At 53.5% G+C, this 114,908-nt stretch overlaps 4 protein-coding genes and 1 pseudogene across 7 annotated transcripts; 4 read left to right on the top strand and 1 right to left on the bottom strand.

Annotated features, from left to right (window-relative positions):
• The first annotated feature begins 6,923 nt into the window (after positions 1–6,923).
• PLEKHM2 (pleckstrin homology and RUN domain containing M2) lies at positions 6,924–44,932 on the top strand. Of its 2 annotated transcripts, XM_082654020.1 has the most exons (20): positions 6,924–7,042; positions 28,741–28,847; positions 29,239–29,348; positions 29,919–30,018; positions 30,641–30,728; positions 31,572–31,758; positions 33,079–33,138; positions 36,183–36,411; positions 37,906–38,751; positions 39,062–39,131; positions 39,278–39,368; positions 39,731–39,795; positions 40,129–40,217; positions 40,772–40,904; positions 41,143–41,333; positions 41,694–41,759; positions 42,496–42,655; positions 42,979–43,158; positions 43,241–43,357; positions 44,005–44,932. In XM_082654020.1, the coding sequence occupies exons 1-20, from the start codon at positions 6,983–6,985 to the stop codon at positions 44,140–44,142; spliced, it is 3,087 nt and encodes a 1,028-aa protein (XP_082510146.1). In that variant the 5' UTR covers positions 6,924–6,982; the 3' UTR covers positions 44,143–44,932. The 2 variants fall into 2 exon arrangements, with proteins under 2 accessions (XP_082510146.1, XP_082510147.1); XM_082654021.1 differs by lacking the exon at positions 6,924–7,042 and having other exon boundaries at positions 28,367–28,905.
• A 1,639-nt stretch (positions 44,933–46,571) lies between these two features.
• SLC25A34 (solute carrier family 25 member 34) lies at positions 46,572–51,168 on the top strand. The gene is made up of 5 exons (XM_082658765.1): positions 46,572–47,152; positions 47,771–47,836; positions 47,937–48,089; positions 48,447–48,581; positions 49,225–51,168. The coding sequence occupies exons 1-5, from the start codon at positions 46,733–46,735 to the stop codon at positions 49,405–49,407; spliced, it is 957 nt and encodes a 318-aa protein (XP_082514891.1). The 5' UTR covers positions 46,572–46,732; the 3' UTR covers positions 49,408–51,168.
• Positions 51,169–51,445: 277 nt separating this feature from the next.
• Positions 51,446–55,811, top strand: TMEM82 (transmembrane protein 82). Its single transcript, XM_082647615.1, has 6 exons — positions 51,446–51,557; positions 51,700–51,772; positions 51,973–52,147; positions 52,743–53,160; positions 54,621–54,808; positions 55,137–55,811. Exons 1-6 carry the CDS (start codon positions 51,470–51,472, stop codon positions 55,224–55,226), a joined length of 1,032 nt encoding a protein of 343 aa, XP_082503741.1. The 5' UTR covers positions 51,446–51,469; the 3' UTR covers positions 55,227–55,811.
• An 8,361-nt stretch (positions 55,812–64,172) lies between these two features.
• Positions 64,173–89,372, top strand: FBLIM1 (filamin binding LIM protein 1). Of its 2 annotated transcripts, none has more exons than XM_082676378.1 (9): positions 64,173–64,228; positions 69,780–69,881; positions 70,314–70,583; positions 75,615–75,793; positions 76,355–76,472; positions 78,774–78,943; positions 81,625–81,803; positions 82,623–82,740; positions 86,684–89,372. In XM_082676378.1, the coding sequence occupies exons 3-9, from the start codon at positions 70,334–70,336 to the stop codon at positions 86,795–86,797; spliced, it is 1,128 nt and encodes a 375-aa protein (XP_082532504.1). In that variant the 5' UTR covers positions 64,173–64,228; positions 69,780–69,881; positions 70,314–70,333; the 3' UTR covers positions 86,798–89,372. The 2 variants fall into 2 exon arrangements, with proteins under 2 accessions (XP_082532504.1, XP_082532503.1); XM_082676377.1 differs by lacking the exon at positions 64,173–64,228 and adding an exon at positions 66,055–66,125.
• A 24,090-nt stretch (positions 89,373–113,462) lies between these two features.
• Positions 113,463–114,398, bottom strand: LOC309835747 (dehydrodolichyl diphosphate synthase complex subunit NUS1-like; annotated as a pseudogene). Its single transcript has one exon. The product of its transcript is annotated as a dehydrodolichyl diphosphate synthase complex subunit NUS1-like (transcript).
• Positions 114,399–114,908: the final 510 nt, after the last annotated feature.

The following is a 114,908-nucleotide window of genomic DNA, read 5'->3' as shown; positions in this document are numbered from 1 at the left end:
CAGCCAGGTCACTGAGGTCAGTTTTCAGGTTTAGGGATTCTAGCCCAGGATGACTGTTGACCTTGAGTTTAACGTGGATTTTAAAAGACAGATGACAAAGAATTCCCTGGCTGTCCAGTGGTTAAGACTCGGCACTACTGCCGTGGGCCTGGGTTCAGTCGCTGGTCGGAGAATTAAGATCCCGCAAGCTGTGTGGTGCGGCCAAAAAATAATTTTTTTTTAATAAAAAATTTTTAAAAGGTGGATGACATTCTGAGGTTAGTAAGTTTGCAGGCTTCCATGTGAGCTAGTACTTTTTATCAGACCCACATCTAAGACTAATCTGGACATTGGCAAACGGCACCTCTCTGCTAACGGTTATACAGACTTGGGCCGTAATTCCTCATCCATTGTCTTCCTAGAATAGAAAAGGCCCAAATCAGATGTAAAGAGAAGCAGCCTTATAGTTGGCTCTAGTTCTCTTTCTGTGCTTTTACTTCTAAGGCCAGCTAAAAAATTTTTCTGCATCCCTATTGAATTAAAAATTAAATCAGGGACTTCCCTGGTGGCACAGTGGTTAAGAATCCGCCTGCCAATGCAGGGGACACAGGTTCGAGCCCTGGTCCAGAAGATCCTACATGCGGTGGAGCAACTAAGCCCGTGTGCCACAACTACTAAGCCTGTGCTCTGGAGCCTGTGAGCCACAACTAATGAGCCCACACACCGCAAATACTGAAGCCCGCGCGCCTAGAGCCCGTACTCCGCAGTAAGAGAAGCCATCGCGATGAGAAGCCCACGCACCGCAAAGTAGCCCCCACTCGCCACAACTAGAGAAAGCCCGCCGCAGCAACAAAGACCCAACACAACCAATAAATAAATAAATCTATAAGAAAAAAATTAATCAAGATACTACTCAATAAACATTGAGTATCATGTGCCAGACACTGAGTTGGTGCTGTGAATGCAGCATTGCATGAACTAAGCAAAGGCATATTCCCATGAAGCTTATGTTCTAGCAGTCTCTTTGAAGACTGACAACAGACAAGAAAATGCAGATAGTAATACATTCTACAATGAAAATTTAGTAGGTCGGTGTGCTATAAGGGATTAGAGGCTACTTAAATATGGAGTAATGAAGGAGAAAGGTCTTCTGAGAAGCTAACATTTAAACTGAGACCTGGCTGGCTAGGCTCCTGCCAGGTAAGGATTTGGGGTGCACTGTGTTAGGCTAGGCTGAGGGAACAAAGAGGCCAAAAATTTCAATAATTTATTACAGAGTTTTTATCTTGCCTGTGCTATATAGTCCAAGACAGGTGTTCCACTGGCTTAACAGTCCAGCCTGAAAGTGCATCACTTTATGTCTGTTCACATGCCATTGGCGAGAACGTGATAAGGTAGCCAGGCCTGCTGCAAAGAAGGCTGGGAAATACAGTCTAGCACTGCCTGGCTACAGTGCTGTCACTGTGGAGCGAGCAGATTTTGGTGAACGGCTAGAGGCTTCTGCCGCCCTGGGGAAGAGCTTTCCCAGCAGAGGCCCTCAGATGTGAACACACAAGCTTGTTTAAGAAACAGAAGGTTGGTGGGAGCTGGCACACGCCAGTGGACAGATTAGGAGATGAGTCAGGCGGAGAGGCTGAACCAGATCAGCTCTGGCCTCGGAGGCCAGAGAAGAGCTTGAATGTCATTCCAAATGCTCTGACAGGAAGCTGTTGGAACCTTTGAAGCAGGGAGGTTGAATGATATCCCAATTTTCACCAACCCATCTTGCTGGCTGGACAATAAGGAGGAAGGAACTGGATGTTCAACATTTTTTTTTTTTTTTTGGCCGTGCCTCATGTCTTGAGGGATCTTTGTTCCCCGACCAGGGATAAAAGCCAAGCCCATGGCAGTGAAAGCACTGAGTCCTAACCACTGGCCCACCAGGGAGTTCCCAGATGTTCAACATTTTAAAATAAAATCCCCTAGATTAAAGCTGCCTTGTTTGGGTTTCCACAGTCCTGGAGTTACAGATTGTAGGCACTTGCAGGTGCCAGAGTTAAGGTGTGGGAACCCGGACCATTGCTGTTTTGTGCAGTCAGCCCCTCCTCCCTCCCCTTCTCAGATGGAGAGCAGCTTCACAAGGCTGACGGCCAAGGAAATATTTACTCCCTCCTCTGGAACTATAAATATATTTGCCTTGAGTTGGGGAGAGGGGAGGAATTAGTCTCTTAAACCATCCTCCACTTCCAATTATCTTTTTCTTTTTTTTTTTTTTGGCTGCGTTGGGTCTTTGTTGCTGCGCGTGGGCTTTTTCTAGTTGTGGCTAGTGGGGGCTAGTCTTCATTGCGGTGCACGGGCTTCTCATTGTGGTGGCTTGTCTGTTGCAGAGCACGGGCTCTAGGCACGTGGGCTTCAGTAGTGGCAGCACTAGGGTTCAGTAGTTGTGGCTCGCGGGCTCTAGAGCACAAGCTCAGTACTTAGGGTGCACGGCCTTAGTTGCTCCGTGGCATGTGGGATCTTCCCGGACCACGGATCGAACCTGTGTCCCCTGCATTGGCAGGTGGATTCTTAACCACCGCGCCACCAGGGATGTCCTCCAGTTATCTTTTAAGAGGAAGTTGCCGGAATTTGTTCTTATTTTTTTCCTCTCTGTGGCAGTACACACCTTTGGAAAGAAGAGTAGAGGGACCTGGTGGGCCAGGTCTGTGGTAGTTTTACGACCTCACCTGCCTTCACTACTTCTTCCTTCATCTGACGGTGTTCAGCCGTAGGAGACTTAGGTGTGGACAATATTTTTTTAAAAAAAGAAAGATCATTTTTCCTGTGTCACTGGTTTGGAAACTAAGACAGATTTGTCCGAGGCCCTAGAGTGACTCAGTCCAGGCTCTTGATGCCTCAGAGTCTCATGCACTTTCCACATGATCAGCAAAGTCTTGTGCAATAAATGAATAGGTTTCAATTTTGAACTTAATGACTCGCAATACCCAGACTGATGGGCACTCTGTTTTTTTCTCTTTCTTTTTCTTGTTTATTTATTTATTTATTTAATTTTTGTCTGTGTTGGTTCTTTGGTGCTGCACGCAGGCTTTCTCTAGTTGCGGTGAGTGGGGGCTACTCTTCGTTGCGGTGCTCGGGCTTCTCACTGCGGTGGCTTCTCTTGTTTCAGAGCACAGGCTCACGCAGGCTCAGTAGTTGTGGCTCGCGGGCTCTAGAGTGCAGGCTCAGTAGTTGCGGCGCACGGGCTCTAGAGTGCAGGCTCAGTAGTTGTGGCTCGCGGGCTCTAGAGTGCAGGCTCAGTAGTTGCGGCGCACGGGCTTCATTGCTCCACGGCATGTGAGATCTTCCCGGACCAGGGCTCGAACCCGTGTCCCCTGCATTGGCAGGCGGATTCTTAACCACTGCACCACCAGGGAAGTCCCGTCCTTTTCTTATTTTTGATAGGCGGGGATGGATTCCATATTTGAGCTCTGGGCCTGGGGCAATTATCTGCACATGAAAACACACACTGGGCCCCCTCCCCTTCCCTGCAAGAAGTCTTGTGAGACTAAAATATACCTCACTTCTCCCACCCACTCACATACCTATGCAAACCTTAGGAATTTGCTAGGTAGTGAGACCATAAGTTCCTCCTGAATGTTGTAAAAAGTTGAATCTGACCATCCCCCAATGCGTGAAGATAGAAACAACATGGCAGAAATGCCACCATCTTGCATCACACCTGTTAATCACAAGTGATAATAACACCTGTTGAAGCTGTCTTGTGCGCAAGCCATTTATAGGAAGGTGGTGACCAGCAGAAGATGCTGCCCAGAAGATGGCTTGCTATTAACAGCAGGGAGGAACCGCGAAGCTAGTTTGTTCCACTTTGGGTTGAATGGATTCTCAGAAGCTGGAGTTGCATCAGATAAGTTGGGGCCTGTAGGCACCCTGTCTGGGTGGAGTGGGAAGGGAGTGCATCAAAGCTGTTAGACCAACCGGTCATTCAAGCTGGCTCTCCTCCTGCTTGCCACAAACACCTTTGGACACCAGGCTATTTCTTTCCGAATTCAAAGTAACGTGTCCTTTGCCTTCAGCCTTTTCTCTACCTGTCCAGTGACTGCAGCCTCAATCCCCACCTGTCCTTCTGCCCTCTGCCTGGCTCCACAGAGGCTGTTATCTCCTATTTTCCTGAACTCAGTAATATTATTATTTTTTTAATTATTTATTTTGGCTGCGCCGGGTCTTATTTGTGGCATGTGGGCTTCTTAGTCGTGGCATGCAGGCTTCTTAGTCGCGGCATGCGGACTCTTAGTTGCGGCATGTGGACTCTTAGTTGTGGCATGCGTGTGGGATCTAGTTCCCTGACCAGGGATTGAACCCGGGCCCCCTGCATTGGGAGCATGGAGTCTTACCCACTGGACCACTAGGGAAGTCCCCTGAACTCAGTATTATTAAGAAAATACCCTGGGGACCTCCCTGGTGGCAAAGTGAATAAGACTCTGCACTCCCAGTGCAGGGGGCCCGGGTTCAATCCCTCGTTAGGGAACTAGATCCCACATGCATTCCGCAACAAAGGAGCCCGCCTGCCACAACTAAGACCTGATGCAACCAAATAAATAATTAATTAATTGATTTAAAAAAAAAAAAAAAAAGAAAATACCCTGGGTTTAGGGATTTTACTTCTTTCCCTAAAGAGTTAGACCAAGTCCCTGTAGGGCTACCTCTTAGAATAGTACGAAGAAATGTAAAGGGATCCTTGGCTCAGAAAAGGGTACAAATTGTTTCTGGGCTCCACAATTTGCTGTATGATTTTAGGCAAATTACCCTCACCCCTCAGTTTATCCATGGGTACAAGAATTGTTATTTGAGTTTTTTTTTAAATATTTATTTATCTATTTATTTATTTGACTGAGCCAGCTCTTTAGTTATGGCATGTGGGCTCTTAGTTGCAGCATGTGGGATCTAGTGCCCTGACCAGGGATTGAACCCAGGGCCCCTGCATTGGGAGCATGGAGTCTTAACCAATGGACCAGCAGGGAAGTCCCAAGAATTGTTATTTGAGGATACATGAGACAAATGTATGGAAAGCACTTAGTTCAGTTCATGGCACATAGTCAATACTCAACACATCATTATCATCGTCGTTGGTACTAAGAACTCTTGCCCTTGATCCTGATCCTGGGTGGTAATAGAATGCAGCAATCTGTTTCTCCTTCCTTCTCCTGACACATACTTTTGTCCCCTTATCCAGTCACATAAAAACAAAAAATATCTACTACCATCTTGGGTCTTTCCTGGGGAACTGAGGGATGGGGAGATATCTTTCTGGTGTGTGTAGGGTGGAGTCCATCTAGGATAAGGTGTACAATCGGTGTTTCAGATCAGTGCTGGGGTGAGTGGGTTTTGGAGGCTGAGGGAAGTGTAGCCTGAGCAGAGGAGAGGAGAAACTGGGGAGCTATAGCTGAGAATTGGGGTATCTTGGTTTTTAATAAATTTTATTTATTTACTTATTTATTTATGGCTGCATTGGGTCTTTGTTGCTGTGCATGGGCTTTCTCTAGTTGCGAAGAGCGGGGGCACCTCTTCATTGCGGACCACAGGCTCTAGGCACGTGGGCTTCAATAGTTGCAGTGCGTGGGCTTCTCACTGCAGTGTTTTTTCTTGTTGCTGAGCACGGGCTCTAGGCACATGGGCTTCAGTAGTTGTGGCACGTGGGCTCAGTAGTTGTGGTGCACGGGCTTAGTTGCTCTGCGGCATGTGGGATCTTCCCCGGCCAGGGCTCAAACCCGTGTCCCTTGCATTGGCAGGTGGATTCTTAACCACTACACCACCAGGGAAGCCCAGAATTGGGGTATCTTAAGAATAAAAAGGATGACGATCATTTTACAATATATACATATATTGAATCATGTCACGCACCTGAAACTAATATGTTGTATGACTATATCTCAACTTTTAAAAAGCGTAAAAAAATAAATACAATGATATATATTGACAAAAAAAAAAAAAGGAATAGAAAGGAGGGACTAATGGATGTATCAGGAATATACTTATTTGGGAACCAAATGAGTAAGTGAGCCAGGTAGGAGACTGAGAACCTTAAGTATAAGTGGCTGCAAAACATGGTGAAATTTGTGAAGAGTGCTGTGCGGGGAGAAGGGGAATTGTTACGGTGGGTTTCAGGGCTGAGGCAGTGGGGGGCCCTCAGGATATGTGGACCAGCTTTAGAAGTGGGATCGGGGTGAGAATTGGCAGGGGCATCAGGACCGAAGATGAAGGTGAGGCGAAGAGGGTGTGTTTTGGAGGTGGGGAGGGGTACCGAGGACCCGGAGTGGCCTGAAAGTTTGGGACCGGGAGGTGAGGGTGGGGAACCGAGGAGTGGAGTGACCGGGTCCTCTGGGCTGGTGAGGGCCAGGCTGGCCGGTGGGGACCAGTCGGCCGGGGTCTGTGGGCAGCTCCGGGAGGGAGTCTCTGCGCTGCCAGAAGCCAAGGGGCCTGAGGGCCGGAGTCTGAGCATTGAGGGCTCTCGGGAACCTCGGGGCTAAGGAAGGGGACGCTACCGATGGAGTCTGGGCCGTGGGGGTCTCCGGGAGGCGAGGTGTCCAGATCCCTGGGGTCCGACGGGGCCTCCGGGGGCCTCGAGCGGAGCGGAGGAGGGCCTCCAGGGTCTCTAAGAAAGGCCGGGGGACCTGGGTCTGAGGGCCGACGGCGTCTCCGGTGTCCCGGCTCTACGGGCGCGGGCGCGGGCGCGGCACCGGCGTCCCAGCCCGACCGCCGGCCTTGGCGCCGCCCCGCCTGACATCAGTTCCTGCAGCCGCCGCCGCGCACAGCCCGTGGCCTCCTACCCCGCCGGCCGCGCTCCGGAGCCGCCGGGCCGCGGCGGAGCGAGGGGCCGGGCGAGGCGAGGGCCGGGCGGTGGGCGCCGGGCCCCGCGGCCGGCACGACGGAGCCCCCGTACGGCCGGCGGCAGCGGTTGCTGGCGGCCCCGGGGCCCCGGCGCGGGAAGCGGCGGCGGCGGGGCGGCGGCGGCGGCGGCGGCGGCGCCATGGAGCCGCGGGAGGTGAAGGACCGAATCCTGGAGAACATCTCGCTGTCGGTGAAGAAGGTGAGCGCGGCCTTCCCTCCCCGGCCCGGGCCCCGAGGTCAACCCGGCCCGCCCTGTCCGGGCCCCCGACCCCATCCAGCGCCCCCTTCTTCCCCCTGGTCGTTCGCGCGGGCCGGGGTCCCTCCTGTCACCGGGGCTCGGGACACCGCCCTCACCCTCCGCGACCCCGAGGACAAGGAGCCGCCGGGAGCCCCGGGATTTTGGAGGGGAAGCCCGGCGGCTCACGTGAGCGCCGCTGCCTCCGAGCTATTTTTAAAAAACAAAGTTGAGGTCAGCATCCTGGGAGCTTCTACAAGCCAGGCCTGGGGGCCCTGAGTCACTTAGAGGGGCCGCCACCCGCCAGGACCCCCCACTCTGGGGGTAGCAGCAGAAAAGCTCTGGGAGGGCCCCACCTGCAGAGCATCCCTGGGCGGCGTCGCTGCATCCTCGATCTCCCCTGTGTTTGCCTCTCGGGAGTGGCAGTCTGGGTGAAGGCCCGTGATAAGCAGCTTCCAGTCTTCCCAGTTCTGGGTGATACTGCCTCTGGTCTTGGGAAGTTCCTTGAAAAATCTTGCCCAAGGATGGCAGTTTTGAAGAGGCTTATTTCAGAGCTTTGATTGAGAACCTAAAGCACCTTGCATTTTGGACAGTGACCTGTGGAACATGGTGACACTACGGTGTATGGGGCTCCTTGCAGTAGAGATCATGTCCCAGTTCCAGGTAGAGAAAAACTATGACCTATTAAGGGCATGTAACTAGATGTGTGAAGGAGTCAGCTTATCTGAGGAAGGGTCCCAGATAAGGGACAAAAGGTAGAATTCATATTCACTTAAAACCAAACCAGAATTGATAATCATTTGAGGAATATTGTTGGAATGTTTTCCTAATTTGAATTCCTAGTTCACCTGATAGTCGCAGAAACTGTGAGATGGTGGTGGAGGCAGGGATGACTTGATGGGTAGGAGGAGGCTCATCAGATTGGTTTAATTACTTCAACAGACCAAAATGAAGAGAATTCATGAAATCAACCCTTAAATTTGTTTTTTTTTTAATACTTATTTATTTATTTTGGCTGCGCCGGGTCCCAGTTGCGGCACGCAGGATCTTCCTTGCAGCATGTGGACTCCTTAGTTGCGGCATGCATGCGGGATCTAGTACCCAACCAGGGATCGAACCCGAGCCCCCCTGCATTGGAAGTGTGGAATTCTACCCACTGGACCACCAGGGAAGTCCCAAATCAAACCTTGTATTTAAATAACCATGTTTTGGTTCGAGCCCTGGTCTGGGAAGATCCCACATGCTGCGGAGCAACTAGACCCATGAGCCACAACTAGTGAGCCTGCGCGTCTGCAGCCTGTGCTCAGCAACAAGAGAGGCCGCGATAGTGAGAGGCCCGTGCACCGCGATGAAGAGTGGCCCCCCGCTTCCCGCAACTAGAGAAAGCCCTCGCACAGAAACGAAAACTCAACACAGCCAAAAATAAATTAATTAATTAATTAATAAATAACCGTGTTCTCCCCCCACTTAAATTCCTCAAAAGCAACATAGGCAAGCAATTTTACCTTTCATAAAGATCAGTGTAGCATACAAAGAAAAGTCGATTCAAAATGTGCTCTTACTAAAAGGTTCCTCTAAAAGTACAACTAAAAGCAGCATTGCAAACATCCAATGAAAGTTTTATTTAGTTTTCCTGAGCTTTGCTAATGCAATGGGGTATTATTTTTGCTTACTCAAGGAGTGTAGGATGAGCAAATGGTTTGTTTAAAAGAAATCCAGGGACTTCCCTGGTGGTGCAGTGGTTAAGAATCTGCCTGCCAATGCAGGGGACATGGGTTCGAGCCCTGGTCCGGGAAGATCCCACATGCCACGGGGCAACTAAGCCCGTGCGCCACAACTACTGAGGCTGAGATCTAGAGGCTATGAGCCACAACTACTGAGCCCGCATGCCACAACTACTGAAGCCCACACGCCTAGAGCCTGTGCTCCTCCTCAACAAGAGAAGCCACTGCAACGAGAAGCCCGCGCACCGCAACGCAGAGTAGCCACTGCTCGCCGCAGCTAGAGAAAGCCCATGCACAGCAACGAAGACCGAACGCAGCCAAAGAAATAGATAAATAAATAAATTTTTTAAATAAATACATAAATAAAAAAGCAATCCATCTTTGGTAATGGAAGACAAAGGAAGACTGCTGACCTTTCTAATCTAATCTGGGCTGGTCATGGCTTCATGTAGGCCTCGTGTTTTATCTTTAGATTTCCAACTTACAAATAAATGGGGAAAGTCCCGGTAGAAAGGGGGTGGACATGTGTGTAAGCACGAATCTTCTGAGGGCAGAGAGCCACTCTGTGAACCAGCCTGCCATTTATGAAGGAGTTGGGTGTGCTTGACAAGACGCTTATCATTGGATGCGTTTGGACAAGCGAGGGTGAATCAGAAGGTCTGTCGCACGCTAGAAGCTGGAAACCCATCCGCGGGTGAATCACAACAAGAGGCGTGACTAGCATCGTGGGTAAGAACATGGGTTCTGGAGTCTGGTGGCCTGGATAGAACCCCTGCCCTGCCAATGAATAACCCTGTAACCTTGGGTAGGTTCCTTACCCTCTCCATGCCTCAGTTTTCTCGTCTGTAAAGCAGGGATGAAATCAGTGCTGTTGTGAAGATTTGATGAGAGTCTGTATGTACAGTGTTTAGCCTGGTGTTTAACGCAGTCTTAGTAAGCTGTCTTAGTCTGTTTGGGCTGCTGTAACAGACCACGATAGACTGGGTGGCTTATAAGCAACGTACATTTATCTGTCACAGTTCTGGAGGCTGGAAGCCTGAAAACAGAGTCCCAGCATGGTCGGGTTCTGGTGAGGGCTCTGTTTGGGGCTGGGTTGCCGACTGCTGACTTCTCCCTGTGTCCTTACGTGGGGGGGTGGGGGGAGGGAGCGCTCCTGGGTCTCTTTTATAAGAGAATTAATCCCATTCATTAGGGCTCCACCCTCATGACATAATCACCTCCCAAAGGCCCCACCTCCTAACACCATCACCTTGGGGGTTAGGATTTCAACATATGAACCTGTAGGGGGACACAGACATTCTGTCTATAGCATAAGTGGTCGCTTTTTCTGTTTGTGGTAGAGCCAGTTCCTCCCTTTCACAAGGTCTGAAGGTGGCTAAACGACCTTACCACCTAGACATTGCTAATGGGCCTTGTTACCCACTTCCTCTGTATGTTGCGTTTCAGAGAACTATTTTATGATTCTGCCATATGAAGGGCATTTGGTTTTCTGAGTCAGAGTATCTGCTTCTAATGGGAATCGGTTCAGCTACAGCAGTAGGCATGGAGGGCTAGCCGTCTTGGGGTCGGATTTGACCTTGAGCACCAATCCCTCCTGAATTTGTTATATGGTACCTTAAGAGTTGCTTCGCCTGTTTTGCCCATCCTACCGCTAGTAAAATGGTCTAACCGATCCTTTCATAAGGACGTTGCATGAAGAAAATGAGGTGTGATTTCTGCAAAAAAAAAAAAAAAGATCCATGTGTGTTAGCTATGTTTGCAAAGGGTATTTGAGAACTTTTTATTGAAATAAAATATACCTACAGAAAATAGCATATACCTACAGAAAATAAAATATACCTACACTCCTAGATGTACAGCTGAGTGAGTTCTCACAAAGTGAGCACATCCACATACCCAGCACCTAGAGCCAGAAACGAACACAGGCATCATCCCAGAAACTACACCCCCAAGTGCAACCACTGTTCCTAAGCAGCGTTGTTGAGTTCAGCTATTTTCACACCTAGATTTGGTGATGCTGAACATGCCCTGTAACACCAGTGCAGTAGCTGATCCAGGGAACCTGTGTTCTGATATGAAGGCAGGATTCCTGGGAGTTAGAGAGAAGTGGAGAGTTTAATAGTTAGCATAGTTAAATGATAATGATAACAATAAAAGGCAAGTGCAATATGAAACATCCCAGATGCAGACAATAAAGCTTGTGGTTTCCGATTTGTTAATAGCTAAAGAGAGACGTCCAAGTTAAAGAGTGTTGGCATTTTGAATTGGCATGTGGTTCTACTAAATAACATCTTCTCCAGGGGAGGGGAGGCAGTGGGTTTCACGAGAGTTTTGTTTTGTTTCTGAGGAGCGTGTCTGTTGCATACGCTTGCAATCTGAACAAAGGCTCTGCAGTGGAAGGCAGCCTCTGCCCTCCAACAGTTCATATATTGGTTGGAGGGAGGATTTAAAAAGTCACCAAGGCAAGGAGAAGCCTCAGAGAAGGCGAGCTTAACTGAGTCTTGACAAATTGGTAGAATTCAGAGACAGAGAAGAAGTGGGCATTTAAGATAGAAAGTAGGCATTTAACATCCCCAAGGCAGTGGGGACATCCAGGTGGCCTTCTGAGGACACAGAGGAGACAGAGCAGTCTCGGGAGTGTGGCGGGTTCTCCTCGATACGGCTGGAAAGTGCTTTCCATCGAAGCTGTCCAGCACAGTGGATACAGACGCAGGTTACAAATTCAGGGTACAAATACAAGTACACAGACCTCGATCTGGGTTTGAATTTGGGGTTTGTCACTGACCATGTTGACCCTGGCAAATCACTGTACCTCAATTAGCCTCAGCAGTCAGAACCTACTCATAGTTGTAATGAGAATGAAATTACAGGAGATGACACACTCAGAGCACTGAGTACAAGATCTCATGCATAACAAGGCCTGAATAAGGTATCAGCTACCATTAGCACTTGCAAGTGTATGTGTGAACCCTGCCATTTTCTCTTGTGCAGTTTTCAAAGTCTTACACTACACTCCTCTGTTCCTTCAAGCTCATGGTTTGTCAAGACTTTTTCTTCAAAGACCAGATGGTAAATATTTTCAGCCCATGTGGTCTTCGTTGAAACCATTCAGTCCTGCCCTTGTAGCTCAAAAGCAACCACAGACAAGCCATACACGTAGCTGGATTTGGCCCAGAGCTACTTGTATTTGTGCACAAAAGTGTCCTCCCCAGGGTAGGCTAGGGATCGCTTTCAAAGAAGCTGGTGTGATGGCCAGTCCCGTAGTCAACGAAATCTCTATTGTCACTGGGTTTTTGCACTATGTCAGGCTTGTGGAATGAATACGGACACTCGTAAATACCACTGGATGTGTGTCTTTCAAAAACATTTACTGATCACCTTCCTTCTGTCCTCACTGTCCTAGGCCCTAAAAGGGTAGAACCCGGCCAAAACCCACAGTCTTCCAAGTGAGATCACACCCCTGGTTTCAGGACTTAATGAAGCTCAGGTTGTTGATGTCTCATCGCAGAAAGAATTCAGTGAGAGCCAAAGTGATAGGTAAGACGTGGATTTATTTAGAGAGAAACACACTCCACAGACAGAGCGTGGGCCATCTCAGAAGGCGAGAAAGGCACCAGGGTGCAGGGTTGTCAGGTTTTATAGGGGTGGGTATCATCTCCCAATGAGTGGGGGGAGTGGTCCAGCTATTTTGGGGAAGGGGCGGGGATTTCCAGGAATTAGGCCACCGCCCACTTTTTGATCCTTACTGATCTTGGAACTGTCATGGCGCCTGTGGGTGTGTCATTTAGCTTGCTGATAGAAGCATATACTGAGGCTCCGGGTTTGGGGGGCCATCTTGGACCCATTTGGTTCTAATCAGTTTATGTCATGTCCTCGGGCTATGTTATTCTTTCAAAGGTTGTGCCCTGCCCCCTTCCCTCCTGTTTCAGGAGGAGAAAGTGATAAGTTAGCAGACAATCCAATACAAAGACCTTCATATTGTGATGTGTCCTGAAGGCCTCGGTCAGGAAAAGGTGGTGAACTGGCAGAGGGTCTGCTGCAGAGGGGGGTGGTCAGAGGAGACTTGCCAAAGAGGTGACATTGCTTCCAGCAAGGGACACTGACTACGATGAGAGAGTGAGACATTAGCCTAGGAAGATGAGGAGTTGTTTTAAAAAATACACAAATAGCTCAGAAGTGTACAAAATGAAAAGTAAGCGACCCCAGTTCTCTGTCTCCTCAGCCCCAATTTGGATCCCCTTAAACAGGGTGAATAGACTTGTACTGATAAAGTAACCCTCCTTGAGAGAATGTTCCTAGGTCGGGACCACCTTCTTTCACAGAGGACAACCCAGGTCCCCAGCGCCCTCAGTCTGGGCGGGTTGCCCCACCGGGCTGGGCTCTGAGTGGCCTTCTATTTCCGGCCAGGCATACCCTGCGTTGAGCGGGGGTCTCCCGAGCGGGGTCTGCTGACGCTGGTCTAAGAGCTGCAGCTGTTCAGCCTCGCCTGGCAGTGCAGCTGAAACGGCTGGGTCCGGTGGTGGGCTCTTTGCGCCCATTTTTCCACTCCACCAGAGAGGTTAGATCTGCCAGTACATTAAAAATGAGCTAGGGCAGCTCTTTCCCAGAGAGGGCGTGGTAGTTAGATCTATGTGGGAATTACACTGACCATTTGATTTCAATCAATAGTTTTGTTCTCTTGGCTTCATGGAAAAACTCTTAAGAGTTTTAATATCTTAAGCGTTCTGAAAACCCCTGATAACCTGAGTCACCTGGGCAAAGAGCTCGATAAAATAGTAAGTATCCACACACACATTTTATAAACAGAAGTGCTAAGGGCTCCCCCTCCCCTGCCCGAGTCCTGAGGTTGGCAGTAGCTCTCTGCTCCTCTCCGCTCTCACATCACGGAGGCTACCTAGAGAGGGATGAGTGGTTCCAAGCAGGAACCACTTAGATGTGCCCCTGACCCCCCGAATGACCCCACCCAGGCCCAGCATGAGACGCTAGTGGAGAAGCGGTCACTGGTTTTTCTGAGCCCTGCCTGAGTTTTACTCTGGTTCTCCTTTTGCAAGATGCTTCTCTGATGTTAGGGCTCTGTTTGCAGGCTGGTGACATTGTGGTCCTTTCCACCCCATCACAGGACACCCCGGGCCCTCTCTTTCTCCTCCGTGCCTTGGCTCTAGCATCAGGCTCATCCACCTCGAAAGGCCCCGTTTGATGACTGGAGGCCAGGCAGAAACAGGTCTGCATCAGGCAGCGGCAGCTTCGTTCAGTCGGGGTGGGCCCCAGCCGTCTGTGTAATCACAGTGGACACATGGAGTTTCGGAGGGAGCAGTGGCAATTCCTGTGGGTCCCCCTCAAAGCTCATCCGGCTGGAGCCCGTTGGGAAAAGAAATTTCCCGGCAAGATTGAAAGGCTGCCAATGGCTGACAGAAACGTCAGGCCTAAAAGCTAATGCTGAATGAGGGTGGAGTGGTCAAGACGTTTCCACGTGGAGAGAAAGGAGCAGGTATTCTGGGTGCGAGCATTGTGGAAGGAGAAAGCTGGCGTTTGTAGGTGCTGGGGGCGCTCTGGGTGGGTCATTCTCCCCCCTTGAGTCTTCAGGGCTCATCTCTGGCATCAGGATTTGCCACCATGGCAAGGAGAGTGTGGTGCCACTGAGGCTGGCAGTGCCCTTATGTCCAAGGAAAGCAACGGGCCTTTTCCCCCTTCGATAAAAAGCTCTCCCGGGGGCTTCCCTGGTGGCGCAGTGGTTGAGAATCTGCCTGCCAATGCAGGGGACATGGGTTTGAGCCCTGGTCTGGGGGGATCCCACATGCCGCGGAGCAACTAGGCCCGTGAGCCACAACTACTGAGCCTGCGCGTCTGGAGCCTGTGCTCCGCAACAGGAGAGGCCGCGATAGTGAGAGGCCTGCGCACCGCGATGAAGAGTGGCCCCCGCTTGCCGCAACTGGAGAAAGCCCTCACACAGAAACGAAGACCCAACACAGCCAAAAATAAATATAAATAAATAAATTTAAAAAAAAAATAAAAGTTCTCCCGGGTGACCTCAGTGCTGATGGAGCAGGGACCCCCCCCCCGCCCCCCGCCCCAGTACAAGGCGAAGTAAGCGACCCTGGGCCCAGAGCTCTCCTCCCTGGGGCGGGTTTGGGTGACCGTTCCTTTCCAGCCCTGTCCTCCTCCTCATTGCTGCTTGCTTGATGTCTCGATGTCCTAGAACTTCCATTTGAGGCAGGGGAAGAAGGACAGTTTCTGGGAGAGTCCATTTGGCTGGAGCTGAGAGTTTAGGTCATTGATCTGTTGGTTGTTATGACTACCTAGGGTTCCAAGAGCATCTCCTCTGTCTTTCTAGCAAAGCAACTGGTTCTGCCACAGAGACATTCTCCCATCTTATGTATTTGTAATTCATCTTTATTCCTTTTGCTTCTAAGTAGTCACAAACATTATAGAAATGTATAAGGAAGGAAGTGGTCCTTTCCTATAATCGCCCCTCCTCCCTGGCTATCTGTACTTAAGAGTTAGAGCTAAAAGAGTCTAAGAAACCCAGTAACATGTAAGAGCAAGGGAAGGGCTAATGTAGACTTGAAATCCACACTTAACTTTTGAAAGTAGTCAACTTCTGTTCACACTTCACCCTAAGTTCTGTATTTTTGGTGTTACAGACTACTGAGGCGTGAAATGTCCAGACACGCTAACAGGAAGGGGAGTGATCGTAGCAGAATCCGTACACTTAATGCATTCACCACCTGCTGTTCACACACACTTCCTCAGTCAGGCTCACAGCAGACTTGCAGGATGGCTCACGATCCCTGTTTAATACACGAGGGAAGTGAGGTTTAGAAAAGTAACGTGCCCAAGATTCTAACCCTCATAAGGGGTAGGTCTGGACTTGAACCATGTTTCTCGCTCTCGCTCTTGCCATTTCTCTGAGCCTTTTCCGTCTCCATCATGTCTGTCTTGAAATTATAACAGATAATCCATCCCCACAGGTCAGTCTTGTGGGCCAGTCCGCTATAAAACCACCCGTTCACTTAACAAATGGGTGCCTGTGTTGTGCTGGGCACCCGTCCAGTCACTAGGAATCAGCAGTGAACAGAGCCCACCAAGCCCCTGCCCCCTCGGGGCTGACACTCTAGAAGACAGACCAGCGTTAAACAAATCACAGCGGATGGGGTGTGTGCCCTGCCCCAGGCCCTCCCACGTGTCCTTCAGGAACCTATCCATGGTGCTCTCGGCACACTTCCTGACCCTGTATTTACACCTTCAGCCTCCAAAGTCTCTGACTGTCTCACCTCTCAACCTAAGTCGTGATTTAGACAGTGACTGGATGGCCATTTTCCTCAGCAACGGTATGGTTGTCTGGGTGGGGGACATTGCAGGTACGGTGGAGGAAGAGGGAAGTGAAATATGAATACAGCCAGTGAAGGCTCCCAGGCTTTGGAAGACTGAGTAAAATGAGGCTTTGAAAAACTCCCTCCCTCCTCCCGCCGGTGCTACACACAACACTGAATGTGAGCGCTCAGAAAACAGAGAGCGGGGGCCCTGCCAGCTTCGGCTTCCATCGCAGCGTACAAGGATGGAGTAGAATCCTGCCTGCGGCGTGTTCTTTCAGGCCATTGGTTGGCTTCTAGGTCTCTGGTGTTTGCCCAGGGACCTCTTGGGAGGGCCTCTTACATTTTCCTCTCCACTCTGAAAGGAGCCCTTGGTCCCTCCATCAGAGGTCAACGCTGTGCTGAGTTCAGAGGCAGAACAATCGTAGTACCTCGGGGCTGGGACACTCCCCTGCCAGGAAGAGGAGCATTTAATTGCTTTTGGAAACCATATTCTGTCAAAGTACCCAGTTACCAAGAGATCTGTGCCCAGCTAGGCTAGTCCCCTCCTGCTGTCATCGTTCCAACACCCCAGAGAAAGCGCAAAAAATGAAATCCATGGATAATCCAAGTACCTGCTTTTTTTTTTTTCCTTTGGGCCGTGCCACGCGCGCCTTGTGGGATCCTAGTTCTCTGACCAGGGTTTGAACCCGGGTCCCCTGCAGTGGAAGCACGGAGTCCCAACCGCTGGACCGCCAGGGAATTCCCAATTACCTGCTTTTTTCATCTTTTCCCTAGTATATCTTTCAGCAGAGCTAGGCAGAGAGCCTGCCAACTCCAGCAAAGGGGCTAATGAGCAGTGATTTGGGAGGTGGGAACGAAAGCTGTATAATTGGGTGTATTTAGTGGCAAATGAACGGTTAAGAAGCGTTGATTTCACCCAACTTGCTTCAGGAACGATGCAGGCCATGGTAAACAAACAGCGCACCCTTTATGGCAGCCCTACATGGGGTGGTGCCAGTCAGTCCCAGGATGCCACCAGCCTGGGCACAGGCCTTTCCCGGGCAGGGGCATGGGTGCAGGACTGTGTTTTTCATGCCCACCGAGAAACCAGGCCCGTTGTTTCTGAATGGCAGGATCTCTGACTGGTTCTTGTGCAGAGGTGATGCCTGGGTTCTCTAGTTCTATAATCGACTATAATTGATTGTCATTGGGAATGAGCTATTTTCCAGGCTAAGGTAGGGTGGGATCTCAGGTGAGGGATTTTAAAATGAGGAGAATGAGTCAGAAACATTGCGGTTGCCTGGGGTTGGTGGAGCCGTGGACACCCAGTGGGCCTTAGCTTCTGTGGACATTCTCATGTTGTCTAGGAAGGAAGTGGCTGGAACTTTCCCGACGTCGCCCCCCTAAACTCCCAGCTCCCATTCGATAGAGCCCTGGGAGTGGCCCAAGACCCCTACTGCTCTGTCCTCCTCAGTAAGACGCTGGGATGAGCACTTTCCGGATGGTCACAGCAGGTGCCCCTGACCTTCACTTTATCCCCAGGGAGGATGGAAGCAGAAGGGGCTCCAGGAATAGCTACCTCTGTGGTATCTGAGCACACCGGGCCAAGACGCTGCAGTAAAGCAGAAGGACCACTGGACAAAGCCAGGAGGTGCAGGAAGCGTCTTCACTTCCCTGGGCCCCAGCCTCCCAGACCCATGAGATGAGGGTTCTGGCTAAGTGATTATTTTTCTGATTTTCAGTGCATTCAGTAGTTAAATTTCCATTCACTGAGAGCCTCTCCCTTGCTCACTCTAACTGCCCCCCACACCCTCCTGAATGAGAGGCTCCAGGAGAGGAAGACGGTAAGAGGCCCTCCCGAGAGGTCCCTGAGCAAACACCAGAGACCTGGAAGCCAAGCAACAGCCTGAAAAAACACGCCACACACAGGATTCTACTCCATCCTCGAACCACTGGTGATTTCTAAGGGCTCTTATGCCCTTAGATTCTGAAATTCTTCATCCTGGCCAGCGCCCAGCCTTGTCTTCGATTCCAATGGAGAGTCTTTCCAGAAATGCTGTCGACAGTAGCCTTCCTTTCCTTGGATCATGTAAAGCAGGCATTATTGTTCTTTTTTTAAATTTATTTATTTATTTATTTTTGGCTGCGTTGGGTCTTCGTTGCTACGTGCAGGCTTTCTCTAGTTGCGGCGAGCAGGGGCTACTCTTCGTTGTGGTGTGTGGGCTTCTCATTGTGGTGGCTTCTCTTGTTGCAGAGCACGGGCTCTAGACACGCGGGCTCAGTAGTTGTGGCACTCGGGCTCAGTAGTTGTGGCACACGGGCTTAGTTGCTCCGCGGCATGTGGGATCTTCCTGGACCAGGGCTCGAACCCGTGTCGCCTACATTGGCAGGCAGATTCTTAACCACTGCGCCACCAGGGAAGTCCCGGCATTATTGTTTTTAAGAAGCTTTGCTAAGATTTAAAAGACTCCAGCCTGCCTGCCTTATTATTTATTTATTTGTTTACATTTATTTTTGAGAGGAAGGGTGGTGAGCACTGGCCTTCTCTTCAGATCCATGAGAGTCTGTGTCTGAAGCCAATGCAAACTACTGGTGCGGCATCAGGGTGGGGACGTTGATTCGGTGGCCGCACCAACCCTTCTTTAGCCGTGTCTGCCATGGACGAGCCCTCATGGGGTCCCTCTCCCTGGGGGCGTCCAGGCTTCCAGGTTTGGGGACATCCTAACCCCAAAGTAATAAATGGTATCACACAGTCTGACCTCTGCCTGTCCTCGGAGGGTCTGCCTCAGAAAGAAGAGCAAGTGTCCGCGAGGCCCACAGGTGCAGCTTGACCCAGCAGGGGCCCCACGGTGGCTAGAATTCCAAAGGCAAGGTGGGCAGAGACCTCCCACTTCCCGCAGGCCTCGTCCCTCCCCCATGCCACACCCCAGCTGCAGCCGGTGAGAGGCAGCCCTGGGATGAGGTGTCCAAGTGGGTCCTGCAGCTCGGGGTGGCTCCAAGTTGGAGTTGAGCTCGTGTAACCAGGGCCATCGTTGGTTTAATTTGTAAAAGAGGTGCTCTGAGGTCGGCTGGCAGCCCACCTCTCTTCAGCTGGGGTCTTTTCTGCTGTTGGATTTCTACTTCCTAGGCCTGCACTGGGGGGGCTGTTCTAAATGCTCTGTCGTCTAAATACATCTGGTCCCCGTGGAGCCGGTAGAGCAGCTGCTGGTACCCGGCGACCTCCTCCCTGAGCAGCGGGAGAGTCTCCTGTGTTCAAGGTCCGTGTCCTCCGCCAGGGATGCAGCAGGCCCAGCAGTGAGCCCCTAAGTGGTTGGGCGGCTCACACGGGCGTGTCGCCAGCCTGGGTCTGTCCGGCCTCACAGACTCTCCTGCCTTTGTCGGGGCAGGGACTTTTCTCCTGCTCTGTAAACCTAGGCGTGCGGAGCCCCCCACCCCACCCCGCCCGCCCCAGTACAGACGGTGAGCAGAGTGAGATTTCAGATCCCCGGCTGTTTGCTGAGCAGCATCACAGCCTCTTTGGTCTCAGCTGACCAGGGAGGAGGAAAGGAGGGCCCCTGCAACCAGCTCATTTTCACTTGGCCGTTGTTAATCTTTCACAGCTGCCGTGGAGTTACCTATTAGGGACCAATTCTGGAAGGATTTCTTGGTACCGACCATAGAACTAGAAATTGTTTCATGGTTATGCGTCCAGGAGAGAGACAAGACTGAGAGGGCCTGGCTGTGGCAGCTCCAGGCGGAGAGTGGGACTAACCCTGATTAAAATGCCCGGAGTGAGGCATTTCTTGGCTTGCGGAAGTGCGCCACCCCCATGTCCCTGCAGCCACGGGGCCTGGCACAGTCTCGTGATGGCTGGTTTTCCCAGAGGGCTCAGCAGGGAGCACCGGCCTCCTGGCCGTGAGAGTCTGGGGTGAGCTGAACCCAGCTCTTCCTGGCCTGGGTGCCCAAGTGCACCCGGAGAACCGGGAACAGGGAGAGAAGAGCAGCTTAGCCAGTCCGGGTGTGGCCTGGGAGCATGACTTGGAGATGAGGCCTGAGTTCAAGGACTCTCAGGAAACCATGGCTTCAAAAACAAGTTTTTAAAAATAAATTTCTTTATTTTTGGCTGTGTTGGGTCTTCGTTGCTGCGAGCGGGGGCTACTTTTCGTTGAGGTGTGTGGGCGTCTCATTGCGGTGGCCTTCAGTAGTTGTGGCTCACAGGCTCAGTAGTTGTGGCTTGCGGGCTCTACAGCGCAGGCTCAGTAGTTGTGGCTCACGGGCTCTAGGGTGCAGGCTCAGTAGTTGCGGCTCGTGGGCTTAGTTGCTCCACGGCATGTGGGATCTTCCCGGACCAGGGCTCGAGCCCGTGTCCCCTGCATCGACAGGCAGATTCTTAACCACTGCACCACCAGGGAAGCCCTAAAAACAATTTTAAATCTTATTCTCTCTCTCTTCATTCTCAGCGGACCTTGCTTATTGTTTTTTAATTTAAAAAAAAATTTATTTATGTTTGGCTGTGTTGGGTCTTCATTGCTGTGCGCGGACTTTCTCTAGTTGCGGCGAGCGGGGGGCTACTCTCCCTTGCGGTGCGTGGGCTTCTCATTGCAGTGGCTTCTCTTGTTGTGGAGCACGGGCTCCAGGTGCACGGACTTCAGTAGTTGTGGCACGTGGGCTCAGTAGTTGTGGCTCATGGGCTCTAGAGCTCAGCCTCAGTAGTTGTGGCGCATGGGCTTAGTTGCTCTGCGGCATGTGGGATCTTCGCAGACCAGGGCTCGAACCCGTCTCCCCTGCCTCAACAGGCGGATTCTTAACCACTGCGCCACCAGGGAAGCCCTGCCTTGCTTATTTTTAAATTTTCTTCCCATGAGAATTTTTTCACCCTCCCTCCATCAAGCTCACCAGCCCAACTGGGCTCCCATCTGTGGCCACCCCTACCCTGGGCAGTGGATCCCACCCCGTCTTTCCTGTTCAAGGACTTGGCTCCTTTACTCCACCCCCATTTTCCTGCCACCTTTTTGGCAAAGCTGGTCAAAGGAGTTTTCTGTATTGCTGTCTTCTCTTTTTTCCTTCCTTCCTTCTCCTTTTCTCTCTTCTAACCAAATTTAATAATAATTTTTACCCCGTGTCATCAAACATCTCCCGTTTTCAAGTTCCACTTGCCTCATCAATGTCAGTTTACAAATACCTCATTTGCTTGAAACAGGATCCAAAAAAGCTCTGACTCTCCCTGGCGGACTCCTCCCAGGCTTTCTTCCCTCTCTCTTCACCCCGATTGCTTTTCATCCAGGTTCCCGGCCCCTCCCTTTATGTGGGAACGTGACCCGATGGACTGATCGTTCCCTCCCCCTGCAGACTGTCTTCATGTAGCTTCTGGAGCACACACTGTCCGGGTTGTCCACTGCCTTGCTGCCTGCGCCTTCTCAGTCCAAAGCAGTGATCCTCAGCCCTGGCTGGGCATTCGAATTATCTGGGGAGTGTTACTAAGAAATGCTGGTTCCTGGGCCCCACCTCCAGAATTTCTGTTCCGGTTGATCCGGAGAGGCGCCTGGGCATTGTTCTTTTCCTCCAGTTCCCCAAGTGGCCCTGTCGTGCAGACTGCGGGAGGACCCCTGGTCTGACACTGGAGCGCCCTGGCTTAGTGCTCAGATGCTCCTCTCTCTGCATTCCCAAGATGATCTCATCCAATTCCACAACTTTAAATACCTTCCAAAGGCTGATGGCGCTGACCTCCCTCTGAACTCCAGACCCATTTGTACAACTGTCTCCTTGACATCTCCACTTAGATACCTGATAGATGTTTCAAACTTACCATGGCCGGCGCAGAGCTCCACCTGATCTGGAAAGGGCACTGCCGTTCAGTTGCTCAGACCAAAAGCCTTAGAATCATCCTTGGCAGCTTGCTTTCTCTCCTTCCGCACAGCTAATCCATCAGTAAGTCCCTGGGGCGCCACCTGCAGAGTAGCTCTTAAATCTAACCCTTTTTTGCTTCCACCACTACAGCCAGCTCCAAGCCTCCATTATCCATCCGCACTGGTGATAGCCTCCCAGCCAGTCTCTCTGCCTCCACCTTGGCCTTCCAGAGTCCGTATATACACCACACATATGCTAGAGCAGCCTCATAACATACATATTGGATTATATTACCTCCCTGTTTTCAGTAACTTCCAATAACTTCCCATCAAACTAGTAATGAAATGCCAAGTCTTTTACCACAGCCTGAACACCTGCACATGATGTGGCCCTTGGCTGTTCTCTGAGCTCGTATCACTCACCTCCTTGCCACATCAGTCTCCTTCTGGTTGCCCCTGCCCCAGGACCTTTGCACATGCTGTCCTAACTAGAATACTCTTCCCCTAGTTACCTCAGTAGTCATTTCCTCAGTGAGATCTTCTCTGACCCCATATTTATAACAGACCCCTGATCACTGCTTTGTTTTTATATAGCATTATTCATCCCTGGCACTATATTATGTATTTGCATACGATTTACATTTTACAAGGGCCGGGACTTCTGTATAAGAATAGCAGCTGGTGTATTCATAGTGGGTGCTCAGTAAATCTTTGTTGAAATATATGAATCTTCAAGGCTCGCGCCTCCTCTTCTGGCCACTGCTGAACTGAGCATTGGGCGAGAGACATCTCCTGGCCCAGCCTGTAACAGGTGTGCATTCCTTGTCACCTCTGCTTAAGGCTCTAGACCAGAGGTCGGCAAACCTTCTATAAAGGGCTGGATAGTAAATATTTTAGGTTCTGCAGGCCATACAGCCTCTGTCTCATCTACTCAGTTCTGCCATCATAGTGCAAAAGCAGCTGTAGATAATACAAAACAAATGGGTGTGGCTGTGTTTTAATAAAACTTTATTTACAAAAATAGGAGGCAGACCCACTGGCCATAGTTTGCTGACCCCTGCTCTAGACCCCTACTAATTCTGAAATTTTCAGCCTTTTCCCCAAACTTTCATGGGCATAAAGGAAACATTCAAAACCACTTGGCAGTCTGATCAGCAGGATGAATTTCTTCCCAGAAGTGAGGAAAGCTCCTCCTGGAGCAACTGTGGCTGATTTAACCAAACAGTGCACTTCCTCACTGCTGGGAAGAGGCCAACGTGGGGCAAAAGGATGGAGAGAGCAGGCAAGCTTTCTTCTTAAAGGAGCCACACCAGCCTTTCTCCTCCATCCATCTTCCAGGAAGCAGAGCTGCAGAAGACACTGGTCTCATGTGCACTGTGGGCTTTTTAGTTCCTGTGACTTAAAAAAGAGGGGAGTGCGTTTCACTTTCTTGGGTTCTCCTACAACATATTAGAACAGCATATTAGAACAACACTTTATCTACGTCATTGACTCGGGGATCTTGAAGCCAGGTTGGATGAGAAGACCTGGCTTTACAATCTGCCTCTACCACTTACTAGCTCTGTGACCTACTTTACGGGGTTGCTGTGATGATTAAGTTAAGTAGTGTTTGTGAAGTACGTCATCACAGCTGCTAACATTTATGAAGTGTTTCCAAGGCATCGTGCTCTTTGATAAACAGCTAAGGTATTATCTGAACCCTCGCGCAACCTGTAGGGCTGTAGAGCAGGAAACTGAGTTTAGAGAGGTTAAGTAACTTGCCCAAGGCCACACAGTGAGTGGGTAGCAGAGCCCACATTCAAATCCAAGTTGTAGGGCTTCCCTGGTGGCGCAGTGGTTAAGAGTCCGCCTGCCGATTCAGGGGACACGGGTTCGTGCCCCGGTCCGGGAAGATCCCACATGCCGCGGAGCGGCTGGGCCCGTGAGCCATAGCCGCTGAGCCTGCGAGTCCGGAGCCTGGGCTCTGCAACGGGAGAGGCCACAACAGTGAGAGGCCCATGTACCGAAAAAAAAAAAAATCCAAGTTATCTGCTGCCTTCCTAGTGCACATAACAGGCATTCAATAAATGATGGCTCTAATTACAGCCAGTGGTAGCTCCACCAGCAAGTATTGTGTGTCACTGAAGAGTAACTTGGAGTAAAATTTGTCCATTATCCTCATTTCATTGATTCGCTTGCTCAGGGGCCCTCAAATGAGGCCTCGATGTTTGCTCTCCTCCCACTTTCAGAGCCTGTGACCTTCCTGGTGCCGTGAGTGGCTCCTCGCAGCTGCCTCTCCATGGCGGGGGAAGAAGACTTCAGCTGTGCATCTTTATGTGGTGCTTTCTGACCAGCTCCCGGAGTGTGAGCTCAAGCTGTTGGCAGAGCTCCTGAAACGCTCCCATCACTGACTCAGAGACAGTCCCTTTCGCCTTCCTGCTCCTCTCAAGAACTGTGCTGGGTTGTCACATTGATGGAAGGTCTCCTTGTTCCCTGAGATAATGGAAAATTTTTATCAACCTGCTGTAAAAGAGTGGTTAAAGAATAGGCTTTGGAACCACCTGCTAATGAGCTGGTGAACAGGATACTGGTTCTTGAGAGCAGAGAACATCACTGAGTCTTCTTTGCCCCTGAACTTACGTTTAGCTAAGTGGTGTGTCATTGGTGTGGCTGAGAATATGGGTTCACTGTTGCTTCTGTTTATTTATTTATTTGAAGTGTAATTAACTTACAACATTATATTAGTTTCAGGTGTACAGCATAGTGATTCGATATTTCTATTCATTATAAAATCACCATGATAAGTCACCATACAAAGTTATTACAGTAGTATTGACTATATTCCCCATGCTGTACATCAGGGGTCCCCAACCCCCGGGCCACGGACTGGTACCGGTCCATGTCCGGTTAGGAACCGGGCCACACAGCAGGAGGTGAGTGGTGGGCGGGTGAGCGAAGCTTCATCTGTATTTACAGCCGCTCCCCATCGCTCTCATTTCCGCCTGAGCTCCACCTGCTGTCAGCATTATGGTGAGTGGTATAATTATTTCATTACATATTACAACATAATAATAATAGAAATAAAGTGCACAATAAACGTAATGCGCTTGAATCATCCCGTAACCATCCCCTCCTCCCACCGTCCGTGGAAAAAATTGTCTTCCAAAAAACAGGTCCCTGGTGCCGAAAAGGTTGGGGACTGCTGCTGTACATTACTCCCCTGTGAATTATTTATTTTATGACTGAAAGTTTGTACCTCTTAGTCCCGTTCACCTATTTTGCCCATCCCTCCACCCCTCTCCCCTCTAGCAAACCACCAGTTTGTTCTCTGTAGCTATGAGTCTGTATCTGTTTTGTTATGTTTGTTTGTTTTGTTTTATGGCTGAGTAATATTCCACTGTATATATACCACTTCTTTATCCATTCATCTGTCAATGGACACCGAGATTTCTTCCATAGCTTGGCTGTTGTAAATAATGCTGCGTGAACCGTCCTGTGGCTTCATTATTCTTAAGAATGTTGCCTAGGGGCTTCCCTAGTGGCGCAGTGGTTAAGAATCCGCCTGCCAATGCAGGGGACACAGGTTCGAGCCCTGGTCCGGGAAGATTCCACATGCTGTGGAGCAGCTAAGCCCGTGCGCCACAACTACTGAGCCTGCATTCTAGAGCCCGTGAGCCACAACTACTGCAGCCCGCAAGCCACAACTACTGCAGCCCACTTGCCTAGAACCTGTGCTCCGCAACAGAAGCCACCGCAATGAGAAGCTGGCGCACCGCAACAAAGAGTAGCCCCCACACACCACAACTAGAGAAAGCCTGCACGCAGCAACAAAGACCCAACGCAGCCAATAGATAGATAGATAAAAGAATCTTGGCTAATGCTTACTGAGCACTCGTTGCTTACCGGGATCTATGCTAAGCCTTTTGCATGCGTTATATCATTTGATCCCCTAAACCAACAGACCTTTCTGCAATAATGGACTGATATCTATATCTACACTGTCCAGTACAGTCGCCACTGAACATTTGAAACGGGGCTAGTGCAACTAAAGAACTGGATTTTTACTTCTGTTTAATTTTAACTTTAATTAAATCCAAATAGTCACATGTAGCTAGTGGCTGGCTGTATTGGACAGCTCAGCTCTAAACTATCTTTTGAATCCATTTTACAGATGAGAAAAAAATGAGGGTTAGAGGGTTAATTTGCCAAAGCTACTCAGCTCTGTAGTAGCAGAGCCAGTCTTTGGACCCATGTTTCCTGTCCAGAGCCCTTGCTTTTCACCACCATGTTATACACTCTTTCTATTATACTTTTTGCAGAAATTGTCTCCTGGTTAATTGTCTCCTGGTTACAGACTGTTCCCTAATTCTTAGTACCATGTGTATGTATGCAGCCTCTCCCCTTCAAATGTGAAAGACCTATCCAGAGAAAGCTGGAAAACTTACCAAGTATGTAAAAAAAGACATGCATAAATGGAAAAAAAAATTCCATGTTCGTGGATGGAAAGACTCAGTTTTGCAAAAATACCATTTTTCGGGCTTCCCTGGTGGCGCAGTTGTTGAGAGTCCGCCTGCCGATGCAGGGGACGCGGGTTCGTGCCCCGGTCCGGGAAGATCCCACATGCCACGGAGCGGCTGGGCCCGTGAACCATGGCCGCTGAGCCTGCGCGTCCGGAGCCTGTGCTCCGCAATGGGAGAGGCCACAGCAGTGAGAGGCCTGCGTACCGCAAAAAAAAAAAAAAAAAAAAAAGAATGGAGTGGATCTGTATGTAATGATATGGAAGTATACGTTTGACGTATTGGAAGAAACATTGGATCAATTAGACAAAATAGTCTAGAAAAATGGCTTATTAAATCTTTTTCTATTAAGGAAAAGGTTTCAGAACAATGAGTACAGCGTGATCCCATTTCACTTTTTTTTCTTAAGTCTCTGTATGCAGGAAAAGAGTTGGGAGGGCACACACACAGGCTGTTCCCACTGGGGGACAGGGGAGAGGAGGTCTTTACATTTATACACACTTGCATGTTGCTTAAACTTTTACAATGAGCAAATACTGCTTTCAGAATATTTATTTTTTAAGGTATCTTGACCTGAAAAAGGAGTCCGAGTTCCAGCCATGGCTCCCTCACTTAGCTGAAAATCATAGTGAAGGACTTAACCTTTGTTGGCCTTAGTCACCTTCTCTGTTTAAAAATAAATCAGGGGGCTTCTCTGGTGGCGCAGTGGTTGAGAGTCCGCCTGCCGATGCAGGGGACGCGGGTTTGTGCCCCGGTCCGGGAAGATGCCACGTACCGCGGAGCGGTTGGGCCCGTGAGCCATGGCCGCTGAGCCTGCACGTCAAGATCAGTAAAATTTTAAACTTTTCCATGTTTTTCAAGCATGGTGGGTGTGGCTACTTTTATAATCAAGAAAATAAATAAGCCTCTGTTTTCCTTCTTTAATAAGGGAGTTGTACTAGTTCTCTAAAGATCCTTCCAGTTCTAACATCTAAGAATCTCTGATCTCAGATTTACTTGGACTTTGAAATTAAAAACAAAAAAAACAAAAAAAACCTGGCCCCCGACGTCATGGTTCTCAGTACTAAGCCGTGCAGGCATACCTTCGGCCACTGCAGTTTTCGTAGGCTCTTTGCTCTTTCTTTCAGTTCTAGAAACCTCTCCTCCTGGGGCTCTGTTTTGCCTGCCTCTTGGAAGGAGGGGCAGACCCTGCAGGACCGAGGCCTGTCCGGGGCCAGCAGGGCTGCTGGGCTTACTCCAGGCCACAGAGTAAGAGAAGCTATTTTTGTTGTGGGAGCTGCATTGTTGGCTTCTCGCCAAGAGCGCGTGCTTGCGGGCGTGGTCGATGTGTCCTGTCTGCTGCTGCTGTCTCTACCACTGCTTCCAGAAAAAACCTGAGAGCACGTTTCCCCAGAACCAGGAGCTTAAACCTGAGACGGGTGTACAGGGATGGGTGCTCTTTTTTGTGTGTTCTTCCCCTTCTGGACATTAGAAGGGCAGCAGCAGACCAGAGTGTGGCCCAATGAAGTGGGAAAGACTTTTCTCCCGGCGCTTCGCCTGACAGGGCCCCCTCCTCACTGTGGCTGCAGAGAACTCAGTCCTGATCTGGGCTTTCTTGGCCTTAACAGAGCTGAGCGAGCTGCCCTCACCTCCGTCAGCCTGCTGGGGTTTCCTCAGGCTGCAGCTCATCTCGCCTACTGGCCAAATCTCCTGTTTTCAGTCCAGCCTGGGAACAGTGTCCTTCTTGGTGTGGGGCTTGACCTGAGCCTGGCAAGGTACCTGGATCCTTATCCAGCCTGGCCGGCTTCCTCAGGTAAGTCCAGCGTCCCATGTCAGCCTCTGGCAAGAAGGCCGTTGGAGCAGGTGCCCACGTCCATCAGCCCTTAGTTTGTGCAGAGGGACAGCTCCAGGCCGGGCCACCGTGTGACCAACTCCAGGGGCGGGGCAGGGGGATTTACACTGGGCACTGAGTGTTCATTTATATGCGTAGCACTGTAGGTAGTGCCCCTGGAGTTGTGTAGCTCGGCGGCCCTGGCTTGAAGCCTGGTACCACCGGACACCCACATCATAGACCATGAATTCCTCACCAGCATCGAGCTGTCATCGTGCCAAGCACTTACTGAGTGCCTCGTGGGGACTGGGCTCTAAGTGTCCTCCTGTGCCTCTGGAACATGCAGTATAGGATAAGCAGTTGGTGGAGGCAGTTTGAGGTCGACTCTCTGCTGGTCAACACAGATACATCCTTTGACTGGTTTTCTCAGCTCCCTTCTTGATTCCAGAACTTCCATGGCCCTCCTCTTTATTACCCATTTCTAATCTGGGGGAACTGCCTTTTTTCCCTTTCAGTTGCAGAGCTACTTTGCTGCATGTGAAGATGAGACCCCTGCCATCCGGAACCACGACAAGGTCCTGCAGCGTCTGTGTGAGCACTTGGACCACGCCCTGCTCTATGGGTAAGGAGGTGGCCTCTGGAGAGGACAGTACAGAGCAGCAGGGCAGGACCCCGAGCCCGTGAGTAGCCCTCAGAGGGAAGTCCCTAGCCTCGTCTGCCTTTTATTTCTTCTTTCCCTTAGCAGAAAACGATTTGTCTCACTCAGGTGGGCTGCAGACTGTCTGGGGTTATCCCAGTAATCCGTCTCTGAGCGGGCATGAATGACTGGGGAAAGGATTAGCGACAGATGAAATGATGGTGTGAAGGCCTGGTGGCTGCCTGGGGGTCCCGCTGGGAATCCCTTGCTTTCAGCCTTGGGCTTCCTCCTGACACGAAGGCTGGTGGACCAACTGACTGCAGCTTCCCAGGGTGGCCCCGTTTAGGTCATAGCAGCTCCTGTCCTGTTTTCTCAGACTGCAAGACCTCTCATCTGGCTACTGGGTGCTCGTGGTGCATTTCACCCGGAGAGAGGCCATCAAGCAGATCGAGGTGCTGCAGCACGTGGCCACCAACCTGGGACGCAGTGAGTAGTACCGGGGGGACTCGGCGACGGGACCAGTCCCGCCCTCCCTGTGGGCAGCTTGGGGCTCAGGTGTGACCTCAGGGTCTGCCCGGGAGGCCGAGTGCCTTGTGGTGTCCAGTGGCGGAGGCTGGTTAAAATGCCAGCGCCCTCCACGAGGCCTCTCTTCATCCCGCACATGACATTTGGCCGGAGCATCGTGGCTGTGAGGAGGGAAAGTGAGATGCTGAAGAGAGCGGGGCTCCTAACAAATCCCAGCCCGAGCACCTAGTGGGGGGGGTCTCGCCTCTCTCCCTGAGCCAGGGTCAGTGTCAGCTACAGGATCAGTGAAAAGTCCTTGCACTTCTCAACCCATCTGGAGTTTGCGACCTGCCCCGTTCATCCAAGTGTCCTGGCCAGTTACAGGCTAGGGTCTGACGGGGAAAATCAAGGTCTCAGCGTGCGGTGCTCCGTCAGGAGAGAAGGCTGCTGGGGCGCTGGCTCCCCTCCGCCATTCTTGCTGCCCTTCCCGCCCTTGCTGGGCCAAGGAAAGCCAGCACCCCTTAGTGGCTTACTCCTGCCCTTTGTCTGCAGGCCGGGCCTGGCTGTACCTGGCCCTCAACGAGAACTCCCTGGAGAGCTACCTGCGGCTGTTCCAGGAGAACCTGGGTCTCCTGCACAAGTACTACGTCAAGTGAGTGTCCGGAGCGCTGTCTCACGCCGCTCCAGGGCGCCCGAGCCCCGTCCCAAAGTCTCCCGTCACACGCAGACACCGCGCTGTGGCACCCCGAGGCCTAGCCTGGTGGTGCGTGCTGAGGACACGATGATGGCCAGAGGGCCAGTGGAGCTTGCCTGTGCCGGCCCTGGCCGGGTGTGCTGGTTCCGGCCGGGCTCCTGGGAGCGATTTGGTGCCTAGTCGGCCCCTGCCCGATCCCCCACCCAGGCCTCAGTCCTGACTGGAGGCTCAGCCTCTGCTGGGGTTGCCGTGGGAACAGGGGATTTAGAGCAGCTGCCAGAGCTGCTGCGGCCCCGCCCCGTATCTGAAGACACAGGCAGGGCAGTAAAGTGTCATACGGCCCCGAAGCCAACCGGAGAGTGCTGGAAGGGGGTGGGTGGAGACACAGGCAGGGCAGTAAAGTGTCGTACGGCCCCGAAGTCAGCCGGAGAGCGCTGGAAGGGGGTGGGTGAAGACCGCATCAAGCTTGGGGTGGAGGGATGCCACATGCCTAACCTCAGCGCAGCTGGCTTGCGGGGGAGGCGGGGCCGCGCTGGTAACCAGACCCAGAACTACCCTCGCCCCTTCCCGTGTCTCGCAGGAATGCCCTGGTCTGCAGCCATGACCACCTGACCCTCTTCCTGACCTTGGTGTCTGGGCTGGAGTTCATTCGGTTCGACCTGGACCTGGTGAGACGCCACGGCTCTCGCTGCTCCTGGGGGCAGAGGGGCGGGCGGGTTGGGCGCGTGGTCCCGCTCAGGGAGCCTGACGGGTGTGACTGAGTCTGAGCGCCGTCCTTTCCGTTCAGGTGAGGGAACAGCTCAGGGTCTGACCAGTGGAACGGTGTGGGGTTGAGGTGATTCTCTCTTGGCCAGAATTCCTGGTTTGGGGGACTCCTTCCTGTCTCTCTGTCCCACATTGGAGAAAAGCCGCATTGCCTGGAGCATTTTAGCACTGGAGTATTCTCCTTCGTGATCAGGACGTGAGTCGTCGTTGAGAGACGAGGCAGGTTCATCCCTGTGCCTCCCGGGATCCTGCAAGCCTCTCAGCTCCCTGCTTCCCGGCCTCCCTCACGGTCACGGTCACGGTCACGCACTGGAGAGGTGCAGGGCGGCCCAGGAGCTGCAGAAGCTCCTCTGCGGTCTTGTCAAGATGCGCGCAGCCGCCCCGTCCTAATTGGGTCACCAGCCTAGGTCCCAACCCCGGCAGCACAGACCGGAAGAGGAACTTGGCTACTGAAAAGTAGTAGAAACTGGAGCAAATGAGCGACTCTAATATACAAGAGGTCAAGGAGGGTCAGAAGGCCCAGTGGGCACTGTCATCTCTGGGCCCCAAGTCCACAGCCTTACAAACCACAGCCGTTCACAGTCCTCCTTTGAACAGCTTATTTCTGGGTTTAGCACCTTAAGGACATAGATTTCCAAAGAAACACCGGCCTGGGAGGGTGTGAAGGCAGATCCTTGGAAGGCCGTGCCTTTGGGTCCACCCAGGCCTCCCATCACCCAAGCCTGCCTCTCCCCTTCTCTCCCCAGGACGCCCCCTACTTAGACTTGGCCCCCTACATGCCCGACTACTACAAACCCCAGTACCTGCTGGACTTTGAAGACCGCCTCCCCAGCTCGGTCCACGGCTCGGACAGCCTCTCCCTCAACTCCTTCAACTCCGTCACCTCCACCACCCTGGAGTGGGACGACAGTGCCATCGCCCCATCTAGTGAGGGTGAGTGCCCGGGGCGGGGAGGGTCCGGCCTCTGTGGCGAAACGGATTTGGAGCCGCGTAAGCCTGGCTGAGGGGAGTCTTTCTTGGCTGGTTCTGGTCCAGTGGTGGAAATTCGGAGTTAAACGGGGCCAGTCGTTTCCCAGATCTTCATTTCCCCAGAGTCCCTGTGGTGGCTCAAAAACTGATACTGGGGGTAAAAAGCCAAAGTGAGATCTTACGAATGTTAGACCCTTTTGCAGAAACCTGTAGCCATATGCCCAGGGCCGTTCTCTGAGGTCGGGGGGATTAGCAGGGCAGCCTGGAAACTCTTCCTGACATTCCAGGGGTGAGTGCCACCCACTTCGGGGGAGTTCATCCTACCCTCGATTTTAGGTGGAAAGAGTCTATAAGCGACCCCTAGACGGAGGAGGGAGGACCCGATGGGTCTAAAGTTTGGAGGAAGACTCGCCCCCCTTTCCCATGGGTCCATCGATTTCCGAGTCCCTCCCGTACCTGCCAGCATGTTGGAGGTGTTCACACTCATCACACTCATGCCATCAAAGACTGAAAACGTCCTCACGCCTGTGGGTCATTTGTTATCTTGGTCCAACAACTGGTTGGAACAGCCTGATTTCTTCCAAACCTTCGGCCTCCGTGTTCATCTAATAAAACTGGCTGTTCTCCCCCTCGTCGCCTGTGGGGACCAGAGCTCTTCATTTATGGGACCCCACCTGCAGGGAAGGGGCTCCAAGCACAAGTTCAGCCCCAGGGACTCCCTACAATTGCATTAACATTGAGACCTTGACCCTCTTCTTTCTTTATTTCTGCCTGTGCTGTGGCGCTATGTCCCAGGGAGGGACATAGACCCGCTGTTAGCAAGGCCTGTGTCGCTCGTTGTAGAAGCAGGAGATGGCAGCTCAGTCTCCTTGGGTTGGGCTCAGGGGCTTTCGCCAGAAGCTGGAGGGACAGGCCTCAAGGGAGCTGCCAGATTGCCCAGGGAAAGAAGTGTCCCCTTGAGCCCACCTCATCTCAGCTGCTGGGGGTGGAGGGAAGGAAAGCAGGGACAGGAAAGGAGGTTAGGTACAGGGGAGCCATGTCCTTCTGGGGTTGGAACCGATTGCCCCCAGGTCTTTCTAGCTGGTCAGAGGCTACTGGGCCAGTACCGGAGCTGAGAAGGAGCTGGGGTCCTCAAAGTTCCCCTGATGTTGTCAGATAAAATGTAGAAAGTTTAATTTTTCCTCTCTTGTTTTCTCCCAATGTCTCCCACCCTGTTGCCCCCACCCTCCCTGCCCTTCCACTGCCTGTGTTTCTAATCTTCAGTTTTGTCCCTCATTTTTATAGATTATGATTTTGGAGATGTGTTTCCAGCAGTGCCGTCTGTACCCAGCACAGACTGGGAAGGTGGGACAGAGTCCGCTGTTACCCTCTTTTCCTGTTTTGCAACGTTTCCATACCAAGCTTGCTGCATGATTCAAAATCAGCTCATTATTTATAATAATGTCAATGATCATAATAAAGCCAAGTTTGGTGTTCTGGTAGATGGAATTCTGCAGTAGGAGAACTTGACCTTGAGTCCTAGGCCAACCCCTTCTCCCAGTGCAGGACTCCTGCCTTTATGCAGTGGCCCTGTGGAGTCACTAAGTGCCTGCGTTTCGGGGACACAGGGATCACCCTTCCTGACTCCAGTGCCAATCGATGCACCAGATGTGCGCAGGGAAACACTGCCTTTGAACATGTGGGTTGTAGGCTCCTATTCAGGTCAGATGCGCTTCTGTGTCAGAAGCATCAGGAAGCAAAGGCAGAGGGGCTCGATTCTGTTCTTAATGGCTTCCCCTCGGGTGTTTTTGAAAGAGACTGAGGTCCAAATGAGGGAAATTGCCCTGGCATGACTGAAACTCCCTCTAGGGAGATTCTCTTTGAAGTTTTAAGGCCGACTAAAATAAAATCTGTCAACCCTCCCACCCTGTCCACTAGGTGGCAGCAATGCTTGGGCATTTTTCTGCTGGTGACGCCACTTCTGGGCTCGAGAACAGTCATGAGGATTCCTGGGATCATTCCAAGCAGAGGGCATGTTTCTGAGAAGGTTAATCCTTCCTCCTTAAAGCTGAGGCCATAACCAGACCCGCCTTACTAAACAGCCTCTTGCCCTGTGGGCCACTTCCACCCAGGATGGGGGCAGGGGGGCAGCCTCTGGAGGAGGAGGTGCCGACTGGTCACCCAGAGCCGCGGGACGGCGGTTCTCCCTGCTGCTCGGAGCTGAGCCCCGTGTTGTTAGAGCCGCCATCTGATAGATGATCTTTTCCCAAGTAACGCAAGTGTGCAATAGCTTAAGTTAGAGGGAAGATATCGCATTGGGAAAAATAAATTATGTCATCTGGCCAACAGAGTACCATGGAAGAGTCCCCCGTTTTAAGTTAAGATGAGCTTGAAATCCAGAATTCCATCATAACAACATCATTTATCCTTTCAGCCTCTCTTCTCGCAGCGCACATGCTGGGCATTGATTCCGCCCCCCTCCCCCCTAACAACTAACCTCCTCCTGACCCAGCTACCTGCTGCCTGTTGCAGTCACTTCACAAGCAGGGCCTGAGACTCGTCTGCAGCCCTCCAGAGCTCCGTGTGGCCTGAGAACTAACAGCCCAGTCACACTGCTTGCTCGGGCCGGGCCGGGCTCCAGGGCGGGCTGAGATTGTCCCAGCAGCCATCTCCTGCTTTCCTGAGTCCCTAGAGCACTGAAGCCTCCCTGAGCCGGTTCTGGAAGCTTCCTTGGGGAGGCTTTGTCTTCTCCTCAGACCTGGAGGAGAGCAGGATTTGGAGGGCAGCTCTGGGCCCTGGGGTGGGGACTGGGGAGGCCTTCCCATGGTCCTTGGCTCATTTACATAACTGGGGGGTAGGGACTTCCCTGGCGGTCCAGTTGGTTAAGACTCTGCGCTCCCACTGCAGGGGGCACGGCACGGGTTTGATCCCCGGTCGGGGAACTAAGATCCCGCGTGCTGCTGCGCAGCACAGCCAGAAAAAAACCAGAACTGGTGGGTATCCCAGCCTTGACCCCCACCACGTCCGATGGTCTGCTTGCCCACCTCTTGGGACCCCCTCCCCAAGGGGGATGTAACCGCACATCTCGGGCTGGACCAGGAACGCGTGGGCTTGGCAGGAGGCCTCTTTCACGCTGAAGGGCAGGCTTTTCTGCGTCTGAGAACCAGGGTTCTGGCTGGGGTCCCTGGACATCTGAAGACAGTCTCATATTTCACTAGTGTCTTTCTGGCAGAGCTGGGAGTTGCTTTTTGCCCCCTCATTTGTCCTTATATTAAGAGACAGTGTACTTCTGATGATGTGCTGCGTCAGCAGACAGCTGCCCAGTGGTTTCCAAGATCCACTAAGCAGGTTGGCCCTTCCAGGTGAGGCTGAGGGTGGGAAGCATGTTTGCCACGTCTCCTCTGGCAGATAAAGGCCAGCAAGATGTGTGCGAGCTGCAGCTGGAGCGTGAACATCCTGTGTGCTTTGCCGTTAACTGTCACCCAGGCTCTTCTGCCAGCATGGGCGGCCTCCCATCTGCCACTGGATAAACACCCTATGTGCTTTCATGCTGACACTCCCTCCCCTCTGCGTCCCGTTCCAGTGACCTGGGATGGATGGTTGGAGGTGAGGGCAGCTGTTAAACCAGCTCCTCTCTAGAGGGGCTGCGTCATCTCCCGGGGGGAGCCCTGGGAGAGAGTGTGCCCAGAGAGGACCAGTAGGCAGGCTGAGGTTTGGATGAAATGGAGTTCTCAGCACCCGCCTTAAAGGGGTGCCCGGTGGGATATCGAAGGAGAAGGGCCCACAAGGCATCTGTGGCGGCGAGGGGCAGCCGCTCTGCGCACCTTTCTTTCTCTGCCCTGGGTCCTCCTTCCTGCCCCTCCCCCTCGCTCTTCACCCTTGGACCCTATCCTGGCCTTGCAGCCTCTGCACCCCTCATTTTCTCTGATCCTGGCTCTCTTCTCTCTTCCTTTGTTCCTTTGTATCTGCCACTGTGGGGGACCCTTCAGAGGGCTTTGGGTATCTCAGTCTGGTCGGGGGTGTCTGGCGCTAAAGGAGGCTCTAAGGTTAAGCTGAGAGGTGTGCAGCCCATCTTCTGAGGCATCAGGGTCACCATCCCCAAGGGTCTTAAGCCTGGAGGCTGCTTAACCTTGGAGCTCTTAACTCAAACTTGGCCACATTGTTGTGAGCTCTCGGTGGGGGGGGGGGGGGGCCCAGTGGTGGTGGTGGTGGCATTCCTCCAAGTTGCTCTTAAAGCACAAATCCCGTGTCCTGTTGGCCTGGGGCTTCTACTCCTGAAACGAGGCCACCCCGATCAGATTTCCCTGAAAAGAACTCACCTGCCTCCCTCTTGAGATAAGGCATGCTTTGGGGGCCTGTGGTCCCCAGCTGGTGTCTGACGGGCTGTCTCGTGTTTCCTGTTCTCCCAGATGGAGACCTCACAGACACTGTCAGTGGCCCCCGCTCTACTGCCTCGGACCCGGCCAGCAGCAAGGCTTCCACCAAGAGTCCCACCCAGCGCCACAACCCCTTCAATGAGGACCAGGCAGAGACCGTGTCCTCCTCCGACACCACCCCTGTGCACACCGCCTCTCAGGAGAAGGGGGAGCCCCATACCCCGGACTTGCCAGACACCTGCACAGAGCTCGAGGTCATCAGGTCAGTGGGGAGGGGCCTCGAGAAGCTGGGTGAGTGTCCTGGTGTCCATCCTGTCCACTCCTAGCATCACTTTTTAGTGCACGCAGAGTAGGACCTTCTCCCCCCCGGAGGGCATTTGGACATCTTCCCGGAGACTAGGTACCTCACCCCTGCTCAGTAGTTCTTTGATCAAGAGGAAACAGAGGGCCCGAGTCTGGAAGATGGGTGACACAGGCATCAACATGGCCGGCCTCTGGGGCCGTGCCCAGACTGCTGGGGCATTTGTCTGGTCTATCCAGAAAGCACCTTCAGCCTGGACTTCGTTCCAAGGGAGTTCTTGGACATTAGAGCACAATTTCTGAGATTCGTACTAATTCTAGTTCAGCATGGCTCGCTGCAAGAAGAGCATCTTCATCGTACTGCTGGGGACGTAACAAGGAAGGAGGAGGTGGGTGGCAGGTTGGGAAACTCTTGGCCCAGAGCCTCCTCGGCTCCCTGACCTCCCTGGCTCCTGCTCTGGAGTCTCTCCACCCTGAATAAGAAGATGTGCACGTCAGACCTCCCAGAGGCTTGCCGGCCCAGGGTGGGGGAATTGCTCCCCAGTGACTGGAGCCAGGAGTCCAGCTCCCACAGGCTGGTTGGAGTCCAGAGCAGCTTGAGTGGTTCAGACCCAGGGTTGCTTAGCCAGGCCCACTTCAGCCAACTCGAACCAAGGAGTTTGAGCTCAGAAGGCTTTGATTCTTTTGAATTATCCTAATGACCCTGCACGGCAAGGAGGGTCAGCTCAGGGTCGGCTGCCCACATCCTAGGGGGAGGCTGAGTAGAGGGGGCCACTGCTCTGACCAGCCATGGCCTGTTTTTGTTCCCTAGAGCACAGCTAGCCCAGTGGTACCATCAGCTAGAACTCACAGGACCCGCTCAGGGCTTCCTCTGGCCGCTGCCGTCTGTGCCTCCCTCGTGCTGGCCCTGCCTCTGCCGGCAGTGGGAAGTACTTGGGGCCTGAGCTGCTGTCGGCCCCGGCCTCCCGCCTAGTGCTGCCTGGGACCGCTGAAGCTCTGGCTGTGCTCTCAGAGGTCCCTCGCCCAGGATCACCTCTTTTGAAAGACATTGTTTTTTAAATGATTTTTTTTTTTTTTTTTTTTTGGCTGCGTTGGGTCTTTGTTGCTGTGTGCGGGCTTTCTCTAGTTGCGGCGAGCGGGGGCTGCTCTTCGTTGCGGTGCACCGGCTTCTCATTACGGTGGCTTCTCTTGTTGTGGAGCACGGGCTCTAGGCCCATGGGCTTCAGTAGTTGCAGCACACGGGCTCAGTAGTTGTGGCTCGTGGGCTTAGTTGCTCCGCAGCATGTGGGATCTTCCCAGACCAGGGCTCGAACCCATGTCGCCTGCACTGGCAGGCGGATTCTTAACCACTGAGCCACCAAGGAAGTCCCAGATCACCTCTTTGGACCCAACCCATCTCGTTGCCCTCAGTACTGGGGTGCTCAGATTCAAACCTCTCCCCATCACTACCATCTAGGGTCACCAAGAAGAAGAAAACTGGCAAGAAGAAGAAGCCCAGATCGGATGAGGAAGCAAGTCCACTCCACCCGGCCTCTACCCAGCACACGTGTGCCAGGCGGGGCAGTGGTGACACCCTCGTCAGCAGCCCAGGCCCCGGGCGGGTCTCCCCAGACAAGACCCTCGCCTCCGCCGGGGAGGAGACAGAGGGGCCCGGCAGCACAGCCGAGGGCAGCGAGCGCTCAGAGCCCGGCCAGGTGGGCCTGCTTATCCCCGAGATGAAGGACACCTCCATGGAGTGCTTGGGGCAGCCCCTGAGTAAGGTCATTGATCAGCTCCACGGGCAGCTGGACCCCAGCACCTGGTGCTCCCACGTCGAGCCCCCCAACCAGTCCTTTCGGACTGGCTCTCCCGGGGACGCCCCGGAGAGGCCGCCATTTTGCGACTTTAGTGAGGGGCTTCCAGCCCCAATGGACTTCTACCGCTTTACCGTCGAGAGTCCAAGTACTGTTGCATCAGGTGGCGGCCACCATGACCCTGCAGGGCCTGGCCAACCGCTGCATGTTCCTGGTAGCCCTGCGGCTGCTGGCCAAGAAGAAGAGGGAGGAGGACGAGGGCCGGGACAGGCGCCTCGGCCCCTAGAGGACACCCCGGGGGAGACGCAGGAGCCAGAGGCCCAGGAGCTGGAGACCCGGTTGCCCCTGGTCGGTGAGGGACCCGTGCCTGAGCAGGAGCCTGGGACCCAGGAAACTCTTTGCCAACTCAAGCGAGACCAGCCCAGCCCTTGTCTGAGCAGCGCCGAGGACTCTGGGGTGGATGAGGGGCAGGGGAGCCCTTCGGAGATGAGCCACTCGGCAGAGTTCAGGTGAGCCAGTCTGTCTATGCCGCTTGCCTGAGACGCCCCTGTCGTCGATCAGGGCACGTTGGGCATCTGCCCTCCAAGTACACCAAGCACGACTCCCGGAAGACCTAGCCTGGGCTGGGAGGTAGGAGGGGGGTGCGGTCCTCCCCTCCCTCACTTTGGCTCCTGGTGGGGGGCGGAGCCGCTGCCAACATGAGACCTCGGGGTGCCTGCCTCGGCCCCGTGCATGTGTGTCGCCCATGTGCACCGGTGCGGCCCCTCGCGGCCCTGCCCGGCCTGACACCGCGCCCTCCTGCGCTCACCCCTCCCACAGGGTAGACAACAATCACTTACTCCTGCTCATGATCCACGTGTTCCGAGAAAACGAAGAGCAGCTCTTCAGAGTAAGTCCCGGGATCTCAAGAAGGAGCGAGAGCCCGCGCAGCAAGGGCGAGGCCGGATGGGCCGCCACTTCCGCTCCGAAGGGGAAGCGGGCTGTCTGGGGCAGCGCGGGGCCCCAGTGCCTGACCCCTGTGCTTCGGCCCCTCAGATGATCCGGATGAGCACGGGGCACATGGAGGGCAACCTGCAGCTGCTGTACGTGCTGCTCACAGACTGCTATGTCTACCTGCTCCGGAAAGGTGCCTGCCGCCCCCAGGCTAGGCCAGGGCAGCTGCCGAGGGTGTGGAGGATGAGGCTGACGGCTGCCCTCGTTTCCTTCCCCCCGCCCCCCGCCCTGAGTGTCATTGATCAGCACAGAGTGCTGAAGAGCACAGAGTGCTGCCCGGCATGTGGTGATGAAACAGGTTGGCAGCAGTCCCAGCTGCCCCAGCACATGAGCCTGGGGCCCCCCTCCATGAGCACCCCATGTCGTTCTCCTACCTCGCCACTTCAGATCGCAGGGCAAGGACGGGTCCTCATGGAGAAAAGGTCTTAGAAAATGGGGCAGGGGGAGGACAGAGAGGCCACTGGGGGTAATAGACATTGGGGTCTCCTCTCTCAGGGGCCACAGAGAAGCCATACCTGGTGGAAGAGGCTGTTTCTTACAATGAACTTGACTATGTGTCGGTGAGTACAGGCTCCGTGGCTGGTGTGTGCCGTAGGGCAGGGCTCCTCGGGCCGCCCCGCCTCAGACCTGCAGAGCGAGGCTGACCCCTGCCTCAGCCCCAGGGGTGGGTGCCAGCTCTTATCTCTGAGCAGCTTCTCTACCTGAGCCGGGGATAAGAAGCAGGCTTGAGGGTACCTCTTCCTCCGCTGTGCATCTGACCATCCCTCCCCACCTTGTGGTGACCTCAGAGTGCGCTGCCTCCCTCCCCAGCCCGCCCTCAACCTGGCCCCGGCTGCCCCTTCTGGCAGCTGCGGCCAAGCCCCGTGTGCATGTGAGGGTGTGGTTTCTGGCAGGTGGGCCTCGACCAGCAGACGGTGAAGCTGGTGTGCACCAACCGCAGGAAGCAGTTTCTGCTGGACACGGCGGACGTGGCCCTGGCCGAGTGAGTGACACGCCCCCTTCTGCAGGCCTGGCGAATCGGCATCTGCCACTGGCCTGGCCACGCCCTTGGGGCTGGAGGGTGGCAAGTGGGGTGCGAAGGGCAGAGAAGCAGGGAGGTGATGGGCACACTGACCGACGGGTGCCCTCAGACCCTGAGTGGCCCACAGAGAGGAAGGGGGCCGGCAGGAGTGATCCCTACAGCAGAGAAAGCGCAAGCCCGGCTGCGGGGCCTTGGGGCCACACGTGCCCCCTGTGCTTCCATACGGAAACTGTCCTGAGATCAGGTCTTTGTACAAGTCCTGCTGCTTCCCTTGAGGTCACAACCCAAGACCCCTCGGCCGCTGGGAAGGGTTAGGCCTTTCCCGGCCGCAGTTTGATGATCATGGACTGCTGCCGCGTCACTGCCCCACCCGCCACCCGGAGCTGTGGTCCCAGCCAGGTCCTCCCCGCAAGATCCTGTGACCCCTTCGGGCCGGAAGTCCCCAGGACTGTGCCATGTCCCTTTGAGGGGTGGGGGCCTCAGGCCTCTGACAGCAAACCCCACTCCGCATACAGGTTCTTCTTGGCTTCTTTGAAGTCAGCCATGATCAAGGGCTGTCGGGAACCACCCTACCCCAGCGTCCTGACTGATGCCACCATGGAGAAGCTGGCACTGGCCAAATTTGTGGCCCAGGAATCTAAGTGTGAGGTAAGCACCTGGGGAGGAGGGGGTGTCGTCCCCGAGATGACAGCCCTGGTATTAGGGTCAAGAGGTGCAAATAGGTGCAAATAACTGTCTTTAGCGTTTCTCCATCACCCACCTGGGAGGGGCTCTCCCTCCCGGCCTGTCCCCCTCCCCACTTGGGGTGTGTCCTGACCCCGCCAGCCAGCGGCCACTCCCGCTTCTGGCCCAGACCTCACCGCTCTGTCCCCTGCCCCCTCCCCAGGCGACCACTGTTTCTGTGTGCTTCTACGGGCTCGTGCACTGGCAGGACCCCCAGGATGAGTCCCTGGGCCGCATCCCCTGCCACTGCTCACCCCCTGAGGGTGCCGTCACCAAAGAAGGCATGCTGCATTACAAGGCGGGCACCTCCTACCTGGGCAAGGAACACTGGAAGACGTGCTTCGTGGTGCTCAGGTGGGAGCCCCCGCAGCTCTGGCCCGGAGGTTGGGATGGGGGACAGCGCCCTCCCCGTCAAGGGCTTTGGAGCAGATATCCCCTGGGATCCCAGATCTTCTCTGTAGAGCCAGCCACCTGGGGCCCAGGGAAGCCCAGAAGTCCCCAGGTGAAGACCGGGGCTGTCCCCAGGGCTGGGGGCACGCGCTCCCTGCTGTGCCTCTGCAGTTCTTCCTCCACCCTCCCTGCCGTAGAAGGCAGGCCCCGGGCTCCTTGGCCTCTGGGGTTCAGGCCCCAGCTTGTGGGGGTCCCTGGGATCTGTTCCACCTGGCCCCCAGTTCCTGGGACAGGCCTCACCCCTGCCACGTTGTGCCCCTGCAGCAACGGGATCCTCTACCAGTATCCCGACCGCACTGATGTCACCCCCCTGCTCTCAGTGAACATGGGGTGAGTGTCCTGGGCAGTGGGAGGGGCCGGGCAGGTGTCGGGGCCTGTGTCGCTGCCTGAAGGTCAAGGCTCCGGCTGGGCCTGAGCCTCAGGGCTCCCGTCCTCCCTGGCTTGAACTGGCTCTCCCTCCTGTCAGTTGAGCACCCCCCCTCGGCCCCACCCCCATTTAGTGCCCTGGGGTCTGCTGAGCTCTGGGTGAACAGGGAGAGGGTGGGGAAGCAAGAGGAGCTTCCTGCCTGGAAAGGATCCCAGCAGGTAGGGGAGGCGTCCCCCGATCTGATAGGGGAGGCGGTCCTTTCCCTGGGAAGCGCTTGACCTGATGGGGAGGATGGACACACACACACACACACACACACACACACACACACACACACGCACACACGCACGCATGCGTGCGCTTGGAGGAAACATCCGGCCCGTAAGGGGAACAGCAATGAATGTGCACTGATTCCGAGAGGGCGGGAGCCAGGAGCTGATTCTCAGCCCTCACCTGGGCCTGCTCAGGTATCTAGACGAACCTTGGTGATTGTGCATAAAAGGTGTTACACAGAAAAGGGGCGGGGCTGCCCAGCAGCTTTGCGCCTCTCCTTCGAGCCGGAGGGCTCTGGCCCACCTTCTGGTGTCCTCCAGCCCTCGGGACTCCGGGGCAGGCCAACCCCAGGGGCTCCGCCCGCGCCCCTCGCCCCCCTGCCCCCTTGCTCCCTTGCTCCCGTTTCACCCTCCACCTCTGGCCCAGGGGGGAGCAGTGCGGTGGCTGTCGGAGATCCAGCACCACGGACCGGCCCCACGCCTTCCAGGTCATCCTCGCCGACCGGCCCTGCCTGGAGCTGAGCGCCGGCAGCGAGGCTGAGATGGCTGACTGGATGCAGCACCTCTGCCAGGCCGTGTCCAAAGGGGTGAGGGCCTCCTGCCCCACCGCTCACCACCTCCCAACCCCACCCCGGGTCCCCAGGGTCCCTTCCCCAAGCCCATGCGAGTCATGCAGCGGCCTCTGAGGACCAAGATGGGACTTCCAGGGGCCAGCCCAGGAGTGAACCCTGGAGGTTAGGGCCGCCTGTGGCCTGACATTCCCACCATCACCCCTGTCGGCCCCTGTACTCCTGGCCTCTGGAGGGAGGGGCAGAGGAGCTGGCAGGCCCCTGACGCGGGGAGTCCTGGTGCAGACCAGCCCTGGAGAGCTCCAGCTTGCCTCTCCCCTCCGCTCTGCTGGTGCCTTCAGGTCATCCCCCAGGGGGTAACTCCCAGCCCCTGCATCCCCTGCTGCCTGGTGATCACGGATGACCGCCTCTTCACGTGCCACGAGGACTGCCAGACCAGCTTCTTCCGCTCCCTGGGCACTGCCCAGCTGGCCGACATCAGCACCGTCTCCACTGAACCGGGCAAGGAGTACTGTGTCTTGGTGAGTCGGGTGGGGGGCGATGGAGGCAGGCCCTAACGAAGGAGCGCTGTGTCTGCTCACCTGGGGCCCCCGCTCTCCCCAGGAGTTTTCCCAGGACAGCCAGCAGCCCCTCCCACCCTGGGTCATTTACCTGAGCTGCACATCTGAACTGGACCGATTCCTGTCTGCACTGAACTCCGGGTGGAAAACCATCTACCAGGTACCCGGCTGCCCAGGCCCCTGCGGAGTGGAGCCGTTCCCTAGGGAAAGGAGCCCCTGCACGGCACAGACCGAGGCAGGAGTTGGGGGCCTGGGGCAGCACCATACTAGGAGCTCTGGGGTGGACATGAACGTGTAAAACCAAAGGGGCAAGACCCTGCCTCCCAGTGAGTGTGAGGCTAAAGCTAAGCATAGAGCCCAGGAAACGCCATTCCTGACCTTCTCAGTTACCCTGAAAAAGCCGGCATTAAGTGCCTACGGTGGGGCTAGAGCTGTGCCCGGATGATGGGGGCATGGAGCGCAGCACCAGGCTGAGAGGGCCTCATCGAATGCCTGCACAGATCGCAGTCTGAGCGCGTGCTGGGCTGCCCCGCGGAAGCTCCGGACCAGCCCTGGGCGGAGTTCCACGGCCCGCCTCCCGGCCCCACCCCCAGCCCCCTCCTCCGAGAACCGGGGCCTTCCCTGGAAGGAGGCGGCTCAGGGAGCCGCACCCCGTCGGCCTGAGCCCCTCCTTGAGGAGCCCGAGATCTCAGCAGCGTGGATGTAGTTTCAGGGCAAGGTTACACCCGGTGCGGGGGAACCCCACGGCCCCTCGGCTCCTTGGGGGCTCTCGGTGCAGCCCTCAGGTTCCCTGCACGCCCCACCCAGGTGGACCTCCCCCGTAAGGCCATCCAGGAAGCCTCCAACAAGAAGAAGTTCGAGGACGCCCTGAGCCTCATCCACAGCGCCTGGCAGCGGAGCGACAGCCTGTGCCGGGGCAGAGCCTCCCGGGACCCCTGGTGCTGAGGCAGAGCTGGCGGGCGTCCTGGAGGGGCCGGAGAGGGAGGCGGGCGAGCGGCTGCTGGGGCCAGGCTCCCGCCCTCGTTCCCGGGCAGCAGAACCACCGAGTGGGGCTTGAGACAAGGTCTCCCTCCCAGGGACCCAGAACGGGTGCCCAGCACCCTGGGCCTCCTGCCCGGCAGGTGGCAACTGGGAAGTGCTGGGGGCAGAGGGTCCGAGCCCTATGGGCTCTGCAGATGCACGGCCCCCTTCCCCGGGGCCACCGCCTCACTCCACGAGGGGAGCAGGACTCAGAGGGCAGGAGCCCCTCTTCCTCCCCTGGGTCAGGGGCCCGGGCAGAGGCTTAGGCCGCCCTGGGGGCTCTGAGTGCCCGGCCATCCCTGTTCATGTTTGAACATTCACCCGGCTGGGAGGGAAGCTGGAACACCGCGGTCTCAGTGCATGTCTTCTCCTCACTAGCTCCATCCCCAAGCACACTGCTCCCTGCCTTCCAGGGCCCGGGGGGTTGCAGGGGGCCGGGATGGCCCTCCCTGGCTACCAGGAGGCCCTGCATGTCCACGGCCCCCTACCTCCCCTCCTCCAAACCTGGCAGTGCCTGTAGGACCCAGGGATCAGGCCATCTCCTTTTTGCCAGGAGCAAAGGGGAGGGAGGAGGGCTTGGAGAGGAGCAAAGCCCACCAGCCTGTGTCCCCTGCCTGGCTGGAGCCAGGTCCTTCCCAAGAGGGCCCTCTGGGGGAAGGGGTCAGGTGGCCTGGGTTTTGTTTTTTAAAATAAAATAGACATGTTATATTGCCAAGACTCGTCACTGGCCCTTTTTGACCAGGGTGGAGGTGAGGGATCTCCGGCACCTCCTCTCAGGCCACTCGGCCCTTTGTTCCTCGTTCATTCCACAAATGCTCTTCCGTCAGATGCTCTGTGCCCACACTGGGATCCAGATCACTGGCCGCTGCCCCCCAGCACTCACTGAGTGGAGGAGTTCGGGCCCTGGGAGCTTCTTGGCCGGACCTTTGCCCTCCTTCCTGTTTCCTGCAGTGGCCAGGGGAGGGCAGCCACCAGCTCGGGTCCCAGGCCGTGGCTACACTGCCAGGGCAGGGCACTCCTGCCTGCCCTGCCTCCCCCAGCTCTGGGGGCTGAGTGCCGGCCACTCGGGATCAACCCGGGAGAATCCAGGCTGTCCCCAAGACCTCTTGTTGAGCTGCTACCCCGGGGCTGGCCGGAGGGTGCCCAGCCTGCCAGGCCTAGGAGGAGCTCTGCAGCCCTCAAGCCCCTCAGCACTGCGGCCTCCAGGGCCTCACAGCTGGGAGGAAAGGGGTGGCCACCTGGAAGAAGCAGGTGTGGAGGCCACAGAGGTGGGGTTCTGGGCAGGGCGGCCCTGCCTCTGGTTCTGATTGGGACTCGGGTGACGCAGGGTGGCCCTGGCAGGAGAGAGGTACCATGGGGCCGAGGCCGAGGTGGGCAAGGTGGTGCCGGCCCCCGACCTGAGCAGCCTGGCACCTGACAGTAATGCCCGGGGCTGGGAGGTCCCTCTTCACCAGGCACAAAGGTCCATTCCCATGCCTGGGCCTCTGCTCCAGAGAACCACAGCCCAGGAGCAGCTCCCACCAAGAGGAGGGGCAGGACTAGGGGGCAAGTCCTTACCAGGTGAGCAACCAAAGCTGCAAGGTCACTCCTTGAGACACAGTGGCCCTTATTTTTCCATCTCCTACCCACCCAGGGCCCCCAGGCAGGGGGGGATGTGGGCCGCCTATTACAGAGTGAAGCACTGTGCTAGGCGTTCTTCACACATCTGTGATCCTCCGAAGAACCTCTGCAGTGGGTATCCATATCCCCATCTTACAGATGGAGAGACCGAAGCTCAAAGAAAGGAACTGACTTGCCCAGGGCACACATAATAGCTGCTCCTGGGATCCCAGATCAGTTCCACACGACTCCGGAGCCCTCTGCTCTCACTGGCAGTGGGACCACAGACCGTGGGAGCCAGACTGGAAGACTGAGGCCGGGAAAGGGGACGGCACACAGTGGCAGGGGGGCGGGGCGGGGGGGGGGGCGTTGCTGAGCTGCTGAGAGGAGCCTCCCAAGCAGCTGCCTCTTGCCCAGGGCCCTGAGCTACAGCAGGACTGGGCAAGCCCGAGGGAGGGCAGCTGCGCCAGCGCTTTGCCCAGGGCCAGAGGGAAGGCTGGGCACCAGCGCTTTGCCCGGGGCCAGAGGGGAGGCTGGAGGACCCGAGGGTCGGGAGGAGGTGTCTTGGCTCATTGGCACTTTCTGCCCCACCCCCCCACCCCCACTCCCCCGTGTCTCCCTTGGGGCCCAGGTGACCTTTCCCCCAGATCCCAGGGTCCAGGCCCTCCCCGGCAGGGAGGTGTGGGGGACGTAGGAAGCTGGGATTGGTCCAGAGCCGGCGGGGGCGTGTCCCAGGCTCCCAGGAAGGAGCAGAGTAGGTGGACTCCTGAGATAGAGCAGGCCGCCTGGCAGCAGCCGGCCTCTCTGACCCGGACCTCTGCCCTCCAGACATGGCCCCAGGCTCCCTCGATCCCCAGCCCTGTGGCCCTGTGGGAGTGAAGACAGCCTAAGCACCGCCACCCCAGGGCCCGTGCCCATGCCTCTGACACGGGCACAGCCGGCCCCTGGCCCGGAGGCCAAGGAGACGGTGGCTCCAGCTGTGGACCTGGTGCTGGGCGCCTCGGCCTGTTGCCTGGCCTGTGTCTTCACCAACCCCCTGGAGGTGGTGAAGACGCGGCTGCAGTTGCAGGGGGAGCTGCAGGCCCGGGGCACCTATCCTCGGCACTACCGGGGCTTTGTGGCCTCCGTCGTCGCTGTGGCCCGTGCAGATGGGCTGTGCGGCCTGCAGAAGGGGCTGGCTGCCGGCCTCCTCTACCAGGGCCTCATGAACGGCGTCCGCTTCTACTGCTACAGCCTGGCATGCCAGGCCGGGCTCGCCCAGCAGCCGGGTGGCACCGTGGTCGCGGGCGCTGTGGCAGGGGCACTGGGAGCCTTCGTGGGGAGCCCTGCTTACCTGGTGAGTGCCTTGTCTCCATCTGCTCCCACCCTGGGACCCAGCTCCCATGGGGGCTCTGCAGCCTCCTGGGCTGGCCTCCGTGGAGCAGATGGGGTGGGGCTGCTCCCCGGGACATCCCTGCCCAGGCCTGGAATCTGCCCCTTGGTCCAGGGCACCAGGGCCTCGCCCTGAACCTTGCTCCCCTGGGGCCCCCGCCCCACTGGTCCTGAGCCGGGGGAGGGGGCAGAGGGTGGCAGGAGGTGTGCTAGCTCAGGGCCACGTGGTCACTTGTCTTCCTGCATGCCCTGTGCAAGTTAAGCATAAAGCTTCCATCGAGAGAGGGCCCCACATCCTAGCCTGGATGCTACAGTCATCATCTCTCTTGGTCCCCAGAGCAGCCTTCCAAGGGTGAGCAGACAGGCGGAGAGAAGGTTAAGTCACTTGTCCCAGGTCACAACCAGATGCAGACCCAAGCCGACTCCAACCCTATTCCACACACACACACCCCCAAGGCTGCGGGTGTGGGCTCAGGGAGGTCTGGGTGTCAGGGCCTGGGGAGGGGTGCCCTCAACACGCACAGCTCGTCCAGGGTCTTCTAAGGTTCCAGCCCCAGGCCCTGTGTCACCCCTGCTCTCACAGGTCAAAACGCAGCTGCAGGCTCAGACGGTGGCCGCGATGGCTGTGGGACACCAGCACCCTCACCAGGTGGGGACCGTCACTCCCCGGGGCTTCCCCGGCTGGGTGGGCTGGATGGGCCCCTGGGCGGGCAGGGGCTGCCCAGTGACCCTGTGCCCTCTCCCTGCAGAACGTCCTGGATGCCTTGGGGACCATCTGGCGGCAGCGGGGCCTGGCGGGGCTGTGGCAGGGTGTGGGTGGGGCCGTGCCACGGGTCATGGTGGGCTCGGCTGCTCAGCTGGCCACCTTCGCCTCCGCCAAGGCCTGGGTGCAGGAGCAACAGGTAAGGAGCGGGGGACACCCGCGCCCCTTATCGCGCCTCCACATCTCCAGCTGGACCCCACGCAGGGAAGCCCAGGGGGTGGTGACAGGCCCCTTAAGAAAGCCGAGGGCCCTGACTCTGCCCTCAGGGCTGTGATTCCGGCCCTCGGGTCCAGCAAGAGTGGAGAGTCCGCAGTGAACCCTCCAGCTGTAAAGGAGCTCAGGGCGGCGGGGGGCGGGGGGGGAGTGGCCGGAGGGGCCTCATCTGCCCCCCTTTCCCTAGCTCTTCCAGCCCCCGGGCGCTGAGAGGATGGGGTGGGTGCCACGTGGGGGAGGGGGGAGGGCACTACAGGGCTCAGCAGCCTGTATGTCCCCACAGTGGCTCCCAGAGGACAGCTGGCTGGTGGCCCTGGCCGGGGGCATGATCAGCAGCGTAGCTGTGGTCACAGTCATGACCCCGTTCGACGTGGTCAGCACGCGGCTGTACAATCAGCCTGTGGACGGAGCGGGCAGGGTGAGCAGGGGATAGAGTGGGGGAGGGCGTGGGAGCTGGACAGCATCCCCCAACACACACACACACACACACACACACACACAGCCAGAGACACGGAGAAGTGTGCCCCACACACACACACATTAATTCGGCTTGTTTGCTGAACACCTATGTCCCAGGCACGTACTAAGCATTTTCACACCTGGATCCTATTCTGTCCTCACAACAACTTTCGTTCTCCTGATGAGAAGACTGAGGCTCAGAGAGATCAAGTGACTTGCCTGAGGTCACGCAGCCGGTAGGTGGGGGAGCCTGAACTGGAATCGAGGCCTGACCCCCCAGCCTCACAGGTGCACAGGGGCCGTCACGTACACTGGTGCAAGGTGTGCCGAACACAGAGGTGCCCTCCACGGGCTGAGTTAGCGGTGAAATCCACCCGCATGCCACTAACCAAGCTGAGCGCCTGGCCTGGGGCTGTGGCTGCCTGGAGGAAGAGGCCCTTTTTTAACTTTCACAGCCCGAAGGGTTACTGTTATGTGATTTGCCGAGCTTGGGGGAGTGCCCTTTCTGATGTGCCACAGAAGCCCATACACAGACACACCCCATTGTGCCAGCCAGGGCCCCACGACACCTGTAGTGATGTCTGCCCTGTGTCTGTCCCCAGGGCCGGCTGTATGGCGGCCTCGCCGACTGCCTGGTGAAGATCTGGCGGCAGGAGGGCCCCCTGGCGCTCTACAAGGGTCTGGGCCCCACCTACCTGCGCCTGGGTCCCCACACCATCCTCAGCATGCTCTTCTGGGATGAGCTCCGGAAACTGGCCGGGCGGGCCCAGCACCAGGGCAGCTAGGCGGCGTGCTTCACCCTGACACAGCCGTGCCCTTGGCAGGAAGCAACGGCCTGCTCCACCTGGGAATGGCCGTCCAGGAGCCCGCCCAGGCCCAGGCCCTGCCGCAGGTTCGGGGAGAGTGTAGACAGCTGTGGTCAACCCAGCCCCGTGGCCCACCCAGGGCCAACAGATCCGCCTTGAATCACCACCCACTCTGTTCTCCAGAAAGTTTCTCTTCCCTCTCTGTCCTGGGTAACCTTATCCCATTGTTATAATAACTCCTTCAGGGTGTGAACGTTACCACGAGCTGGGCCACTTATGTGCGCCAGATCGCTTAGTCCTCACACAGTAGGAGACGGTGAAATGCTCTGTTACTGGTTCGGAAGCGGGGGCTCAGAAAGGTGAAGTGCTTTGACCACAGCCACACAGCTTTGAAGGGGCAGAGAACCCAGCTCTGCCCAGCCCAGACCTGTGCCCTTGGCAAGAGCCAGGACCGTGGGTGCTGGGGTGCCCCTGAGGGATCACTGTACACGTGGGGAGGCCCTGGGGAGCACCGTGAGGCCGTAATGTCAGCGTCTGTGCTAGACTGCCAGGGCCGCCGTCATAGAGGACCTCAGACCAAGCGGCTTAAACAACAGAACGTTACTTTCTCATAATTCTGGAGGCCAGATGTCTGATCAAGGTGTCGGCAGGGTTGGTTTCCTCTGAGGCCTCTCTTCTTGGCTTGCAGATGGCCGTCTTCTCCATGTCCCCACACGGTCTTCCCTCTGTGTGTCTGTGTCCTAGTCCCTTCTTATAAGGACACCAGTCATATTGGATTAGGATCCACCCTTAATGACCGCATATTAACTTACTCATCAATACTTCCTTTGAGAATTGCTTTCTTTAGGACTCCAAAGAGTCACGTTCTGAGGTTAGAACTTCAATAGATGAATCTGGGGAGGGGGAGGGGACACAATTCAGCGCATCAACTGAGGGCTTTTACTGAGGGTCCCCTAGGTGCCCAGCACTGTGGACATTGGCACAGATTCTCACGACAGTCCTGGAAGGTAGCGCTTGATGGTGCCCGTTGTTCAGGTGAGCAGACTCAGGTCCCGGGAAAGGAAGTGACCTGCCCAAGGTAGTAGAGCTGGGCGGCCTCCTCCCAGGCTCTCTCCCCACGCTGCAGCCACCCTCCCACCATGGGCGTGTTCCTAAGGCCTGCACCGACCTTTGTGCTACAGAAGTGGATGCTGAGTCCCTGAAGGGGCAGGACTGGCGGAGAGGTCAAGCAGCCTGAACTACCTTCCCTGCCACACCCCATGTCTGCAAAGAGCTGCTCCCCAGGGGCAGCCCTACTGCACACTCCAAACCAATAAAGTTTTCTATTTTGTCTACTTCAACGACTCCCCTCTGCTGGCAGCCTCAGTCTCCCGACCCCCGAACCCACACCCTTGGCTCGCTCTCCTCGGTCTGAGAAAGGAGGATCCAAAAGAACTGGGGCGAGCCAGCCCCGCCCCGTAGGCCAAGTGAGGCCTGCCACCTAGTGGACACGGGGAGGATCGTCAAGGCGGGCTGCCCTACGGCGCAGGAGGGGAGGGCCCAGAGCTGGATCCCAGCCCCGGGCTGTGGCGGGAGCGACGCCCCCTTCCAGACCTTGGGCTGAGAGAGCAGAGCCTGACCTCAGGCTGTGGGGAGATCGAAGCCCCCCTTCCAGACCTTGGGCTGAGGGCGGGACCCAGACTGGAGGCTGGGGGAGGGCAGAAGAGGCGAGGCCTGGGGCTTCAGGAAGGGATGGGTGGCAAGGCCCAGGGGTGGGTTGGTCTCTGTCCTGAGAAAAGCAGGACAGAGACCAGCCCACCCAGAGATGCCCCCCACCCCATGCTGCCCAAATGGGGAGACCCTGGGCAGCGGTCTTAACCCAGCAGCCCAAAGGTTTAAGGCCCTGGCTCTCCTCCCCTCCCCTTCCCTCCCTTCCCCTCGCCTGGGCTTTTGACCCCTCCCAGCCCCTCCCCTCGCCTCCACCACCTTTGCCCGGTGGTGGTGACGTTGCGGTGTCTCTGGCGCAGACCAGGCCGGAGGCTGGGGCTGGATCCTGGCGGCCATGTTCTCCCTGCTGTCCCTCCCCTCCTGGCTCCCCAGCCTCCCCTCCCTTGAGTGGGGCTCCGGCCTCCTCGACGCCCTCCTGCAAGGTGAGCCCCTCCCCCATCCCCCTCAGCCCCACCCCCTCCGGGGCACCAGCCCGGCGCAAGACGAACCCCACCCACGTGCGTCTCCCACCGCCCCCTCCTCTAACCCTACCAAGCTGCCTACCCTCCCTACTAACCCCGTCAGGCCTCGTCGGGGCCTGCGGAGTCTCCGTCCTGAACAACCTCCTGAAGGTCTACTTCTTCGTGGGCTGTACCAAGTGAGTGCCCGCCTCCCCGGCCCCCTCCCAGGCCCCTGGAGCCCACACTGCATGCGACTCTGGCCTCCTCCGAGGGCAGGACTGGGAGGGAGAGACCACCCGTCCTTAACCCCCAGGGTGTGGCTGGGGGCACCGGTACCCCCTCCAGGGACGAGGCTGGTGGTTCTGCCCCTCTGCCCGTGCCCCCTCTACCTCCACAGTGACCCGGAGCGGCGGCTTGAAAAGGAACGGCTGCGGGCCCAGTGGGCCTCGCTGGAGACCGTGCACCTGGCAGGGCTGGCCCTGATCCTGACTGTCGTGCAGGTCCGGGTGGCCGCCCTTGTGGTGCTCGAGTTTTCCCTCCGGGCTGTCTCCATGCTGCTTTCCCTGGACAAGGTAAGACCACAGGCAGGTGGTGGGTGAGGACTGCCCGGCCCTGGGCCCTAGTTTTCACCCCCAAATACAGGAAACTGGGCCCAGTTGTCATCGCCAAAGCCAAGTCTCCACTCAGAGTGGACACCACCCCAGTCCAAGAAGATAACACAGCAGCTCCCGGATGTCGAGAGCTTCCCGTGAGCCAGGCACGGTGCTAGATGCTTTGAGTGCATCGTCTCATCCTCAGAACCACAAGGGATAAAAGTCTGCTGTGATTCCGATCTCCCACATGGGAAACTAAGGCTCAGAGATGCTACGTGGCTTATCTGTGGCCAACAACCAGCAAGAAGTAGAGTCGGGCTTTGAACCCAGGCTTCGAAGGCTTTGAGCCACCACCCTTCAGCAAGCAGATAGGTCCCAAGTAATAATCACGATTGAAATTAAGCTGAAAGAAATGATTCCAGTAGGGCTTGACCTGAAGGCAATATTCCCTCTTCGGGAACGGCCTCCCACAGAGTGGACCACCTGTACCTTGACACCCTCTGGGTCCCCGCGCGGTGAGGAGTGGGCTGAGCGCACACAATCGTGGCCCCTCTCTGCCCCCTCCCCCTCCCAGGGCGCCCGGGGCACCGAGAGGCTGCAGCTGTACCTACTGTGCCAGTACTCGCTGGGCTGCGGGCTGACCTGCAGCCTGAGCTTCCTGCAGGAGGGCGCCCCGCACCGCACGCTGAACCTGCTGCTGGGCCTGGGGCTGGCCGCGCTGCTCCGCTCGGGCACCCGGCGCCTCCGCCGCCACGTCTGCCAGCTCTACGAGCTGCACAGTAGCCAGCGCTACTGTGGGGTCTGCCTGGGCCTGCTGGCTGGCGCTTGCAGCCTCCCCCGGCTGCTGGGCCGCGCCCTGGCCGTGACCTTTGCAGTGGGCAACCTGGCAGCCGTGACCCTCCTCAACCGGGACTTCCTGACCACCTCGGAGGCTGTGCGTTTCTGGATGCCGCTCACCATCTGCTACGCCCTGCTGGTCATCTACATGCAGGGTGAGGGTCGCGGGCGGCAGTTCATTCACTCGACACTCACATCCCACCGTCTGACCCAGGCCCAGCGCTGTGCTAGGCCCTGGGGAGGCCGACGACACTCAGACCCTGCCCCTGCCATCCCAGAGCACCCAGCCTGCTAGCAGGGGCCACACAGTGGGGCAACTCAGATAAGGGTGCAGCGTGCAGGGGGAGCCTGGAGACACGGTACTTGAATTGGGCCTTGAAGGATAAGCAGGAGCCCCTGGGAGAGATGAGGGAGCAAAGGAAATCCTGGCAGAGGGAATCATAAATGCCAAAGCCCAGAAGTGAGACAAGGCATGAAAACGGAGTGCTGTCACGGAGGCAAGTGGAGCAGATGAGGTTGGCTGGGTTCACAGGGGCCTGATGGAGAGCTGTCATCATCCTGGCAAGGCAGTGTGATGAGAAGCCATTGCAGGGGTTTTTTTAATTTTTTTATTTTATTTTTTTATTTTTTACTTTTTTGCGGTACACGGGCCTCTCACTGTTGTGGCCTCTCCCGTTGCGGAGCACAGGCTCCGGACGCGCAGGCTCAGCGGCCATGGCTCGCGGGCCCAGCCGCTCCGCAGCATGGGGGATCTTCCCGGACCAGGGCACGAACCCGTGTCCCCTGCATTGGCAGGCGGACTCTCAACCACTGCGCCACCAGTGAAGCCCCATTGCAGGGTTTTAAGCAGGGGAAAGTGACCTGATCAGATCTGGGCTCTAGGAGGAGCCACCTGGTTGCAGGGTAGGGATGGGATGGAAGAGTCAGGACAAGGAAGGGCAGTCAGGCAGGCAGAACAGCAGGTACAAAGGCCCTGTGGTGGGAAGGAATCTAGCATGCTTGGTGAAAACTTGGATCGCTGGGGCTAGAGAGCAAGGGGGACCAAGTCAGAGATGAGATGAGGTCGGAGAGGGGACTCCGGTCACATGGGGCAGGACCTCCCAAGGTGAGGAGTTTGGAGTTTACTCCAAATGCAGTGGGAAGTCCTGGGAGGATTGTAAGCAGGGGAATGATTTCACCTCGTTAGTGTGTTGGGAAGACTACCGGCTGCTGAGTACACGCTGAGTTGTAGGGTCAAGATCAGAAGACGGGAGCCCAGTGAGGAGCCTGCTGTGAGAGATGAAGGGCGCTGGGACCCAGATCTACTTGGTAGAAAGAGCTCATAGGGCTTCCTGATGGAACGGACGAGGGAGTGCAGGAAAGAGGAGTCAGGACACCTCCTGTCCTGACTGCAGGGGGAGACTGGGGGTGGGCAGTGAGGCCTGGGAGGAAGAAGCACCCCTGTAGTTGCTGGGAGTGGGTGTGGTGTGAGAAGGAAGGGAGCGGGGCTGCCTGGCGAGGGGAAGGCACGCGCTGAGGAGAGCGGCGGGGGGAGCTGGGGGGTCCAGGCAAGCGACTCGGCGGGACCTCAGGGCAGGCAGACAGGCGGACGGTGACAGGGACCGTGTCTCTGCAGAGGAGCGGCAGCAGCATCCCGGCCTGCAGAGCCAGGTCCAGACGGTGCTGGTACGCATGTGCGGCCTCTTTCTGCTGCTGCTGACCGTGGGCCGCTGGCTGGACCTCGTGGGCATCTTCACCTCCCTGCTGGGCGAGTTCTGGTGCCTGCTGGACACCCGCACCCTGTTTGATCTTTGCCAGATACAGGTGGGCACCCCCTCCCTGAACGTGCCCCAGACACTGAAGCCTCACTCCAGACAGCCCTGGGAGCCTCGACAGGTTTTCAGAAGAGCCGGGTGACCTCCGTTGGGGTGGGGGTCGGAGGCGGCTGAAATCCCCTCTCCTACCTGCGGTTAACTTTTGACCCCTCGGTAGCCAGGGTCACTAGGAACGGGGCGGGCGCCCCCCACCCTATCCAGTGCCCCAGAAGACCCCGAACGGGAGGAAGGTCCTGAAAATCGGGAGGTTGAGGCCCCCCTGTGGGGTGGGGGAACTGAGTGGCACCCTCCATCCCTTCCTCCCTGCCTGCCCGCAGGATTTTCCATCCCAGAGGCCTTCCGCGTCAGCTCCAAGCCAGCCCCGGCCCTCGGCACCTGCCCGGCCGCAGGGGACGGCCCCCTCTTGACTTAGCTCAGCAAGGACCCGGAGTCTCTCAGAGCCGCCCGGGCTCACCTGGAGGCCTTGACCCCAGGATACTGCCTGGCGGCAGGACGGCAGGGCTGCCCCCCACCTGGAGCACTGGGGGCCCCCGGGAAGGAGGAGAGGATTTGGGGCTGGGCCCCTCAGAGGGTGGGGATGCATGGAGGCTGCTGGGTTAACCCTCTTTTTCTCAGGGTGGGCAATGGGTACAGCCCCTCAGCCCTGCCTTCCCGGAGCGTTGGGGGGTGGGGAGAGATTGTATCCTCAGAATGGCTTCCTCCTTTACCAACCTCCCTTGCCCTGTCCACAGACAGTAAAGGTGATTCTCTCAGATTTGTCTCAGAATCATGAACGCACAGAGAGGTGAAGAGGCTTTCCTAAGGCCACAGAGCTCTCTGACTGAGGCAGGCTCCTGGGATATGGGCCAGCTGGGTCCCTGGGGTTCAGGAATTTACTATTGTTGTGGCTGAGGACATGACAGGGATGCAGTGGCATGGATGGGCACGTGGTCTGGGACTCATCTGCTTCTTGGGTGGATGATGACCGCATCCTGTCCCATCCTAGGCTAAGAAACAACTGGAGGGAGTATGATGCCTAGGCCTCTATTGGTGCCCTTTGTCCCCAACCTCTGACCCTGACACGAGGATCCTTCCCGTCTCATCCCTGTTCAGCCTTGTATCCCCTGCAGGGCCCAGCTCATGAAGGCCACAGAGTATATGGAAAAAGGTTGGGTACCAGCTCCCCTGCTTACCTGCTGTGTGGCCTTGGGTAGGCCACTGCCCCTCTCTGAGCCTGTCAGAAGAACAACTACCATGTGTTGGGCACTGCGCTGAGCATTTTTATTATCTCATTTCATTTTAACATCAGCCCCAAGAGGCAGGTACTCTTATCCCTTTTTAAAGTCAGAAACCGAGGCTCAGAGAGACTAAGTAACTTGCTCAAGGACACACAGCTAGTTAGTGGCAAGACAGGATTTGAATCAGGTAGCCTGACCCGCAGAGTTCAAGTGCTGTGCATGTTCCCTGCTCCCCACTTCTTGTTGAAGAATTGGGGCCAGGGAAACTAACAGAGGTGGGCGTAAAAAATATGGCAGGTCCATTCCTGGTAGGTTCTGGAATGTTGTTCCCACCACCTTCTGTCCAGGTTAGCCTGAGGCTCTACCCACACCCATGTTCTCCTGGCCCAGGCACCCAGCCCACGAGGTAGTTTGTGTCCATGGGGATTGAGGGCCCCAACTCAGAGGCCCTTTCCCAGGAGGGACCCCATACAGCAAAGGAGACTGCCAGCCAGGGGACTTCCAAAGGGGTTGTGAGGGTCAGGTTGTCTGGGAGAGGCAGGGGAGGCACCAGGGAGGAGGTGGGACCTGGAGAAGGTTCTTTGAGGATTCCAGGCTCGAATGGGTCCCACTTCTCAGCAAAGCCCACCGTGGTCACCCGAAGTCTACTGCTTTGGAGCAGACAGAGTCTGGCCTAAGATTCCACTCCCCACCCTGGGTGCACCTGAGATACAGGGACAGGCTGGCCCCAAGGCCGGACGGGGCGGTTTCAGCTCATTCCTCCAGGAATGGCCACCAACAGACAGTTCGAGCCCAACTTCTGATCCCCTGCTCTCCATCCCACCCCCAGGAGGGGCCTTTCAGCCCCAGAGTAACTGAGGTGGGGGAAGTGCCTGTGGATGCCCCTCCCCCAATACAGAACCCAGCTCCCCTCTGCCTGGGAGTGTGCTTGGTTCCCTCTGGGCAGGAAACTTGCTCCAGTCTAGGAGGAAATGGCTCAGTTAGGTGAGCACAAGGCCAGCCCCTTGCCAGAGCCAGACTGGACACCAGGTTCCAACTCGGGCCTGATGTTTTTGCTGGAAGGTTCCCTGGCCTCCCAGCCCCCCACACAGCCCGGGACCCGGTGGGGACAGGGCTGGGAGGAGATTGGACTTGGCAGTCCTTTCCTTTTTATGGGCACAGGGACTGTTTTCCAAACAAAAATTGGGCCACGTGGGCTGGAATAGTATTCTTTTCTTATCTATTAAATTATTTTTGTGAAAAATCTGACAAGGGTATAAAAATTAGATCACTCTAGTGAGCCCTACCAAACAAAGAGAACTAGGCCTGAAGTCCAGAGGGTAGAGGAGATCGAAGAGGTACGGTCTGCAACAGGGCCATGAAGCTGAACTTGTTCTGCTACGGACCATGAGATCCCAATCCTGGGCCCGAAACCACATCCTTCTGAAGAGGTGGGAAACCCGAGCCCCAGTCCCTGCTGAGAGGGAACGGTACCTCTGGAGCACCTGGGGTTGGGGTGAGCCTTCCTCCTCCCTCCTGAGCCCCCGCACCTGTGGGTTTTCTGAGCTATGGCATTGTCCCTCTTGATATCCTGCATTCCTTCCCCTATTACTGAACATCTGCATGGGGCGAGGCTCTGGGGCAAACACTGAGGATGAGCAAGATGCCCAAGTAGCAACTGGTGCTGGGAAAAAAAAAAAAAAAGTTGGGCCTGGGGACAGAGTGACGGGGGTGAAGGAGGGTGTATTTGTCATCTACAGCTATGTAGCAAATGGCCCTGAAACAGCAGCGTAAAGCAACAGACACTTATCGTCTCGCTTTTTCTGGGGGTTGGGAATCCAGGTGCAGCTTGGCTGGGTCTTCTGGCTCAGAGTCTCACAGGCCACATCAAGGTGTCACCTAAGGCTGTGGTGTCATCCTAAGGCTCGACTGGAGCAGGATCCACTTCCAGTCTCACTCACGTTGCTGTCGGCAGGATTCAGTCTATCACGGGCTAGTGGACCGAGGGGCTCAGTTCCTCTCTGGCTATTGGCCAGGGTCTCCCTCAGTTCCTTGCCACGTGGGCCTCTCCATAGGGCAGCCCACGACATGGCAGCCAGCTTCCCTCTGTGATGCAAGTCAGGGAGACAGACAGAAGATGAGCAGGACAGAAGTCACTGTCTTTGTAACCCCGTGTTAAAAGCGACATCCCACTCTTCTGCTCTATTCTGTTGGTTAGAAGCAAGTCGCTGGGTCTAGCCCACCCTTTAGAGAAAGGGATTACACAAGGGCATGGCAGAGGGTGGGGGTTCTCAGGGGGCCGTTTTAGAAGCTGCCTTCCACAGAAGGCTTCTTTGAGGAGACCTGAATGGACTGCAGGAGCAGGCCAAGCGGAAAGCTGAGGGAAGAACACCCCAGACTGAGAGAACGGCACGGGTAAAGGCCCTGAGGTGGGAACAAGCTGGGAGAATCCAGGAACAGCAGGAAATTTAGCATGGCTGGAGCCTCACAGAGAGGATGGAGTGGCGGGAATGAGGTCACAGAGGTGGGCAGGGACCAGATTGCTCAGGGCCACAGCCAGCATTAGGAATTTATTCCCCTGTGACGGGCAGCTAGTGGAGGGTTTGCACATGGAGGTGACATAATCTGACTTTTACGTTTTTATTTTATTTATTTTTTTTTATTTTTTTTTTGCAGTTCGCAGGCCTCTCACTGTTGTGGCCTCTCCCGTTGCGGAGCACAGGCTCCGGACGCGCAGGGTCAGCGGCCATGGCTCACAGGCCCAGCCGCTCCGCGGCATGTGGGATCTTCCCGGACGGGGGCACAAACCCGTGTCCCCTGCATCGGCAGGCGAACTCTCAACCACTGCGCCACCAGGGAAGCCCTGACTTTTACGTTTTTAAAGGATTCCTCTCCTTGCTGTTTTTAGAATAGACAGTGTAGGAACAGTAAACCAGTTTGAAGGTATTTAAAACAACCCAGATGAGAGCACGGGGGCTTGGACCAGGGTGGTGGCCGTGGGGGTGGCCAGGATGGTTGGATTCTGAACATGTTTTGAGAGATTGATAAGATTTCCTGGTCAATTAGATGTGGGCTTGAGAGGAAGAGAGGAATCCTGGGAACTCTTTGATTTGGGACCTGAGCAACTGGGTGAATGAGATGAGGGCCTCCAGGGTCAGAGCAGGGTTACCTCAAGCAGGTGTGGTCAGCATCAGTGGAGGGTCCAGGTGTTGTGAAGGGTGTGATGTGGTCTGGAGTTCAGAGAGACCTCGCTGACAAAGAGCTGCAGAAACCAATCCTGAAGGTTGAGGGGGAGTTCCCAGGACATGGGGTGGTGGTGAAGCCCAGGCAGGTCTCAAGGCTCCTGAGTGGCCTGAGGGATGGAGGAGGGGTCGGGTCAGTGTGGCTGGAGCCCAGGAGGCAACGGGCACAGTGGTGGGAGATGCTGTCACGGAAGTGGGCTGGGGCCAGATCGCCAGGACAGGGGAGGGGTTTCGCGTTTTCCCTAAGAGCAGCGGGAGCCGCAGAAGGGGTGTCGGGGCGTGTGATGATCACGTGCTGCTTTAGCGAGATGGCCTGGCCGGCTTGGAGAGTGGATTGCAAGGAGTAAGAGCAGGGCGAGTCCAATTTTAAGGGTCTCCTTTAGGGACTTCCCTGGCGGTCCAATGGTTAGGACTCCACACTTCCAAGGCAGGGGGCGCAGGTTTGATCACTGGTCAGGGAACTAAGATCCCACATGCCGCATGGTGCGGCCGAAAAAAAAAAAGAAAGGGTCCCTTTTAGAAAAAAGCATACAAAATTCATATGAAAGTGAATATTGATTGAGAATGGGAAAGAAAAGCAGGACGAGCTGCTGGAACCCTGGAGATCTGGGTCCTTCTTCTGACATCTCTGTGGGCAGTTTGCCAGGAACACTTAGAGAGAAATGTTTCCTGAGTGTAACCTGGCTGCCCCTCCCTCCTACAACACTTCATTACTTCCAGAGACCCCCAGTCCTCACAGGGGCCGTGCAAGTGAGAGGCCTGGGCATAAGTTTCATTAACTTCACAGTAAGCCCACCTCTGCGGAAGAGAGAAGCGGGGAGGCCGGCGAGGGGCCCTGGCAGGGTCTAGGCCACATTACACTTCAGCAAGGAGGCGTCTCAGGGATGGGGGTCCTCACTGCCAGAGAGCAGTGAGGTGTTGGATAGATGCTGGTGGAGGCTCGCAGTGAAGCGGGAGCTCAAGGAGGGGCCTGGGGTCGGTGGGGGAACGGGGCTCTGCCCCCTGGCAAGCAGCCGAGGGCTTGGGGCAGGCTCAGGGACCCTCCCAAGTGCGTGATGCCAGGACTTCCCTTCCTCTGTCCACAGAAGGGGCTCTGACCTTCAAGGCCTGGGTCAAGGACGGGCCTTTCCGGCCCACTGAGACTCACGCCCCACCATGGCCACCCCACACGTCCCGCCCCTCATCGTGAAGGCTGTGCGGGTGTGCTTAGTTGAGAGGGGGCTGTGGGAACCAGGGGGTCCAGCCAGAGCCAGCTCAGGACACTGGACCGGGAGGGGATTAAGAGCCAGACGTTGTTGTCACGGCCAGGTCTAGAGGCTGGGCCCTGCCTGGCCCAAGTGGACACAGGCTTGGGGGCCTGAGAGTGGGGAACTCCATGTGGCTATAACTGTGGCTTGGTTACTCCCTACTTGGTTTTTGAACATTTCCCTACACGCTTGGCCTGTTTAGTAAAAGGGCTTGGAGCTAGACTACATGGGCTTGAAAGAAGCTTCCTAACGGAGATGACCCTGAGCAAGTTACTCTCTCTGTGCCTCAGTTTCCCCACTTGTTGAGAGGACTGAACAGGATGATGGACGTAGGGCACTTAGACCGGAGCCTGACTGTGGCCTCTAGGGCCCTCCACATCGCCCCCTCCCCACAAGGGACTGCAACTCAGTCTCGGCTAAGCCCTTCTGGTGTGAAGGGTCAGTGAACACGCTGAGTAAGAGGGACTGGGAAGGAGGCACCGGCTCAGGCGGCAGAAGCAGGAACGGATCTCAGCGAAGCAAGAGAATGAAGAGGTCTCCCGCCTCCCCGTTTTGTCCACCAGACTGCTCCCCGGGTAGAGGAAGAAGAAGCATGTTTGCATTTTATTTGCAAAGAGCTGCGTGAGGAATTGTAAGCCTGAGCTCCGTATTTTTCTTGTATTATTTTCCCCCAGCCTTCAGGACGACCTTGTAAGGAGTTGATTGTTCTTTTCTCTATCTTCCCAGAGAACACTCAAGGTTCAGAGAAATTAAGTGACTTGCCCAAGGTCACAGAGCTAATAAGTGGGGGAGCCAACATCCAAATTCAAGTGGGTCTGACTCCAAAACCCAGGCTTCTTAACGGCTCACTACCCTTTACTACTTCTCATATGATTTGCATATGCAGCTCCTTAAGACCCCCTACTCTTACTCCTGCATTTCATCAGAATTACTGAGACCCTACTATGTGCCAAGCACTGTGCTGGGTGCTGGAGACATGGAGAATAATAAGACACAGCCCTGCTCCCCGTTTGGTGGGTAAAGCATATTGGTTCAACCCAGCAGCCTTGAAATGAATCCATAGGATTGACATGAGTCCTGACACCTGGAGTAATCAGAGCAGGCTTCTCAACAGTGGTGACAGTGGTGCAGAGTTTGGAGGAAGAGATGATCCAGACCCATGGAGTCTCACCAATATTCCTCATGACTTTGCTTTAAGCCACAGAAATAGTTTTAACTGGTTGAAGAAAAATGAAGAAAAAAGAGAATGCATTGGCTCCAGAGATCCAGAGGTAGGACTTCAAGCATGGCTGGATCCAGCAGCCTAAGTGATGTAATCAGTTATCTCCTTTTTTTAAAAAGTAAATTTATTTATTTTATTTATTTATTTTTGGCTGCATTGGGTCTTCATTGCTGTACGCAGGCTTTCTCTAGTTGCAGCGAGAGGAGGCTACTCTTCGTTGCGGTGTGTGGACTTCTCAGTGCAGTGGCTTCTCTCATTGCAGAGCACGGGCTCTAGGCGTGCGGGCTTCAGTAATTGTGGCACGCGGGCTCAGTAGTTGTGGCTCGCAGGCTCTACAGCGCAGGCTCAGCTGTTGCGGCGCACAGGCTTAGTTGCTCCGCAGCATGTGGGATCTTCCCGAACCAGGGCTTGAATCCGTGTCCTCTGTATTGGCAGGCGGATTCTTAACCACTGCACCACCAGGGAAGCCCATTATAGATTTGGGTCTCCTTCTCTATCATCTTTGCCCTGCTGTCGTCTGTCTTGGTCCAAGTGTTGGCATAAATGGTGCCAAGCTTGCATCCTGTCACCCTGGAAAAATACTGCCTCTTTCTACATAGTTCCAGCCAGGCACTGAGAGTGGGAGTGAGCTTTCCCAAAGAGAAATTGGGTGCTGTTACCAGAATCCAAGAAAGTGACACTAACTGACAGGAACCACGATGTCCCTTCGATTCTCCAGCAGAACCAAGTCTTCCTTCCCTTCAGCACTTTTGTCCATCTCACTATAATATCCCAAAACCTCTGTCCTCTATATGATGGGAAGAGGAAAGCAACTCACCTGAACACCTACTAAGCGCCAGGAAAATTCATCCACATTCATTCCAACAAATCCTCGCAAAGCCACAGGGAGGTTCTGCTATCCCAGGTTCACGAGAGGAAACTGAGGCTCAGAGAGAAGTGACTTGCCCAAGGTAACAGGCTGGCATGTGACAGAGCTGCAGTCACTCACAGATACTGCTGTTACTCATATCTGTGCTTGCCCCCCTCCCCCTGCAACCTGCCCCTGCTACAGTTTGTGGGAGCCCCCACTTCCCTGCACTGCTGCACCCCTGCCCAGCCCCTAGCACAGTAGGTGCTCAGGAAACAAGTGCTGAACTGACCCGACTTCAAGCAGGCAGAGGGGACGATGGAGGGAGAGAGAGGAGCAGAACCAGGACAGGGAGGCCCAGGGGGGTTTCTGAGGCTGTTTGCCAAGCAGTAGACCCCAACCCGGGTGTATGATTTCAGCTTCACACGTGGGCACCCCTAGGCTAGGACTGACGCTTCTGCTCCGACCTGGCCCAGGTGGAGCCTGTCCAGGGGAAAGGCAATTGGACCAATGGATGCTTCCCCACCTTGGGGTCACTGGCTCCCTGGGGGCTGCAGCTCAGGGAGCCTCAGAGGAAAAATCACAGAGGGGAGGACACCTCCATGCCACTCTCCCCAGGCTTGTCACTTTTCTTGGATCTAGCTGCAGAGCAAAGGGACCCTGTGAGCAGAGAGCTCTAGAAACCAGGTGAGAGTGATGTGGGAACAGCCAGCGCCACCACTGGTGGGGCACCAACTCTGGACCAGGCCCTAGTGCGCCCTTTCCCTGCCTCTGTCCCCAGCAGCTCTGCAAAGGGGAGTATTCATGTCTTCATTCGAGGGCAATCAGTCCAGCTGCCCCATGTTACAGGTGAGGAAACAGAGCCTCCGAGAGAGAAGGAACTTGTCCAAGGTCACAGCCAGCACCAGGGTGTTAGGAGTTAAGCCTAAACCTGACCTCAAAGCCCATGTTTTCCCTACTGCCTTCCTCTCCCTGGAATGCTCTCCCCTATTCCTCTTGTGGCTGGTTCCTCTTCATATCCTCCCAGAGAGGCCTGCCCTAGCCCCACCCACACCCTTATTCTGTCTCAGCCCCTTGCTTGTTCCTTTATAGCACACATCACCGCCGGTAATTATGTTCATTTTTGCTGGGAGTTCCCTGGCGGTCCAGTGGTTAGGACTCAGCGCTTTCACTGACTGCCAGGGCCTGGGGTTCAATCCCTGGTCGGGGAACTAAGATCCCACAAGCCAGCCGAGGACACAGTAGGTGCCCGACTGCTCTGTGGGCAGTAGGTGCCGTGTTCCCCAGCACACTGGACAGCAGCAAATGTCCCCACTGCCCTGGACCTTGCCCCTGTCTCCCACCCCTTCCCTGCCACCCAGGGTCTCAGCTGCCACAACCCTAATAGAAGATTGAGCCCCCTTGCTCAGGGGCTTGGCAGAAAGCTGCCCGAGCCTGGCAGGACAGGAGGACGGGAGCAGGGCCTCTGAGCTGGCAGACAAAGGGCGTGTGTTCTCATCCAGCGCACTTCCTGGGTTTCCATTGCAGGAAGCCGGGCACCTGCTAAGGTGACACCGACACCAGGGCTGGTGCGGGTGTCCTTTGTCCGGGACGCTCCTCTCCACCCTGGAGCAGCGGCAGAGGTGGGACAAGCGACCAGGGGTTTTGGACAGCCGGTAAGTGGTGGCAGCTGGGCCTCACATACGCCTTGGACCTTCTCCCTTCCCAAGCCAGTCTTAGCCCAGAGCAGGTGTGGGGAGGCCTGGCTCCTAGGTGGAATCGCTGGGACCTTAGACAAGGCTCCAGGTCAACCCTTCGGTGCCTCCTTGTCCCACCTGGAGGTGCGGTAGGAGGCTCAGGGGTGTATCGTGGAGGAGAGGGAGGGCAGCTCCATTTTTATTTGTTTTAACTAAGCTTCTGGGTCACAAAGCACTTCAAAAGGGGGTTCTATGGCTGAAAGTGTCTGAAAACCCCTGGCTCGCACTTCCTCCTTAGGGTCCTTCCTGTGGCTGGCGTCCAGTGACTCCCTCCTTCCTCCTGGGGGAAGGCATAGGGGTCTTGCTCTGAGCAGTGCTGCAAAGGGAAGTGACCTTACCAAGCTGGAGAATGAGCCTGAGCAGGGGCTCAGGCAGCCTTGAGTGTGAGCCCACCTCTGCCAAAAAGCGAGGGAGTCACCTCTCTTCCCACCTTGAAGGGCGGCAGCTGCACCAGCCCCTGGGCAACATGTGTGCCCGGGGGCACCCGCTGGTCTGGGTTTGAATCCAGCTCTGCCACTTGCCTCTTGTGTGACCTTGAGCCTCTGTGGGCCTCAGTTTCTCGTCTGTGAAGCAGGGATAATCAGCCCTTTCCCACAGGGCTCTCCCGGGGATTAAATGGAGAGGTCTGTAGGCCGAGCATCAGATAGAAAGCCCCATAAATGGCAGCTACTGTGATTACTGTTGTTATTGTAGAGTGGCTGAGAGGATCGGAGGAAAAAAGGGATGACAAGGGGGACAGGAGCGGTGACAAAACGTAGGTGAGGGATTTAAGGAGGCGGGATGAGAAGGAAGAGCGCGGGACATGGTGTCCAGGTCCCCCCCAACCCCCATGAGTGTGGGCCCCACAAGAGCCGCCCCGGAGCCCTCCCCGCCAGCACGACTCCAGCTTTGGGCCCGCAGAGGGGAGCCGGACCCTGCCTGGCCGCCCCACAGATGGCGCCGGGTCCCGCGCTCCTCTGGCCTCAGCCACTGTGGCTTTAATCAAAAGAACAATCTGTTTGCCTCTGAATCAGACCCAGATTCCTTTTCCCAGCAATGTTCCCTGGGCCTCCAGGGACTCAGGCGGCCCATCCAGGCTCCATCTCCTGCCCCAGAGCCCAGCCTCGGCTTCTCCCTCCCCATTCCACGTTTGGGGGATGGGGGTGCAGGAGGCGGGAGGGGGTCAGGTACAGGGCCCAGGGTGGCAAACCGGGTGACCTGATTGCCAGCTGGGCCCTGTCGACCAGGCCTCCTGGAGGAGCCTGTCCCCCCAAGACTCTAGGACCCACCTGCAGGGTGGCTTAAGGGCCCAGACAGGTCATTACCCCCATTTCAGAGGCGAATAAACTGAGGCCCAGGAAGGTGGAGTGACTGCCTAGGGTCACATGATTCAATCCAGATCCACCTGACTCTTAAGACCTTGGGAGATCCCAGGCCAAACTGGTGGAGCCACCAACCCAGGTGACTGGGGGAGGGGGAGGGGAAGGACCACTCTGGGTTCACAAAGGACGAGGAGGGTGGGCAGCGGAGGAGGCCTCCCACCCTCCAGGCCTGGGTCGAGGGGAAGGGAGGAGTGGTCGAGGGAACAAAGGGAGCGGGGAGGGGGCGGCGCGGGGCGCGGCCGGGCAGGTGGGGGGGCAGGTAGGGGCCGCTTCCGCCCGGCGGGAATCCCGGGCCCCCTCCCCCAAGCTTCACCTTTTATGGTAAGGCGGCCGGGGCGGCGGGGCGGAGGGAGCCGAGGGGGCGGGGAGGGCGGAGGGGCGGGAGGCGCCGCGCCGCTCCCGGTTCTGCTCGATCGGGTGACCGACCGGAGCCGCCGGGGGCGCGGGCGGCCCAGGTAAGCGGGGCGGGGGTGGGGTAGGGGTCCTGTCCTTCCGTCCCCGCCCCGGCGACAGACAGGTGACAGCACGGGCAGCCCTCGGCCGGCGCCCACTCTGCTCCCCAGCCGGGACCCCAGCCCCCCAGCCGGGACCCCAGCCCCGTCGCTCCCGGAGGGGACTCGCGGGACGAGGGGCCGCGGGCTCTGTCCTTCTGTCTCAGTCCCTCGGTCTCTGTCCTCCGAGTGGAGGGAGGGCAGTTCTTGGGGGGAAGGCTGAGGTCCCTGCCCGGGAGCGGCACGCGGAGAGCAGGGACGGGCAGGGCGGAAGCTCCCGCACAAAGAGGACAGCGTCCCGCACATGGATCGAATTAAAGTCCTCGGCAGCGCCCCACAGTGACCCGGCCGGCCGGCCCGCCGGGCTGCTTGCTAGAGGGCGCTGGGTTTCCGGAGCTCCGGGGTGCTCCTGGCCCCTTTACCCAGCCAGGGTCAGGCGAGGGGAAAGAGAGGCCGCAGTGCTGCCCCTCTCTGGGCCTCAGATCCTCTCGGGGGCTGGGAAGGGGTGGGACTGGGCGATCCCCAAGGTGTGTGCCTGGGGCATCCTGGCCTGGGTCCTCCTGCAGCCCGGATCTGAGGACCCCGGGAAGAGGGTGGGCAGCACCCAGATCCCTGCTCTTCATAATGATGGAAGCTAAGTCCTGGTCTTTGCAGGCCCCCCAGGGGCTCCTCCTCCCCCTCTGGGGCTGAATAACCAGTTAGCTTTCTCTTGGCACCTACCAAGTATCAAGATTTTGAGTACCCCTCTCCTTTTATCCTCTCAGCCACCCTTCCAGAAAGACCTCATTCTTCTCACTCTATGAAAAAACTGAGGCCCAGAGAGGTTCAGTGACCTGCTCAGGGTCGCCCAGCAGGAAGGAGGGGGCCCAGGGTGAACTCAGCCCTTTGTGCCTCCTCTGCTTCCCTGGGGTGGGGGAAAGGAAGAGGGACCTCCTGTGCCAGGCTGCAAGGTCCCCTGCAGGGGGCGTGAGGCTCAGTCTCACTCCCACCTCCAGCAAAGTTTAGCTCAAGCCTAGGCTACAGCTTAAAGGTAGTTCCAGAGGGTTCTGGAGGGGGTTAGAAGGAGCGTTACAGGGGACAGTGTGGCAGCAGGGGTGAGGTGGGGTAGACTACCCCACCCCTGGAGGCCCTCCGGCTCAGCCAGCCCGGGCCCTGCCCTGGGCCGCAGTCGAAAAGCCCGGCTGGGTGGGTGGCTGGATCTCAGCCTCCTTCCTTCCTCTTGACAGGAAATGACTTTCCTTCCCTTTGTTTCCACTTTCTCCGCTTACCCAGCTGGATCTCAGATTCGCCCTCTGGGGGAGGAAGGGTGGCTGCCGAGGGTCCCCTGGGCTGGGCTGGCGGGGAGGCTGCCCCACAGGGAGCTCTCTCACCCACAGCCCACACTAGGGTGACCTGGGGGGCAGTGGGACCAGGGGGAAGCCGAGGCTCCCTTTCGTTCCCCGGGGCTGACTGACTGGGCTTTGAAAATCCCTAGCCCGGCCTCTTCCCCTGGGGCCTGAAGTCCCTGCCGGAACCGCAGGGGAGGGATGGGGGTGGGGGAGTGCTGCCCAGCTGTGAACATCTGGTCTCAGTGCTGGGACGTTCGCCTTAGACATTTTCTGAGAAACCAGCAGATCTGATTTCCCGGTGGGGGCGGGCCGGGATGGAGTGGGGTTCAGGGCAGGAGGGGAGGGAGGCAGAGGAGGCATCCTCAGCTGTCTCTGGGGATGAGCCCAGGATATGCTGACCATCAGATAACTGGTCTGGACTGGGCCACCCTGGGGTAAGAACAGGCCTGGGAATTTTGCCCCACCCCTCCCCCCCACCCCTACCCATCCAGGGAAGAAAAAGTGTGTCCTCTCAGGCTCAAGGATACCCCCTGGACTTCCAGGTTGGATGGTGCCCTGTTAGAATTCCAAGTCTGCAGCCTCTTGCTTGGGACCTCACCTGGCCTCATCTATAAAGTGGGGACATAACGCAGGCTGTGTTGAGAATTAGGTGACTTCTGAGGCTGGGAAGGCACTCTTCATAGTGCCTGGCACAGGGCGAGCACTTTATCAGTGAGTGCCCTTGCTGTTTCTTGCATTTAAAGGTTAAATGCACTCTGAAAGTTGTTTGCAAAAACAGATTCTTAAACTTGTAACGAAGTATGAAATTGAAGTCGAGGACAGCCAACAGAAGCAGATGTACTTTCAAACATCACTTACAAAACAAACAAAAGAGAAGTACTTTAAAAGAACTTTTAAAGCTTTATTCATATATTGGTTTCTTATTCAGGTTTCTTATCAGAACGACCTGCACGTTTTAACCAAACACAAATGAATTTAAAAGGAATTTAGGAGCGTATGTTGTTGTTTTTGTTATTATTATTCTCCATCAGTCTCCAAGAGAGCCCACGGTGGCCAGTGGAGGGAAGACTTTGAGTGGCCACTTGGGCTCCAAGTCCACGTTAGGGTCCCTTGGGGCCTCACCCCCAACCCACCCAGCCCCACCTCTCCAGGTTCACTCTTTGGGTCCCTCTTTACTCTCCTCCCCATGAATCTATGGGCCGGGCTCTGGGGCCATGTCGGCGTGGCCCATATAGAAAGTAAGATAGAAAAAGGGCACAGTCCTGAGCTGAGTGTGGTCGACTCACCCCAGCCCATGACCCCACCTCATCCCTAGCTCTGGAGCCTACTCTCTGCAGGAACCACCTGAGAGAAGGAAAATGGGCTCTCCCCGGTGGGGATGCCACCCTGCTCCCAGATCCATGCTTTGATGTCTACTGTGAGCCGGACTTGGGTCACACAGATATCACAGACACAACTGAAGGTAGATGAGGTCACTTGTCAGTTGGGGGGGGGGCAGACATGGTGATGGTGAGTCAGCTGTCATTGCCCTGTGGAATAGACAATCGCCCTGGAGTCGGGAATCAGGGGAGGCTTCATGGAGGAGGTGATGTTTGCTCTAGGCTTCTAAGGAAAAACTGAAATTCACCCTGCAGCAGGGAGGAGAGGAAAAACAGGTGGTGGAAACATGCCAGAGCAAGTAAGGGAGAAAGATGGTCCAGGAACCGTGCGTGGTCCAGGGTGGTCAAAAATAGGTTGAGGCCAGGGAAATTTAGACTTTATCTTGAAGGTAGTAGGGAGCCGTGGAAGGCTTTTGACTAGAGGAGAAACTGATTTATGCTCCAGAAAGATCACTCCAGAGACAGGGTAGGAGGCAGGTTTGGAGATCATTGAGGCACCCTCACCCCTGTGCCTGAACCAGGGCTGTGATCTTGGAGATGAGACTGAGTGAGACATTCTGGCCATACAATCAAGACTTGATTGGATGTGGACTCTGATGGCGGAGAAAATGATGCTGGTTTGTGAGCTGGGCCGGGAGAGGGCAGAAGAGCCAAGTGGCCAAGAGCATGGGCTCTGTGTTCAGATCCCAGGTCTGCTGCTGCGTGACCCTGAACAAATGACTTCCACCTCTTCACCTGGGTTTCCTCATCTATAAGATGGGCACGTGATTGTGCGGTAATAGTGCCTCTCCCCGCAGCGGTGGGAGGATCTGTGAGTTAATGAACAGAAAGTGTTTAGGGCCCTGCTGGCACAGAAGAGGGCTTGGTAAATGGTAGCCGATTGTTCTTCTGTCCCCTTTGCCTCCTGGAAGCCAGCCCTGATGTTCTGACGAGAGTCACACTGTTTCCCGCCCACCGTGGAGCTGGCCTGAACGTTGGGGACATCACCTTTCCCAGGAAAATCCAGATCCCAGGTGAGGGAGTTCACTTGGGGTGTGGCCCTGGGCTGGGACGGGCAGTCAGCTGCCCTGGGAGTGGGGAGCTGCAGGAGTGGCCCCTCCCTCACGCTCCCGTAGAGGAGGGAAATTAATCATTTGTAAGGTGAGCGGGGCAGGGCTGCCCTCTGCTCCTCCAGGTGTGTAGGTCTGGGGGAGGGGTATTCAGGACTGCCGGGTCCCACCCTGTGGCCAAGCCACCTGGTGGGCACCTGCGCTTCCCTGTGGGACATCCGCAGCCCCTTCCGTGGCTGGGTGGGGCGCTGGCACTGTGGAGTGGCTGCTCCTGTCTTGTTGGGAGGGGAGAGGCTCCCTGCCCTGGGGGTGTCTGCGTGCCCAGGTGCAGCACCTCTGCCCCGCCCCTGCCATGCCCTGAACCCTGCCCAAGCCTGCGCCTCACTCTGTCCCCAGCCCCACCAGAAGCTGAAGCAATGGCCTCAAAGCCTGAGAAGAGGGTCGCCTCATCTGTCTTTATCACCCTGGCACCTCCACGTCGAGATGAGGCTGTGGTTGAGGAGGTGAGGCGGGCAGCTTGTGAGGCCCGGCCTGGCTGCCCCCGGGAGTCTCCTGCTCCCACGAAGGCACCCGGGGCCGGCTCTGCGGGGAGGCTCCGTTCTTGGACACCCCCCAGCAGGGCTGCAGCCCCAGTGCCAGCTGTTCCACATCAGCTCTCCAGTGGAGGTAAGAGGGCGAGGGCGGTGGGTGGGAGACCCGGTGAGAGGCATCACCAAGGTGGGGAGGAAATGGCAGGCTCTGAGGTCATTCGTTGAGCACCTGCTGTGTCCCAGGCAGCCTCTGGAACCTTCCTGCCTGGGTTCGAATCCTGGCTTCTCCGCTTCTTGACTGTGTGACATTGGCAGGCCACTTAACCTCTCTGTTCCTCAGCTTCCTAATCTGTAAAATAGAGATAATGATAGTACCCACCTCAAAGGGCCCTTGTGAGGATTAGATGAGCTAATACATATGTAAAGTGTTGAGCCCAGCGCCTGCCATGTAGAAAGTGCTAAATACCCACTGTTATTATTCTGGGCCAGGCACTGGGAATGTGAAAAGAGAGAAGGTTTTCAGCCTGCATGAAACTTACCTCCTGGTGGGGGAAACAGAGATAATAAAAACATAAAATATAACATCAGGAAGACACAAACACTCTACTAGAATAGAACACGGTGAAGAGCTGGGGAGGTACAGCTTTTTATGGGGTGCTCAGGATGGCTTCTCAAAGAAGGTAAGCTCAGTTAAGACCTAAATGACAGAGTGGAGCTAGAAGGGAAATGGGAACAGTAAGTGCAAAGGCCCTGAGGCAGGAATGGATTTGACAAGTTGAAGGACCTGAAAGACAGTTTTGTTTTCTCTTGCGCTCTGCCATTCACTTGCTGTGTGGTCTTAGGCAAGCTGATTCCTCACTCTGGGCCTCAGTTTCTTCCTCTAGAAGATGGAAATTTGGTCACGTATGTGATGTGAAATCTCAACTGTTGGGTAGAAGCAAGGAAGGATGACAGCCTAGGGGCCCGAGGTGGCTCCTCGTCTGATAGGGCACCAGCTCGAACAAGGAGGCACTGAGACGCTTAGTGCGAGAGGCCAGCCCGGGAAGGCAGGTGAACGCCCCAAAGTCCTCAGAGCGAGGCTAAGGCATCCTTGTGCATCCATCACCATGGAAACCACCTAGAGGCCAATGGGAAGCGCCAATTATGGGAAGCCACAAACAGATGGGAGAAGGGACCACACGTGGATACACGTGAGAGTCCATGAATATTCGTGTAACATGCTTCTTCATTATGACGCAGCCTCCTAAACTGATCTTTCCTTCCTAACCACACGTGCCAAGAACAACCTCCTCCTGCTGCTTCTCTGTACAGGAGAAGCAGGACCATGATGACCAAAATTCACACATCAGGACATTGATCCAATGGGGGAAAAAAAAATTATGGCCCTTCTGGGTAGGAGAGGGAGCCGAGGAAATATAGTTTAGTTGCCCAAATGCCAAACTTGCCTGGACCTTTTCATGGGGTATTGGAATTACAGGCAGAAGATCCAGGGAGCAGGTTTTGTGGTAGCAAAACCAGACCAGACCTTCCTCGGGTGGGATGGCCTTACAGTGGCTGGTCAGGCATGTTGCTGGCCAATTTGGCAAACACAGAGCACGGGGAATCTTGGGGTTCAGGCCCGCTGGGGTGAGATAAGTTCTAGGTGAGCAGCGGTCATGAGTCTGGCCTGACTGCAGAACACAGAGGTGAGCCCTGGGGGTCTGCCTTCTGCTCAAAGCCAGCTCTGCAGCAGGCTGTCATCGGACACCTCACCTATGCATGTCCCCTTAGGAATCCACCAGCATTTCTTGAGCCCTTTCATCCTGGCAGAAATCCCCCCCATCTCTCTCTTGAATTCCTGCCCACCCTTCACAGCTGAATGTCGAGAACCTCAGGCAGGTCCTGGGAGAGGCCTCAGCTCTCCTGCTGTCTCTTCCTGACCTGGTTCCCGACTCAGTCAGCTCACGTAGGGCAGAGTCTCACACTTTAGCAGCGTCAGCATCCCCTGGGGGCTTGTTCTAACACAGCCAGCTGGGCCCTACCCTGGGCCTTCCTGATTCAGCAGGTCTGCGGTGGAGCCCGAGAATTTGCATTCCTTACATGTTTCCAGGTAAGGCTGATGCTCTGGTCTGGGGACCACACTTTGAGAACGACTGTTCCAGTCCAAAGGCATTAATAGGTTAGACTTTCGGAAGAGAAGAGTAGTTCTCAAAGTGTGGCCTTTGAACCCGAAGTGTCGGTATCACCCAGGAAATGTAAATTCTAGTGTAAATTCAAAACGCAATTCCAAAAAGGTCAATTCCCAGAGCTTACCCCAAACCTGCTGAAGCAGAAGCGCTGGGGTGGGCCCAGCCACCTGCGTTTGGACAAGCCCCCAGGCGATTCTGAGGCAGACTCACGGGTCTAGAGCAAGCTTCGCATCTGTATAGCCCTTGGGCAGAGGGGTTCTTACCTTTGTCAAATGGGTGGGAAACCTGAACCCAGAGAGGTGCCCCAGCGATCATGCAGGGAATGGGACCAGAGCCCAGGTCTTTAGGCGGCAGGGCCTTGAACATTCTCTGTCTGCTCTCCCAGGGTGTCTAGGGCGGTCTGACCTCGCTGGAGCCTGGCCTACCTTGGGCCCCCATGACAGGAGGTGGGCAGAGTGCCTCCATGCCCTCTATCCCGGGGCGCTATCAATAGCACTCCCCTTGAGTGTGGCAGTGGGCACAGCCCTGCGCTGCGGCTTCTCTCCCGAGTTGCCCAGTTGCCACTCCCCAGGGAGCTGGACAGCCCCTTGTCAGGGCAGCCTGCAGAGGTGGGATTACACTATAGTGAGTGTTCCTGGATGGAGGAGATCCTCCACCCGCCTCCTCCCTCCCTGCCGGAGGCACCCGCTGGCTGGCAGATAGGGTGGAGTCCACCTCCTCACCCGCCATCGCCCCACGCCATGCCACTCCTGTCCTCTGTGTGTATGTGTGTGTTTGCTGTTGGGTTGTTATTGTTTAATGAAACTTTTAAACATACACAGAAGTAGGGAAAACAGTACAAGGAACCCTGTACACCCCACATCCAGTTTCAACAGTTACCAAGATTTGGCTACCTTTGTTTCATCTGTTCCTTTTTTTCTTTTCCTTCGTGAAGTATTTAAAAGGAAATGCCAGTAATCAAGTCACTTCAGCCCCACATTCTTCAGGGTGCATCTCTAAATATGGCCTTTCTCTTACATAACCCCAAGGCCAAACAATGCGTAACAAAGTCAACAGGAATGCCTTAGATTATCTAATAGTCTATCCATAGTTAATTATCCCCAAACTGTCAAAAAATGCCTTTTAACTGTTGGATTGTAGATGGATTGTGTCTTGTATTTCTTTTGAGCTGTATCATTCAGTGCAATATTTAGCTTTTCCTTGTCTACAAAATGAGGAGAATTAAATGAGATGATTAATCCTTTGAATCAGAATCCAAGTAAGGTCCATAGCAGTGCTGGCCGATAAAAACATCATGCAAGTCACAAATGCGAGCCTCCTATGTAATTAAGAATCTTCTAGCATCCACTCTGAAAAAAGTGAAAAGAAATACATGATATTACTTTTAATGGTATATATTATGCAACCCAATATATAAAATGTATTATCATTTCAGCACGTAATCATTATCAAATTTTTTTTTTTTTTTTTTTTGCGGTACGCGGGCCTCTCACTGTTGTGGCCTCTCCCGTTGCGGAGCACAGGTTCCGGACGCGCAGGCTCAGCGGCCATGGCTCACGGGCCCAGCCGCTCCGCGGCATGTGGGATCTTCCCAGACCGGGGCACGAACCCGTGTCCTCTGCATCGGCAGGCAGACTCTCAACCACTGCGCCACCAGGGAAGCCCCTCACGTTGTTTTTTAGTACTAAGTTTTCCAGCACATCTCAATAGCCACATGTGGCTGGTGGCTGCTGTACTGGACAGCACAGATATATACATTATATATGGTCATTTTTCTTAGGTCTCTTAATTCTAGAGACATCTCCTCTCTTGGTCTCTCCCATGCCATTAACTTCTTGCAGAAACAGGGTCCGTTTCTGTATAATGTCCCACACCCTGATTTGTCCCTTTGCCTCCCTGTGGTCTCATCCAACTTGCCCCTCTGTTTTCCAAATTTATTATAAATGGAGTTAACTCTAGAAACCTGATTGGTTTGAGTTGGGGTTTTTTTTATGTTTTGGGTTTTTTTTTTTTTTTTTTTTTGCGGTACGCAGGCCTCTCACTGCTGTGGCCTCTCCCGTTGCGGAGCACAGGCTCCGGATGCGCAGGCTCAGTGGCCATGGCTCACGGGCCCAGCCGCTCTGCGGCATGTGGGATCTTCCCGGGCCGGGGCACGAACCCGTGTCCCCTGCATCGGCAGGCGGACTCTCAACCACTGCGCCACCAGGAAAGCCCTGTTTTTCTTTTAGTAAGGACATTTCATCAATGGTGCCCATCCCTTCCTATACATAACACGAGTCAGAAGACTCCTGATGTCCGCTGAGGTTAATCGGTGGCTTCAGGTGACGACAGCTGGACCTTTCCTTTGGAAAGTTCGCCACCAACTGTCCGCTTGATACTTTCAACACCTAATAGTCTGACTCTATCATTTAACTAGGTGGTGGTTCCCACCCTTGAGTGGCATCAGCATCACCTGGAGGGCTTTTTAAACACCCCATGACTGGGAGCCAGCCCAAAGTTTCTGATTGTGCAGCTGCATGGCAGGCCGAGAAGTTGTGTTTCTAACAGAGTCCCAGGTGGTGCCATGCTGCTGGTCCAGGAGCCACACCTTGGGAGCCACAGTCTTGGGGGTTAGTTTAGCTTGCATCCGCACAGGCGCCCTGGCACCCGGGTGGGGGAGGCTCTGCTAGGAAGGGCTTTGGTGGCTACTGTTTTCTGAGCCTGTGCCACGTGCCAGCCACCGTGCCAAGCCCTCACCTGCATCATTTCATCTAATCCTCGTTAACAACCCTAAGCGACTGAGACCCATGTTCCAACTGAGCAGACTGAGGCTCAGAGAGATTGTTTCATGCCGAAGGACACACAGCAAGTCAGTGGCAGAGTCAGAGATGGAACCCAGGTCCGGGTGACCCTGAACCTGAGCCTTTAGCCACCATGCTGCACGGCCTCCTGGGCAAGTGTCACCTCCTCTGTGCACCTGCAGAGACTCTGGCCAACCCACCCTCCCCTTCTGGTTGCAGGATGTTCGCTTCCTCCTCCTCCCCTGGATGGCGAGGACACACTCCCCGACCTGGACCTCCTCCCACCTCCGCCGCCGCCCCCCCCTCCAGTGTACCTGCCTCCCGACGAGGAGCCCCCTGCCCCGATGGGGGTGTCACTCATTTCAGACTTAGAGCAGCTGCCCCCACCCCCGCCGCAGGTACTGCCAACCCTTGGTCCCTGACGGAGCCCCGTGGGTTGGGGAGGGAAGGTCGGGGCCTTTCGGGGTTCTAGGCCTAGAGGTTGTTTGGTCCCTCCTCCTACTTGAGGGCAGTCCCTCTTCAGAACTCTTTCAGGCTGGTAAAAATTAGACGTGGTTTTCAAGGTCCTTGGAGAAGGGGTGCCACACCCTTCCCCCCGCTAAGTGCCCCCTTCATCTCTGAGGACGGCATTCCGCTGTGTCTAACCTAAATCCCTTATGCTGCATCGAAAACACATATTTAATCCTCTGCCCTTAACAGAGGCGTTGTAGAAATGGGAGAGGTTCCAGGCCAAGGGAAACCCTGATTCCAGGAGATTCCTTAGAAGCAGAGGGAAGTAGCTTTGAAGGAAGCTACTTCCCTGGGTGAAGGAACCCAGGGCAAGGAGCTGGGAGATCTGGCCTCAGTTTCTGCCTCTGTACAAAGGGGCTAATTGCGCGTGGTGCCACCACATGAGGAGCAGAGCTGAGAGGGCTGTGTGCGGTCCCCACTGGGTGACTCCTCCCCTTCTATCCCCGCAGCCCCTCATGGAGGGGCCTCCCCTGCAGCCTCGGCCCAATCATCTCAGACCCACAGAAGAGGAGCTGCCGCCTCCCCCAGAGGAGCCTGTCGGCTTCCCCGAGAGAGAGGCCTCCACAGGTATGGGCACAGGGACGGAAGGACTGTGTGTGACCCCCAGGGGCCCTCGTGCGGCCAGCATGAGCTTCCGGGGGGAACCAGGAGAGCAGGGACCACCGTGTCTGTCCCAGCTCACAGTATGGTGATGGGCCTTATAGTTGTGCATCAATTTTATTTTTATTGCATTAACCTTTTTTCCTTTATAACTAAAGTCCATTTAAATATTGATCAGCAAAATTTGCCATGATAGCAAAAATGCCCTAAGTTTTTTCACTATATAATTTTTTGAATACATAACACCCTTACATAGTACAAAATAAAAAGCACAAAAGGGCACACTGTGAAAAGTCTTTCCCTTCCGCATCCCTGTATCATCTAGTTTCCTTCCAGACAGACAACCTGTTAATACCTTGTGCATCACCTTTCAGAGATATCTTACGCGTATGCAAGCAGATACAGATATATCCTTCCCCCATTTCCCCACAAGTAGTAGCAAGCTCTGTGCTGTTTTGCACTTTGCTCTCATTCCTTTGGAGTCGTAGAGCTCACTCCACATCAGAACATAAAGAGGCTCCTTGTTCTTTTCCACAGCTGTGTAGTATTCCTTAGCAGGACCGGACCACAGGGATTTAACTAGTTGCCTGTGGACGGGTGCTCAGGTGGTAATGCTGAGTGAATCGCCTTGCACCTCATCATTTTGCTTGTGTGCAAGTTTGTGAGATAAATTCCTAGAAGAGGAAGCACTGTGATAGTTTTGCCACGTTGTTTTTCTTGGTCATCCAGATCTACATTCCCACCAACAGTGTCGGAGTGCCCGTCTGCCCACAGACTCTCCAGCACCGTGTGTTACTTATTTAATAAATGGCTATTAAGTGCCTACCAGGTACCAAGGCCTTCTCTAGTCCAGGGTTGTAAAATAATTCTCCTCTGGTTTCTTCCAGTGTTCTTATGGTTTCCCTTTTCACATTTAGATCTTTGATACGTTTGGTATTATCTGGGTGTAAGGTGTCACAACAGAGATCCCTCTTTTGACTTTTTTGCAGATGGCAACCCAGTTGTCCTAACGCTATGTGTTTCTTTTTTTCTTCTTCTTCTTTCTAGTTGTGGCGCGCAGGCTCCAGGGCACGCGGGGCTCTGTAATTGTGGCACGCGGGTTCCAGAGTGCATGCGCTCTGTAGTTTGTGGCATGCGGGCTCTCTTGTTGAGGTGCGCGAGCTCAGTAGTTGTGGCCGTGGGCTTAGTTCCCCCGCGGCATGTGGGATCTTAGTTCCCTGACCAGGGATTGAACTCACCGTGTCCCCTGCATTGGAAGGCGGATTCTTTACCACTGACCACCAGGGACGTCCCACACTATGTGTCTTGATTTTAGCTTTTTAAAGACCCTTTACCTTTTTTTTTTGGCCACGCTGCTTGTGGGATCCTAGTTCCCCAACCAGGGAACCAGGGATTGAACTCGGGCCCTTGGCAGTGAAAGCATGGAGTCCTAACCACTGGCCTGCAAGGGAATTCCCCACCTTCCTTCTTTTTCATTTTTTTTTAAAGTAAGGTTTTATTTATTTATTAATTATTATTAATGAGCTCAAGCTCTTTGCTGTGAGTGGGCTTCTCATTGCGGTGGCTTCTCGTGTTGCGGAGCTCGGGCTCTAGGTGCATGGGCTTCAGTAGTTGTGGCACGCAGGCTCAGTAGTTGTGGCGCACGGGCTTAGCTGCTCTGCGGCATGTGGGATCCTCCTGGACCAGGGCTCAAACCTGTGTCCCCTGCATTGGCAGGCGGAGTCTTAACCACTGTGCCACCAGGGAAGGTCCCCCACCTTCCTTCTTTTATTTATTTATTTATTCATTTATTTATTTTTGGCTGCGTTGGGTCTTCGTTGTTGCGCGCAGGCTTTCTCCAGTTGTGGCCAGCGGGGCTACTCTTTGTTGCGGTGCGCGGGCCTCTCATTGAGGTGGCTTCTCTTGTTGCGGAGCACGGGCTCTAGGCGCACGGGCTTCAGTAGTTGTGGCTCGTGGGCTCTAGAGCGCAGGCTCAGTAGTTGTGGCGCACGGGCTTAGTTGCTCCGCGGCATGTGGGATCTTCCCGGACCAGGGCTGGAACCCGTGTATCCTGCACTGGCAGGCAGATTCTTAACCACTATGCTGCCACGGAAGGCCCCCCACCTTCCTTCTTAATGCCCATCATGACCCTGCCCATGAGCTGAGGCTGCATTTATAACACCCGGGGGTTTCAGACAGAGACCTGGCACTCTGGGCTGGTTCTGGGTGGCGACTGGGTACAGTTCTCCCAGGCTGGGCGGGTCATGGCCTGTATATCCTCTACCCCAGACGTCTGTGCCTTCTGCCACAAGACCGTGTCCCCTCAAGAGCTGGCTGTGGAGGCCATGAATAGGCAGTACCACGCCCAGTGCTTCACGTGCCGTATCTGCCGCCGCCAGCTGGCCGGACAGAGCTTCTACCAGAAGGATGGGCGGCCCCTCTGTGAACCCTGCTACCAGGTAAGCCCCAGGGCAGTTCCCCAGGTGCCTGGCACTGAGCTGGACACCTGGAAGATGTGGTATCATCTCTTTCTCCACAACAATCTGGGGAGATAGGCACTAGTGACCCATTTTACAGATGAGGAACTTGAGGCTCAGGGAGAAGGAACTCAGCCAAGGTGTGTTTGTTCCCCGTGGCTGCCGTAACGAATGACCACGACCTCGGTGCCTTCAAACAGTACACATTTATCCTCTCATGGTTCTGGAGGTCCGAAGTCCAAAATCAGTTTCACTGAGTCAAAACCAAAGAGTTTTGCTCCCTCCAGAGGCTCTAGGGGAGAGTCCATTTCCTCGCCTTTTCCAGCTTCTAAAGCCATATTTCTTGGTTCCTTCGTCCATCTTCCAACTCAGCAGTGTGGCATCTTGCATCAGTATCTCTTTTCCTTCTGTGTCAAATCTCCCTCTGCCTCCCTCTTGTAAAGATACTTGCGATGACATTTGCGGCCCACCTAGATAAACCAGGATAATCTCCCCATCCCAAGATCCTTAACTCAGTCACATCTGCAAAGTCTCTTTTGCCATGCAAAGATGGTCACAGACTCCAGGGCTTAGGATCCAGATATCTTTGGGGGCATCATCCAGCCTTTTACACTGTCACCCCAGGGCTGTCTGGTTCTGAACCCTGCCCGTGGTTATTTATTTATTTATTTTTGTCCATGCCACGCGGCTTGCGGTATCTTAGTTCCCCAACCAGGGACTGAACCTAGGCCCTCGGCAGTGAAAGCACTGCGTCCAAACCACTGGACCACCAGGGAAGTCCCATCCTGCCCGTGGTCTTGCTGCTCCCTCACCTAGAGCCACAAGGTTCCAGTGCACGGTGTGACGGGGCATCTCTGGGTACCAAAGACAGTCTGAGAGAGCTAGTCTGGATGCCAAGGTGTTGGAATTGCTAACTCTCCTGTGGCGTGTGGTGGCGTTTTTCCAGGTAGTGTACAGAACTCCCACATATGCATCACCTGGGGGTACAGTGGATCTCACCTTGTCCTTGTAGATTGGTAGCACCTGGCAATCTGCATTTTCCACAAGTCTCTCAGGTGATTCTGATGCACATTGAAGTCTGAAAACTACTGATTTAAGGTGTTAGAATATTTGGAGTCGGGACTATTTAGAAAACTCAAAACGATCTGATCCCAGGCAGTAAGGTGCTGTGGAAGGAGAAGGGAGCCAGGCCACCCCACCCTGACCCTCGGACCCCATCCACATGACAGTGGGGGGTGTCCTTACGCTCTTCCCCAGCTTGGAGCCAGGCAGGGGTGAGACACTGAGGCGAAGAAGGGGTGAGGGTGGGCTTACACCTGGGAGCAGCCAGGAGGGGCTTCAGCAGTGTGCTGGTGAGACAAGGGCTGCCCCCAGGATGGTGGGGGGCGGGAAGCAGGGAGAAATGCTGCCCCCACCAAACGTATCTGTCCAGAGGAAATCAGGTTAAGATGAACAGGAAGGGGAAGAGACATGTAGGGGAAAATGTGGATGGGTTAGCAAGAGGCCCCGTGTTCTGCCTCAGTGATACCTACACCTTTCTTTCTCCTTCTCTCTCTTTCTCTCCCTCTCTCTCTCTCTGTCTCTCTCTCTCTCATCCCTCCTCATTCCAGAAAGGATTTGAGGCAGCTTATAAGAATGCACATATACCTGTAGTCAATAATAATGTTGTACGACTTCCCTGGTAGTCCACTGGTTAAAACTCCGTGCTTCCACTGCAGCGGGCATGGGTTCAGTCCCTAGTCGGGGAAGTTCCGCATGCTGCACGGTGCGGCCAAAAAATAATAATAATGTTGTACACATAAAACTTTGTTGTTGGGCTTCCCAGGTGGCGCAGTGGTTGAGAGTCCGCCTGCCGATGCAGGGGACACGGGTTCGTCCCCCAGTCCGGGAAGATCCCACATGCCACGGAGCGGCTGGGCCCGTGAACCATAGCCGCTGAGCCTGTGCGTCCGGAGCCTGTGCTCCGCAACGGGAGAGGCCACAACAGTGAGAGGCCCGCGTGCCGCAAAAAAAACAAAAAAACAAAACAAAACAAAACTTCGTTGTTAAGAGGATAGATCTCATATTAGGTATTCTTACCACAGTAACATAAAAAAAAAATTTTAGAGGATACATATAATACCATGAGATATAAAATAAATAGATAAAACAGAGGAAAATCAAGGTAGACAGTTAGTACCCCAAAAATATGTGAATGAAAGACCCCTGTACTCATCCTAAAAGTGGAGCATGGAATTGGACTGTGAGCTTCCAAGTGGCCAAATGGAAAAGGGTAATAAGTTTCGAGGTTTATCGTCCATAAAATAAAAAGCACAGCAATTCCTCTGGGAATGCCTTTTACTGACTCTGAAGTTTTAGAGAAATTTCTCCTATGGGCCCTTATGGACCCTGGCCTCAAGCATTTCCTAATAACAAAAAAAAAATGCAGTCATAGCTTCATGGCAGGATTCCTGACTGTACACCAGGGATATAGTGCCAAACTCGATCCCCTCTAAGCAATGTGAAGGTTTGGGGGTAGTAGTTCCAGGCCAATTGCATGAATGTGAGCACCTCTCCCGTATCTCTGCCTTCCGGGCCCCTGTGGGTAGCCAGTCTGATGCCCCTTGTGGCTTGGAGTGGGCACACCCACGGGATGGCTCTGAGGCAGTGGCCCTCTGTCCCAGGACACCCTGGAGAAGTGTGGCAGGTGTGGCGAGGTGGTCCGGGAGCACATCATCAGGGCCTTGGACCAGGCCTTCCACCCGACCTGCTTCACGTGTGTGACCTGCGCCCGGTGCATCGGGGATGAGAGCTTTGCCCTGGACAGTCAGAATGAGGTGTACTGCCTGGACGATTTCTACAGGTACAAGAGGGGTCCGTGCACTGCATGGGGCACGGAGGACAGGGTGGGGCTCAGGCGGGATGGAGGAGTCGAGCCTGAGTGCTGGGGGCTGGGTCAGAGCTGGCCTGCAGAATCCAGGACTGCCTGTTCCACATACCCTGTGTTTGACTTAGCACCTGCTTGCAGCTGACACTTTTTGAGCAATTCCCCTTGGGTTTAAGCCATTTAATCTCGAAACTGTCTTACAGGCAGGCACTATTAAAGGTTCTGTTTTAGCAAATGTGGAAACTGAGGCATGCAGTACATAAGTACCTAAAGTCTCCCCGATCGTAAGTATGGAAGCTGCGATTCAACCCCCACTGACCTGATATCCAGGCCTTGCTCTCAAACCCCAGACCGCAGTGCCTCCCCTCAGAGCTGGAGCCATATGGAGTGGTAGCAACACACATCTGCAGGGCCCCATCCCTGCCCTCGAGTTGCTTGCTGCCCAAGGGGAGAGACAGGTGTGCCTAGTAAAAAACGAAAGAAGAAAAAGCAGTGACCTATAATACAAGACAAATGCAATGGGTGCCCCCCTGCTTTCTTAAATTCTAATGTTCCCATCACTTACTTGCCTTGAGCTAATTATACCCTGGGAAGCAGGGTCTAATCACACAGGTCTCTCCATCCGCTCCTGCCAGGAAGAAATAGGCATGTGTGGTCGTAGCTCCAGGTGTAGTTAGATAGCAACGGGTCTGAAATAGCTCTGGGAGGCGAACCAGAGCTGGCCCGCGTTCTGACAGCTAATTTCTGTGGTTGTCGACGTGAACGCCTCCTGAGCATAAGTTTCTTTCCCTCTAGGAAATTCGCCCCTGTGTGCAGCATCTGTGAGAATCCCATCATCCCCCGAGATGGGAAGGATGCCTTCAAAATCGAGTGCATGGGAAGAAACTTCCACGAGAATTGCTACAGGTGTGAGGTGAGTGGAGCAGCGCTGATTTAAAGATGCAATTGGTCCTGTTCGATCACCGGACAAACCCTGTTGAAAGCCTGCTGTGTGCCAGGCCCTCGGCCAGGACAAGTCCAGGTTGGGGCTCTGCTCTCAGATGGCTCACCATCCAATAGCAGAGACAAATGAAAATGAAAATAATTACAAGTATGCTCTATTAATCAGAACTCTTTGAGTTAATGATAGAAACCAAACTCAACCTGCTTTCCGCAAGAAAGGGGATCTTAACGGGAAGGCTCTTGATGGTGATATCACTGATGACATCAAATGGTATCATAAGGCTCTCTCTCCATCTCTCGGTTCTGCCTTTCTTGTGTGTTTGCTTCATTTTCTCTTCCTGGGGGCTGGCATCCTCTGTGGGGCAGGGGGTACAGTGCGTGGCCATGGTTGGCTCAGGTTTATATCCTTCCAACTTAGAAACCCCATCCAGGGATCCCGTTCAGTCTCAAGAAGGCCTCTGATTCACCCAACATGGGTCACATGCCCATTCTAGACCAATCGGTGACCAGGGGCTATGATTGATAACCTCTGGGGCCAGGCAGGTAGGACTGTATGAAACAGATTGGGATTGATACAACCACTGGAAAGAAGAAAGGGATGCTGGGCAGACCCACACCACAGATGTCCTTTTCAGGTGCTAAGAAAGAGCATGTATAAATCAGCGTTGGGACAAAGAAGGCAGTGATCAAGTGATCAAGGCTGGTGCAATCAAAGGCACTCTTAGAGGAGGCAGTACTTAACCTGGGTTTTGCAGGTTGAGTAGGAGTTTGCCATGTATTCAGAGCGGGGAAATGAAGTCCAAAAGGAGGCATGGGCCTGTGAAATCCTACTGTGGCACAAACAGCCTGAAGAACTGGAGGAAGTAGAAGTTTTGAGGTGTGTCTGGAGTGTAGAGTGCTGGATGGTGTGGTAACAGTGTGGCCAGAGAAAAGGAAAGGGCCCCCTGTGCCAAACGAATGAGTCTGGACTTCAGGCTGCAGGGAGTGGGGAGGCTGAGGTGGGGAGGCTGGTTAGAAGCTGGTGCAGCAAGAAATGCCTGGGGAGTCGCACAGGCCCCACACTCAGAAGGGTCCCGTGCTTGCTTTGAAGCTCTGCTGTCATTTTCTTTTAATCCTTCTTTTTTTTTTTTTTTTTTTTTTTGCGGTATGCGGGCCTCTCACTATCGTGGCCTCTCCATTGCGGAGCACAGGCTCCGGACGCGCAGGCTCAGTGGCCATGGCTCACGGGCCCAGCCGCTCCACGGCATGTGGGATCCTCCTGGACCGGGGCACGAACCCGCGTCCCCTGCATCGGCAGGCGGACTCTCAACCACTGCGCCACCAGGGAAGCCCTAATTCTTCATTTTTGAATAAGGGATTCTGCATTTTCATTTTTCCCTGAACCCTGCAAATTATATAGTCAGTCCTGCTGGGGAGGCTGTAAGAGCCCTCCCCTACCTCTTCCTGTCACCTCCATGTCACTGATGTTTCTGTCTTCTCTGGTGATGGTGACAAAGGTGTCACCTAAGTGGGGACTCCAGAGCAAGTCTCTCTTTTTTTCTTTCTTTCTTTCTATTTTCTAATTGAAGTATAGTTGATTTACAATGCTGTGTTAGTTTCTGGTGTACAGCAAAGTGATTCAGTTATACATATATATATTCTTTTTCATATTCTTTTCCATTATGGTGTATTACAGGCTACTGAATATAGTTCCCTGTGCTATACAATAGGACCTTATTGTTTACCTATCCTGTCTGTAATAGTTTGTAACAGAGTAAATCTCTTAATCAGCCAGTGAGTGATTCCAAACATTTATTTACTCACATTTAAACAGATATGTAGGGAATTCTCTGGTAGTCTAGTAGTTAGGATTTGACGCTTTCACTGCCATGGCCTGGGTTCAATCCCTGGTCAGGGAACTGAGATCCCACAAGCCTCGTGATGCAGCCAAAATTAAAATAATAATAATTAATAATAAAAACAGATATGCAGAACTAAGAAGCATTTTCGCTGAGGGTGACCAGGGAGTTTAGTCCAGAAGTTGACACATTGCTTCATGATTATGTTGATTTGTTCTGGTTCAAAGTCCGGCTGATAACGCATCTTGAAAGAACAATGGTGAAATTCAAGTGCTGTTATCGCTATAGCCCACATTAGATCCAGTGGTGATTGCATTTCCCCGGGCCTGGCTGGTGAGCAAATAAGCCCTCCCTGCTCCTCCTTGGTCAGCTAGGCTGAGGCTACTGGGAACATTACCCAGCCTCTGCCATGAGTCAGAGTTTGGACTCCACCAGCTGCATTTCAGGCTGTGAGGCTCCAACCACAGTGGCCTAAGCAGATGTGGGTGCTGTTTCTCTAGGAAGGGAAATGGGTTTCAAGATGCCATCCACGCTCCCTCCACCATGCCTGCCTGCCTTTTTTTTTTTTTTTTTGGCTGCACTGCCCTGCATTATGGGATCTTAGTTCCCTGACCAGGGATCGAACCCGTGTCCTCTGCAGTGGAAGCTCAGAGGTTTAATCACTGGACCGCCAGGGAATTCCCCATTCCTGCCTACTTTGTGGTCCATGTTATTTCTTACTATTGCTGGAAGGGGAACAATACCTTCATACTTGGCTAGTATCGTATTTATTTATTTATTTATGGCTGTGTTGGGTCTTCGTTGCTGCGCACGGGCTTTCTCTAGTTGCGGCGAGCAGGGTCTACTCTTCGTTGTGGTGCGCGGGCTTTTTATTGCGGTGTCTTCTCCTGTTGCGGAGCACGGGCTCTAGGTGTGCGGGCTTCAGCAGTTGTGGCACGCGGGCCTAGCCGCTCCGCAGCATGTGGGATCTTCCCGGACCAGGGCTCGAACCCATGTCCGCTGCATCGGCAGGCGGACTCTCAACCACCGCGCCACCAGGGAAGCCCTCGGCTAGTATTTTTTAATATATAAAATGCTTTCATGCACGTCTCACCTTATTTAATCCTAATGATGATCTTTCGATATGGGAGTTCCCGTCTCCGTTTAAGATGAGGAAACTGAGGGTGAGAAGAGTGGTTCTGCCCCGTGTTCTTCTGGGCTGGGTTTGGGCAGCTTTCTGCCACCTGACAGCTCCTTCGCAAACTGCGACTCGGTCATGGTTGATTCTCATTTAGAAGAGGTCACGTGTGCCCCTGTGGGACTTTAGGCTTGGCACTTGGTGCTCTCAGAATGCCGCACAACTGGCTGTTAGGGATAGCACAGGTCCTGGCACTAAATAGCCCAGAGTCCCCTTGAGACACTCGAGGTGCAGTTCCAGGGAAGAGACACACAAGGGTGTCCTCCCCAGCTGGCCGAGCTGGGTCAGGGTGGCACCCGTGACCCCAAAGTTGTCCCTATGGAGACCAACCCCTCTGTTCGGATCAGTGAAGCTTCCAGGGGACGCCAGCCGTGCCCTGAGCCGGGTCTCTGGACATTCATCGTTCCTGTTATTTCCTGTGTGTGCTCGAGTGAGGCCCAGAGCAGGTGTGGGCTCGTGGCAGAACGGTGAATTTGGCAGTTTGGGCCCCAAGTCCCCATCCTCCAAATTCTAAAATCTTTTGGTGATTTAGAAAATTGGAAATATTAAGGTTTGTGCTAGTGTTGTAGCTGTTCAGGCAGTGGAACAACAAAAAGAACCCTGAACTCTGAGCCTGGAGACCCCATCCTCTCCCAGCTCTGGAACCAGCTGTGCGACCTGAGGCAGGCCGCACCCCTCCCCGGACCTCAGGGGGAGGGTGTTAAGGCCCTTCTAGCCCTTTCCACGATCCCGCAGGGGGCTTCTCCACCAAAGGGCCCCCTCTTCTCCCAGTGTCCTCGGTTCTCCCCTCAGCTGATTGAGTTAATTTCCTCAGTGGATGCTGGCGAGTCCCACCTGCGCAGACTCCGCGCCGCTGTGCTCAGGCCTGGGGTCCATCCACGTGTGCCTTGTTCCCGCAGGACTGCAGGATCCTCCTGTCTGTGGAGCCCACGGACCAAGGCTGCTACCCTCTGAACAACCGTCTCTTCTGCAAGCCGTGCCACGTGAAGCGGAGCGCTGCGGGCTGCTGCTGAGGGCACCGTGGTCGCACACCAGCCCCACTCGGGGTCCCTCCCCAACTCGTTTCCCTTCCTGACGTGCTCTTGCACACTTTCCTTCTGAGCCACACAGGGACCAGCCTGCCGGCCTGCCCCTCGTGTCCGGGACCCAGGCCTCCTCCCAGCTGAGAACGCCCTTTAGACTCTCAGCTGTTCCTTCTCTGCTCTGGGCACCGGGAGGCTTCCGTACCGTGAGTGTCATGCCTGGGGGTCCCATCTCCACGACTCTGGCCCCCCTTGAGCACTGGCCTTGGCCTCCATTTCCAGGGGTGAGTTGGGGTGAGTCTCTAGATAGCACCCTGTGTCCCTAGCAGTGACACGTTAGCTCTGGAGGTGCTGAGACCAGCTCTGCCTTGCAGGACTGAGCTGTTTCAGGAAAACTGCAAAGTCCCTTAAAAAGCACTATTTTTAAAATTTGAAGTTTAAGTGATGAGAAACATTCTTCGGATTTTTGGGAGGGGAGGTGGGAATCTTAAAAGAAAATGCCTTCCATTGTTCATAAATGTACAAGATTGTGACCTACTGGTGGCATGGCCATGGACTTCCCACACTGGGGACATGTCATGCTGACATGGGGCCGAGGCATGAACCTGAACATCAGAGGCAGGAGTGAAGGATGACATGCTGACACCCAAGGAAGTCGGCAACCCCTGCACCCTGGCTTCCGGCGCCTCCTTCTGTGTGCGACAGTGATTCAACAGACATGGATTGAGTGCCTGTTGTATGCTGGGGAGCAGAGTACAGGGGCTCTGAGTGTTCGTCCTGCAGCAGCCTCGACTACGGCCGTGCACACGCGTGCGCGCACACACACACACACACACTCCTCCAGGACAGCAACAGGGGTGTCCCCCAACCCCTACGCGGGCCCTCCAGCCCAGGCTGCCCTGTGACCACTGCCTTCTCAAGGCCACACCTAGAAGATTCTTCTTCTCTTTTAAGGAAAATCATTTTTGTTGCTTTGTCCCTTCTAAGACATTTTGTAGAACATGAACACATTAAACAAGATGTGCTTTCCTCCCTGGGGCTGTCTCGATGTACCGTGTGCTCCTAGGAGGATGCCGTGGGCTCCAGGTACCGGGAGAGATTCCCTGTAGGGCCCCTTAAGGGCTTCAGACCGGAGCACAGCTTCTTGCCCGAAGCTTAGAGCAGTGAGTCGCACACTCCAGGTCTTCCCATACCTCCACAATTTCTATCATACAAGGACCTCCTATTCTATTATCTCCTTAATATTTTCTTTAACTCAACATCCTTTTTTTTTTTTTTCCTCACTTACCGGTTTAGTCTTAGGTTAACTAAGCAATATATCCATGCAGTCACATGTCGATGTCTAGCTATACATGAAAATAAATGCATAACGATTCGAAGTTTGTCTGTGTTCCAACTAAGGCCTCACCTAGGTAAATGCTGGCCTTTGATAGTAGCACCAGAAAAATGTCTGGGCATATCTGCTCAGTGTGGCATGAGTGTCCAGCAAGTGCCTGTATCCCCTGCCCCCAAACTGGGGCTCTTCTCAGCAGGTCAAGAAGCTCCTGTCCCTTCTCATCCCCAGCAATGAAGACTTACCCAGGCCAGCTCGCAGGTGCACTGTTCCTGGACACACCCACCAGCAATGACGTGGCTGCTGGGTGACCAGGGTGGTCCCTGCAGGAGGCCCTCTAAGGCCACCAAGTCCTTTAGCAGAGTCAACACCACCCTCAGGATGTGCTCTCTGCACGTGGGCCACGCTGCCCGTGAGGTTGCTTGCCCACTGCAGCTCGGACACCACCAGCTGGGCCTGGTGAGCACAGCTCCGGAGAGAAGGATACGGGGCCAGAAAAGGCGCTGGACCTGGAGGCAGGTGACCCCGGTCTCAGACCTGGCTCTGCTGCTCTACAGCCTGGACAAGTTATTAATCATCTGAGCCTTGCTTTTCTCATCTCTAAAATGGAAGCAATACTGGTATCTATCATAGAAGATTGTTGGGATAGAAGTGTTGGGCTGGTGAGGTTTCTGAGAAGCTCTTGAGTCCCTTGTACCGTCTGGTGCTGGCTGGCAGTTCTTAGCCATCACTCCTGTCAGCGTTCCTCCACGGTCCTTTTGAAGCCCATCAACCAGAGACCACTGGGGACATGCCCTTGGTTCGCAAAGTTGGGTTTATCGTGCTGGCTGCAGGGGGCGGGATGCATCTCGGCGAGAGTTGGGGGGCCCCTAGAACTTGGGTAGGTATTGAGGGGTTTGGGGAGGATTTGAGGAAGTGGGGCTTTGCTCCGGATGTGTGTTGTCGGGAAGCGGGGGCGTTCTGTGCTTGCGAAGCTTGATTCTCTCCTATCTAGGATGTGGCACTGTGGCTGTGCTTGGTAGGGGAGCAGCAGCTGCTCACAGGATGAGGGATATTGGCCATTTGTGTATCTAGCCCAGAGGGGCTGGGCTCCAGGACACGCCTACAGTGCTCTGTGAGGCTGGAGCTCACCAAGGCCCAGAGATGAGGGCCGGGCTAGCAGCTCCCAGCTGTTGGGACACTTTTCTCTGTCAGTCGCCAAGTTTGGTTTGGTGTGGTTTTTCTTGTCATTAAATTGTCATCTTGTGCTGTGGTTCCTCGTGTCCCGGCCTCTTTCTGGTTGGTTGTGTTTGGAAGGGTGGCGTCTGGATGAAACTCTGGGGGCGCCTTTGTCTTCTGGGCGTACATTCATAAATCACTCCAGAAGGGGACACTTCTAGGGAGATTTATGCAACGTAAAATAAGCCAGTCAGGAAAAGACAAGGCGCTGTGTGATTCCACATATGTGAGGTCTTAGAGTAGTTAAATTCATAGAAGCGTGGTGGGTTAGGGGCTACCGGGGTTAGGGAGTTGTTCAGCGAGTACAAAATGTGAGTTTGCACAATGAAAAGTGGTCTGGAAATGAATGGGGGAGGTGGTTGCACAACAGTGTGAATGTACTTAACACCACTGAACACTTAAGAGTGGTTATCTAAGGAGCCCGCCTGCCGCGACTAAGGAAGCCCACGTGCCGCAACTAAGGAGCCCGCCTGCCGCGACTCAGGAAGCCCACATGCCGCAACTAAGGAGCCCGCCTGCCGCGACTAAGGAAGCCCACGTGCCGCAACTAAGGAGCCCGCCTGCCGCGACTCAGGAAGCCCACGTGCCGCAACTAAGGAGCCCGTCTGCCGCGACTCAGGAAGCCCACGTGCCGCAACTAAGGAGCCCGCCTGCCGCGACTCAGGAAGCTCACGTGCCGCAACTAAGGAGCCCGCCTGCCGCGACTCAGGAAGCCCACGTGCCGCAACTAAGGAGCCCGCCTGCCGCGACTAAGGAAGCCCACGTGCTGCAACTAAGGAGCCCGCCTGCCGCGACTAAGACCCAGTGCAACCAAATAAATAAGTTAATATTTTTTTAAAAATGGTTATGGTGGTAATTTTATATTATGTACAATTTACCACAGTTTAATAGTATACATAATTGAATGCTTGGAGACAGGGTGAGGAGCTGATAAAGTGATGTAAGAGTCCCGAGGGGGTGACGTGCCATGCCCCACACTGGGGTCCTAGGAAGGCTGTCCATTACTGTGCGCGAACCCAGTGAGTGAGATGCTGCAGGCTGACCTGGGCTTCCTGAAGGCAGGTGCTATGCACGGCCACTAGAGGGCAGCATGGGCTAGCGAACCGGACATTGAGCCCTGGGGAGCCAACGTTCTCATGCCCCTCACGGGGTCCTCAGCTTCTCCAGATGCAAAATGGGAATAATTCCTGCCTGCCCACTGCACATGGTTGCAGTGAGGCTGAGAGAAGAAAACGACTTGGAAAACTAGAAAGTGAGCGATGTGGCTGTGGAATTGCTGCAAGTGGAACATGGGTGTTGGAGGGAGACCCATGTCAAGAGACTGAATTTCTCATCTGCCCAAACCCCTACCTGTTAGGAGGGTCCCCTGGGAATTCCCATGCTGCCACCCCTGCAAGTCTATATCTGGGAACCTGGGCTCGGTAAGCATAGAATTAGGACAAGGGACACCGTGAGATTGCTAGGGAACCCTGAGCCTTCCAGTTTGTCACCCTGTCCCCAGAGTCCCCCTTAACCCGAGGCCACACCCAGCATGTGCCAACCCCTCCAGGGCAACCAAATGCTGCTCGCTACTCTGCTAGGGACACAAATGGTGGAAATGAGGGATTAAAGGAGAGCAGAAGGGGATCAAGTTTGGGGAGAGAAGAGAAGACTGGGCTGATAAGGAAGAATCCTAGTGGCCACAGGACATTTGCAAAGAAATGGTTTTATCAGTTTACAATACAGTTCTCATCAGGTGAATAGCTCCTCCTAAAAAATAGTAGTCTACAAAGTAGCTACTGTTAATATCCCGACTCAAAGACAAGCTGCACGTCAGAGAATCAGAGAGATGGTGTAACTGCCGAGGGCTGCACATCAGAGTCAGGATCAAACCAGGTCCAGTAAAAACTACAGGCCAGTGCTACAGACGCAGATCACAAACACCCACATTCTAGAATGTTCCAGAACCCATCGTGTAACACAGATGCCAAAATCCATCTGAAAAAATTCTTAAATGTTTTGAGCCCTTCATCTTAAGAGCGGCTGATTTTAGGCTGCAGGCCTCTTGCAAGTGAGATGTACTTTCCCGGATGCATTCAGAAAGGATCTTGTATTTATAGTGTGTGAATCACACTAATCTCGTGAATGAGCATCAGCACAGAGACCTTGGACTGTGCCCTACCCATGACCTTCCTTCTGCAGAAAATACATGTTCACTTCAGTGGAAAACTACAGACTGTCTGCACGCAGCACCATCTTCCTGGTTATTGGATTCTAGCCTTTCATTGTCTTTCAGCTATTTTACAACTCTGTAAATTGCAGTAACTGAGAAATCCCCTCCTTAAAGGTTCCCCCATCCCCTTGTGGACAACTCAGTTTCACCTACATCTGCCCATTCATTTCAATATTCCTGACTTATAAACGTGAATGTCCTTCTGCTGCCGGTTGTAACATCCACCTGGTTCCCTTCTGAGTTAAACAAAATGTTTAACACGTATTCATTTTTTTTTTATCTGTATGGGAGTCATGATTAGTCATGATTTTATCTTTTCTTGAAAACGATCTTTTTTTTTTCTTTTTTTCTGTACGCGGGCCTCTCACTGTTGTGGCCTCTCCCGTTGCAGAGCACAGGGTCCAGACGCTCAGGCTCAGCGGCCATGGCTCACGGGCCCAGCCACTCCGCAGTATGTGGGATCCTCCCGGACCGGGGCACGAACCCGTGTACCCTACATCGGCAGGTGGACTCTCAACCACTGCGCCACCAGGGAAGCCCGAAATTGATCTTTTAACACACGGTCTTAACGAGACCTGGCTCTCCCTCTGGTTAAGCCTCTAACCAGCTACTTGACCTGAAGACACAATCTCTTTAGGCCTGAGGGTAAGGAAGGGCAGAGGGAGCTGCCTTTCTGAGTTCTTGTTTGGGGCGAGGCTGGAGAGCTGGGGATGATTATCCCTGACAGGGTTTCAGCAAGGGTACGAAGCAGACGGAGGTGGACCTGGGATGGGCACCAGGCCTGCCTGACTGGGAGGCCCAGGCTGTGACCACCTGCCACTCGGTGGGGCCAGGGATGGCCCACACTAACTGATGCTGGGGGGCCGGCCGCTGCCCCACAGAGCCCTCCCCACATCTCCTCACATCCCCTCCTTACACCTGAGGAAGCTGAGGTCCAGGGAGATGCCATGCACAGCCAGCGGCCACAGTGGGACCATACCCTGGGATTTCTAACTCAATCTTTAGGGCCTGCTCAAAGCAAGGTCGGTAGGGCCTGTCCTCTTCCCCGGTAAAGGGGCCCAGAGGGTGAGGGGCAGGGCCTCCTCTAGACATAACCCTTGACAAGAACTTGGGGTTGAAGAGATCTGGGCTTCTCAGTAATGATGACGCTGACAGTAGTAACAACAGCTACCATCTCGTGGGCAGGAAATGCCGGTATGAAACAGGAGGGAAGGGGGCAGGGCACAACCTTTAAAAGAATGACATAGCCCGAGGACACAACATAAACTGATTAGAACCAAATGGGTCCAAGATGTCGGATGAGTCGACTTCCACTAGACGTTGAGCCTCAGTATACGCTCACTGTAACATGTCAACAAGCTGAATAACACACCCCCAGGCGCCATGACAGTTCCAAGGCCGACCATAAAGGTCAAAAAGTGGGCGGTGGCCCAATTTCTGGAAATCCCCGCCCCTTCTCCAAAATAGCTGGACCACTCCCCCCACTCATTGGGAGATGATACCCACCCCTATAAAACCTGACAACCCTGCACCCTGGTGCCTTTCTCGCCTTCTGAGATGGCCCACGCTCTGTCTGTGGAGTGTGCTTCTCTCTAAATAAATCCACTTCTTACCATCACTTTGGCTCTCACTGAATTCTTTCTGTGATGAGACATCAAGAACCTGAGCTTCATTAAGTCCTGAGACCAGGGGTGTGATCTCAGTTAAAAGAACGTGGGTTCAAGTCCCAATCTGGGTTTTGGTTGGGTTCGAGTCCCAGTATTACCGAGTCCAAGCTTGCTCTGCTCACCCCCAGTAAATCGGAGACAGGCGTTGAGGCAAGGAATAACGACTTTATTCGGAAAGCCGGCAGAACGAGAAGATGGCAAACTAATGTCTCTGAAGAACCATCTTCGCGGGGTTTGGATGCCAGTTTTTCTTTTACAGAACAGAGAAGGGGAGGAGATGAGGAAGTCAAGTAAAAAGGCCATAAGATTTGCAAATGTCCCCTGGAACGGCCAGCCTCAGGGAGGGGATGTGTTCATTTCTTCTTTCTTTCTCTTTCTTTCTTTCTTTTTCTTTCTTTTTCTTTCTTTCTTTCTTTCTTTCTTTCTTTCTTTCTTTCTTTCTTTCTTTTTAAAAACGATTTATTTTATTTTTATTTATTTTATTTTTATTTATTTTATTTTTATATTTGGCTGTGTCAGGTCTTAGTTGAGACACTCGGGATCTTTCATTGCAGTGCGGGCTTCTCTCTAGTTGTGGCATGTGGGGTTTCTTTCTCTCTAGTTGAGGCACGCGGGCTCAGTAGTTGTGGCATGTGGGATCTTAGTTCCCCCACCAGGGATCGAAACCACGTCCCCTGCATCGGAAGGCAGATTCTTTAACACTGGACCACCAGGGAAGTCCCAATTTCTTCTTTCTTGCATCCATCCACAGGTGGACAGGGTCAGGATGTTTCCCTGAACAAAGGCACTTTGGTTTAACATTCAGGTAGAGGGGCAGGGTTCCCTGAGGCAGGCCACTTTGTATAGACAGTATCCTCCTAGTGAACAAAAGCACTGGGAAGCAAAGGTTAAAGTGAAAGAAACAGATCCAACATGAAGTCAGATTTGACTCTTCCCTGTTACACCAGCACGTGGGTTCAAGTCCCAATCTGAGTTGCATGGTTTCACATAGACATGGTCTCTTTTAGTCCTTGCTCCTGCCATGAAGTAATTACCTGTGATCCCACCCTTCAGACAAGGAAACTAAGTCTCAGGTCGCACCACGAGTGGCTTCCAGCTCTAAATCCCTTTCCTCCACTGCTTTTGCTGCCTAGCAAGTCACTTACTCCTCTGATCTCTTCTTCCTTCGTCTGTAAAACAGAGATACTTATAATTTCCTCATCACAAATAGCGTATGACTAAGTGCAATGTGGTTCTCTGGATTGGATCCTGGAACGGAAAAAGGACATTGGTAGAAAAACTAGTGAATTGGATAAAGTGTGGAGTTTAGTGAATAGTTTTTTTTTTAATATAAATTTATTTTATTTATTTTTATTTTTGGCTGCGTTGGGTCTTTGTTGCCGTGCGCGGGCTTTCTCTAGTTGCAGGGTGCGGGGGCTACTCTTTGTTGCAGTGTGCGGGCTTCTCATTGGGTGGCTTCTCCTGTTGCAGAGCATGGGCTCTAGGCGCACAGGCTTCAGTAGTCGTGGCACTTGGGCTCAGTGGCTCATGGGCGCTAGAGTGCAGGCTCAGTAGTTGTGGCGCATGGGCTCAGTTGCTCCGCGGCATGTGGGATCTTCCAGGACCAGGGTTCGAACCCATGTCCCCTGCATTGGCAGGCAGATTCTTAACCACTGCACCACCAGGGAAGCCCCTAATGAATAGTTTTGTACCACTGTTGTTTTCCTCGTTTGGACAAATGTGCTGTAGTTATGTAAGATGTTATCAAAAAGGAAACTGGTGAAATGTGTAAGATAACTCTCTTTGTGATCTTTGTAACATTTCTGGAAATCTAAAAATTATTCTAAAATTAAAAGTTTATTATTTTAAAAGTAACTGGACAAAGGAGAAGGCTGTGAGCTCCAGGAGGCACTGCCCTTCGCTGACAGGAAGACACGAGGACAAGAGGAGGCCATTCTGCAAATGAATCTGTTTGGCTGGGAGGAGGGGAAACGTCTGCAAAAGGGGGAGGGATCTACTGATGGAAGAGAGGGCAGGGAAGGAGAGGTGGGGGACCCAACCCAATTTATGTGGACTTCTGTTCTCAATAGTTCCCAGGATCAGAGCAAGCCCCTGGTGGCCCCATATGGCTGTGGCCAGGCAGGCAGTGTAAACAAAGCCTTGGGGCTGCCATTCCCCCACCCAGGGGGTCTCCGTATGGCCTGGGAGTCCTGGGGTGCGGTGGGGGACCACGCCAGCAACGAGGAGACAGATGCCAAATGAGGGGTGGGTGGAGAGGAGATTTCAGAAAATCAGGGTGAGCTTTAACCAGCGTGGGTGGCATTTTTTTTTTCCTTTCTGTAAACAGAGCAAGAATTCCTTAGGAGAGAAAATACAATCCAGCCCAAGAATCTTGAGCTGGTCCTTTAAAGCCAGCGGGGCGCTTGCAAAGTTCAAGTTGAGACCGGCTGGAGCAAGAGAGAAACCTGAGAGGTATTAGCCTGAAGGCCTGATCAGAAGGCAGATCCAGAAAGGCCAGGGAGGGTTGTGAAAGCTCTGTTTGGGGCCTCTGAGTCATGGGCCAGTCAGCTTGGGACTGTGGCCTGGCTGAGCCCAGATGGAACCTCCCTTGAAAATCTACACCCCTCCATCAGCACCCCACCCCCACCTCCTGGGCAGGGCACAGCTCTGGGATGGCCACAAGCAGCTTGCCTGGAGCTTCCACTTCATTCATTTTTTCATTCATTCATTCAAATATTCCTTGACCCCTTCTGTATGCCGTCATTGCCCTTGGCACAGAACTCAGTTTAATGAGGGAGAGAGAAAACAGAACAGCCTCTGCTGGGGGACACACATAACTGGCAGGTCAGGAGAGGAAAGCTGGAGAGAGCGTGACGTCCACTGTAGGATGAGTGGGGGTCAGCGAGCTGCTCTTCCAGAGCGTCCCAGGTGCTTGCTCTCTGAACTGGGCAGCTGCATGTTGCTGGGGGCGTGGCAAGGGGCGGGAATGAGGTCCAGCCAAGGTCAGGACCAAGTCAGCAAGGGCCCTTGGGCTGTGTGAAGAGGATGAGACTTTATCCCTGAGGGCAATGGCCGGATGGAGGAACCCCAAGCCCTGGTAGAAATCCAGAGCCAGGGAACCAGAGGACGTGGAATCCAGCTGCGCATTCTCACAGAAGTGGAGACTGGAGCCCAGAGAGGGTGTGAGACCCGCCAGGCTCACACAGCAGGGTAGCACCATGCCCAGGTGTCCTGATTTCCACAACAGGGTTTTTCCCGCCCCTCCCACTGTTTCTATTATCTTCCAAGACTTACTTGTGGACCCAGGCAGGTATCTGGAAACATCTCGAGGTAGAAGAACGAAGGGTGTGGGCGGGCGAGTTGGGTCGGTGTTTTGAATAGGCTGACCCAGGGCAGAGGATCCCCTGGGGGAAGGAGGGCAGAGTTGACTTGCCCCAAAGGATGACGTGAGTCACTGGGGAGCAAGGCTCGCACTTCCTCCTTCCTTTGGGCTTTGGTCTCAGTTCCCTAGAAGGAGGCACAGCCTGGATTCCTGGGGGCGGCCCCCCTCCGGGCAGGTCCAGACTGGGGTGCCTGGCCATCTGCAACCCCAACTCCTTCACACTCCCTTTCTGAGGCCCTGGTAAGTTTCCCTTTTGGCCTCTGGTCTGACTCAGGCTCAGCCCGTCACGTGGACATTGGCTGCAGGAAGGTGCGTCCTCCCCGCTCCCACCCTGAGCTCAGCCACGCTTCCTCTGCCCTGGGCCACGCCCCCTCCTTTTTCTCCGGAGGAGGAGCCGCTCCGGCAAAGAACCCGTGGCAGCCCAGCCCTGGAACAAAATACCGACTGCAGGGTAGGGCTCTTCGGAGACCAGGTCACCAGAAAGCCCCTGGACAGAGGACCGGAGATAATGATCCCTCGTGGCCGTCACCGATTGCGGACCTACTATGTGTCAGGTGCTAACGCAGCCAACAGCCCCAAGAGGCAGAAATACTAGTGTCCCCATTTTACAGGGAGAAGAGAAGGTGGGCCACGGTCATGGGGAGTGAAGGATCGTGACATCCGGGTAGCCCCGAGGACCCACTCGGGACTCAGGTCACGGATTTTTTTTTAAGTGGGTGCGGCTGGGAGAATTCCCTGGTGGTCCGGTGGTTAGGACTCCGTGCTTTCACTGACGATGGCCCAGGTTCAATCGCTGGTGGGGGAACTAAGATCCCGCAAGCCGCCGGGCACCGCCAAAAAAATAAAAAATAAAGTGAGGCGTCTGGCAAGGTGGCGTGTTTTGCTCCAGGCGCATCCAGCTGCCCAGGGGAGGCGCAGAGTGGGCGGAGAGTTGGGTTTGACTAGGGTTGGGGTCAGGAGCAGGGAAGGTGGTGGAAGTGTCAAGTGACAGGGTAGGAAGGGCAGGGAGGAAGGAGGGGCTGAGGAACGGTGAGCAGGGGGTGGGCTCCGTGACCAATGGGGTTGGGGTACCAGAGGGAAGGGAGGAGGTGAGGGGCAGAGGTCAGTCCGTGGAAATCATCGAGGTGGTGCAGGCCCTGGCTCTGGGGCTCTGAACGCCGGGGCAGCCTTTGCTCGCAGGATGTGAGCTGTTTGCTTCCCTTTGTGTCCTCATCCCGCAGGCTGCAGGGAACAGGCGCTCCGTGAATATTTATGGAGTGAATAAGTGGCTACTTGGGGGAGCCTGGGGTGGGGTGACTTTCCTCTTTCTACTGTGGTTTTTTAATAACAGCTTTATTGAGCTATAATTTACATACCACAAAATTCAGCCTTTTGAAGTTGGGGTTTTTTTTTTAACAGTAGTTTTTGGTATATTCACAGAATTGTACAGCCATTGCCACTATCTAATTTCAGAACATTTGATCACCCCCAAAAGAAACCCCATACCCCCTTTCCCCATCCCCTCAGCCCCTGGCAATCACTAATCTACTTCCCATAGGTTTGCCTATTTTGGACATTTCTTTCTTTCTTTTTTTTTTTTAACATCTATTTATTTATTTGGCTTTGTTGGGTCTTAGTTGAGGCACACGCAGATCTTGGTTCCCCAACCAGGGATCGAACCCACGTCCCCTGCATTGGAAGGTGGATTCTTAACTACTGGACCACCAGGGAAGTCCCATAGTTTGGACATTTCTGTCAGTGGAATCATACGCTACATCGTGTTTTGCATCTGGCTTCTTTCACTTAGCACATTTTCAAGGTTCGTCCATGTTGTAGCTCGTGTCGATACTTCATTCCTTTTCATTGTCAAATAATATTCCATTGTGTGAATATACCACATTTTGTTTATCCATTCATCAGCTCGTGGGCACTTGGGTTTCCATTTTTTTGGCTGTTAGGAATAATGCTGCTATAGGGCTTCCCTGGTGGCGCAGTGGTTCAGAGTCCGCCTGCCGATGCAGGGGACACGGGTTCGTGCCCCGGTCCGGGAAGATCCCACATGCCACGGAGCAGCTGGGCCCGTGAGCCATGGCTGTTGAGCCTGCGCGTCCGGAGCCTGTGCTCCGCAACGGGAGAGGCCACAACGGTGAGAGGCCCGCGTAAAAAAAAAAAAAAAGAAAAATATAATGCTGCTATAAACATTCATGTACAGGTTTTTATGTGGCTATATGTTTTCATTTCTCTTGGGTATATACCTAAGAATGGAATTGTTGGGACAATTCTTACATGTTTGAATTCTTTAAAATGAGCACATAATTCTTTTACAAAAAACCAATTTTTAAAAAAGTCATTTTTCTGGGGACTTCTCTGGCAGTCCAGTGGTTAATACTCTGTGCTTCCACTGCAGGGGGCACTGGTTTGATCCCTGGTCAGGGAACTAAGATCCTGCATGCCATACGGCGCAGCCAAAAAAAAAAAATCGTTTTTCCAAAAAGATGATCTGAATCCATAGAAAAAAACAGTGCATCAAAATCTGTGATAGGGAAGAGGTGAGGACGGCCAGGACTGAGGCCACCACCTGGTTGTTGTGTGACTCTGAGAAAATCACAGCCCTTCTCGGGGCCTGGCCTGTGAAATGGGGGTGGGGCAGGGTGGACAGGGCAGCCACAGAGGACTGAGCTGGAATGAAGACTTCTCAGGGCCCACCCAACCCTGACAGCTCAAGGTCTTGAGGCGGGCTGGGTTTCCACACCTGGTTAGAGAAACAGATGAAGGAAATGATCTGGTCTTTTGAGTTCTCTTCCTGAAAGAATAAACAACATGATACTGGTGGTCCAGGCAACAAGGCCAAATTCAACCCAGAAGAATGTGTTAGGTCACTCCCTCTACAATCCCTCATTGAGATGAAGACATATTTAACTCTACCTGCTATTTATCTTCCACTCTAAACCAGTGCTTCTCGAACTAAAATGTGCATAGGAAATCCTGGGGATCTTAATATGCAAATACTGAATTGATAGGTCAGAGATTCTGCAATTCTAATGAGCTCCCAGATGACGTCAATGCAGCTGGTACCCAGACCACAATTTAAATAGCAAAGGTCTAGGGACTTTCCCGGACGTCAGCGCGGCCGAAGTAAGTAGCAAGGCTCTCTCCCTTTGCAATTTTCTCATTATCCATTAGGAAATCTGTCCATATTGGATGTATTTTTTTAAAATCGATCTCCTCCACTTCATTTTTTTTTTTCAGTTTTACTTTTTGACCGCGCCCCGCGGCATCTTAGCTGCAATCGAACCCGCGCCCCCTGCAGTGGAAGCGCGGAGTCTTAACCACTAGACCACCAGGGAAGTCCCTATTGGATGTATTTTAATGGAGCTCTTGGAGTTGTTGGATGAGTAGGTGAGTGAAAGAACGAAATGCTTATGTCTGTCCCAGGAAGAGCGTAAAGGGGAACAATGTCATTTCGTCCTTGCAATAACACTGTGAGGTTAGAAGGTTGTCCCCATTTTGCAAATGGGGGGTGGGGGCGTGTTCAGAGAGGGCGGGCAAATGGCAGAGTTATGGCTTGTTCTTTGGTCTGACTCCAAACGTAGTGCCCGCTCCCTGGCACGGCTCGGCTCCCACTTCCCTCTCTCTCCTGCATCTCTGGAGCCGCCATTCAGCCTTGGGTTTGGAAACACTTGCTAGCCCTAGACAGAAAAGGGGTTAAAGACACCTAAGCCCTAGGAGCTGCTCCCACAGACGTGAAAATTTATGTGACAAAGATGTTCCCTGCAGCAGCCTTTATAACAGAGGAGAACTAGAAATTCCATTGCACTCAGTGGAATTGCTAAAAGATGACTTAAAACTATAGAAACTGCCTTCCTGTTAGCTTGTATCACTTGTCATCTCCTTCTTGGCTTTCATTACTACTTCTTGTTTGTTTCTTGTCTATGTCTGTCTCATCCACTAGAATGTAAATTATTTGAAAACAAGAACATTGTTGGGTCCCTAACTTCTGAGCAGGGGTTCAATAAATGTGGAATGAATGAACCTAAGCATTTTGCAATAGCAAGTAAAGAAGCCATTGCAGAATGTTATGCACAAGATGATTCTTTTTTTTTTTTTAAATGTTTGAATGCAGGCAGAGAAAAATCTCTAAGACCATATATTAATTATCTTGGGGATTGGGACTGGAGATTAGGTGTGGGTGATCCTCATTTTCCATTGTTTCATTCTGACTTTTTTTTTACTACAAACATGAATTTCTTTAGTAATAATAAAAATAAATGTTTTTAAAAGAATAATCATTCAGACTTCTTTCTATGTACGCAAGCATGGATGTATGAGGGTGTTTATTCCAGCACTATTTATACTGGCAAAAAAAATGGAAATTATCATTTGCCCACTTTAAGATATATATTGTTTTAATTTTTTACAATGAATATTGTAATGGACTGAATGTTTGTGTTCCCTCAAAATTCATGTGTTGAAATCCTAATCCCCAAGGTGATGATATTAGGAGGTGGGGCCTTTAGGAGCCCTCATGAATGAGATTAGCGTCCTTATAAAAGAGACCCCAGAGATATCCCTCACCCCTTCCACCATGTCAGGATACAGCAAAAAGATGGCCATCTATGAAGGAGGAAGCAGGAACTCACCAGATACCAACTTTGCCAGTGCCTTGACCTTGAACTTCTCAGTCTCCAAAACCGTGACAAAATAAATTTCTGTTGTTTATAAGCCACCCAGTCTATGGTATGTTGTCATAGCAACCCCTATGGACCAACATGGACTTGCACAGTTGAAACAAAAATTAACAAGAGGGTGATGTATAGGCTGGTTGGCTTATAACCCAGAGAGCAGCCAGCCAGAGAGGCTCCCTGCCAGGCCACAGTGCAGGGGCCACTGCACCTGCCAAGCTTATGTTGTTCTTTCTTCTCCCACGTGTCATGTGAGCAGTAGAAATAGTATCTAGCAACTGTGACCACAAGTGGGGAATAGGTGACCTGCTTTAGAGACCAAATGCCCAACTCTCTGCTGCTGTCTCCTTAGGGACAAAGGTCAAAAGCCCTGCTGAGGGCTTCCCTGGTGGCACAGTGGTTGAGAGTCCGCCTGCCGATGCAGGGGACACGGGTTCGTGCCCCAGTCCGGGAAGAACCCGCATGACATGGAGCGGCTGGGCGCATAGGCCATGACCGCTGAGCCTGCGCGTCCGGAGCCTGTGCTCCGCAACGGCAGACGCCACAACAGTGAGAGGCCCGCGTACCACAAAAAAAAAAAAAAAAATAAGCCCTGCTGATGCCAGGGGCTTGTCCCTCAAATCAGTCCATTACCTCCCAACATCCAGGCTTGTCTCTGGAAGCTAGGTTTTCTCTCTCTGGCTCAGCCTTCATGGGCTACCAGCCCATAATGACCACACACTCAGGACAGCATAAACAAAACCCTTGGATGAGAGAGCTGGGCTATGTTCTTGGAGCAATCTGGGGAAATAAAACTCAAGTCCAACGTCTGGCTCTGTTGGGAGATTTACTTGCCTCATTATTCATGGTAGTGAACCTCTCTTTTTTTAAAAAATATTTATTTCTTTATCTGGCTCTGCTGGGTCTTAGTTGTGGCATGCGGGATCTAGTTCCCTGATGTTGACCTAAAAAAAAATGTACAATGTGAAAGTTGCAAGTTATGTTTTATTTGGGGCAAAATGAGGACGGTAGCCCAGGAGACCTCGTTTCAGATAGCTCTGAGAAACTGCTTGGAGGAGGTGAGGCGGGAGCCAGGTTGTATAGAAGTTTCATAACAAATTCTTCTAGCCCCTTAAATATCTTTTAAAATTGGGGTAAATAGAACAGACTTGTTTGGCTTTTAATTCTGGGGACCAGTAGGGGGTCCCTTTTGGCCCATTTAACCTTAGGTAGGTAGTGTAGTAATATCAAAACTTTGTGTTTTAATCACATAAATGTCCATTTTATTTATCCAATTTTAAATAACCATCTAAAGACTTCTTTATTCATTTGACATAATTCCTTTAAAATTTCTACCTTATTGGAAATAGTATCTAGACTTTCCTTACAGGATTTTTCATGTTCATATTAATTATTCTAATGCTTTTATTAGCATCTGTGAGACCCACTGAGGGAAAGTATAGACCACAAATGAAGCTTCCCAAACCAGTTTTTCTTACTTGTTTTAAGTTAAAGAAGTTCTTAGGTTAATAATCTGATATATTTCTTTCTTCCACCTTTAATTTGATTTTTTTGTTTGTTTTTATAGGTACCAATAAAACAACTGTTTATAATGAGAGTGCTAGATTGACCAATTTGTTAGTTTCTCCAACTTTAAAAGGATCCATCATTTGGCCATTCATAAAGTATATACATTTATAGTGATTCAAACCATTAAGATGCAAAGGCTTCCCCATAAGAGAGCAGGGGAGGATGTAACCTAAGATCTGGAGAGTTTACTCTCAAAAATAGTATGGCAGAGGTCAAATTTTCAAAACACGTACATACACACATAGACATACATGGAACGTCTTAGGAAGATCAGGTAGGACATTTACCTCTCAAAGACACAGAAAGAGAAATGCAAGTTTCCCCCAGAAGGCTTTTGTTTAAAGTCAGAATTCTGAAAAAATATTTTTATCAAGCGAGCTTCTTTTTTAATAAATTTATTTATTTATTTTTGGCTGCATTGGGTCTTCATTGCTGCACGCCGGCTTTCTCTGGTTGTGGCGAGCGGGGGCTACTCTTCGTTGTGGTGTGTGGGCTTCTCATTTCGGTGGCTTCTCTTGTTGCAGAGCACGGGCTCTAGGCGCACGGACTTCAATAGTTGTGGCACGTGGGCTCAGTAGTTGTGGCTCGCGGGCTCTAGAGCGCAGGCTCAGTAGTTGTGGTGCACGGGCTTAGTTGCTCCGCGGCATGTGGGATCTTCCCGGACCAGGGCTTGAATCCATGTCCCCTGTATTGGCAGGTGGATTCTTAACCACTGAGCCACCAAGGAAGCCCAAGCCAGCTTTTTAACCTTAATTTAACTGTGTATGCAATAAAAGAGCCTCCTCATTCTTAGGGTGAGATTTCCTTTAATTTCCAGTTAAGTAAATACTAATTGTTATAGATCTGAAAACCCAGGCATGTAGGTCCAGACGGTTAACTCAAATTCCTTAGCAAATCCCAATGGATTCTGACTTAGATCAGGAAATTCCTTAGCCAAGGCTCTAAGTTCTGCTTGGGTCCAGGGTGTGTACGTAAGCAGAGAGGATGGTTCACTTCTCCCTGCAATAGGCTTCTCCTTAAAGGGAGCTATAATCACTTCTGATTTTTTATCCTCCTTTGCTGGGGAAGAGGGAACAGCAGGAGACAGAAGAGTTGGAAGAGAAAAAAAAATGGCATCTGGGTCAGGCAATTCTGATAGAAGAGGACATGTGGGAGGAGCAGAGGGACAGACAGAGTCAGAGACAGGGTGCTAGCGGCCTTTTTTAGTTCTGATATAGTTTCAAAAAGTTACTCTACCATTTTCTCTTTTAGAAGCTTCTAGGTACCAATCAATGGAAGCATTCATTCAGTCTGTTTGATCTTACGGCCGGCTTTTTTTTAACTGTGTGCGCAACTATAGCAATTTGGGACTATCAGAAGAACCCCAATTTGGCTATTTTAGGTTGAGCTCTCCTGTAGCATAATTTCTGCAATTAACTAGGTACTCGCAAGTCTGAGCTCCATACAGTGTTGTACATGAATCCGGCTGGGGTCTTAGTTGGAGGTTGCTTTTCTGACACCCTCGTTTTTGTGTTTGAGAGATTCTAGTTCCCTTTTAAGTTGAATTTGTCAGGGATAAAATTTACTAGTGAAATTGTGTGGTGGCCAGCGTGCTGCTTGTGAGCTTAACTCCTCTAGGCGTAACCCTAGAGTACTTTCAGCCCCCTTATGTGTCTCAGTTTTTCCCTTCAGTGGTCTAAGACTACCGTGGGTGCTCAGATCGCTGAATGGCCAATTTTTATCTGTGACCCCTGGACAAGTAAGTGTTTTGATTAATGAGTGGGTTTCCCTATGGGACCGCTGCACGGTATGAGGCCTTTGCCTCCATCACTCCTGTAAATTTATCAGTCTCCTGAGAAAGCCATAACTGGCCGGGAGGAGTCTTGTCCCTTTTCTTTGGAGTAACACTCTCATGTAATATCTTCACTTTTATCCCGACAAATTCCATTAAGGCAGCTGAACTGAGGAAAAGCGTCAGATCAACCTCTTACCTAACCACTCAGCCAGGACCACTCAGTCTCCTACAACTGAGCAAACCCTGGTATCTTTCAGCCAGGCCCCCCCAGTATCTTTCACCTGGGTGGCTTTTTGCCTGGTATCTTTCAACCAAGCCCCGCCCCCCTCCCCCCACACAGTATCTTTCAACGGATCGGGAGCAGTTACCTTCTATACACCACCAAATAAAACTCAGGATCATCAACCAACACAGGAGATCCGAGAACCAGGAGAGACTTACCCAAATTCATCTGGACTCTCCAAGGAGGCAGACGAGTGCCAGGGGCCTCTGCTGGTACCAAGGCTCCAGTTCCTCGTAGAGTTCAGGTGAAGGAGAGAAGTCCACTCCGGATCCCTTCGTGGTCGCCGTGACTGTTGACAAAAAGAAAAAAAGCACAATGTGAGTGTTGCAAGTTGTTTTATTTGAGGCAAAATGAGGACTGTAGCCCAGGAGACAGCATTTCAGATAGCTCTGAGAAACTGCTACAAGGAGGTGACGGGGAGAGCCAGGTTATATAGAAGTTTTATAACAAAAAGCAGGTAGTCTGAATATCAAAAGATTATTGTTAATTAAAGAAAACCAGATATCTCAAGTTAAGGAATTTAGCAGTTTTCTATGTATGGGGACATGCAAGAGTCTGGGCTCACTGAAATCATTCCTTTGATATGCACCTCAGCTAGTTGGGCCAGTATCCCATGTTTTCACATCCTGAGTTTCCACAGGGCTGCAGTCTGATGGCTGCTAGATGGCAGGTGTTCTTTTTTTTTTAATTTAATTTATTTTTTTTTAAAGACCCAAGCTCCCTGATGGCTTTTGGGGGAAGGGTTTTTCTTTGAATTTAATTTATTTGTTTGTTTATTTATTTATTTTTGGCTGCGTTGGGTCTTGTTGCTGTTTGCAGGGTTTCTCTAGTTGGGCCGAGTGGGGGCTACTCTTTGTTGCGTTGCACAGGTGGCTTCTCATTGCTGTGGCTTCTCTTGTTGCAGAGTACAGGCTTCAGGTGCGCGGGCTTCAGTAGTTGTGGTGCATGGGCTCAGCAGTTGTGGCTCATGGACTCTAGAGCGCAGGCTTAGGTGTTGTGGCGCACAGGCTTAGTTGCTCCACAGCATATGGGATCTTCCCGGACCAGAGATCAAACCGTGTCCCCTGCACTGGCAGGTAGATTCTTAAACACTGCACCACCAGGGAAGTCCCGCATGTATTCTTTTCAGCCCTGGGCTTCCTCAGGGCTTACCGGCTCACACTGGAGGGCTGCAATCATTGACGACTGTGAATCCTTTCTTTAAATATTCCATTTATCACTGACCCAGGCCCCCTGTAGTGCAAGCATGGAATCCTAACCACTGGACCACCAGCAAATTCCCAACCTCTCTTTGATAATGATCTCCCAGACAAATATTAACTCAGCCGTGGATAGAATGTTAGGAATACTTCTTGCCTTCAAAGACCTGACAATGTATAATTACAAGTTCAAAAGAGATAAGTACCTGCAATTTAGGGTTCTGTAGAGACCAAGAGGGCCCTAAATGCTTCCATTCTGGGTGGCTCCCAGTTCATTACCCAATGAAGGGATGCTGAAATAGGTTTACAAAAATTATAGTACGTTCTAAATGTTTACATTAAACAAACTTTAAAAAAAAGTTTTATTTTATTTTTGGCTGCCTTGGGTCTTCATTGCTGCATGCAGGCATTCTCTAGTTGTGGTGAGCAGGGGCTACCCTTCGTTGTGGTGCGTGGGCTTCTCATTGTGGTGGCTTCTCTTGTTGCGGAGCACGGGCTCTAGGTGCGCGGGCTTCAGTAGTTGTGGCACACGGGCTCAGTAGTTGTGGCTCGCGGGCTCTAGAGCACAGGCTCAGTAGGTGCGGCATGCAGGCCCTAGAGTGCTCGGGCTTCAGTAGTTGTGGCGCATGGGCTTAATTGCTCCACGGCATGTGGGATCCTCCTGGACCAGGGATCAAACCGTGTCTCCTGCATTGGCAGGTGGATTCTTAACCACTGTGCCACCAGGGAAGTCCTAAGCAAACTCTTTTATTTTTTTTATTTTTATTTTTTAACATCTTTATTGGGGTATAATTGCTTTACAATGGTGTGTTAGTTTCTGCTTTATAACAAAGTGAATCAGTTATACATATACATATGTTCCCATATCTCTCCCCTCTTGCATCTCCCTCCCTCCCACCCTTCCTATTCCACCCCTCCAGGCGATCACACAGCACCGAGCTGATATCCCTGTGCCATGCAGCTGCTTCCCACTAGCTATCTACCTTACATTTGTTAGTGTATATATGTCCATGCCTCTCTCTCGCCCTGTCACAGCTCACCCTTCCAGCAAACTCTTTTAAAACACACATATATCACAATGCAATTATGCTAGTCACAAGATTATGGGAATTATAAAAATACTCACGCACAAGAGGCCACAGGCTGCGCGGCCAGGTAATGGGACAGAAGTTCATAGTTGTCTGATGGATATCTTCTTTCACTCCTGCCTGGGAATATCAGCCACAGTAGAGAATGTTTGGTGCCTCCCCCTGAATGGCCGTTCTCTGTCACATCACACACCTGGTTTTCATCTCCACACTTACCTCCATCAGATATAGTCTTATTGGCAAAACAAACAAACAAACAAAAACATGGAGACCTTCCTGGTGGTCCAGCGGTTAAGACTCTGCGCTCCCAATGCAGGGGACTCAGGTTCGATCCCTGCTCGGGGAACTAAGATCCCGCAAGTCCCCGGGATGGCCAAAAAAAAAAAAAAAAGTCTCATGTGTTTCCTGATTTGCTGAATGCCCCCTTTAGAATAAGAGTGCCACAAGACAGAGATCTCTGTCCACTTCACCCCTGACTGGCACATGGTAGGCACTCCGTAAATTTTGGTTAAATGAATGGATATATGATATCCTCATTTATAAGAACTCATTTATGTTCACATAAATGAGGCTACCCCCCCCCACACACAGTTGGATTTAGTGATAAGAGAGACTAAATTCCCTAGGGCATGATATTTCCCGGGGCAGATTAGTAGATCAATGGTGTCCCTGGCCCCTGGCCCCCTATGAATTCAGGGAGGTGATATTTGAGCTGGATTTAGGGAGATGAGTGTGGTGGGGATTTGTGGGGAAATCCATCTGCCCTTCTCTCTGAAGGACATTATGAGGGAAAAGGCTGTTCAAGAGACTATTGCTAAGTGAAAAAGCAAGGTTCAGAAGCGTTTCTCTAAAATGATCCCATTTTTGCAAAAATCAATAATGTTACTTATAGAAAAGGTTGGGGAATACACACCACGTTGTTGATGGTCTTGACTCTGCAGAAGAGAGCATTTTAGGGAGAGTTTACTTCTCTTGCTCTGGGTTTATACAGTGCTTAAATTTTATGTATTATGTCATGCATATTTATTATCAGTAAAAAAAAAAGATAAAAAATAACCTTACCTTGAATTGTCTTACAATGTTTCATATGCTTTCCTTTTTCCTTTCTTCATAGAGACTTGTTTTGTTTTCAGATGAGTCAAGATGATCAATTACAGGAATGCTCCCAGGAGCCTTTGGATTATGCAGCGTTAATTTGTCTTTAAGCAGGATGCCCCCAGACTGCAGGACTTTGAGTTGATTTTAGGATGTACAAAGGAAAACATATATCAAGAAGCATAATAAACTGTGAACTTGCTGCTCAATTTAGGAATTAGAACATTACTGATAATGTGTCCTTCTCTGTCCCATCCCCTGAGTCCCCACCAGAGGAAACCACTATTCTAAATTTTGTATTCAGGGAATTCTCTGGCAGTCCAGTGGTTAGGACTGTGCGTTTCCGCTGCTGGGGCCCTGGGTCTGATCCCTGATCAGGAAACTAATTCCCACAAGCTGCAGCGTGGCCAATAATTAAATAAATAAATTTTGTGTTCAATATTCTTCTCTTTTTATTGTTACTCCCTTTTAAAAAATAATTTTTGACCTCTCACCTTCTGAGATGGCCCAAACTCTGTCTGTGGAGTGTGTTTTTCCCAAGGCTGTTCTCGCCTTTTGAGATGGACTGAATTCTGTCTATGGAATGTGTATCTCTCTAAATAAATCCACTTCTTACCTAAGGAAAGTTTTTTAAATATAAAATACAACATAATTTTTATGATAAATGCATACATCCTTGATCAATGTATTTGTAAAAATTCATCAAGCTGTATACCTACAACTTGTGTACTTTCCTATCTGTATGTATGAACATCCATCAAAAGTTAACAATAAAAAAAGGACGGGGGGCTTCCCTGGTGGTGTAGTGGTTGGGAGTTCGCCTGCCGATGCAGGGGACGCGGGTTCGTGCCCCGGTCCGGGAGGATCCCACGTGCCGCAGAGAGGCTGGGCCCGTGAGCCATGGCCGCTGAGCCTGCGCGTCCGGAGCCTGTGCTCTGCAATGGGAGAGGCCGCGGCGGTGAGAGGCCCGCGTACCGCAAAAAAAAAGAAAAAAAAAAAAAGAGGACAGGTGCTCAGATAGTTCTGCCCTAAGACCAATGTAGGAGGAACCCCTGCCCTGGGCTCTGCTTTAGAAGACCCTGCTTAGTGGCAAGTCCCCAGAGCCCAAGGGATGAGCCCACCCAAAGCCCGTGGCCCAACCTCTCCACCTTATTCCAGGGGGACTCTGAAATTTCCGGCCCCTATACTCTGAGTCAACTTCCCAGGCCTTCCCAGGACTCTTCCTGAGTCCATTCTTCTGAATATTGACTGTCTTGCTGGTGTGTGGGCCCCTAAGCCAGAGGAGCGGCCAAGGGCTCTTTTTTTTCTTTTTTTAAAGAATGTCACGGGGCTTCCCTGGTGGCGCAGTGGTTGAGAGTTCGCCGAGTCCGCCTGCCGATGCAGGGGACACGGGTTCCTGCCCCAGTCCGGGAAGATCCCACATGCCGCGGAGCTGCTAGGCCCATGAGCCATGGCCGCTGAGCCTGCGCGTCCGGAGCCTGTGCTCTGCAACGGGAGAGGCCACAACAGTGAGAGGCCCGTGTACCGCTAAATAAATAAAGTGCCAAAGAAATATAAATGATTATTAAAAAAAAAAAAAAAAGAATGTCACAGGTGATTTCTCCAGAGGGTTCTTCCTTTTCTTTCCTTTTTAAAATTTTTAAAATTTATTTTTTGGCTGCGTTGGGTCTTCGTTGCTGCGCACAGGCTTCTCTAGTTGCGGCGAGCAGGGGCTACTCTTCGTTGCTGTGTGCGGGCTTCTTATTGCGGTGGCTTCTCTTGTTGTGGAGCACGGGCTCTAGGCACGCGGGCTTCCGTAGTTGTGGCGCGTTGGCAGGCTGGTTCTTAAACACTGCGCCCACCAGGGAAGTCCAGGGCTCTCTTTGTAGGAAGCGTGACTAGCTCCTGCACGCAGAGGCTGAGGTGCCCACACCTGTGTGCATGAGGCTCCAGGTGCGGAAGAGCAGTAGAGGCGGGAAGAGGAGAAAGGGGGAAAGGCTGCAGGCCAAGAGCCGACTCTCCTCCAACTGCCACCTCTAGTTTGGAACTCCAAAGAGTCAAAGAACTGTACATTTGAACCTGGACTTCCAAGCTATTATAAAGTTGTATTTGTCAAGATGGGAGAATAGAAAAATATTTGAATTAACAGTTTGTTTGCTTGAATTTTAAGTATTTAGACTCAGGTATATGAATCTCCAGTGGTACTCTAGTTCCAGGTCCTGCAAATGTTAGGGATGAGGCTGTGCCAGGGGCCCACTCCCAGAGGGGATGTGGCCCGAGGAGTTCTTTGTTCTTTCTTTCTTTCTTTCTTTTTTTTTTTTTGTGGTATGTGGGCCTCTCACTGTTGTGGCCTCTCCTGTTGTGGAGCACAGGCTCCAGATGCGCAGGCTCAGCGGCCGTGGCTCATGGGCCCGGCCGCTCCGCGGCACGTGGGATCTTCCCGGACCAGGGCACGAACCCGTGTCCCCTGCATCGGCAGGTGGACTCTCAACCACTGCGCCACCAGGGAAGCCTCTGAGGATTTCTTAAAAGCCCCTCAGGTGATTCTCATGTGTAGCCAGAGTTGAGAACGTCTGTTTTAAGATATCTTTTGATTAGTGTTTTTTTTTTTTTTTTGGCTGCATTGGGTCTTTGTTGCTGTGCGCGGGCTTTCTCTAGTTGCTGTGAGCGGGGTCTAGGTTATTTTTCATACCTAATATTTAAACTAATCCATTCTATTTTTTTTTTTTTTTTTTTTGGCTGCGTCGCCCAGCTTTCGGGATCTTAGTTCCTAACTGTCAGAGAATTCCCTAAACTACTCCATTCTAAATGTACACTTTCAGGGGGAGTTCCCTGGTGATCCAGTGGTTAGGACTTGGCACTTTCACTGCAGTGAGCCTGGGTTCGGTCCCTGGTCAGGGAACTAAGATCCTGCAAGCCGTAATGAGGGAAGAAATATTAAACACCTATCAAAAAATCATTTATTCATTTAAAAAACAACAGAATCGGGCTTCCCTGGTGGCGCAGTGGTTGAGAGTCCGCCTGCCGATGCAGCGGACACGGGTTCGTGCCCCGGTCCGCGAAGATCCCACATGCCGCGGAGCGGCTGGGCCCGTGAGCCATGGCCGCTGAGCCTGCGCGTCCATCCGGAGCCTGTGCTCCGCAACGTGAGAGGCCACAACAGTGAGAGGCCCACGTACCGCAAAAAAAAAAAAAAAACCAGAATCAGTGAACATGCAAAATTAAATTACTTTTGTAGACTTTGGTAATATTTTATTACCTACACAGACCTCAATCTTACTTAAAGATCTTTTTATGCAAAGTCACCATCAGGATTTACTGAGAAAAAATCGTGGGTATTCACATGGCCCTAAATGTCCTATTCCAAAGAGGAACAGATGACTTTTGAGGAAAAGAACTGCCTTGGTAACCTCCCTCAAATACTTATTTTAAATGAGCATAGTTAATGGAAATATTTTGTAAACCACCTTTGGGTACTACAGAGCACAAGGCCCACCAAACAGAAAAGGAAATCAAAACTTTCTTTCCTTATTCAGGAAACTTTCCACCTTTACTTTTAAGATTACAAGCTTTTCACCTTTTTTTGACTGCTTCATGCAATTTTTAAATTTTTTAAAATTCTGCATTTCGATGTTGTAAGAGTTCTTTTTCAAATGATCTTCAGAACACAGACAACAGAGCAACACTCTCAAGTCATATTGTTTGACAGCGATGAAGAGATGAAAATGGACGGATGTCTGAAAAGAGGTATTCCCTCTGCTCCAAAGGTGAGCAAACTTTTAACATGTGAGCAACACAGAACTCCATTCCTCTGGCGATCCCTCAAACTCAGAATGCTTCCATTTAATAAGTCGATATATTATTCTTTTTTAAAATTTTATTTATTTACTTTTGGCTGCGTTGGGTCTTCGTTGCGTGCGGGCTTTCTCTAGTTGTGGCGAGTGGGGGCTACTCTTCGTTGCGGTGCGCGGGCTTCTCATTGTGGTGGCTTCTCTTGCTGCGGAGCACGGGCTCTAGGCACACGGGCTTCAGTAGTTGTGGCTCACGTGCTTAGTTGCTCCGCGGCATGTGGGATCTTCCTGGACCAGGGCTCGAACCCGTGTCGCCTGCATTGGCAGGCGGATTCTTAACCACTGCGCCACCATGGAAATCCCTGATATATTATTCTTAAAAATTAAAGTTGGATCACTAGGAAAGACTGAACAAAAGTTATTCCCCTTCCCCCCAAAACGACAACAAAACAGCTTTAATCACCTCCTTCTCTCCCCACAAAAACAGGGAAGTAGTTGGGGTTGAAGCCTTTAAATCTGAAATTTCAGCTCCTAAAACATTGCTGCTCTTTGCTCAGAAGTGCAAGTCCACATATTTTCTTCTCCAATATTTCCCCCATTTATAAGTTTATTTCCATACATGCATGCATGCACACACCCACACATACTCACTCACACGTGCTCTTAGTCTCAAGTGAGACACTTTTTTTGTGTCTGTTGATAAATTATGAGGATTATGAACTAGGTGTGTACAGGATTTCAGAGGTGCTTTGTCAACATGAGTCACTTGAGTCCTTTTCTCCAAAAGCCTGAAATCAAATTACACAGCTGAAACTGTTAGGTGTCCTTTTGGGGGGCTCCGAAGAGCTCTGGTCCTTTATGTCTCAGCACAGAAAGAATTCAGTGAGAGGCAAAGTGATAGATAAGAAGTGATTTATTAGAATAGGATGCTATGAGGCTTACAAGCGGGCAAGCGAGAGGATGCTGCCCGGGAGAACTTAGTGGGCTACACTTTTATAATCAAAGGAAAAGTGGGGAGGAGGAAAAGACCACCTTCTGCCTCATTCTTGGGTAGATGTCATGCTTCCATCATTAGCTCCTCCTCCAAGTTGGGCAAGGGAGTTTTCTTGTCCCTACATGGTCAAGCTAGGGCTGTCATGGCACTATGGAAAAATTATTTTAGGTCTTAGTATAATGAGGGTCTTTCACTTTGAAATGTCACCTTTCCATAAATTATTGTTTTTAATGTGTGCAGAGAGCATGTCCTAGGGGTCACTAACTTACTGAGCTCACTGGGCAGGATGTGGGTCTCATGCCACCATTATTTTATTGTTTTGGGGCATGTCTCGTGCTTCTGTTGCATAGTTTTGTTGCTAAGCAAGCCTGCTTGGTTTCGTGCATAAGCAAACCTGCTTTCTTGAGTGATCATTAACTTAGGGGGGTCTCCCATACTTTTTTCTTTACTTACAATCCCCTAGTGGGATTGACTATTTAATTACCTAAATTTGTCCCTTTATTCTGTCCCTATCACAACCAAGGATCACTACTTTCCCAGATGCTGTTCACAGGCTGCATATTGACGAAGGGCAGAGAAAAAGTCCTCATAACTGATGTTTAGGTGGGAAGGCAAAGAGACAATCTCTGTCAGGCTGATGTGCCAGGGCAGAAAGCCTAGTGCGCTGTCCTCAGGACTAAACTTCAGTACTAAATCAGGACCACGGGCACCATTCGAACTAAATAAACGGTCTGATATATCTACATCCAAATCTGTGGATTTCTTTTGCTGCTGGGCTACTGACTGGCAAAAGTCTTGAGCAGCTCTCACCATATCTGCTTTTGCATCTTCTGGGGACAGCACCTTGACTGCCGAATGGCAATCTTCGTCATTACGATTTGCAAATTCTGGTGAGTATTTGGAACCATCTATGTCCAGAAGTTCCTGCTGTTGTTTTAAGATTTCATCCGTCAATCTGGAGTTATTTCTTTTGAAAATTCCTTTGTGGTCGTAGACGCTGATGTAAGAGGTGCCCACTGCCATACATCACACCACGAGGCTTGCGATGTCGGAGAAGCTGGGCTCTGGCTCTTCAGAGATCCCTAGGTCTACGTGCACAGGCAGCTTCTTCAAGGAGCTGGCGTCCTCGTGCCATTGCAGCCACGGGTGGGCGGCGAGCGGGGCGGGCTCCCCGCACGGATGCCTGTGGTCAAGGCTGTTCCCGCCGACAGCCGGGGGCTGGCGGAGCGCGAAGCCGAGCGGCGCTAGGACCGCGGCGGAGGCGGCGCAGCAGTAGCTCCGCCAGGTCCAGTTCCAGGTGCCGAACCGCAAGCGAAGCCGGGAGGTGAAAGTGCGGTGCAGGCCGAGCAGAGCCTGTAGCCCCGTCATAGTCTCGTGGCGCCCGGGCGTCCTCTCCTCCCCCTCCCCCTCCCCCACCCGCGGCCAGACCGCTTCTTATCCGGCTATCGCCCCGCGTTCCCCGCCCCCTGCCCCCGAACCCCTTTTTATACACTTTTTTTTTCGAACCCCTTTCTGCTGCGAGCACTTCACCTCGCCTCCGCCGCTAGCTCCCTCCAACACCAGACTGTTTGAACCACGCAGACCTGAGTTTGCACACTGGCTCTGCCAGCCTAAGGGCTTAATTTGAGTCCCAGTTTCCTCCTTTATAAAGTTAGGATAATGCTGCCTCCATCACACAGTTGTAATGAGCCGAAGTATTGGAAAGGGCTTTGTAAACTTTAAAGCTCCTACCAAATGTTAGCCCTATGAGTAAGATGTCCGTCTAACCTTCTGGATGACCGTCATCCCAAAAGATTACTCTCCATAGTCTTTCCTAAGCAAGAAGAAAAGAGATTTTTGAGAGTAAGTTTTGTAATTCACTTACCCTAACACCATTGG

The sequence above is a fragment of the Grampus griseus genome (genome assembly GCF_964374135.1).
Source record: "Grampus griseus genome assembly, chromosome: 1".
Taxonomy (NCBI): Eukaryota; Metazoa; Chordata; class Mammalia; order Artiodactyla; family Delphinidae; genus Grampus; species Grampus griseus.
This window is presented reverse-complemented; position numbering and strand designations above follow the sequence as displayed.

Excerpts from the sequence above, each read along its gene's own strand:
- TMEM82 (XM_082647615.1), top strand. The coding sequence starts at position 51,470 with ATGTTCTCCCTGCTGTCCCTCCCCTCCTGGCTCCCCAGCCTCCCCTCC. Across the intron at positions 51,773-51,972 it reads TTCTTCGTGGGCTGTACCAA|TGACCCGGAGCGGCGGCTTG; the intron begins GTGAGTGCCCGC and ends CTACCTCCACAG. Across the intron at positions 54,809-55,136 it reads TTGATCTTTGCCAGATACAG|GATTTTCCATCCCAGAGGCC; the intron begins GTGGGCACCCCC and ends GCCTGCCCGCAG.
- PLEKHM2 (XM_082654020.1), top strand. The coding sequence starts at position 6,983 with ATGGAGCCGCGGGAGGTGAAGGACCGAATCCTGGAGAACATCTCGCTG. Across the intron at positions 7,043-28,740 it reads TCTCGCTGTCGGTGAAGAAG|TTGCAGAGCTACTTTGCTGC; the intron begins GTGAGCGCGGCC and ends TTTCCCTTTCAG. Across the intron at positions 28,848-29,238 it reads GACCACGCCCTGCTCTATGG|ACTGCAAGACCTCTCATCTG; the intron begins GTAAGGAGGTGG and ends CTGTTTTCTCAG.
- FBLIM1 (XM_082676378.1), top strand. The coding sequence starts at position 70,334 with ATGGCCTCAAAGCCTGAGAAGAGGGTCGCCTCATCTGTCTTTATCACC. Across the intron at positions 76,473-78,773 it reads CGAGAGAGAGGCCTCCACAG|ACGTCTGTGCCTTCTGCCAC; the intron begins GTATGGGCACAG and ends CCTCTACCCCAG. Across the intron at positions 78,944-81,624 it reads TCTGTGAACCCTGCTACCAG|GACACCCTGGAGAAGTGTGG; the intron begins GTAAGCCCCAGG and ends CCTCTGTCCCAG.
- SLC25A34 (XM_082658765.1), top strand. The coding sequence starts at position 46,733 with ATGCCTCTGACACGGGCACAGCCGGCCCCTGGCCCGGAGGCCAAGGAG. Across the intron at positions 47,837-47,936 it reads GACACCAGCACCCTCACCAG|AACGTCCTGGATGCCTTGGG; the intron begins GTGGGGACCGTC and ends CTCTCCCTGCAG. Across the intron at positions 48,090-48,446 it reads CCTGGGTGCAGGAGCAACAG|TGGCTCCCAGAGGACAGCTG; the intron begins GTAAGGAGCGGG and ends ATGTCCCCACAG.